The sequence below is a fragment of the Zeus faber genome (assembly GCF_960531495.2).
Source record: "Zeus faber genome assembly, chromosome: 11".
NCBI classification, from domain to species: Eukaryota; Metazoa; Chordata; class Actinopteri; order Zeiformes; family Zeidae; genus Zeus; species Zeus faber.
The window spans coordinates 17195132-17327631 of record NC_137205.1 but is presented as its reverse complement, the minus strand read 5'-3'; the positions used below and the strand labels follow the sequence as shown (position 1 = coordinate 17327631).

At 44.2% G+C, this 132500-nt stretch overlaps 6 protein-coding genes across 6 annotated transcripts in view; 5 read left to right on the top strand and 1 right to left on the bottom strand.

Moving 5' to 3' along the window:
• Positions 1-4816, top strand: part of LOC307236564 (pyrroline-5-carboxylate reductase 1, mitochondrial-like) — a 6918-nt gene extending 2102 nt beyond the window's left edge. Inside the window, exons 4-8 of the mRNA XM_080009032.1 lie at positions 106-285; positions 2165-2386; positions 3212-3304; positions 3821-3984; positions 4236-4816. Of these exons, the coding sequence (XP_079865158.1) occupies positions 106-285; positions 2165-2386; positions 3212-3304; positions 3821-3984; positions 4236-4404 (828 nt within the window). The 3' untranslated portion in view covers positions 4405-4816. The remainder of the gene's footprint in view (positions 1-105; positions 286-2164; positions 2387-3211; positions 3305-3820; positions 3985-4235) is intronic.
• Positions 4817-20817: 16001 nt separating this feature from the next.
• LOC307237208 (transcription factor MafG) lies at positions 20818-23976 on the top strand (the record flags this gene model as incomplete). Its single annotated transcript, XM_080009891.1, has 2 exons — positions 20818-20853; positions 23427-23976. The coding sequence occupies 2 exons, from the start codon at positions 20818-20820 to the stop codon at positions 23877-23879; spliced, it is 489 nt and encodes a 162-aa protein (XP_079866017.1). The 3' UTR covers positions 23880-23976.
• A 17177-nt stretch (positions 23977-41153) lies between these two features.
• Positions 41154-48319, top strand: LOC307237246 (ethanolamine-phosphate cytidylyltransferase-like). The gene is made up of 12 exons (XM_080009944.1): positions 41154-41242; positions 42211-42372; positions 42872-42938; positions 43079-43163; positions 45496-45537; positions 46067-46199; positions 46386-46468; positions 46706-46783; positions 47177-47242; positions 47324-47389; positions 47484-47572; positions 47760-48319. Exons 1-12 carry the CDS (start codon positions 41161-41163, stop codon positions 47869-47871), a joined length of 1065 nt encoding a protein of 354 aa, XP_079866070.1. The 5' UTR covers positions 41154-41160; the 3' UTR covers positions 47872-48319.
• A 3877-nt stretch (positions 48320-52196) lies between these two features.
• On the top strand, positions 52197-63137 carry LOC307237307 (guanine nucleotide-binding protein G(o) subunit alpha-like; the record flags this gene model as incomplete). The annotated part of the gene is made up of 10 exons (XM_080010019.1): positions 52197-52235; positions 52576-52708; positions 52810-52901; positions 54023-54115; positions 54839-54999; positions 55970-56098; positions 57806-57935; positions 58020-58091; positions 61059-61146; positions 62947-63137. The coding sequence occupies 10 exons, from the start codon at positions 52197-52199 to the stop codon at positions 63135-63137; spliced, it is 1128 nt and encodes a 375-aa protein (XP_079866145.1).
• A 1004-nt stretch (positions 63138-64141) lies between these two features.
• Positions 64142-66095, bottom strand: LOC307237306 (neuropeptide B-like; the record flags this gene model as incomplete). The annotated part of the gene is made up of 2 exons (XM_080010018.1): positions 64142-64270; positions 65844-66095. The coding sequence occupies 2 exons, from the start codon at positions 66093-66095 to the stop codon at positions 64142-64144; spliced, it is 381 nt and encodes a 126-aa protein (XP_079866144.1).
• Positions 66096-70112: 4017 nt separating this feature from the next.
• On the top strand, positions 70113-123638 carry LOC307237305 (E3 ubiquitin-protein ligase rnf213-alpha-like). The gene is made up of 67 exons (XM_080010017.1): positions 70113-70286; positions 70777-70865; positions 76523-76683; positions 77009-77659; positions 78625-78803; positions 78914-79084; positions 79985-80193; positions 80324-80613; positions 81729-81988; positions 82381-82584; positions 83636-83828; positions 84822-84877; positions 84977-85151; positions 85248-85418; positions 87267-87365; positions 87446-87568; positions 87854-88037; positions 88163-88336; positions 88424-88576; positions 88663-89270; positions 90066-90225; positions 90316-90533; positions 90622-90759; positions 90907-91071; positions 91358-92636; positions 92742-92923; positions 93018-93173; positions 93263-96871; positions 96962-97086; positions 97239-97352; positions 97465-97589; positions 97680-97802; positions 97898-97962; positions 98160-98313; positions 98416-98557; positions 98673-98864; positions 99438-99568; positions 99751-99908; positions 100708-100917; positions 101927-102114; positions 102326-102446; positions 102556-102656; positions 102947-103129; positions 104040-104206; positions 104465-104567; positions 104678-104792; positions 105493-105700; positions 106044-106243; positions 107858-107980; positions 108078-108188; positions 108897-109136; positions 109574-109649; positions 109747-109781; positions 111708-111808; positions 112390-112546; positions 113459-113633; positions 114207-114301; positions 115732-115983; positions 117857-117989; positions 118767-118850; positions 119298-119478; positions 119996-120197; positions 120278-120355; positions 120752-120949; positions 121372-121461; positions 121551-121729; positions 122470-123638. The coding sequence occupies exons 2-67, from the start codon at positions 70787-70789 to the stop codon at positions 122624-122626; spliced, it is 15639 nt and encodes a 5212-aa protein (XP_079866143.1). The 5' UTR covers positions 70113-70286; positions 70777-70786; the 3' UTR covers positions 122627-123638.
• The last annotated feature ends 8862 nt before the right edge of the window (positions 123639-132500 follow it).

Genomic DNA, 132500 nt, shown 5'->3' with positions numbered 1-132500 from the left:
ATCCAGCGCTGATTATACTTCAACCACCTCCTTATTTTTTATTTTTTTGTGTGTGGGTTATTTTCTAAGAAGAAAGTTAACAGAACAGTAATGTGATTTTTGTAGAAACTAGGAGTGAATTTCACAACCAGCAACAAGGAGACAGTGAATAGGAGCGATGTTCTCTTCCTGGCGGTGAAGCCCCACATCATTCCCTTCGTCTTGGATGAGATCGGCCCAGATATCGAAGACCGTCACCTCATCGTGTCCTGTGCGGCGGGTGTTACCATCAGCTCTATAGAGAAGGTAAGGAATCCTCTCTTAATGCTTTATATTTATGTATTTTATTTATTTATTTATTTTTTGATTATTATACTTTACTCACCCTTTAGGAACCATTTGTAATTCTATATATTTTATTTTATTTTTTTATATTTCTGTTATGTATATTGTTTACTTAATTTTTATGAAAAAGTTATTCATTATATATTTTTATATTCAATTTTGTGTATTGTTATGATTTTATATATATTTTCATTTGTTTATATCTTTTTTAAGCTTATATTTTCTCCATATTTCTTTTAAAATATTTTTTCAATTCATATTATTTATAGATCAGGACATTTTGGATGGGCATTTGTTTTACATTGTAGCTTTATATATTGTATAATACTGTTGATTTTAAGAATAGTCCGAAAGCCTTGACCAGGTGGACGTTCGATACACAACTGTTCTTCCTCGTCTCCTCAGCCCCTCAGGCAGAATAGTCACATGTTCCAACCTGAAACACTCATTGTTCCCGCCTATAGAAAAAAATGTAGACGGGCCTTCTAGGAGATACCAAAATGGCTGCCACTGGTTTCTCAACATCCAAATAATGTAGACACATGCACGCGGAAATGTATTTTCGGCAGGGGGGGGGGGCTGCCTTGGATACGTGCATGCATGTGATACCTTACACCCATGCACATATTAATGTTTCAGTCAAGACAAAACCCCTCAAGCCCCAAACAAAAAAAGTCACTCAGTCAGTCATTGATTACATGTTCACATGTTTCATCCGTGGCAGTCAAGTTTCACTGGGGTGGGATTAGGAAATATAGGAGTAGAATTGAGGAACAAAACAAAACAAAACAACAATTTTACTTATTTTGGGATTCTCAGCTTGAGAAATATCACATGTACGTGATATGTAATGTGCATGTGTGGCGTGTGAGTGTGTGAACTGATATGAGTGAGTCTCACGGTCAAAGCCTGAGACTTGGCAGCTCTGGCACAGTGGCATGCAGACACACCTTCTTTCCAGAAAACTAACTCAGGAATCAATCTTATCAACCAGCACATCAATTACTGTTACATGGAGATTTTGGCAGGGAGATCCTGACTGGTTGTTGCATTGCATCGCTGGTTTGGCCCGTTTCTATGAAGCCTGTCTCTTTGTGGAGATGGTTAAGCAGGCAGGAAGGACGGTATGGGGATATTGATATTAAACAAATTTCAGTGACTCACATGCAGCACCTTTGCAGCAGAGAGTCAGACCCGAGTCAGATCTCCGGTGCTGTCCATCATCCGATCCAGACTCCCATCAACTCAGAGGTCCATCATGGTGCGGACGGACTCAGACTCAGTTGCGCTACTCAGCATCTCGCTCTGCGAAAAGCTTTGTCCAGATGGATGGCAAACACGTACTCCAAACTCAGCTGGTTTGAAATCTACCGTGCCATGCATCTCTGCATCCATCGCATCCCTCACAGCCTGTCAACGAACAAAGTCAGGTCATTCAAACTGTCAGACAGAGGGGGTGGAAGAATGTAAAGGGCTCTTCCCTTTTTCTTTCCAAGCGGCGGAGTTGTGTCCATGCGTCAGATCCAAGATAGGAGGCTGGAGGCTGGAGGGGACTCCCTTCTACATAGTTTGGATCTGACGCACGGACGCACATTTTAACACGTTCTACTCACAATTCTAAAACAGTTTATGTCTTTAAAATGTTCTTCTTAATTCTCAACGTTTAAGGTTTATTGCAGAATGAAAGACGCAGGGTCTGCAGCTACCCTAGTGGTAGAGTGCGACTGCGTAGACATGAGGCAATAAGTGAATAAAGTCAATAAGGATCGATCCAGTTTCAACTTACATGATCTTTCGCCACCCCCCCCCCCCCCCCTTTAAACAATGTTGAATCCCACAGAAGCTGCAGCTGTATCGCCCCGACCCAAAGGTAATGCGTTGCATGACCAACACTCCGGTGGTGGTGCGGGAGGGGGCCACGGTGTATGCCACGGGCACGCACGCCGAGCTGGAGGATGGGAAACTCCTAGAGCAGCTGATGGCGAGCGTGGGCTACTGCACCGAGGTGGAGGAGGACCTGATCGACGCTGTTACTGGGCTGAGCGGCAGCGGCCCCGCCTACGTCAGTATAATTACTTAATGTTGATCATTTATTGGTTCCAGGAGGGAAGTGTTGTTGTCACAGCAGCTTGCATAAAAAAAGGCAGCAATAATAACACACATAGCAAAAAGAAAATGCCAATGTGCAATAAACCTGAGGATCACCTGAAAGAATTTTCAATATACAGTGAAGTTAAGGATTAATTTGAAGATACAATACACGGAATTTATTATATACAATTAAAACAATAAAACATTTTTATTGTCTATTACAATAACGTTATAATTTAAAATACGTGTAAACCTTGAATTAACAAATACATTAGAATAAGCCTAGACATCAACAAAAGCAAGAATAATTTGGAAACTTCCTCTAACCTGGAAAATGAAATATAGGGAAAAATGTTTGATATACTGTACACTAACCTGACCATAAACAATACAATAAACCAGAAAAGTAAACCTAATAATGAACAATGAATAACATAAAATTTGGCAAATATACAATAACCCTGATTATCACCGATAAATATAATCGAAACCTGAAAACCCTAACCCTATCCGAAAACAATGAAATAAGTTAACAATAAGGAATCACCAATGAAATATGTAATGAACCTAATGCTTACCAATAAACAATAGAAATATACATAACCTAAAAAATAAACAATGAATAATGGTAATAAGCCTAAAAAGTAAGCAATAAACTTGGTAAAAAAGGCAATATACACTAAACCTAGTAAAATGAACAGTAAACCCACTGTACCAGCTGTAGCATTATTAGACCATTATCGCCGCTGTCAGATATTTGTTCCCTCAGTCTGGTTCTTTGCGTGTGGCCCTCTAGGCATTCACGGCCGTGGACGCTCTCTCCGACGGAGGAGTGAAGATGGGTCTTCCCAGGAGGCTCGCTGTGAGACTTGGCGCCCAGGCCCTGCTGGTGGGGAACCCCCGTCTTCAAAGCTAAAACATATCATGACACAAGGGCTGCGTTCCGATTTGTTTCCTAACCCGAACTCTAACCCTCACACGTGTGTGAGGATCAACGTTGGTGGGATCATGTCGTCGTAGCTTCCGACCGGGAACGCTGGGTCAGTAGCTTTTCGAAGGCGTAAATAGAATAAAGTTTTGTTTGAACGAGTCATGATTGTCGCCTCGACACTTGAATCGCAATGAGCGCCACGTTCTGATCTGCGTATAGACGGAAGTCGCATTAGCTGATATCTGATTTGCATCCGATTTATTTCCACATGTGAACGTGGCCCAAAACGGATATGAAAATGATTCACATCCGCGTATTATTTTTCCCGTTTAGACGTTCATTATCCATGATCTGTCACATGTGGGGCATAATGTCAGAATTGGGTCATTTCAGTTGGCGGTGTAAACGTAGCCTGAATGCCATTCATAGTTTCTCTGTGACGTGACCCTCCCTCTGTCCGGCTTCCTGTTAAAGGGAGCCGCTCGAATGCTGCTGGACTCGGAGCAGCACCCGGGGCAGCTGAAGGACAACGTGTGTTCCCCGGGTGGAGCCACAATCCACGCTCTGCATGTGATGGAGAGCGGCGGCTTCCGGAGCCTCCTCATCAACGCCGTGGAGGCTTCCTGCATCCGGACCCGGTAGGTCTTGGGTGATTCGAACAAATGCAAAGGCCATGTGTTTTGCCTTAGGGGGGGTGGGGTTCTGTCCTCATGGGGACTACTGCTGTGCTTATTTTGAGCCAATAGGTGGCGCTGTATAGCAGAAACCGTACGTGGTTATTTGGCTTAATGGCAGCGGTAAAACGATTGGATATGTAATGCTGTCAAGGAATGACTCTGTGCCTCTTTGCTTCTTTTTTTTTTTTTTTTTTTTTTTTTTTTACCAAAAGGGAACTTCAATCCTTAGCTGACAGAGAGAAGATTTCGGCAGCGTCCATAAAGAAGACCACCCTGGACCAGGTGTTGCAGCAGCCGGGAGTGAGCGCATCCGGCATGGGAGGCCGCTCCGGTGGGATCAGCCTCTTCTCCAACAACAACCCAAGGACCAAGAAGCACTGAGCTTTCTCTCACCGGTGGAGAAATCAGGACTAAACCACTAAATATTGATATATATATATATTATTTTATTTTTTTTACAGTAGGAGGCACCTTCAATGCCTGGAAAAAAAATAATGCAAACTGCTTTATCTGCTGTTCAAAGAGACTGTCTTCTCATCCGTGTTCCATATGATGCGTTTTTGTCCTTTTCCATCATTTTCATTGACATTTCTCAGACCTTATTGTGATTTATAACGTCTATCAGGATGAATTGGCTCATATCCAGATCCTGAGTCAGACTGTATATTGTGCTGACTCCCATAATAGTTGTTGTTTGTTTGCCAGAGAAGTTAGGATTTGATTTAGATGTTCCACAACTTCCACTCTGAAAGGACACCTCAGTGTCTGGAGTAATATAATCTATGCACCATGACTTTGTCTTGTTTTGGGTTTTTTTTTCGTCCAGCCAAACCAAAAACACTCCCCAAATTTCCTAGTACCGAAATATATTTGGAGATTTCAATTTTTTTTAGATTTCGACGACAGTACTTGGCGTTCTATTCTCCAGACCTCCACTGGAGGAATTCCAGATGAGACGACACCGAGACCAAACAACAGTTAAAGCGTCCCGAACGGGTGCCAGTGAAGCCAGTGAAGCCAGTGGAGGGTTCAACGAAAGCCGACCGAGTCATAAAAGCGCTGCTACGCGGCCCACAAGCGGCCTCCTCCAAAGCCCCCGCGTCTCCCCGCGCCTTCATGAATGGAGACACGTGACCCGGACACGTGACCAAACACGCCGACGTCACGCGTCGGGCGCAAGAGAAAGGGAATCAACAAGGAGAGCGCGAGCGGCCGCCGGAGTCCGCGCGACCCCGTTTCGCAGCAAAACAAGCGTCACGTTTCAAAACAAAACAAGCACGCGGAGAACGACGGAGTACCACAACTCACAAACGAGGCAGGTGAGTGGAAGACGACATGACATATATATGATATATATCTATACATATATTAAATTGTGGGGGTGGTTGTGTTGTTATGCTGAGTGTGCACGCCGTCACCTCGGCGGCGCCGCTGACTTGACAGACGCCACCGCTCAAATCCGAAACCTCAATTAATATGGCTTCCGGGTGGGGGGGGTCAGGTTGTGCGGGCTGCGGGAGAGCGAGGTTTTTACGAGGCAAATAACGCTCCTGATTACAGCGTGGAGTGGGGCGGGGGGGGGGGGTTTCCTCCTTCGCTTGTTTGCTCGTGCTGCGTTCCCGGGCAACTCGGAAATGTGCTCGTTCCGCGTCGGCATCTCCCGTTGCCGCCTGTCCGCGGGAATCCATGGACGCCCGCTGCCAATGCCTGTTTGTTTGGCAAAAACCCCACGAGCCGCGGAACGCGTTTCACCGTCGCGTCGAAGGTGCCGAGTGGTGTGGGTCGCCGGCTGGACGCATTTTCGAGTAGAACCCCACGCGCGAAGGGAACTCGGTCCACCGTGGACGGTGTGCGCCGTCACGCCGCTGTGACGTCAGCTCCGACCCCTCGGCACACTCGCACCCGAGCCGCCTGCCTCGGAATTCCGATTGAAATGGCGGTTACTCTGCACTTCTCGTACTAGGTTTTCTGTTCATCCGTCTTTTATTTTCTATTTGATTTCACTTCCCTCGGGTTCAACGCAACGCGGCGTCATTTCCACAAGCAAGCGGCGTTTTCAAACCTAAAAGAATTGGATTGTGGAAGTGGGATTTAAGTGTGTGTGTGTGTGTGTGTGTGTGTGTGTGTGTGTGTGTGTGTGTGTACGTGCGTTGGGTTCCTCCGGCGTGTCACCTCGCGCAGCGGCTCGAACCTGCTGCTTCATCGCCTTCATCTCAGCCGCGCGCCGAGGCAGCGGGTCGCACGAGCAGGTTGGTTCCTGGGATCCCTCGCGGTGTTTATCAGCGATCGATTCAAAAATAATAATAATAATAATAATAATAACAACAAAGTCGAGCTTTCCTCCGGGCGCAGAATGCATGCGGGGGTTTCATGTCGTTGGCGGGGGGCTGCGAGTCCGACCCTTCAAATCGGGGGAATCGCTTCACGTGCGGGGACATGTCGCGTTGCTTAAAATCGTAACAATAGTGCAGTCACCTCAACGCCGTCAACCGCCGCCGCGCAATCGTTTTCTAATCGCATGGTTTATTTTGTTTTGTTTTTTATTTCGAATAATTCCTGCAAGGCAAACACGCCAAGCGGGTTTGTTTCGATCGTGCTGAATCATCACAACGATGCATTTAGGGTTTTTTTTGTTTTTTTGGGGGAATCCACCCGAAACATGGCACCAGCGCCGGGACAAAGGTCTGCTGCGTGGATGAGAGATCCGTGTTCATCACCCCGGGGAGAGGCTGCAAACGATGCTCCTCTGGGGGAGAGAGGGTGGAATTTAAACGGCGCTGATCCGCGTGTATCATTCTGGGAGAGGGGGTGGAAATGATGCTGATCTGTGTTCATCGGCCGTGGGAGCGGGTGGACGTGATGCTGATTTGGGTCCAACAAGTGATGAGCTTCACGTTTATCCGTGCGCCTCAGCAACATTCTGCTGGGAATAGATTTTCATTGGTGCGCATCAAGCACACCGGGTGTGCGTGCATACAGATATAGTGCATACCGTGCATATACGTAAATGTCATACTGTGTGTGTGTGTGTGTGTGTGTGTGTGTGTGTGTGTGTGTGTGTGAGATTTTCAGTGCTTACTAGTTAACTGAACCGTCAAATCCCTTTCTAAAAGGTTATATTTTTCCTTCTGCATGTTTTTCCTTTGTTGTGCATGCATTTGTGCACCAATGTACCCGTGTCCACCTGCTTTTTGAACTTTTATTTTCTAAAGCTCATTGGATTTCATGCAGAATGAAATGGGCTACATGCGTTTTTCTGCTACAGCACACTTTTTACAATGAAATAAACCCGGGCACTACGCCGCTATCCCATTAACCACTAAATGCGTGGAGCCGTTCGTATAATTATGACCTACTCATAGGTCTCGCTTTCAGTGTGAAACTTTAGCTGGTTCTGATGAACACAGAGCTGATATTATGGCCGGAAGTGATGAAATAGTGCAGCCTTGCAATTTCGATCTTGCAACACAAGAGCGTATTTTGGTTATTTATCATTTTAAAGCGGAATTTGAAATCAAAAAAAGTGCGGCACACTAGGCTCACTGTTTTAAAAACACTGTTTTAGAAGTGCAAGGATATACTGGCGGCAGATGAGGACACAGCAATTACAACTCTTGGCAGTGACAGGAACAGGCGGCTCATGCTTGTTTTAGTGGGTGTTAGTGAAGTGTCGTAAAATTTCTCAGGGATTTTGTTCGGTGATAAAAAAAAAAGTGTTTTGTTCGCCGCCTTGGTATTAATCCTCCTATAACACAGTCTGCCTTTAATACAGTCTACCACATTGACCTTATTTTGGGTTTGGTCAGTGCATGCCATTGTCTCGCAATAAGTGGTGACGCTTACTTTGGCAGCAAAGATACAGTTATGAAGGTCAGGGTGTGAATCATCCATTAATAATCTTTGTACAAATTTAAAGTCACCTCAAACAGGGTTCTTACCAGGTCCTTGAGGTGCTTGAAGTTCTTGAACGTCGTCCTCGGAAATGAAACTCCTGGAATACCTTGAAAATAGTCTGTTTTCTGCTGAAGTGCTTGAAAAGTCCTTGGGGAAAAAATGTGAATAATAGTAGATGACTATGAGATAAAAAACATGTAGATATAGATACAGTATACTAATAATATGAGACTAAGATGATATTATATTAAGATCAGATTAAGATCACACTGGAAATGTATTATTTGTTTTGCGTGAAGTCGCTCAAAATGAAACAATTGTGCTTTTAAAAAGTGCTTGAAAGTCCTTGAATGTCTTTTTGTAATGTTCGCTGCTTAAAGTAATGACTATAAGAGCAGGGGCTGAAGTGCTAGGGACAGAGGTCTGTCTGTCTGTCTGTCTGTCTGTCTGTCTGTCTGTCTGTCTATCTATCTATCTAGTGCCAACAGGTGAGTATATCGTAAGCTGCCGCAGAAGCAGGTGGTGTATTTCATGTATACAATATACACACACACACCTCTGGGCGGAGGTAAAGAGAAGCCCCCCACCTCGTCCACCTCTTGCTCAGATATTCAAGTTATTTCATCATCTGTGTTCACAGCGGCCTGGCATTGAAGTGTGTTTAGCAAGCAGCAGGCAGGCCGTCCAGCTCCGCAGGAGAGCTCAGCTTCTGCAGTAAGCGCGGCCTGCCTTCGCCCTTCCCTCCTGCAGGTAAAGAGAAGGGAGTACAGCGGGGGGGGGGGGGGGGGGGGGTTGGTGGCGTGGGCGGTGTCGGGGCTTGAGGCAGGGCGTGGTGCGGATCGGCTCAGAGATTTATGGCCACTTGCGTTGAGCTAGCCAAGACGAAAGGAGGCTCGATAGCGGTGATGGAGGGGAACACACAAACGCGCGCGACTCGAACCGTTCCGCGGCGTCGCTCCAAACGGACGCCACAGATCCAACCCCTTTTTAACCCTAACTTGAAGGGGGGGAGGGGAATATGCGATGTTGATGAAACACCCGGCAAGAGCGCCCGACTGCAAAAACTGCAAAAGGTGGTCACGAGGGCCTGGGTTTGGTCCATGCGTCTCCGTCCTGGGAGGCGTCATTCTCGCTATTCAGGACAATGAATAGCCCCCAGATAGGAACACAAGCACCGGGTTTGTCCACGAAAGTGCTGCACGGGGAATGAGAGAAAAGCCTGGAGGGGAGGCAGAAAAAGATCAATATGCTTCTTTTTTTTTCTGCTTTTCAATGGGGGGGGGGGGGGGGGGTGTTGTGGTGATGAAACCCGTTGCAAGGAGAGTAGGGATTGTGATTGCTTAGCGTTGCAATATGCCGGCTCCGCTCATCAAAGTAGGACTTTCATCAGGAGAGCGCAGCAGCAGCAGCGCTTTTTGGGTTTCTATTTGCAGTGCGGGTCAGGGCTTGTTGGTTGTTCCCCTCACGTGCTCGTCATTTACTTATCCAATATTTTAACCCAAGTAAATAGACCATTGAGGAAGCCACTGACGGCGGTTTGTCACGCACCCCAGCGGAATAGTCAATACGAGAGATTTGGGTAGAGCTCGGAGACGTATTCTTTTTAGGTGGATATTATTTTTATGTTATGTATCATCATTTGTTTATTTGTATGGTTGTTATTCTGTGGCTCTTGTTCTTTGGTTTACAGGACCATTTTTCATTTAGACCTAGAGCTCCTATATTTTACCTATATTTTCAAATGTTTTCTGTCTGCTTAAAAAATAATTGTCTCTCTTGTATTTATTTTAATACACAGTGGGTGATATGTCAAGTCAAAAAAAGAAGTGTGCTTGAACAGTGAAAGGAAAAGCCTTTAAAAGACACAGCAGGTGCAACGCTGTCTTTGTTGGGGGAAAAATGTATTTTTTAATATTCTGAAAATTGAACTTTTTGCTCGCTTCCCTTCCATGCTTGTGCAGATTCCAAATATTTTATGGTAGATTTTGGTTAGAGATTATGGCGTTGGTTTGGAAAATATGGCTGAAAAATTAGCTCCAGGTTGAAAATGCTTCACTGGGAAAGGCTGGATTGTTAATGGATTTTAAGGTGTGTGTGTGTGTGTGTGTGTGTGTGTGTGTGTGTGTGTGTGTGTGTGTGTGTGTGTGTGTGTGTGTGTGTGTGTGTGTGTGTGTGTGTGTGTGTGTGTGTGTGTGTGTGTGTGTGTGATATATGAGTTTTGCCATGTTGTGTTATTATTCTGTTTGCGGTTATCTCTCTCTCTGTCCTTCTCTCCCTAGTACATGTAGTCCTGTGTTACCCGTCTTGGTCTGTCTCCCTCTCCTTCTCTGGCTCCCTCTATCTGCCACTCTGATCCTGCCACCTGACCCCATTCAGCAATCAAGCCAGCTGTCTTCACCTTGCTTGTGACGCCACCTGTGTATCTAAAGTGTTCTCCGTTCACTTAGTCCTTGTCAGATCGTCGTATCCACTGTGTCAATATGACTGCGTCAAGTCTACCACTTCATCAGACTACCTAGCTGCCCTACTTGACCTTCCTACCCTGATCTACCTACCTGCCTGCCTGACCTTTCCACGTTTGCCTGCCTGCCTGACCTTTCCACGTTTGCCTGCCTGCCTGACCTTTCCACGTCGGCCTGCCTGCCTGCCAGTCCCTCGTACTTCCCTGCCCTGATCTTCCTGCCGGCCTGACCTTCCCAGGCGTTGTTTCCCCTTTTCCACCAAGGCATATTGAGGGCCAGTTTGGAGCCGCTGCCTTATCTAGAACTAGTTCTTTGCCTTTTGACAGAGAGAGACCCGGCACTGGAACTGGAAAAATGGTTCCAGAGCAGCGCCACTTCGGGGCTGAAAAAGAACCAACAACCGCTTATGTCAGGGCTTAGGGGCGGGGACAAGCAAGCAAGCCAGAGTAAAATATTGTGTCTGCAACTTTTATCGCTTCAACAGTGCAGAATTCACGGACGTAAAATTTGGTCCGAGGAGCTATCAAGTTGAAATATTGTAAAAATATCATATGCTATGAAGTCGGCGGACAAACCGGGCCAATTTGGTAGTGAATATTGAAAACCAGGGGCGGAGCGAGCTCAAACTATGCACGCGGAGCACAGAGCTCCAACAGAGTGAGGGAGCTCCGGGCTATGGACTGCTGGAGTTTAAGCCCGCTCTTCCCCCGGTTTTCAACATTCACTGACAAATTGCCCCCATTTTCACCACATAGATGTTTATCATGTTCTATCCCACTCATTATTACCTAACCCAATAAAACAAAAAAAAAAAAACGAAACGAGCAATAATAATTGTCCCCCATCCTGATGAAGCGGTGGAGACGTATGCAGACATCTACAGCGATGTGATGATATGGCGGTGGAATGAATATATGGAAGCGAATGACGTCATATGGAAGAACTCTGAGGCTTCAGCCCTTTTCTATTACCGGTGAAGACATGACTAACAGCTCACTGTTGGCACTTCAGATAGGATGCTCTGGAGGTGGGGCATTATGAGTAATCATCCAACCTTTTATCCAACATTCTAATGAGGGACGTGAATAAAATAATCTTTGCCCGAGTTCTGGGTGGAAGCAGCATGATATTAGCATGATAACCGTGGGTTTTACACAGTATCAATATACACCAATCACCCATAACATTAAAACCTGACAGGTGAAGAGAATATCATTGATCATCTTGTTCCAATGGCATCTCTCAAGGGGTTGGATATATCAGGCAGCAAGTAAACAGTTCTTAAAGTTGATGTGTTGGAAGAAGGAAAAATGGACAAGCGTAAGGATCTGAGCCACGTTGACAAGGGCCAAATTGTGATGGCAGAGCATCTCCAAAACTGCAGGTCTTGTGAGGTGTTCCCGGTATGCAGTGGTTAGTACCTACCAAGAGTGGTCCAAGGAAGGACAACCAGTGAACCGGCGACAGGGTCATTGGCACCCAGGGCACATTTGAAAGGTGATCGAAAGTTGTCAGAACACGCAGTGCATAGCAGCTTGCTGCCTATGGGGCTGCGGAGACACAGACCGTCAGAGTGCCCATGGTCAACCCCTGTCCACCACTGAAAGCGCCAACAATGGGCACATGAGTGTCAGAACTGGACCCTGGAAGATGGCGGCCTGGTCTGATGAATCACCTTTTCTTTTACATCATGTAGATGGCTGGGCGCGTATGCATCGTTTACCTGGGGAAGAGATGTCGCCGGGAAGAAGGGGAGGAGGCAAGCCGGTGGAGGCAGTGTAACGCTTTGGGCAATGTTCTGCTGGGAAACTTTGAGTCCTGGCATCCATGTGGATGTTACTTTGACATGTACCACCTACCTAAACATTGTTGCAGACCAAGTACACCCCTTCATGGCAACGGTATACTGTGATGGCAGTGGCCTCTTTCAGCAGGATAATGTGCCCTACCACACTGCAAAAATAGTTCAGAAACGGTTTGAGGAACATGACAAAGAGTTCAAGGTGTTGACTTGGTCTCCGAATTCCCCAGATTCCCCAGGGATGTGCTGGAACAAGAAGCCCTATCCATGGGGGCCCCATCTTGAATTTTCAGGACTTCAAAGTTCTGCTGCTAACGTCTTACCACAGGACACCTTCAGAGGTTTTGTGGAGTTGAGCTGTTTTAGCGGCATGAGGTGAGCCTAGACAATATTAGGCAGGTAGTTTTAATGTTGTGGCTAATAGGTGTTTCTCAGAATGATGATGCAACACCAGATGCACCTCTAACAAAGGGTGTTTATCTGACGTCTAAACAAATGCGAGTAGTACACGTTAAATAATCTAATTGAAAGATAATGAGTAGCAGAAGTTTAACCTCATACCCCGGAAAGGCTGTTCAGTACCTTTTTAGGAATCATTGCGTTTTGGTTTATGCATGCACCGAGTACGGAGGAAACTGAGGAAACCACAGACGTGCTGTGGATGTGGATGTGGGTGTGTGGGCTGTTTGCAAACCCTGGTTCCTCATCTGGTTCCAGGCTGACGTATCGATAGCTGCTCCCTTTTAATCTGGTCCTCCAGGCAGCAGAGGCTCCTCTGCCGTCCCACGGACGCAGCTCCATGTTCACTCAACAACAAAGTGTTCGTTACTGAGCTCCAAATGCCTCCTCCCCACATCGAAAACGCTGTGAAACGAAAACCACCGCAGCCCAAACGCCATCTTTTAGAGATGTTTTCACGATTCTCAGCGGCTTCATTAATTATTCAGAGCTTCGGAGTGCTGTTTATTTAGTATCAAAATTAACTTATTCATTTATTTGTTTTTTAAAAGCAACTGAACATAAATGGTGGCGACAAGTGATACACATGTTGCTGTTTTTCGGACTTTCAGCAGAATACACACAATTTTGCGTCGAACACTGCGTGAAATCTGGCTCTTGGTGTTTTGTCCAATTATTTTTCAGCTTTGTTTTTTTAAGGCTGTCCATCACAATAAATGGCCAAACAAAATCATTACATTTAAATATTAACAATAACAGCTGATTTTCTATGTGATATGATGGACATTTGTTGAGGGAGTTCTTTGCCCAATACAAGTGTTGATGTTAGTTTTGTCATTAATAATTCAGCTAGTTATATAGAGTATATTTTGGCTAAATTGAATGCACTTTATCCATTGTGGTTTTTGAAGTGATGCTTAATGCACAGGGATGGGACAACACCCACCCCACTTATTGTTTAGTGATAACCACTGAGTTCAGAAAATATTGGCCCATTAAGCAAAGAGGGCTAGAAATACAAATTTAAAACGGTAAATATTGATTAGAAAATAAGACACAACAACATTTCGTAGAGAGAGTTTGATTTAAGTGCTCATTATAATTACCTAACAGCAAAGACATATCTCCACTGAGTGTATCTAACAAATATTTAGATAACGTCATCCCAAACTGAGAAATGACTTTCTTTTATAGCGCAGCAATTACCGGTAATACATTATCATAACAGAAGAGCTTTTGTCAAGTAATGGTGTTTTTAAAGTTATTTGAAGTAAACCATTCATTTTTATACTAAATGAATCGTCATCCTAACACTAATATTTAAACAGTTTTTATTTTAGAGAGAGGCATTCTTCTCCACTGTGGTAAAGGCGTAAGTCTACTTTCAACAAAAGATAACTTTTCAAACAAAAAGATGCATTTAGAATATATATATTTTTTTACATGTAGCGTTCTGGGCAAGACTTCAGCTGGAACTATTACCTAAGTTTGCCGACAGTTCAACTTTATTCCCCAGCTTATTTCCTCTCGGAATCATTGTGAATACACTTTGTATTGGGGAGACGGGGTGGGGCTCTTTGTCGATGAGTTCTTATAGTTTGCCTTTACGTGTGCCGTACAGTACAATCGAATAGTAATGATAAAAAAAGCAAGCAAGCAAAATGCATTTAATAAAATAGGTAAATATACAAATTTTCAGATGGCATGATTGTTGGTGCCAGACCAGGTCAGACCAGACCAGTGCTCAGAACGGTGCAAAAAACAAAAAACATCAGGTGAGCGACAGTTCTGCGGACAGAAACACCTCGTTGATGAGAGAGGTCCACGGAGAGCGGCCAGACTGGTTCGAGCTGACAGAAAGGAGACGGTAACTCAGACGACCGCCCTGTGCGGTTGCGGTGAGAAGAAAAACATCTCACAATGCGCAACACATCGAACCATGAGGCGGTGGTGCTACAACAGCGTAAGACCGCGTGGGGTTGCACTTCTGTCAGCCAAGAACAGAAAGCTGAGGCTGCAGTGGGCACAGGCTCACCAAAAATGGAAAGTTAAAGACTGGAAAAACGTAGCCTGGCCTGATGAATCTCGATTTCTGCTGAGGCCCACAGATGGTAGGGTCAGAATTTGGCGCCAACAGCATGAATCCATGGACCCAACCTGCCTTGTGTTAACAGCCCAGGCTGGTGGCGGTGGTGTAACGGTGTGGGGGATTTTTTTCTTGGCACACTTCGGACTGGTTAATACCAATCAATCATCGCTTGAATGCCACAGCCTATTTGGGTGTTGTTGCTGACCGTGTGCATCCATGGCCACAATTGACCCATCTTTTCATGGCTACTTCCAGCATGATAATGTACCCTGTCACAAAGCAATAGTCGTCTCAAACTGGTTTCATGAACATGACAGCGAGTTCAGTGTTTTTCAGTGGCCTTCCCAGTCCCCGGTTCTGAATCCAATAGAACACCTTTGGGATGTGATAGAACGGGACATTTGCAGCATGATGTGCAGCTGACAAATCTGCAGGAATTGCGTGATGCAATCATGTCAACATGGACCAGGATCTCAAAGGAATATTCCTAACATCTCATGGAATCCATGCCAAGAAGAATTGAGGCGGTTTTGACAACAAAGGGTGGCCAAATATTAGTATAGTGTTTCTAATAAAATGCTCAGTGAGTGTATTTTACATCAGTACCCCTGACACTTTTCCTGATGACAGCTCACATTTTTAAGCTTTTTAATATTGTTATTGTTATGCGAAGGATGCCGTGAGAAATCTACATTTAAAATTGCTTCCTCGTCCTACTTAACAACTATTGTTCTTATTAATTCAAAATGTATGATCCTTTTTGTCAAAGTTATGTAATTTCGACACATATTGTATTGGATAATTCCATGTCAGAGCCAATTGCGCTTCCATGTTTCCAAAACGGTCCTTCACGACAACAAGATGCACGACTTTGTCTTTATTTTTCCCCACGAGAGTCCACCAACCTCAGTGCTTTGTCAGTCTCTGTACTCCGCTGGTTGGTCCTGGTCACATTAATGTACAGTTTCCTCTGGTGTTGAGTAGTTTTTCATTATTACCAAGAAGCTCTAATAGCCACGGTTGTTGGCTTAGTGTTCCCCCACTGCTAACAGCACATCACGCTGCCTCCGCAAGCTGAATGATTCCCCCTCTCCCTCTTTTTGTCACTCTTATTTCACGCTCTGAAAATTTGCTATTTAATAGCTTCCCTCCTCTCTCTCTCTCTCTCTCTCTCCCTCTCTCCCGATATTTGTAATATGCACCGCCGCGGTGCTTTCTCCCAAGTTTTTACACCCCCGTTTCGGTAACTATTTGCGATCAATCAGGAGTTTTGATTTTTAATTTGCTGTTAAAAGGCGCCAGACACATGCCGCTCGCCCGGTAATTGACTTCACTCGGCTGAAGGGAGGTATGATTAGATCTGAATATCTACCTGGTCTCTTTAACCGGGGGGATGAAGAACGAGGGAGTGGGAGGCTGATCATGCGTGAAATGTTGAGTCTGTAAGGTGGCGTTTGGCAAATACTTGTCGTCAAAATCACTCAAACTTTACATTGACAGTAATGACTTGGTGGTGTCATCACTTTTCTAAAGATGAGTCATTTAGACGTATGTGGATGGTTTTTTTCCCATAGAATGTCTTGTCAGTGGGGAGGGAGGGGGAGAGAGAGAGTTTACTGGTTGAGTAATGTCTAATGTCATATCATGAATACAGAGTTAAAATAAAACGGTCATGACAACTATACTCTTGCCATGCAAACCATCCGTTTTATTTTTGGCTCCCTGACAATGAGATACAAACTAATTGGCATTGAATTTTGATGACCAGCCATATATAGGTTTCATCATGTGGACTGGCAAAACGGAATGGGTTCCAACATAATGCAACCCCTCCAATATTGTGATGTATTTTCTTTCCTGAATGCCTGATGAGAGCCCGGATTCCGGCTCTATACTCTCATCTCGCTTGTCGCTGAACAGGCCTAGACTGCTCCAAACGGATACGTTTGTTGTTTCAAATTGGAGAAATTCTTCCTCTGGCTTGGTCAAGAGCAATGCCAGGCGTTTGTTCCTGAGGTCGTGGTCTTTAGGTGGGCGTGGGAGGCATTGGGGACAGCATGCATCCTCAAAGGAAGTCGGCCAATCAACCCAACCCGGCCCCGGCGGGTTGCACAGTGATGAGCGCCGCTGATCCATCGTACTGCAGCAGCAAACCGAAACAATCCACGGGCTGCGTCTAATAGTGTTTTGGTGTGTGATGATCTCCAATGATATTCGACCGTTTTTTGTCTCTGAGTTGAATTGCAAATGTTGCGCCGCTGCCTGTGTTTTTCTCAAACGCTCTCATCGGCGCGCTCCTCCGCCGCCCGGTTTACTCACTTCATTAGGAACCTGCCGATGCCGAGTGCCGCGCCGCATCTTTTCAGGAATTGCCAATGACAAGTGAAATATGTGTGCTCTGGCAGGCATAACGTGTAGCTTTGGTAGGTATGTGTGTGTGTGGTATTGTGTCGGTGGGTGGGGTTGTAGTTTCCTCTTACGTGGCTCATGCCCCTGTCGGTTCTCCCCATACGCGTTTAGTATTCCGAGAGCAGCCACGCAGCGGTGTCGTAATATGGATTCTGAGGCGGGTTGCAGGGTTGTTTTTTTTCTTCTTCTTTTTTTGTTTTGCTCTTACGGCCCTGATAATCTTGTTACTCCGCTGTCAAATGGAGCCGGCCCGCTTAACAGCGCTCGGCCCCCCCAGCCCCCATACTCCCTGTAGCTTTACCGCCATTTTGAGACAGCCATGGATGAAAGGGTGCCTGATGCATCCTTGAAGAATTGCCTCCTGAGCATCTTTATTCATCCTCTCACCCCACCACACAGCTCCCCCCACCCCCACCCTGGGTGGCGAACGACAGTAATAAATATTCATCGGTAAACTGTGTGTGTGTGTGTGTGTGTGTGTGTGTGTGTGTGTGTGTGTGTGTGTGTGTGTGTGTGTGTGTGTGTGTGTGTGTGTGTGTGTGTGTGTGTGTGTGTGCACGCGCGCTGTAGGCGAGCCGCGGTTCCCCCTCTCAACAAAGGGTCCCCTGGCTAATGACGTCCATTCCTCGGCGGACCCCCTGGAATGAGCCTGCAGAAGGGATGAGCTCATTAAGGCAAAGGCGAAGTCTCATGGCCGACCTCTCGCGTCACATCGCCGCTTATTTTTACAACCCCCCCCCCCCCCCCCGATATCTCACCTAGACAGATTCCGCGGTGTTGAGCCGCCCTCAATAGATTTGGATGAACATAGACGGCCTTTGAAGGTTGGCTGCATCGCTCTCGTCATGTTAGTTCATCCTCACAACTTTCTAATTGACACCTTGGTCATGGTCCTTGCTGAGATCAGGCTTTTGTTTTTTTTTTGTTTTTTTTTTGTTTTTTTTCCCCAACCTGTTCTTCTCAAGCTCCTCTAAATGTGTCGAGAGTGCATTTTTCATGAGGCGGTTCCGTGTCTCTCTCTCTCTCTCTCACACACTCTTTCTCTCTCAACGCCCCCCCCCCCCCCCCCCCCCCCCCCCACACACACACACACACACACACACACTTCTCGCTCCCTTTTTCTCAGGGTGACCACTCTCAGCATTTTCTATTTCCTGTGGGTGCGATGTCTCTCCTCTACAAGCAATCAGCTCTGATTCGTCAGCGTTCTTGCCAGCGATTTATAAAAATTCAGCGCGCCACCACAAAAGACGTCCCTGTCCCCACGCGCTCCACCTTCGCCGCCGCCGTCCTTCCGGGCCACAACTTTGGGCCGCCTTTCGCTCCCCGCGCTTTGACCCTAACAAAAGAACACAAGGGGAATAATCAACTGGACCCTCAATGGGAGAGAATATTGAGCCCCGCTGTCCTCCGCCGATGTCAGGTGGATGAACTTCTCAAACGCAAGGGCACCCTCTGATCACGACTCCAGTCAAAAACACGCGGCGACTCATTACTCGCCTTAGAAGCCGAAATTGCCGGCACGCGCTGCATGTGTGCAAACGCGTGCGTCTTTTGTGGCGAGGTCTGACGCCCGGTTGTAAAGGGTGGGGGGAGCAGCTGCGCCATGGATGTCGCCCGTGTGGAGCTGCCGTGTCCTGTCGCCGGTCGTCATCTGTTGGCGGGCGCCCTAGCTGGAGGGTAGGCTCCCTGGCCGTTGACCTCCTTTCACCGTTACTATGGGACAAACTTCGGGCTCACCAGGCCTCCATTCCTCCAATGTCACCCTACCCCAGATATGTGTCAGGGACCCCCATCTCTGCACTTTCAAGGTTCCTTTTTTTTTTTTCTTCCCAAATGTTGGGTCTAGGATACTTGAGGGTAAATGATCGGCTTATATGAAATTTGGATGCACAGGGCTCGCTCTCATCCCTGTTTGTCCGTTTGTCGGTGCATCGTCAGGCCAAACCATTATCCCATTGTGTTTCAAATGCTTACTGGAAATTAGTCACCACCAAAGGCCGGTGAGAGGTAGGTGTTACTATCAGTTAGCCCGCTATTCATAGCCAGATGAAAATATCACGCTCGGAAAAATAACGTCAAAAGCTTTTTTAAACGGGGCCGAGCGCTGCAGAAAGCAGAGGGCAGTTTGTGAGGAAAAGCATCGAGAATGCAAGTCACAATCCGACCCTCATGTTATTTCCCCAGCCTGTGTGGTCGTGTCGTATTCGGGTCATTTTTAACAAGCGTCTGTCGCTCTCCGTTTGGCTCAGGTGACCCAAGCACCTGTAACATCCCTTTTTGTTGCCATGGTAATGTCCGGGCCGGCCTGGCGGACTTCAGAGGAAGTAGCGCACTCTCTATCTATCGTTTTTTTCTTTCTTCTCACTGAACAGCGAAACCGCAAACATCATACGTTTGTACTGATCATTATTATTAAGACTGGCTCGGTGGGAGTCTAGTTTGTACATACTGAGACTCTTTTTGGGGGGGGGGGGGGTGTTTTGAAGCAAAGAAATTCTCAAGGCCCACATGTGTTTGTTTATATGCTTGTTATGCACACAAACACAGCCGGGCCATGTAAATCAGCTTACTGAGGCAATGTGTTGGCGGGGCATGCTGTGGCTTTGTAGCTGACACAGCGTTTACTGTGTGTTGTGTAAATACATCCAGGGCCACCACAAGTGTGTGTGTGTGTGTGTGTGTGTGTGTGTGTGTGTGTGTGTGTGTGTGTGTGTGTGTGTGTGTGTGTGTGTGTGTGTGTGTGTGTACGTTCCATCTGTCTTCACTCGCCTTTGCTCTCGCTTGTGCATAGTCCTCACCAGTGTTTGGCCCCGGTGTTTGTGTGTCAGAATTAAATTGTCACTTAAATGTTGCCCTCCAAGTCTTGTGGCTTCTAGTAAGCGAGGCTCCTTGGAGATCGGATCTTTCGCTATTTGGTTTTGGGTCATATCCACCCAAAAGGTCTCGTAGATGGATCATGCATGAATTAAGGGGGATGGTTTCCCTCGGTTCTGTCCGGCAAATTTGGGGAAAGTAAGGCGAAAAGGGGCAGCGGCCCTCTTTCACAAGCACTGCGTCCTTTGAGAAAGCCGCAGTAAAAGGCAAGTGTTTCTCCTTGAGTTTTGTTTTCCAAGAAATCATTATGAACTTCTGCCAAGCCACTAAACGCCTCACCCCCCCTTCCCTTCGGCTATTCACAGAAGCCACTGGGCTGTGGCGCCTCTGAATTTACTGTCGAAATAACGGGATGTCCCAGTCGGCCGCTCAAAGCCGGGATTTAACTGAAAGATCTTTTGAAACACTTGCAAAGCTTATATTTGTGTGTAGCAGCAGGATCCCTGTCACATTGATCTGCGTTCCGGGGAAGAAATGACACCGAGCTAGTTTGGTGATCTGATAAACGGGGCCTATTCAAGAGGCTCGTAATGACAGCTGAGCTAATGGTACAGATACTGGCTGCTTACAAGACTTGGCGAAACCTTTGAGGAAGTCTTCAGTCCTTGACCCAGTTGTGCGCCTTATGTATTTTAAGGCCATTGACATATCGCAGCTTTCTCACAGCGCACCCACGGGCTTTTGTGTAGTGTGAAGTAATGGAGGGGGAGAAAAAAAAATCCTTTTAAACCTGTTTGTATGCTGAACCGTTCTTCTGTCATCCACAGACCAAACTCCAGTGAGTACAGAACTGCTCTCGGGGCATGACTACTGCAAACAAGGGAAACAAAGCCTTGAAGGTAAATGGCCTGAACCACGTCAAAGTCACTTTGAACACTCGTTCCTGGAAGGAATTATTCACGCTTGTATTTTTTAATATCATGCAAGACAAAAACCTTAGACTGTTGCTTGGTTTTAGCTTGGCCTAATTGCATGAATGCCTATCCTCCCACTTTCTCTGCTCTGATATTTTGACAACTAGAAGCTCTTATCTCTGTCAAAATATTTCCAGTACAGGTACTCCTCACTAAACTACCTACCTGTTCGGACTTACCACCAGCTCTCTGGCCAGTCTGTATTGTGCGCTGCGTACAATACCACGGCGTCTCATCTCATCGCGCACCACCCTTTATATAGTATATATACATATAAACTATTTATACACTATATATCTCATCGCACACCCCCCTTTATATACTATATACACTATATACACTATATACACTCTAAACAATACAGGAACATCTCATAAAATGAGAATATCATGAAAAAGTTCAATATTTTGTCACTCATTTCAGAAAGTGAAACCCATATATTATATAGATTCATTACGCATAGAGTGAAATATTTCAAGCCTTTATTTCTTGAAATTTTGATGACTGTGGCTATAGATAATGAAAACCCAAAATTCAGTGTCTCGGAAAATTAGAATATTGTGAAAAAGTACAATATTGGAAAGTCATGGTGTCATACCCTAAGCAGCTAGTTAACGCCAAACACCTGCAAAGGTTCCCTGAGCCTTGAAATGCTCTGTCTTGAGTCAGTAGGCTCCACAATCATGGGGAAGACTGCTGACGTGACAGATGTCCAGAAGACAGTCATTGACACTCTCCACAAGGAGGGTAAGCCACAAAAGGTCATTGCTAAAGAAGCTGCTTGTTCGCAGAGCGCTGTGTCCAAGCATATTTATAGAAGGTTGAGTGGAAGGAAAAAGTGTGGTAGGAAAAGGTGCACCAGCAAAAGGGATAACCGCAGCCTTGAGAGGACTGTCGAGCAAAATCCATTCAAGAATTTGGGGGAGCTTCACAAGGCTGAGGCTGGAGTCAGCGCATCAAGAGCCACTACGCACAGACGAATGCTAGGCACGGGCTACAAATGTTGCATTCCTTGTGTCAAGCCGCTCCTGAACCAGAGACAACGTCAGAAGCGTCTTACTTGGGCTGTGGGGAAAAAGAACTGGACTGGTGCTCGGTGGTCCAAAGTCCTCTTTTCAGATGAAAGTAAATTTTGCATGTCATTTGGAAATCAAGGTCCCAGAGTCTGGAGGAAAAGTGGAGAGGCACAGAATCCACATTGCTTGAAGTCCAGTGTGAAGTTTCCACAGTCAGTGATGATTTGGGCTGCCATGTCATCTGCTGATGTTGGTCCACTGCGTTTTCTGAAGTCCACAGTCAACACAGCCACCTACCAGGACATTTTAGAGCACTTCATGCTTCCTTCTGCTGACAAGCTTTATGGAGATGCCGATTTCCTTTTCCAGCAGGACTTGGCACCTGCCCACACTGCCAAAGATACCAAAAGCTGGTTCAGTGACCATGGTGTTACTGTGCTTGATTGGCCAGCTGATCTGAACCCCATAGAGAATCAATGAGGTACCGTCAAGAGGAAGATGAGACACCAGACCCAACAATGCAGATGACCTGAAGGCTGCTATCAAAACAACCTGGGCTTCCATTACACCTGAGCAGCGCCACAGGCTGATCGCCTCCATGCCACGCCGCATTGATGCAGTAATTCATGCACAAGGAGGCCCAACCAAGTATTGAGTGCATAGAAATGAACATACTTTTCAGAAGCCTGACATTTCTGTTAAAAATATCCTTTTTTTTTTTTTATTGATCTTGTGTAATATTCTCATTTTCTGAGACACTGAATTTTGGGTTTTCATTATCTATGGCCACAATCATCAAAATTTCAAGAAATAAAGGCTTGAAATATTTCACTCTGTGTAATGAATCTATATAATATATGGGTTTCACTTTCTGAAATGAGTGACAAAAAAATATTGAACTGTTTCATGAGATTCTAATTTTATGAGATGTACCTGTGTATATACACCATATATACGCTATATACACTATATATACTATATATGCTATATACTGTATACATCTCATCTCATTACCGTTCTCAGTCTCGTTCCCACAGTCTGTCAATATTCACCACACTAGCGTTCACAATGGCCACGCCCCCTTACCATGCAATAACACGGGTCCTCGCTTATCGACCAGTTCGCTTAACGACCTGGTCCTAGGAACGGCGCTCGGTCGTGAAGTGAGAAGTACCTGTACAAGCATCTGATGCCAAGAGCCATACCAAGCATATGAGATATTTGAGACAATTGCAGTGACCTTAAGTGATTCTCTGCTTGTTTGACTCATAGAAGCATGTTAGATGTCATCGTGTTCTGTTGACCCCCAAACTGTCTTAACTCTATACTGTTCAGTAAATCTGTCGGCCGGACCCGAAAGGTGTCGTTCCTCGGAATCATACCTTCAGTGGACCGGTGTTTCAGCTCTTTCCATTTGAGACAATTTGTTGCCGCCGAGCTGACCGACTGCTTTGCTCTCTGGCCGTCCCGGGGCGCGTCCAGGTGAAGCGGGAGCCGGGGGAGAATGGCACCACCCTGACGGACGACGAGCTGGTGAGCATGTCGGTGCGGGAGCTGAACCAGCACCTGCGGGGGCTGACCAAGGAGGAGATCCTGCAGCTGAAGCAGCGGCGGCGCACGCTGAAGAACCGGGGCTACGCCGCCAGCTGCCGCGTCAAGCGCGTCACGCAGAAGGAGGAGCTGGAGAAGCAGAAGGCCCAGCTGCAGCAGGAGGTGGACAAGCTGGCCACGGAGAACGCCAGCATGAAGGTGGAGCTGGACGCCCTGCGCTCCAAGTACGAGGCGCTGCAGAGCTTCGCCAGGACTGTGGCCCGGAGCCCCGTGGTGGCCACCAGGGGCCCCATGGCCTCCGTCATTGGGCCCCTCATCCCCGGCAAGGTGGCCGCCACCAGCGTCATCACCATCGTCAAGTCCAAGACGGAGGCCAGGTCGTAGTATCGGGGCGGCTGGTGCAGCGAGTCATCCTCGACGAAAACCCCAGTCAGTGCATCATAACAACGCGGCGTCACCTAGCGCAGTCTGAAATTCGCGATCCTTTTAAGTTTGCGACGTGCAGGAAAAAGCGTGCCCTAAAATAATCTGCGGCAAAAATGACAACCCCTACAAAGCTCTAGGTGTAATAACTCGCGGTCCGCTCAATACGCGGAAAAAACCCCACCGCAATTACAATTTTAGCAAAAGTAATTTCCCCGTTATCGGGCGTCGGGAGCGATGTCGTCACGGAAACGGTCATTTCCATAAATCCAGGAGAACAGTCGACGGCCAAGTTTTGAGTAAATCTCACATTCTGGCATCAGTCCGGCTCTGTGTGGATTTCCGGACACAATCAACTTTTTTGTATTAAGTTAGGTTTTTTGGGTTTTTTTTTTTTTTTTTTTTTTTTTTCAGCGAGTTTTAGCAAAATATAATCTCCCGACCAGCCCCGGCTGCGACGTTATTGGCGGTGGGCGGGGTCACCGGCCCGTTTCTAATCTTCAAGCGGGAGTAAGGCAGCACTGCACTCCAGGTGGAAAATCGTCGGCTTGTTATTATGCACTGACTTGAAGTTTTGACAACCAAGTCTCAAAGACGAGGTAGCGTCGCTACAGATGTCTTTTTCAAACAGCCTGACTAAACCCAAAACTAGCAAAGGTACCAGTCAAAATTTGTGATGTTGTCTGTTTGTCTGTGAATATAAACTTGAAACGATGCCGCCGACCCCGGCATTAGTTTCTGTTTATGCATCTGACAGACTCAATAAAACCTGTCGTGACCCATGCGGCAGGTAGATGCAATAATATACGTATGCACTGAAAATACAAAGAGGTCTTGCATATGAATGGTCAAAGTGGGGGAAACGCTAAAAATAATCAGCAGTTTTTTTTCGGCTGCGTCGTCGCGGAGCTGGGTGCCATTCCAATATGACAAGATTCTTCTCCAATATCTGAGAACCTGAATGTTATGACAATAATATCCTCATGTTTCGTTGGGCAGCGTGATCTCTCCGCAAAAACATTTTGAAACATAATTTATGCTCAAAGAGAATAAATGTTCTAATTGTTTTGTTTTGTTTCGAAAAATCATATATATATATATATATATGTATATATATGATTTTTTTCTTGATAACTGTTGACAGGGCAGTGAGATATTTCCAATAGAAAATTGACACAAGCTTTACAGTATAAATTGAAGAGGTGTGCATCCTAGAAATCCTTTTGTCTAACGTTGACTCCTTGTTTTTTTCTTACTGTGTAGATGACCTTAACTATCTTTATAGAAATACACACACAAAAAAAAGACAAAAACAAAACATAAAAACCTGTGATATCATTTTTGCAATTGTACCGAAAGTGGCTTACTATTGAAGTCTGATAGCTTTTTTCTAGTGACTAGGCGCGTACTGTGAGGTAACGCGTGATGTGATGTGCAAGTGACAAGTTGGCAGTGTCGTCACTGTATAGATGTCAATGCTGTGCTATTTTAAACCAATCTGTAGAGCTAATCTAGGTGGTGTAAACAAGGTCAATTGTCTTTTGTCCGTATCGGCATCTGTGAGATTCTTTCGCTTCTTGGTATTGTTCACAAACCATGTCGTCATCCAGAGATTAGCACATTAAGCCATGCAAGCAAGACAGAATTGTGTTGGAAATGACATGCAACGTTCAAGCGATTTACAGTTGGGGGGTAGGGGGTGTTTTCTTGTTAATGTGAAGTCCAGAACTGTTGTCGGGCGGAATCTGACTTGATGTTTTGCACTGTGCAGGGGCGTCCTCTGCAAAGCCTGTTCCCAAATGCATTTTTGCATACAAGATTTAATGACACCTGCAAATTAATCCTTTTTCTATGTCCTCCATAGGGGGTTGTTTAACATGCTCATCTAAGTTGTATTATGTGTTTTTTTTATTTTATTTTATTTTTTTATTGTTTTGTAATGGCTACTTCATTTGGCTGACGTGCATCAGTCCTCGTGGAATCTCGTTCACGCCACAGTTCCAGTAAAGAAAACAACCGTTTGCCGTATAATTGGAATGTAAGCTGGTGAGGATGAGTGTCTGCGACAGTTTCTTTCCAAACCTCGTAATTAACTCCTATTTAAGGTAAAAAAAACGGAAAAAAAACCCAAAACAAAACAGTATGTATTCTTATTAATATTTATGTATTTATTTATGCCGAACGAGCAGCATTACATTTGTAACGACTCAGATGTCGTCAGTTTCAAAGCGGTTTGACCGAGGCTACATATGCACTAAGCCGGGGTTCCCAAACTTAAGTTCCCAAACATAAGTTCCCGAACTTTTCGATGGCGGAGGCCCCCTCGGCAGACTAAGCTCTGTCAGATAATAAACAGGATTAAAAACGGCAAATTTCACATATACAGTATATTGAGTAGAATTGTGTGTGTGTGTGTGTGTGTGTGTGTGTGTGTGTGTGTGTGTGTGTGTGTGTGTGTGTGTGTGTGTGTGTGTGTGTGTGTGTGTGTGTGTGTGTGTGTGTGTGTGTGTGTGTGTGTGTGTGTGTGTGTGTGTGTGTGGACGGACAACAGTAATTCTGAAATTTCCTCATGGACCCCTAAGGGGCCACTGACGCCAGTTTGGGAGCCCCTGCACAAAGCTCCTGTTTGTTTTCGCTCAGGACGAAGCAGGTCACTCAAAAAAAAAAAAAGAACAAATAATTGAGGACGGGACGCATCGCTCTTGTTGTTTCATTTTTTTTTTATTTTTTTCATTTACTTTTCTTTTCCTCCTCCACGTTGTTCCTACATGTCATAAAGGGCTTGAATCCAGAAGCGCCGCCGCGCTCCTCAAACTCTGCACCGCGACGTGTAATTACAATCAGCGACGGCTGCCAGCGACGCTTCCTCCGCGCCAAGTGTCTCTCTGCGCCTCCGACGGTCGAACGCCAAACACCGAGCCGCGCGGCGCTCCCACGCCTCAAGGTGGAGCGCAGTCGATGCGGCGACGACGTGAAGACAATGCGGTTGATTCGTGTCTCCTCGTCATCCGACCGGGGGAGAACGTTTGGGGAGTTTCGAGGGAAGGGGGTCGGGGGCTCGTTTTTGACGACAGTCGGCCTTTTTCGTTTTAGTTCAACTTTTTGTTGTTGATCACTGCACTAGGGCTGGGCGATGTTGACCAAAAACCCTTTTTATTTGTCTATTTATTTATCTGCCGAGATGAAGTTTGGATAATCGGACCACATTTTGGGGGGTGACTAACAGGGGCTTTTATAAAGATATTTACACAATAAATATTTGAGAGTCGATAATGACTACAACTATGACCATGCAGGTAGAGGCGGTGACGCGAAGAGTCTGAGGTTCAGAAAAAACGGAACAAACAAACAAACAAACAAACAAACAAAAAAAAAAATGCATTACTTTCAGTCGTAACGCAGCCTTAAACACAACGTTTAACTACATCGCGATATTTTCCGAGCCTACCAAAACCTCAGACTCGCTTTATACCGCGGTATCGACATTTTGACGATATATATATATATATATATATATATATCGCCCAGCCGGACCGGGTCACAGATTACACTGTATTCACATGCGTGAGCATCTTCACTCGCCTTGTCAGAAATCGCGTTGCTTTTTTCTTTTTATTTCTTTTTATTGCTTTTTTCTACATTGACTGGTTAACTGTGGGGAAAAAATATATATCCAGACTCTTGACATAGCCCAGTATTGATGTTGCCGTGGTTGTTGCTGTGGCGGTCTTGTGGAGTGTTTTTATCTTTCTTTCTTGTTTGTTTTTTTTTCCCACCCCGTGTGAAGTGTCTTTCGGGTGTTTCTCGCGTGGCACCGCCGACCAAACGTTCAACCCTACCGGAGGCATCTTTTCTGTCTCTCACACAAACACACACACACACACACACACACACACACACACACACACACACACACACACACACACACACACACACACACACACACACACACACAGGTGTACAGTATGTAGCTACAGTAGGCCATAATGACCGTTGTGGAAAAAGTGACCCTTAATATGCAACTTGGTGGAAAGGTCTGAAAGAGTCGGTGTAAGAGTAATCTATATCGTCCAAGTGACTATGGTCTGTTCTGGTGTCGTTTTTGTAAATTTTCTAGTACGATGTGTCTTCTTTTTACTTAAAAAAAAAAAAACAACAAAAAAAAAAAAACAACCACAACCCCAATTTAACTCTTTATTCGTTTACGGTGGAAGATCTCACCGCAATGTTCTCCGACGTTGACCCGGGATCCCGTCGGGAGACGCTTTGAAGCGCTCTATCGATGCACGACGCCGAGGATGGGGGTGTGTGTTTGTTTTGTTTTTTTTTGTTTGTTTTTTTCTTCTCCCATTTAGATTTTGTTGTGGTGTATGTGACGGCGAAGCTACAGTCTATTTAAACACGACGGCCACTTGCACTCGTTTCTTTCACTATGGTGTGTTTTTCAAAAGACGATATTTTTGCTGCTACACCAGTCATGTATGCTCCTATTTTGTGCTGAAACGTCACAAATTACATCGTTGCTGTGTGTGTGTGTGTGTGTGTGTGTGTGTGTGTCTGTGTGTGTGTCTGTGTGTGTGTGTGCGTGTGTGTTTTTGTAATTGATCTTCTTCGACACTGTCATTTGTTCCGCAGATGAATATTTTCCTATTTTTATTTTCCGTCTCTTTCATTTACATGTGAAGTATTAAAGAGAGGATACGTATCTTGACGGCACTTGTGCGGCAGCGGACTTTCCGGCTCCCGAGGCTTTTTTTTCCCATTTAACTCTGCTTTGTAAACAGTTGACTGTGTAGGTTTCTCTTACTCTGTGGAGTGGGTCTGTGTTTAAAAAGTATAAAAATCTGACTATAAAAGCGAGTAATACAATGTCAATAATCATTTTGGTTATTTTTTTCTGTATCCGTTGTAATAAAATATTGCAGTACTTTGTATTAAAACCCGATGATAGTTAATTATAACTATTTATAAATTAAATTATTGTACCTTTTGCAATCTGTAGATAAGTACTATGTATTGATATTATGCAGTCACAACTGTGGGTTTGACCGTGCTTCTCTGAGGTGTCTTAAGTTATTGATGTATATATTGTATGTTTGTTGATACAGTTTACTTTATTTTCTATAAGACCAATAAAAATAATTTGAAAAGGAAATCTTGAGCGGCGAGTCGTCTTTGAACTGCTTTTAAACACACCGTTGAAATTAGGGGTTTTTTTTGGGGGGGGGGGGGGCTGTTGGTCGTATTCCGTGGCGTCATTGACCCAGTTTGATACTCGCAAAAAATAAACCGGCGGGGAAGGCTTTCTAACCGTCCGGGGTAGGTTTTTTCGGAGACGGCAATCATTTAGATGGCACGATTTTCTTTTTCTGTGATCCAAAAAAAGCCGCCGGGTGACCCACTTTGGCTAACCTCGGCGGACGTATTTTTGGCCCGACACGAGTAAAACATTAGAGTCATGAAGGATGTCTAGGTGTGCCTGTCCTAGATTAGGGAGAGTGGTGAGTTAGTCATCTCTGCTCCCCGCGGGGCCCTCAGAGACCCCTCTGTCTCCGCGCACCTCATCAAACATCAGCCACCTCAGGAATGCTTCCACCCCGGCACACATTTCGAGACGCATCTCGGGAGGCGGCGGCGTGGTGGTGGTGGTGGTGGGGGCAAAGAGACAGATGGCTCAAGACAAACTCCATCTCCGGCCCGCTCGGCCCTGCGGGGGCTCCGAGGCGTACCGCGTCTCCCCAAAAACCCCAGCTCGTCCGGGCGCTTCGCTTGTCTTGCCTTGCCTCGCCCTGTGGTCGGACCGGCCCTTTTCCTCAGTATCAAGCCGCTGCTACGGCCTGTAAGTGTAGAACCTGTGACCCCGGCCAAGGGGTGTCCTTGTGTCTCTGCCTCCCGAGAGGCCCCCTAGGACCCCCCCCCCCCGGCCGTTGGGTCCTGCGGGGGCCCCGAGGCGGACCGCGTCTCCCCAAAACCGCGGCTCGCCCTCACACTTCTCTCGTCTCGCCCCGGGTCTGTGGTTCGACCGGCCCTCGAGACGCTCCTATAGGGTCGGAACTGTAGAATTGGCCCTCTTGTCTTCGCCTCCCGAGACCCCTGCCGCTCAGTCCTGCGGGGGCTCGAAAAAAAACCACCCCATGCGCCTGCCTTCCGTGGCTCCGGCCTTGTCGTCCGCATCAAGACGCTCCTACAAAAAAAAAAACCCCAACAAAACCGCTCCTACAGGTCACAACTGTAGAACGGTACAACCTGTGACCTCCTCCCTCCTTCCTCCGCCTCCCTGGGAGCCCTGCCCCAGACGGCCGGACCGGGCCTCCGAAGACTTGATTAATTTGGCAGCGCGAGGTGAGCCGGTGTAGGGGCGATCTAGGACAGCATTCTTCATGTTCACCCACTTCCACGGCAGGTGCCTCGCCTGCCCCAGTTTCGACGCCGCGGCCCACCGGCACAATTAACGCCGCCGCCCCAGTCAGCACCGCCGCCGCCGCTCAGTTTCCTCGCCGTGCTTACGCTGCCAAAGCCCGGCACGGCGCTCCGACACAGCAAATGTCACAGCCAGGCAAGAGGGACGCTGGACATTTATGTCGGCTGAGAATACCCCGCCAATAGAGGGATACGGGCCTATATCTTGTCCCCCGCCACCCATTAGTTGCCATTTGAATCTCCCGTGCACTCAAGGCAGCAGGCGCACTTTGCAGAATGGTTTTGCGGTTCCGCGTCAGGCGGTGCAAGGGCGAGTGGACCCTAAAAGCAAACGACGCGTGTTCAATTGAATCGGCATCCAAGTGCGGGGTTGGTCCGACGCCATGAAACGGCTGCTGTCGCCACAGGACGTCCGGTCGTCCTGCGCGGTCATCACAAGAAGTACACGTGCCGGAGGCGGGGGAAGGAGACTAACCGGGAAATAATTTCTAACAGCAATATCAAGGGAGCGCGGTACAATGTTGTCAATAAGAAGAAGTGAGAAAACAGTAAACTCGATGCGCTCCCTAAAAAGAAAAAAAAAAGATAGTGATTTATAGACGCGCGTATGGATTCGCATGCCCCGCTGCTTTAAAGAGCAGGTTTTGGAGTTGGGAATAGACGCGCATAGGTTTCCATCTGCTGCCATTCTAGTGTAACGACGCCTCCACGTCGGTTAAGACATCGCGCGGTTTTCCCACCAGGTGGCGCCACGCTTTGCCAAACACGTCCTACTATCAACACGAACCAATGTTTATTGATAATATCAAGGCATTGATACATAAGAATGATGCATAAGTTATAAGAAATAATAATTATATAAAAATATTTATTAGGTAAAAACGATTACATTCAGAAAAAAATGGTTGTTTTTCGTTTCAAATCAGGATGGGCCATGTTTTATGTTGTTAAGTGAGAAATTACAACAATTTAATGTAAAATGTGTCACCCAATACAATGATTATTTCTGAAACATATTTTCTTTACATCGCTATCGACAATATAATGTCATTTTTACTTCACATCTAACCTCTACTTTTAAGCTTTGCCTTAAAAGTAGAAGTTAAATTCTATTTTGTTCAATTTATTCATATTATTATTATTATTGTTATTAATAATAATAATCATTTATTTTGTTATTTTATATGAATATGATATACACATATGCATATGTGTGTGTTTGTGTATATATATATGTGTGTGCGTGTGTGTGTCTAGTAATTATCTTTTTGAGTCTTACTTTTATTTTATGAATCTATATTATTCTATTCACTAACCGCATCACGTTTTAGGAATCGGTTAGTTTCCGTTGGCTAGGAATTAGGTTAGATATTATGTTCGGTTTAGTAACTATTGCGCATCATCTCCGGGTGCGTTGCAAACACATTCCATTGCACACACGTATGAAAGTATGTATATGTGTGTGTGACGAAAAAACCTCTTGCATCTAATTGCTTCAAAAACAACGTGTGTTTTTGTACACTGCGTGTGTTTTGCCACGTTCAGAATGTCGTTGCCGCTGCGACGCTGGAATTTGCCTGGGGGATGAATGAAGTACCCTCACCTTTATCTTACCTCGATAACGCAATGAGCAGGCTCCACTGTTTTTGAAACTCCGGGTGAAGTAAGTGTGACGGCGGATCCCCCGGGGGACCGGTCCGGCCGCTGTCACGTGACCGCGGAAAACCGCCGCTGTTACGTAACAAGCGTGTCGGCGCAGCGCGAGCGCCCCGTCGTATCGTACGATCCAACGGCGCGTGACGCCGCTGCCCTGCGTCGGAGGCGTCGTTTCGCTGACGTCACTCCGCCCGGGACCCGGCAGGTCCGCGCAGCCCCGCGTCCCGCACTCTCCGCATCCCCCTGCACGGAAACAAACAAACGGGGGAGGGGGGGGGAATATATATATATATATGTTAATATCCATAACTGACAAGTTGTCGTTTATCACAATTTAGCAGTCATCTCCAAACGATGAACAACGGACACCACCACCACCACCACCAACACCACCACCACCACCACCACCACCAGGCGGACCCAGCAGCGGGGACAGACGCGGGTCCGACCCCCGGCGCTGCAGCCTGCAGCCCGGACAGGAGGCGGAGGGGAGTCCGGGTGTGGTGCGACGGATGGTGAGTGGTTCCCACCGTGTTCACGTTGCATCAACGCACTGCTCCGCACCGTGGACAGGGATGCACTCGCTGCTGCAGCAGCCGCGGACCGAGCGTGTCCACCTGACACCTACACTGCAGGACAGGCCTGCTGCAGGGGATGCTGTTGCAGTGGAGCGTGGAAGAATAATAATAATAATAATAATAATAATAATAATGCTAGTAATAATAATGATAAAAATAGTAAATACAAATAATGGTAGTAATAATAATCATAATAATGGTGATAAAAATTGTAATAATAAAAAATATTGTAGTAATAATAGTAGTAATAATACTAATAATAATGATGATGTTCTATCTATCTATCTATCTCGCTAATGTTTATTTTGCGTACCTAACATGGATGTGCAGCCACTAATGCACCGTAATATTAATTGAATTTGACGTTAAGCACCATTATTTTACTGAACGTGTTCCCTGATCTCGTCCATTCATCATTTTAATTTGAGTGACAAATCTTAATGTAATTTTTCATCGTGTGTGTTCGATGTCAGTAGAGCGCTGTCGATATTTAATCACAACAATATATATTCGCAAAATGAGAGAGAGATTGTCATGGAAGGTCATTCGACCAAATCAAAACAATTTGAATTATTAACATAATTATTAAATGCTCTGTTCTGATTATTGTGATATGGCATTTTGATAGCGAGGCCTATATGAAAACAGTGCTATGTTTACAAATTACTTCTACATGTTAATATCAAACTAACCCCCAAGGACGAGACCCTTCAAGTTGGAAATTTCAATGTCTTATTTTTTAATACGTAAAATCAAACATCACCACCAATTATTTTAAAATAATAGTCTTTCTTTTACAAACTTTTTCTAAGCTGCCATATCCCAGACGTGTGAAAAATGTCATTTTAAGACACATGAGCACGTGATGTGCAAACTGCTGCCTTTTGGGGGAGACACACATACAGTGTTACTAAGCTTTTGAGGTTTTTCCAAACAAATGTCAGAAAGTGTGGTTTGGACAGAAGCACTGATATCTTTAATAATTACTTTGCGTGAAGTAAAATTCCCATTTGTTCCTTCTATGAAGATGCATATCCGTATAGTTCTTGAATTTCTGCACTTTTAGAATAGATTTTTTTTTTGAAGGTGATGTTGTTATTGTTGTGTAATAATATTACATTACATTTACATTTAGCAGACGCTTTTATCCAAAGCGACTTACAATTATTCAAACAATGATGGACGCAGCCATCAGGAGCAATTAGGGGTTAAGTGTCTTGCTCAAGGACACTACAGCATGCTAGCAGGAGGAGCCTGGGATCTAACCAGCAACCTTTAGATTACTAGACCACCAGCTCTACCTCCTGAGCTACCATCCCCAATAATAGTGTAATAACATAAAGTTGGGGTCCATCGCGCCCTTCTTCTCCACCACTGACATCTCTGAATCAAGATGGAGAACCTGTGGAACAAATGACTCCATAGCAATATCCCAAATTTGACATCACGATGCAGTCCCGTCCAAATATCACGATACACGATATTGTTGTTGTTGATGACGGCGGGGCGGTGGGGGTGTTCCCGTTATGCACGGTTGTGCACCGCGTTTTTTTGGTTTCATTCAATTACAATGAATACTAAATACACCGACAATAAAAACACTACTTGTTTTCTTTGGAGAAACGGTGAATCTATGCCAGATCGTGGAGGACGGATCGCTTTATGCCATGCCACCTTAGTCACGCATGGGCGTGGGCGTGGGCGTTACGCCCTGCGGAAAGGATCGCCCGTTCACCACGAGAACAGTAATGGACACCGAGCGAGTAGATATATACGCAGAAATCAAAAAAAAATAGAGGAATTTTACCTGCTTTGGGAATCTCAGCGTGAGAAAAACGAGGTGCGGCGCGTGAACCGGTTGATATGCGTGAGTCTCACGGTCAAAGCGTTGAGGCTTGGCAGCTCCGAATAACAATGAATAGGAGCCTTTCTGTGTGGAGTTTGCATGTTCTCCCCGTGCTCACATGGGGTTTCCTCCACCTCACGTCAGTAAGGACCCCCACCAAAAACATGCACCCATCATTGTCTGACCAGCGATGGACATTTATCACCTGGTCCCCGGGCGCGTCCACGTATGCTGCCCACTGCTCCTGGCTGTGCCCCCGGAGGAAGGACAACCCAGGATGGGTCAAAAGCAGAGAACCCATTTCACCAGCCACCATCAAAGCATGTGCATGTGTGTGCAAGCATGTGTTATAGTGTGGTGTGTTGTGTGATGAATAAAGACTGTTTCTTCTGTTTCTACCATCCGCGCCACGCGTGCCACCGCGCCCAAATGCTCCGTCTGCTTCCTTGGCTGTCGCGTGCATATGTCCACGTACATCCTCTTTGTGCGCGCAAGTGAATGAGCGTTGGGCTGGCATATTTCAATACTGTGAAATATCTAAATATTCGATATTACAGAATATCGGCCCAAGGCAATTTTTCAGAAGCAAATAAGTTGGCGAGAACCTCTTAAAATACAAGCGTTCAGTACGTTTATGAAAAAAAAAAAAAAAGTATTGTGAGTAGGGATGTCGACGACTAATCGACTATCAATTATTTTCTAATGAGATTAATCGATATAATTTTAAATGAAACAACTAACCGAACGAGCTGCGGTGAGTTTCCCGCCGGCGCAGAGAGCGCAGGGCGTTTTAAGAATCGGGCTCATTCTCCGTTGCAGTCCCTCACCGGAACAGCAGGGGGCAGTCTAGAAAGAGAAACCCCCAGTGGAGCAGGAAGTAGAAGCAGGCGGAGGCTTCCGGAGGAACGACAAACCAGGTTCACGGCTGAAAACCTAGAGCGGTAGCAGACGGGAGCTTCTCCGTGCCGGGGAGGGAAACACAATGTTTATTGGTGCTCGACAACGAAACCCTCCACTCGCGCAAAGACGAGTCGTCAATATTCCTGTACGCGCCAACCAGCTCAGCGAGTCTTGCCTCAAACGCCTCCATTTTGAAATGAAATGAGGAGAAACGCTCCTCGCAGCTCCCCACGCCCTGGGGACGTCATTAGTTTTAATTTGGTTATCAATTAGTCAATGATTGTTTGTTCAGGTTAACAACTATCGATTGAGGAAAGCCCTTTAAATCTGCGTCCCTCATTGTCACAGTTGTCACTCATTGTGGTGTAACTTCTGAACTAACGTCCGGAAATATAGTAGAGATTCGACGGCTGTTTGCACACTTGTCGGACGTTGGAGGATCCTGCACCCAACAGTGACCCAGCTGTAATTTCCCGGATTTCCCAGCGAATTAATAGTTTTAATTAAGTGTTCAAATGGAATAATTATGCGTGAGCGGTCACATTTGCTTCATAATCACCTGATCGCATTTATTCAAGCTGATCGTCCATCAAGTTTGGCCATCGGCCATAAAACTACGAATTTTCGATGTGAGCTACAGTAGCAGTTAAAGTTTGGTAAGCGTGATTAGAGCAGTGTTTCCGAAGCTGTTTCCTGCCGGGGCACGCCTTTTACACTGAGACAATCCCACGGTACTCCTCCACTATCCTGGCCACCGGTAAAAACGTCACCAACATGTTTGCTAACGTTCCAGGCGAAAAGAGCTAGCGATACACGACTCGCGAACAATTCGTCCGTCCCGAACAAATCCGGTAAACGACTTGGGAGTCCGGAGTCACTCCGGGAAAAGAGTGGGCAGGCGAGCGAATCCACTTGACTCACAAGTGATAAAAACATAACTGAGGGCTAACTGAAGGTCCAAGGCGAGGCGGCCATATTGAACGCGATCGATTTACACTTTTGCACTTTCCACCAGAATGCGTCGTGTACGTCGTTTCAGCTCCTTCGCTCGCCGCGCGATAAAACCGACGGAATCAAAAGAACGAGGAGTCCCGAAAACCGAACGACTCATTTTACTGAGTGGCTCGTCAGTCACCCGACCTCAAAAAAAAGGGGGCCAAACCTTTCATCACTGCTCATAGCTCTCACTTTGGCTGCGAAACTTGAGCTTGTTCTGAAGGACGCGGAGCTGCTGTTCTGGCTGGAGCCGATGAATCAAAACGGCCTTCCGAGCCTGGCAGTTTTGATCTTGCAACATGAGAGATAGTTCCCGTTATGTATTTTAAGTGGAATTTTGAAACATTCTCAGGGCACACCGGCGACAGTGGTCGAAAAACACTGCTTTAATGATGCACTTTATTCACGTAAGAGAATATTATAATTCTATAATTCATATTGATTCGTCTTGAATATTATTTGCCTATGATGACTTCAAGTGATCCTACTGGCTGTCATCATGTTGACATATATGTCAAGTCAAACAAGGATGATTTATAAGCAACTGTAGATGTGAACAAGTTCTGGGTGCGGCGTTTAATTCATGCCAACTGATAGAGAACACAACAGGACAAGCTCAAACAGGACGAGGAAGGGCATTTAAGTCGTTTCAATAGTAACCCCATCCGGCTCGGCGGCTTCGAGTTGAATATCCAGAGTTTGGCCTTGGAGCTTCGACCTTATTTCTGTTTTTTGTTTTTTTTCCAATTCGTCTGATCTAATAACTGAAAACCCCGAATTAAAACAAAGCGCAAAATATCACAAGCGGCAGGAGCCAGCTTCAAATTCTGCGTTCGATAGATCATTTGAATAACTTTGTTGTTCGACGCGCAAGCTGAGGTTTGCCCCGCCTTTAAGATGTGACCGTACATCCCACCTCTTGCTCATTTTGAGGTTTTTTGCTTTAACCGTTTTTGTCCCCGGAATCCCCCCCCCCCCGGCGCGGTACTTGGGTTCATATTCCGTGAGGCAAAAAAATGTCAAAAACAAAAACGCTTTGAATTTATGCGCACGGGCCCAGGATTACAGCGGCTTTCTGTGGGAGGATTCCATTCATTTAGGTGTGGCAGCCGGGCTGCGTTTGATGGAATGCTTGCGAATTTTTGGGATGCCAGAGTATTAACCGGTGGCGTGAGCTCGCAAAGAGGGCCAGTGTCAACAGAGCTCATGTCATTAACCCCTCTAACCCCCCCTCGCCCCCCGCTGCCCACACCTGCCACCGCACACCGACCTTATTATTCCGCCCCGGTCATCACTGGGCGCATTGTTCCGCTGGACGGCGCTGGTTCTTCTTACGGCTCCGGCGGCGTCAGCAGCCTGACAGCGGGCGGATTGTGCGGGCGCGCCGCGGGCACGTGCGGCTGGAAACATCTCTCGCACTTATCTGCCGCGAGCTGACCCCCCGCCCGCCGGGGCAGCGGGTTCAAGAGCACTTGTGGCACGAGCGTCATCACGCCCGATTTTAAAAGTCCACGTCCTGCTGACGCGGCGTCGAGAGGCGAGCCCACCAAACAGGCTATTTATAGCCCCGCTTAGTCAACAAGCCTGTTCTGATTGGAGTGTTTGGGTATAAATATCCTGGAGAAATAATTATAAAATATTGAACAAGAATTTTACGGTGGATCGGTTCTCGCCAGCACCTTTTTAAACCGCCATCGTGCTGCAACATTAAATGTGGTTCCTTGTGTAGTTCCTCCTACACCACCCCTCTCTCTCTCTCTCTCTCTCTCTCTCTCTCTCTCTCTCTCTCTCTCTCTCTCTCTCTCTCTCTCTCTCTCTCTCTCTCTCTCTCTCTCTCTCTCTCTCTCTCTCTCTCTCCAGAAACTGTTTTATTTTTGGGGCTAGATACTACAGGGCCAACGCAGAGAAATGGCGACTGCTTAATTTTCTAGTAGGGGAAGCGAAGATGGCCATCTACCTCACGAGGAGGAACAAACTGAGGGGAAAGGAGAGTGTTTTAGGAAGAGTGTTTGTAGCGTTGGTCAGGGCCAGAGTCTTGATTGATTTTAACTTTCACAGACTGATGAAGAGTCTGGACGTCTTCATCAAGCTGTGGTGTTTTAACGACGCCATCTGTTCCCTGGTGGAGGACGACCTGTGCTTCCAGTCTGTTTTTAACGTGTAGGACTCTGTTAGTGAACCAAGTGTGTTTGTTGTATTGTCTGTAACTGTGAACTAGAGAAAATGTTAAAATAAAGATGCTTTAAAAATCAAAAAAAATCTCTCTCTCTCTCTCTCTCTCTCCTCTCTCTCTCTCTCTCTCTCTCTCTCTCTCTCTCTCTCTCTCTCTCTCTCTCTCTCTCTCTCTCTCTCTCTCTCTCTCTCTCTCTCTCTCTCTCTCTCTCTCTCTCTCTCTCTCTCTCTCTCTCTCTCTCTCTCTGCCGCTGCTACACCGAGGGAGCTCAGGTGTTGTCTGGGTGTCTGCTAACTGCTAACTGTTAATATTTTATCATCGCCGCTCGCTGAAAGCCCCTTCCGTGCTGAAATATACAACGGGAACACAATCGCCCCCCTCGGGCGCCGCTGGGCTGGTGCTCCTCCGGGGCGGAAGCTCAGTCCAAGGGCAAACGCAGGCCAGCGGCCCCCACGGCCGCACGCGTCGCCGCTCCGTCTTTTGTGGCCTCCTCCGGGTTTCTTCTGCCTTGGAATGCTCCTCGTCGCCGACGAATCAGGACCAGAATTGTTTTGTTCCGCAGAGTGTATTTGCACATCATCTCGAATTGAAGCGATGGGACTCAAAAGAACAAGTGCTTGTTTTAAGATCGTGTTCGTGGGAGTGAGTCATTGTGAAGCGCCGGGACAAGTCCGGTTGTGTTGTGCTGTGTAATCTGGAGTACTTGAGGCTTACACAATCTCAAGGACAAAGGGGAGACCCTGTCCAGCCGTCGCAGAGCGATACCATGGCGAGGCGCAGACACTCACACACACACACACACACACACACACACTCTCACTCTTCAGCAGACCCGTGCGTCGTTGGCCAGGGGCCTGCACAGGATTCTCTTTCTGTTCAGCCCGTGGGCAAAGATGGCCTGCTCCCATCTGGCCCCTAATCGATTTATTTTAGAAAGTTATTTATAGTATATTTCCACATCCTAGTCTTGTGAATGCTAAATGGGGAAATTGCAATTCTTAAGTGTGCCTTATTTTAGCCCTGCATCAGTATCATGTCATCATCACACAAGTATACAGTATGTCATCTTGTGTGATGGGAAGGACTTACACCAGGCTCGGGCAGATTTACGATTAAATCCTGATTTACAATTTACGATCGACTCCATCGATCGCGACTGACATCGATGACGGACGATTTTTTATTTATTTATTCATTTTCCGCCAGGAGAAGTCTGAGCATTGAAACGGTGTCAGTGCAGTTTAACTGGTTCTGGAACCGAGGCGGAGAGGGAGAGATGGAGATGGAGAGAGGGGGCGGAGGCTCTCCCCCGGCTCTGCTCAGGGCTGTCGAGTAACCACTGGTGATGGGATCTCACTTGCCCCACTCTACAGTCAGAGACTCTGAGGGGCAGGTGCTCAAAAAAAAGAAAAGGCACAGCTTCAGTTCTAGGCACTTTGCCGCTCTGGGCAAACGGGGCGGCGCCGCGGAATGCAGATCACGCCCGCGATGGTGCGCATCGGGACGCCGGTGATCTGCACTCCGCAGCGCGCACATCGTTGAGTGCGCCCAGGACACCTTCCTGATGAATGTATGTGGCCCAGACAATCCGCTACCTCGATGACCATTCACACGTAAAAAAAAAAAAAAAAACACAAAAAAAAACCGCACCTGATAAAAAAGGAAATACGGGGTCCATGGGGCATCAAGGGGCAAAGGGGCAGGTGCTCGGACACCCTCCGAAAATTGGAGTGGAGTTTCTTTTTGTTTCTCCTCCAGACCGTGCTGTGCGCCGGCTCCCGTGCCTGTGTTTTTATTTTGGATCTGTTTATTTTCGTGTGTTTCCTGCACGTATGAAACAACATTTTTAAACACAGCTGAGTTAAGGGACTGTCCCGTTGCGTCTCGTTCCAAAAAAACCTGTGCAGTGGGGACGCACGTCTCCCTGTTGCTTCCCGTTGCACTGGGACTTCATTTAGTAAAAACTGGATGTTTTGTAAATAAATACTTTACTTGTAAATAATAAATCCTACATTACATTACGCCCCCACACAGCCATTGGCGATCAGAACTTTGCACCGTCACCCGAGCCTAACTCACACCAAAGGTGTTAACGTCTAATTTGTCCCAACTAAACTGTAACGACTTTTTCTTGACACCTATATTTATAAGGAATTGCAGTTTAGTTGACTTATGCGCAATTTGGGCCTCATATGCAATCTCTTCTACCGCCGGTGACGGGCTTCGTGTGGAAATAAAAATGTAATCACCGGTTGTCGTCAGGAGTGATAACCAGTGAAACCCGATTACCGCACGTCCTCCGTCACCACGCCGGATTACCGCCTGGGTATTTCTGTTCCAATTTGTGCTAATCTAATTACCTGAGGAAGTGGTGTTGGACTCTCTGAGCGACGGAGGGGACGTTTTTTGTGCGTCATTAATGTTCGTTTCGTTGAAAAAGTCGGCAAACTGAACCGCGGCGTTATTATCTCCCGAGGTTACGGCGCGATGTGTTCAGAACATGATTGCGTGCGTCGTGTCGACGTGAAACGACCCTGTCATACACCTCAGCGGGAGCTCTGGCCTGGTGCGTCGTCTCCTCGCGGGTGGTTAGGGGGTGGGGGGCTGAACGTTTCTGACGGTGCTTTGTTGTCTTTTCACCGTCTTTCTCGCTGTTTCCTTCCCAGCTACGACATGGTCCACTACGGCCACTCCAACCAGCTGCGACAAGCCAAGGCCATGGGAGATTACCTCATCGTCGGAGTGCACACAGACTGTAAGGGTCGAAAGCAAGGCTCTTCTTTTCTCATATGAACAGCATGGGTCTACAGCACGGGTGCCCAAATGTTTTTTTTTTTATGGCAAGACCCCCTTGGCAGACTAAGCTCTAGCTAAAGAATATACCTATTTTCTGTGCCTATAATAAACTTCCATGTCTTCCAATGTCTTCTTTGGGACCGGGGAATACCTTCCATTTGCAGCCCACCCCTCTATGGCTCTATGGTTCCAATCTCAACACTCCTCTGTTTCTGAGAACGGAGCCATCAGTTGATTTGAGAGGCCGGGCTGTGACGTACCGCCAATGTGCTCTTTAGCCGAGCCCCCATAGAGAGCCTCATAGAGATAAATAGAGAATCTTGAATTCCATTTGAAACAGCGCAACTCGAGTGAACTTTTCCAGGCAAATGAGCTGGCAGCCTGGCACGAGTGCTATGTCTGTTTTTGGGTTTTTTTTTTACACAGAAAAATATTATCGTACGCTATCATAAACCCACTAGATTTACCTCGGCTGTGACATGTATGCCACCATACCTGGCTCAACTCAGTTGTCTGTAGGAGTGTAGGAATTGATTCTATAGCTCACAAAACAACTATAATATATAATTTGGGGGAATTTTAATTCTGAAAACTGGTGGTATTCCCCTTCTCCTATAATAAACCTCATGTCTTAACATGACCTTATGTTATCTTTTCCCCTTATCCTTTGCCCCCCTTTGCTTCCCCTTAGATCCCATTGTGTTCATCTTTCTTTGTTAAAGTCCTGCAGCTTTCAGCTTTGGGGTAGAGGGACTGTAGACCCCCCTCAACCTGCAACCTGCCACGTTCGGGAGCTTATTGTTGACACTAGTTTACCGACGGGCGCTCCGGCTTGTGCCTGTGCATTCGGTCACATGATCCTGATGCATGCGGCCCTTTTTGAAATAGTGACATTTTGTGCGCGGCGCTTGTTTTTTTTTTTGCCAGGTGAGATCGCCAAGCATAAGGGTCCGCCGGTGTTCACGCGGGAGGAGCGGTACAAGATGGTGCGCGCCATAAAGTGGGTGGATGAGGTGGTGGAAGGAGCGCCCTACGTCACCACGCTGGAAACCTTGGACAAGTACAACTGTGACTTCTGCGTACACGGCGGTACGGAGAATGTGCGCGATATGATGTGCGGCCAGCCGATAATTATTTTGCGCAATGACTAGGGTTGGCTGCACATTATCCCACTTCTTACACAGCTGCTTACTAAAAAACCCCAAATATAAACGTCCCCCACAGTGTAGCTAACACTGCAGTAACGTAGCGCACTGTTTAGGCTACGTATGACCAACCTATTGACTGTTATTAATGTGAAATTGGGCATATTCATAGTCATCTCTACAAATCTCCCATTGTAGTTTCTATGTACCATCACAAGATGCGCCACTAGCTAGTGTTAGCATTATCATTGTAGACGGCGTGAAATGAGACATGAATCCAGGAGGAGAAGTGGTTACCCCTGACAACGGTCATCGTTAACAGATCAGGGTTCAATATTCAGAAATCTGTGACTGCTAATTGACGCTATTGACCAATCGGAATCGAGTTTTCAACAGAGCTTATAACACAATACAACATGTGCTACGTTAAACTGTCATTTCAGATGATATAACACTAACAGTGGACGGAAAGGACACATATGAAGAGGTGAAGAAGTCCGGACGATACAGGTACAAGTTCCATCCACATACGACAATATACTAATAAAAAAAATGTTACTATAACCAGGAAGCGGATAACTCATTTTGGATGTTGGGTAGAGACCTACAGTGGTGTGGCAAACAAAGTGTGTGTGATGTTTCTGACACAGGGAGTGCAAGAGGACCCAGGGAGTGTCGACAACAGACCTGGTGGGCAGGATGCTGCTCATGACCAAAGCTCACCACAGCAATATTGTGAGTCCCTGAAAAATATTGTGAGCCTCTTGTCGCGTTCTCCACATTCATTGCAAAAAAGAGACCATAATACATTACATTACATCATTATATCCAACATCAGTAACCCACACCAAAAACATGCACACATCACCATCGTCCGACCAGCGATGGACATGGTACCACCGAACGCTGCCCACTGCTCCTGGCTGCACCCCCGGAGGAATGATGGGTGAAATGCAGAGGCCATATTTCACTGGCCACCACCGAAAAGCATGTGCATGTGGGTGTGTGTGTATATATACGCATATGTGTCATGTGACAAATAAAGATTCTTCTTCTTCTTCTTCTTCTTCAGGTAGCAGTAAAGGGGGATAGAGATGCTTATGAGATGGAGGTAGAGAATAGTAAACAGGGATAGAGATCCTTATGAGATTGAGGTAGAGAATAGTAGAGGGGGATAGAGATCCTTATGAGATAGAGGTTGAGAATAGTAAACAGGGATAGAGATCCTTATGAGATTGAGGTAGAGAATAGTAGAGGGGGATAGAGATCCTTATGAGATAGAGAATAGTAAACAGGGATAGAGATCCTTATGAGATGGAGGTAGAGAATAGTAGAGGGGGATGGTAGCTCAGGCGGTAGAGCTGGTGGTCTAGTGATCTAAAGGTTGCTGGTTCGATCCCAGGCTCCTCCTGCTAGCATGCTGTAGTGTCCTTGAGCAAGACACTTAACCCCTAATTGCTCCTGATGGCCGCGTCCGTCGGTGTTTGAACAATTGTAAGTCGCTTTGGATAAAAGTGTCTGCTAAATGACTAAATGTAAATGTAAATGTAAATGTAATGTAAATGGATAGAGATCCTTATGAGATAGAGGTTGAGAATAGTAAACAGGGATAGAGAGCCTTATGAGATTGAGGTAGAGAATAGTAGAGGGGGATAGAGATCCTTATGAGATAGAGAATAGTAAACAGGGATAGAGATCCTTATGAGATTGTGGTAGAGAATAGTAAACAGGGATAGAGATCCTTATGAGATTGAGGTAGAGAATTGTAGAGGGGGATAGAGATCCTTATGAGATAGAGAATAGTAAACAGGGATAGAGATCCTTATGAGATAGAGGTAGAGAATAGTAAACAGGGATAGAGATCCTTATGAGATAGAGGTAGAGAATAGTAAAGGTGGATAGAGATCCTTATGAGATAAAGGTATAGAGAGTAGTAAACAGGGATAAAGATCCTTATGGTATAGAAGTAGAGAATATTAAAGGGGGATAGAGATCCTTATGACGTAGAGCAGGGGTGCCCAATACGTTGATTGCGATCGACCGGTAGATCGCAAAGGTAGTGCGGGTAGATCGCACGCCATTAAAAAAATAAAGATAAAAAAATCTGCAAGGAAAAGACAAAACCGTGGTCAACATGATCAGTTCCGTTCAGTAGTGCAACTTCTGTCCTCAAAGCTGCAGCCCCATGATTTGGGGAACTTTCAAAACCTTGCATCAAAGCTGGAGACCCAAGGGAAGACCAGGAGGGGAGGGGTGCGAGGAGCGCCCCGACAGTGCGCGCTACACAGAGCAGATTGAAAAGTGTCTGTCAGACTTTGACAAACGGTTTCAAGGTGCTTTACTCAAGCCAATCGCTACATTTATGTGCTTCCCATTTAGGGAAGATATTGAGGTTGATTCACTCGCATCAAAAATTGCAAGACTGTTTCACCTGAACTCGTCTGCAGTGTAGGATGAGGTGTTGGCACTACAGGCTGACATTCAGCTCAAGTCCAGGGCTCATTGACCGTTTTGGAACTTACTCACAGAGGAAAATTACCCAAACATGAGGAAATGTGTTCCCTCCTTGATTGCATTATTCAGCTCTACTTATTTATGTGAGTCAGCCTTTTCCCACATGAAGATTATTGAGTCGAAATAGCGTTCCACCATGACGGATGATCATTTGAAAGCCTGCTTGAGGCTGGCTACCAGTAGCTACTGTCCGGACTATGCAACCCTGACTATGCAAGTCATCAGAGTAAGGTAGTGACCATAAATGTATTTAATGCTATTGTGCCGTAAGGGTTCATGCAGGGATGCAAGGTACGCCAACATATATTACATATATGAAGTATACTCAGTATATACATATAAATAAATATATTTAGCATTTTTTTAATGAAGGTAGACCATTTTGACCTGGTCATTTTAAAAGTAGCTCACAAGCCGAAAAAGAGTGGGCACCCCTGACGTAGAGGTATAGAGAATAGTAAACAGGGATAGAAATCCTTATGAGATGGAGGTATAGAAGAGTAAAGGGGATATAGATCCTTACTAACCCTAAATCTTGATATTCTCTCTTCAGGATAGCTCAGACTACCAGCAGCACACAGACAACTTTGGAAAGGTGGGTAAAACGGAAATGTCTTCATTTCTTATCCACGTCGATGCTAAACCCATTAAACGGTTGTTTTTTTCCTTTCAATTGAATCGATCTGCTCCCAAACCCTTCGCCCCTCTTAGCCGCCTCCACTGTTTTGTTGCCAAAGTTGTCTGGGGCCCCCGATGCCAAGTATTTGGGAAACAAAGCCCTTTGCTGTGGGACTACTTTATAAGCACAGTGGGTCTGGCCAGTACATAGTGGAGGACACTTGTTTGCATTTCCATGAATGAGGGGTTGGGGTCGACTGACTCGAGTGGCAAAATCACTTAGTTTTATTTTTACCGTACGCTAGATTGGAGGTCAGAGCTTGAATCTGTCACCGCCCTACGGCAATATACTCCTAAAGTCATGTAGACCACACGGGAGCGCTACTGCACAGAAAGCATTTCATTTCGGGGGCTTCTGCTCAACTCGGAGGCTATCCTTTGCCAAACCGCTAATCAAATCACTCGTCTTTATTTCTTCCTTGATTGTGGGGGCTCTGCGTGGCCAGAAGGGTCACAGTCCGTGGACGGGCGTGTCCCAGTTCCTGCAGACGTCCCAGAAGATCATCCAGTTCGCCTCGGGCCAGGAACCTCAGCCCGGAGACACCATCATCTACGTGGCTGGAGCCTTCGACCTTTTCCGTATCCACGCAGAACCCGGCCCAGGCCATCGGTGTGATTGCTGACTCAATGCACTGAAAGAGTGGGTTGATTCAGCTCACAAAAAAATGCTCTTTGCAAAAACGGTCTGGTCAAAGTGTCGATGTTTGTGGCCAAATAATCAGTCGTGCCTGATTGAGCGCTCTTCCTTGACCGGTCCACCCGAAGACATTGGCCACGTGGACTTCCTGGAAGCCGTGCATAAGCTTGCAGAAAAGCCATATATCATAGTGGGACTGCACTTTGACCAGGTACGCTCCACTCCTTTCAACTTCATGGCAGAGCTACTGCCCCCTGGAGTCCAAATTCTATTTTCTTTATTACATGTCATCGTGGGACCAAGTAAGCTCCACACTTTCTTTCTTTCTTTCTTTTTCCTTTGAACGTTGTGGGACAGCTACTGCCCCCCAGAGTCTAAATGTGGTGTTTTCCTTTAAAAACGCATTTGTTTCTATTGTTTGTTTTATACCATTATGTACTATTTTTAGGAAGTGAACCGCTACAAGGGGAAGAATTACCCCATCATGAATATCCACGAGAGAACGCTCAGTGTACTGGCTTGTCGAGTAAGTCGTTTGTGGGTTTATTTGATAGCTTTTTGTAAAATTGTATCTACATTTTACGGTTTATATTTATTGTTTATCATTGTGTTTTTGCAAATTGCCAAATCTTTATTGACTTTTGTTTATTTTTAGGTTAATTGTTTATTTTATTGCATCCACCTATCTATCTGTCTATCTATTTATGTCTGTCAGTCCATCCATCCGTCCACCTACCTACCTACCTGTCTGTCTATCTGTCTGCCTGCCTATCTATCTGCCTGCCTGTCTGTCTGTCTGTCTTATCTATCTGTCTGTCTGCCTGCCTATCTAGCTCTCTGCCTGCCTCTCGCCTGTCTGTCTGTCTATCTATCTATATATCTATCTATCTTCATGACTTCTTTATCCTCTCCCCTGCAGTATGTTTCTGAAGTGGTAATCGGTGCTCCCTTTGCAGTCACAAAAGATTTGATTGATCATTTCAAGGTAAATAAAGACAAGATGAAAAATGTGTCTCCCGCTCTATGACTCTGTTTCCACCACAATAAATACCCGTTTTATTTACAGGTGGATCTTGTCTGCCATGGAAAGACGGAGATCTACCCTGGCAAGGACGGTTCTGACCCCTACGCTGTAAGACCAAAATGTATTTTTCAGTCTAGATTTGATCTTCAAGACATCAGGGAATGTTCGCTCAAAATTGTGTGATCAACCTGTGTGTGTGCAGGAGCCCAAAAGGAAAGGAATCCTGCATACCGTCGACAGCGGGAATGGCCTCACCACAGACGCCATCGTGCAAAGGATAATAAAAAACAGGTGAGATCGCAGTTCCTACCCATCTTAGAAGAAGTATAGAACCAAAGAGCCGCCGGCTCCAACGGCCATATTTTCATTGAATCCAATAATCAACTGTATTGGTATTTAATATATATTTAAAAAAAAGGTTCAATATCAAAAGGATCTTAGACACGGCATTCACATTTTTTACCTCTGCCAACTTCAGGTTGCTTTTCGAAGCGCGGAACCAGAAGAAGGAGGCTAAAGAGATCGCCGTGATCCAGGCCATGAAGCAGCGTGAGGAGAAGACTAAACAGAAAGGCCAGGCTGTGTTGTAGGGAGGCTCCGAATAAATACCTTTAAAGGTTGTACAGACACACTGACAAAAATCCATTCCCCTCGTAACGTATTGCACCAAAAAACTGCCCGTCTCATAACCCTTGCGACCAGTAGCCCCGCGAGCGAACCCTCGTTTTTGGGCCCCGCTCACAACCGGCTGCGTAAGATTCCTTTGCGTGTCTTTGGGACGCAGGCGGTACTGGTGCTCAGCCGGCTCGCTCACCAACTACAAACAATGAATCAAACAAAAGGAAACGTGTTTATATAAAATATATATATATTTTTTTTTTAAAAGATGGTTTGAAAACGCTAAAATGTCAGCTTGCTCTGTTTTTGACTCTCCGTCGGACATCTCTTCGGAGGTCAACGCAGCGATAGGCACTTTACTATTGGTCGGCGCCGTGATTTTTCTATGCCGGAGTTCGACAAAGTTTGAACTCTGTGGGACACTTTGGGGCGATTTACTTCGCTACCAGTTCTAAATTTACTCATTGCGATGATTACATTGGTGCAAAAAGAAATGTACCGGCCGCAAATGCTGGTCAGACCGCTGCTCTGCCCCACTGTGGAGGCATGGAGGTTATGTGTCGATTGGGGAAGCACACTCGCTGCGTCCAAAATCACGCACTGGCCTAGTAGTAAGTACGCCAAGTCCTAAACCACAACATTCAACAAATAGTATATAGAAAGTACCAGGAGTATACGCTACATCTGGTGAAATATCCTGGACGTTACGCCGGCGAGCGTTTCCCACAATGCATTGTGACCGCGCTACTTCGCTACAACAACAGCCAGCGATGGCGGAGGGCGGAGTAACACTGCCGTTTAAAACCGAGCTGCGAAGTGCCGACAAGAAGTGGCGCGGCTGTATGACAACGGCCTGCATTATGTACGGAAATCCTTCTTTTTACTCACATACTCAGGTACACTGGACTGCAGTGCACATACTGTATGTAGTACGTAGCAGGTACGTAGTATGTAGTATGCGATTTTGGACACAGTATATAACTATACATACTGCATATGCAATGTGATGCCATTCCAATTTGTGTTATTTATCAAATCATCACCATTTATATATAACAATTGATTTATTCAGAAGAAGCCTGTCTGAGGAGATTATATATACACACTAATATATATATATATATATATATATATATATATATATATATATATATATATATATATATATACATACACACACACACACACACACACACACACACACACACACACACACACACACACACACACACACACACACACACACACACACACACACACACATATAAATATATAATACAAACGTTTATAAGAGTTTGTAAGCTATTTTCCTTTAAGATATTGGTTTTTTTCCTCAAGTACTTTTACGTTTTTGCCTTCAAATATAACTTGATTTAACGGGCATTTTTTCTATGGTGTGTGTGGCGATAAATGGGGGAAACCTGAGGTACGGCTGATGAAATTGTTGGTTACTAATGGGATGGTGGTTGAGCAGTGAACATTTTGTTCAGCCCCAAAAATGCTCATTGTCAATCAAATCATCCGATCTCTGTATATATGCACTGTATTGTAACTAAACAATGTGGGGTAATTACTGATATTCAGATTTACAGTATATGAAAGAACTCTATTGCCTGGTGTACTAAGCAGAAACAGAGGGTTTTTGATTTAATTCAAATTTTAAGTTGATATCTCTTTAATTTTTGTTTATAGACCCTTATCGGGCAAAATAAGTGTTGCCACAATGCTTCCTGAATAGGGAAGTCTTTTGGAAATTAAAAGAATATATAATGACAGTGTCTGACGGGCCAACTAAAGGGACCTCATGTAAATATCGGATTGCACTGACGTTGAACTGTTCAGACCTTCTGGACCGTTGTATTTTCTACAGAGCAGAGTTAGTTTTTAACTGAGAAAACGCACATTACCTGGCCTCCTGAGCGCAATTGTTTTAATTTTGTCTTTGATTTAAAGAAACGCTCCTCATTCCAGAGTCTAGAGCACTGTTTTAAACAGGAGGCCTATCTGCTGAAATGATCATGTAGTAAATGAATTTATTGGTAACAACAGGTTGTTGGTGACTAAATAATAAAGTTGACCTCTTTAAAGTCATTTTTTTTCCAGGTCCTGTAGAAATTAACCTCTGCCTCACTCTCGAATGGAATCATATATTCTATTTTTTGTAGGTGTATATTTTGCTGACCACCTCTACATTAACTCTGAATGATCTGATTGTTGTTGTTTTTTATCGTTTCAAAGCATAATTATGTCTGTATGTCTAGTTGGAATGTACCAAATGTAGGCTATATGTGTTGGAAAATGCTTGCTGCTGAAAATGGTAGAAGCTGTAGACGTCAACCCACAGTATGTTACTGACAATAATAACGATTTCAACTGATTTCCCGTGTTTGTCGTTCTGTCTCTATGAAAATTTTTATTTTGTTGTAGGATTTTTTTGAAATTATTTTCTTTAATTGAATATTCTGTATGGGGAGAATTGACGGGGCATGGGAATAAAAGCGTGGAAACCTGTAACTAACTAGGCTAACCACGATAACCATTTCATATTACGAAAAGTTAAGTCCTCGCGCCTTGAATATGGATCTTTGGGACAAACTACCAACATAGCTGGGGGATTCCTCGGACCCCTCTGCAGCAGGTATTCTTTCTGCGTTCTACTCACCGCTTCACACTAGGGACGTTTTTGGCGTGTGTACTGACATCTGCAGTACATGAATGAATTTGCAACTTGAATGTACATGAATGTACTGCAGATGGGCCGCGAGAGGTCATTTACAACAAATAAACAAAAAGTTTTTAATTGCAAACTTTGTGATCAAGTTTGAAACAACCAAAACAATGTTGTGTTTTAACATTTTTAAAAAGTAATCAGAACTGATAAAACAAAGCCGTGGGATTTAAATTATGCGGGGTTTTTTTTAATTTTACCCTATTTTTACATTTCTTGCTTTACAAATCGTTCTGTGTATGTGGATGGATTATGAACTTGCACTGCACTGCCGGATGCCCACTCTCACATAAAATTGTTCTGTTTATGAGATAAAAACCTATATAGGGAAATACTTCTTAGTCTTGTGTGTCGATCAGAGTTTTAATTAAAGGTTTTGGGTGGGTCGCAGAAGATGGTCAGATTTTAAATTGGTTTAAGTTTGAGAATGGCTGCACAAGGGTCTTTATTTTTTTTAACGAAAGAATTTGATCATGCATGTGCTTGACCTTGTTCTCTATTTGATATGATTATTATGGAGATTATTATGGAGTATTATTATGACATATCATTATGGAGACTATTATGGGGTATTATTTTGAAGTTTTATTATGGGGATTATTATGAAGTATTGTTATAAGTATTATTACATAAATACATCTAAAATAAAAAACACACTGTTTTTATTTGTGCCATTTTTTTTTTCCAGTCCAATGTGATCAAAAGTGGCAAAGTTGGGCGGATTCTGGAAACACTGAGTCTTATAGAGAGGCCAAAGCTCATAGACCTTGAGGTGAAGACCAAGCCAGATTTTTCCGAGCCGCTGAAATGTTCGGGCAGACATTTACAAAAGAAATAATCCAGATGACGTAAAAGTTGTTTCTTCTCGTTCAAAGAGGCAGGCAGACACACACACACACACACACACACACACACACACACACACACACACACACACACACACACACACACGCGCGGAGGGTGAGTCCGCTTGGTTCGGGTGCAGCAGCTTCCCCCCGAAAAAGGAGAAGGAATGAGTTGGATGACGGCGGAGTCTGCTTCAAACCCATAATTGAAAAGCCTCCTCAGTAATTAATAAAATTAAATTAAAAAATATATATATAGACCAGTTGAACATGAATTAAACATCCCAGAGTGTGACTTTAGATAATACACTTTTTTTTTTTTTTTTAAATAAACTCAGCAAATTTCAGGTTAAAGGGGAAGGACGGATGCAGTGCAAACAAAAAGATTGTTCTTGTATGCATAACATATACTTAAGCGCTTGTCATTGCACTTGACTTTTTTATACGAACAGTATGGTAAACTAGAGTGGAAGGGAAACCCTAAAATGCAATCCGGGGGGATGCGGTAGACTTTTCTTTCGTCGTCGTTCTGTATACTCACCGGGTTAGAAAACAGCTGCCGCCGCCTCCTCCGCCATGCCTCGCCCCCCCCCCCCCCCCCCCCCCCCCTCCGCGCTCTTTTGCACACGTGACTCCAATCAAGCACTTAATGGCGGGGGGGGGGGGCTATGACGTCATGACTTGAAACCGACCCCCCGCCCCGTCCAAACTTTCCGAGGCGACGATGTTTTGCTGCCTGAAGAGCCTACCTGCCCCGCTGCAGGTACCGCGCCCCGTCGGCCCTCCGCCATTGTCCAAGTCGTCTTCAAATGAGACGAGCTCAGGAGTTGTTTTGCGGGCTGTGCGGGACGCCAGGCGGGGGGCGAGTCACGGCGGTGCATCGGAACGGTCGCTTCCCGACGGCGTTCCTCGACCCAAAGCGGCCCATCCGTGTGGCGAGGGCCGTCGTGTTGAAAAGCCGGTGCATGCACCGAGGAGAGCAGGGGCTGCAACTTTCATCGGTGATTTTATTTGAGCATTGTCCTCAAAACAACCCGTTGTTTGTTTGTTTTGTTTGTTTGTTTGTTTGTTTGTTTTCTCCCCCCCCCCCGCCCCCCTTTCAGATCTGCATGGGCATGTGCTTCCACCGGGACGTGACCGAGGAGAAGAAAGCCAAAATCCAGAGCTCCAAGATAGAGCAACACCTGTGCGAGCACGCCAAGCGGGAGGCCGGCGTGGTGAAAATCCTCATGCTCGGTAGGTTTATTATAGTTATTTTTACTTCCAAATGTTACGGGTACCGATTTGCAAATGTTCCGTTGTCATGTGTGACGTAATGGACTGTGGCTGCCGGCCAGGCTCGGCAGAGAGCGGGAAGAGCACCCTGGTCAAGCAGATCAAGATCATCCACAGCCACGGCTTCACCCGGCGGGAGCTCCTCAGCTTCAAGGTAGGCAGCGGAGGAGCCCGCCGCCAGCCGCGACGGCAGCGATATGGTGGGTGGTGGTGGTGGTGGTGGTGGTGGGGGGGGACGTGGTCGACGTTTGGTCCGGCTCCCTGAGGGCTGCGATGGCTTCCCCCCTGTTTTGAACGGTGAACAAGGAGGTCTCCAAGTGAACGGGTCGGGTTTAGCACGCAGAGGGGACATATTTATGATCTGCCGCAAAGCGCCGCTCGCTGGACCGGGTTCGTTTGAGAGAGAATGTGAGTGATTGGTGACCGTGAAAACTTTTATTTTTATTTATTTTTTAATGAATGGACTCATAGAATGTTTGTGCTACGTTCTCTTAAACGGTCATTGGTTGCGTGAAATCGGTTTGTCCCAAAACGAGTCATGACGATCACTGTCCATAACTATCACCCTAGCTTTAAAGTGGTCATCTATGAGATTATTTGGTTATAAAATTCCACTATTTGATGCTTTATATAGCTGGCACTTTTTAGGAAACAGCTGTTAAATGTAGTTGTGTTGTGTTCATCAGCTACTCTAAATGCCTGTTTCCATTGTTGGTGGCGGGCACGCGTGAGAAGGGCGCATGGAATTTAATCAACCGGCGTAGCTCGTTGTGCTCAGTAAACTGTCGATATGGATAAAGGTTCACAAAAAAAGAAAGGGGATAAATACCCCCACACCTCAAGTGACCAAGGGAAATGGAACAAATCGATCAGCAGAAGCCCAACTTCAGAGAAAAGGAAACAACTTTTAGAGCGAAGACAGGGATATTGGAAGGGGGGGAAAGTTGCGGTTTTGAATGTAATTCTGGGACTTGTAGTGGAATCCACACCAACACTGATTAAGTTATGTATTAGCACTTTAAGGGTTACAACTCTGGACCCTGTAGTTGTTAATTGAACACCATGAAAGACGTCAATGAGGCAACTTCATTTCACTGGTATTTGATGACGTCTTGTTGACCAACGTTTGACCGTCTCCTGCTAGATAGTCTCTGCCAGTTGAAGTCCCTCTTGTTTAAGAACGCTGGACTTTGATTTTCAAAAGCCGAGAGATCCGCCGGTCGCACCGATAGTGCATCGGTGAAAGGGACGATTGATCCCTGCTTTCCTTCTCAGCCGGCGGTGCTGGACAACCTCCTGACCTCCATGAAGTTTGTTCTGCGGGGCATGGGGATACTGAGGATCAACCTCGCCAACAAGAAGAACAAGGTGACGACAACGCCAAGTTGAGCCTCTTCACCTGTTCACCCATTAAGAACCGAACCTACACTAGTGTCTTGTTCCTCTGTAAAGCTGCCTTATGTCTTAAATTTGGTTATTGGATGCAATCGAGATGCTTCGATTGGTTGGCCAAAGACTTTTTAACACAAGGTCAACGATCTGCCATAAGCTCCATTTTGAATTGAATTTCCAATGCTTTGTTTGAATTTCATAGTACCATAAAGCTGCTCTCTGCTTCTTAATTTCTATGCCAATAACAACTATTTAGTTTAAAAACCATATTGGCATTTTAAAGAAATTTTACATTTTGTTTAGGGAAACCTTCGACATATAGGGTTGGGCGATATATCGTTATAATATTGTGATAATGGGACTTGATATTGTCTGGTATTTGTTTATTGTAATAGCCTAATGTATTTAAATGGCACGTTAAAGACAGCCTTACATTGAAGTAATGCAGTTTTCTGAACTCATAAACTTTTCCAGCTGTTCTGATCAACGCCTCGACCTGCTTGGTCGTAACATCCACATTTATACTGTCGCGATTGATCTTGTATCTATCTTACACATTAATGGTCATCCCCCAAATGAATGTTGACAAATATCAACATTAAAATATTTGCCCAGCCCTAGGTTAACACGCGGTTCATAATTCCACGTCTGATTGGACTCGGCAAATTTTCTGTGAATGTTCTGCTTCTCCGTCTCCAGTCCCACGCCCGTGCCGTCCTCTCCTGTGCCGGGTGTTTGGGGGACGACCAGGAGCTCCTCCCCTTCGTGGCGCACGCCTTCTGCGCCCTGTGGTCGGACCAGGGCGTCCGGATTGCCGCCGCCCGCGGATACGAGTTCCAGCTCAACGACTCGGCCCTCTAGTACGCACATGCACGCCGCCCAGATCACGTTGAGTGTTGTGTCACTGGTGCGTCATTCATCCCAAATTGGTTTTTGCATATCCCAAGCACTCAGGCCTCTTGTGATGAGAGTGGTTTTCTGAAGCGCTGTTAAGCGTGTCATAATGGCGGATGCTGTAATTTGCCGACCTTCGGAAAACGAGGCGGCCGAGCCTCCTCTTCCTGAACACGACCCCCTCCACCTCCCACAGGGGTAGAGCCAAATTCTAGCCTTTGTTTTATTGTTTGTTTCAGGGATATGGGGGGGGGATTGTGGTTCAGCATTGAGGTTGTTGCGTCATGAGCTGGAATGGATATTATTATTATTATTATTATTATTATTATTGCCTGTAGTAATTGGCATCATCAGCATGGACGTGTGCCTGCGTTTATCAGCTGTGACTGGAATCAATTTAAATTTACGATTCTTTCGGAGCCTTGGATATGGTTTGAAAGATGGTTTTCATGTGGACTACTTATTGTTATTTTATCTTGATCAGTCCATTCCAAAACAACTTATTGTGCCCATATATTCAAAAACAACAATGTTTAGGCTTTGGACACCAATATATTTTCTATATCGAACATGAAATGAAGATCGAACCTACTGTATGTCCATTTAATTTTATTTCCTGTAGACCTCCGGTGCAACCTTTTTAGTTATCTGACCACAGTGACAAGTGTGTTCTATTTATTTTAAATCAGGTTTTAAGCTAGACGGTGAGGTGAAATGTTTTTCCTTGACAAACTGCTGCCATTACATTGATGGTGGTAATCTTTTTGACCTGCGCTGTTTTGGCGTCAATCTTTACTCAAGGTTCGGCCCTGTTGGTATTGTTTTGGGATCGCCACCTAAAAAAACATAACCTTAAAAATCGTAACCGTTGTCTGGACTACAGCACTAATAATAATTTAGGGAATCCATGTCCACTTTTTCCGTCTTGCCTTCCAGTTTCTTTGAGAACATGAGTCGGATCATCGCTCCCAACTACAGTCCCACGGAGACGGATGTTCTGAGGGTGAGAGTGAGGACGTGTGGCATCATTGAAACACAGTTCCAAGCCAATGATGTCGTCTTCCGGTAAGAGGCTTACAAACTGACATGATAACAAATATTTAGTTCAATTACACTCACGTGATCTGAAACAATTTCATATACTGGTCTGATAAGTAGGTACTCGTTTTGGTTTTGTTTTTATTGCGATTTTCATAAACACGTACTTATTTTATTTTTTTCAGCCATGTAGTTTCGTAATTCCTAAGGGAGTTTTGCCCATGTAGTTGTTGCATATTCTGGCCTCCGGTTGGGTTTGTTCCCTCCCGCTCTCCCTTGGGCCCCGGTGACCCTCGCGCATCAGCCCCTCTACAGGGGACGTGGAGCAGGATCCACCTCCCCAGCAGCGTCCCAGCATCCCGACGCATGAATAACAACCATGAAATATGGACGTCCTCACTCTGGTTGTTTTTCTTATGCCCGGTAGCGCCAGAGGCATAGCAATAGTCACTTTATTTGGACACCTCGTCTTTTCCAGTTTCACCTTCTTTTCGAACTTGGAGGAAAAAAACCTTATCTGAAAATACAATTCTAGTCACCCTAGGCCAAAAAGAAATCTACTTGGCTAAGTGCCAAATGTTGGTTTACACAACATTGTGTTGATAAAATCCCATTTTATTTTTTCCCCTGGAGTCTTAAATATGTAATTACAATGACTCTGCAAAGGTTTAGGTAATGAAAATGTCATTTGAAAACAAGGAAAGCTCTTTATCACCTAAAATCTTAACATCAACAGGACTTGACATTTTGGTTCCATATGCAATCTTTTTTTTTTTTTTTAATTCACGTCTCATGTCAAATGCCACAGGTCAGGGTCATCGCTCTCCAGATTGTTAAAACTGGCTCCAGACACTTGAGGCGAAAACGTTTCTTTGCCCCACCGACGCGGCGACGCAATCACACACCTGGAGCCAATCTCCCCAAATGGTGCCATTTCCTGTGTCACTGAGCCCCAGCCGGGGCTCGGAGCAGGGTAAATGGTACCATTTCTTGGACTCGCCAAAGAAAGCATGGATGAGACATTTTAATTATTTATTGAATTGCTTCCACTAAGTTGCAGTTTCACTACAGATCCAAGAATACTCTGATAAATAACTTTTTTTTTTTTCTTTAAATAGAGCTGTCACGATTATCATCGTTCAACATAATCGGCTAATCGCAATCATTTGAGCTAATCAGAATTATTTTGTAAATTAGTTTGATTCCTCGATCATGTTTTCATCCAAATTTAACAAACTTTAAACCAATTGTGAATATTGTGAAATTAAAATAAAGGCAAATTTAAGTCAATTTCTATCAGTTGGGTTAAGGCAAATTAACATTTTAATCAATTTTTTGATGTTGATAGAGCATGGCTCTTCTGAAATAAGTATCATGTATTATTACTGTTATATGCTCATACTATTATAAATATTCTTAAATTGCCACTTCAATATCCTTAAGATACTTGCTAACTCCAATGGATGATGAACATCCATAATACTAATGAACAAATGTTTACAATGTATATATTGGTTTGATAAATGAGGAATATGATTTCTTGTTTAAAAGTATTATTCTAATAAGCTATTTTATTTTGGAGCCGGCACGAAGGTGAAACGGTTTAAAACTGGGGAAAGGACCTGTGAATTTTCCAAGGCATACTCTGCATTCCTTTAATCGCCCCTTCATTAATTTAATTTAATTGAGTGTTGCGTTATCAGTGTACTGGCAGTACAGTCTGTGTGTCGACAGGATGTACGACATGGGCGGCCAGCGGAGCCGCAACAGGAAGTGGCTGAGCTGCTTCGACTGCGTGCAGGTGCTGCTGTTTGTGGTGGCACTCAGCGGCTACGATATGACGCCACTGGACGCCCCCAACATGGTACTGTGTCCACGTCAATTATAGAGAAATAACACTGGAGTCAGTGTATACCCCCAAATTGTTATTTTTTTCCATGCCCCACAGAGCAGGCTGCAGGAAAACTTGGAGCTTCTCACCTCAGTCTGCAACAACGACCTATTTAGGAAAACTACTCTGGTGAGTGGACATGTGTGCTCTATTTCTTTATTGTAAATTATAAGCAGGGTATGCATGGGATCTGATGTGCCAAAAATGTAAAAAGGCACTTTATGCTCACTGTGTGTAGATGGGTGTATAAATATTATACACTACTCCCAAAAAGTTAGGGATATTTGGCTTTCAGGTGATTTTTATGGGAAAATGTAAAAAGGTGATAATAATGAAAATGGGGCATTTTAAGTAGAAGCATGCAATGGTGATTTCCTCATCTGAAACAAAAGACAACAACAGCGGTGGGTATACCACAACAAAAAATGTCTGTCTCAATAACTTGTCATGTGCCCTTAAGCATCAATTACAGCTTGACAACGACGTCTTATGCTGTTCACGAGTCGACTTATTGTCGGCTGAGGCATGGCACCCCACTCTTCTTGAAGGGCGGCCCTCAGGTCAATGAGTTTCTGGGGTACAGAGTTACGAGCCTCGACACGGCGACTCAGCTGATCCCATAGGTCTTCTATGGGATTCAGGTCTGGAGAAAGTACAGGCCACTCCATTTGAGGTACCCCAGTCTCCAGCAGCCGTTCCCTAATGATGCCACCTCGATGAGCTGGAGCATTGTCGTCCATGAAGATGAAATGAGGCCTGTGTTGTTCATGCAGGGGCACAATGACTGGATTAATGATGTTGTTCAGGTAGTATGGGCTTGTCACTGTACCATTCACAAAGTGTAGGGCAGTTCTGCATTGACGAGACACACCTGCCCACACCACCACCACCAAAGGCTCGTCTGGTGACAACAGTGGCTCTCTCCTTGACGTCTCCAACATCGTTGGCGGCCATCATTTCTGCTCAACATGAATCGACTTTCATCAGAACAGCACTGAGGCCACTGGTCCCTCGTCCAGCGTAAATGCTCCCTGGCCCATGCAAGACGATGATGCCTGTGCCTGGTGGTGTGGTCAGGTATCCTTGCAGGTCGTCTAGCACGCAGACCACGCTGATGTAAACGGTTTTGAATGGTCTGACGTGACACTTGGTGCCTCTCACCTCCCTTAAATGTGCCTGGAGTTGAGTGGCATTCATCATCCGGTTCCGCAGGGCACTGTTCACAATGAAGCGCTCATCAGTGTGGGATGTGGCCAAAGGACGTCCACTTCTATGCCTTTCTGTGACTCTTCCAGTCTCTGTATCTCTGACACTCTGTGACACTCTAAGCTCAGTGGCAACTTCCCTCTGAGAACATCCTGTTTGAAGCCTCACAATGGCGAGGTACTGTTGATCAGTTGTTAGGTGTCGTTTGGTCTCATGATGTCAAAATGTGAACAGCATGATGAAGAGGACTGTTTAAATACCAATTGTAATTGAACCAGGAAATCTATTGGTCAATTCATAGATCAACCACCTGTTGTGAATTATGCTGTTCAGCTCCTTGTTAGAGAACAGCAAGTTGTGCAAAAAGCACTGAAACATTGAACAGTTGGACATGTGCATTCAAAAGTTAAGAGAAGGTCAAATTAAGTTCACCTGTAAAGGTTATAGTGCATTTTAGGTTCATCCTGAAATTTCACCGAAAGCCGAATATCCCTAACTTTTTGTGAGTAGTGTATTTATATTTTTTTCTCATTTGAATTCCTCTTTCTTGCCGGCACCTTTTTTGCTGCACCTAAATTTCCTTTCTGGGATTAATTAATTTATAGTCTGTTATATCGGGACACTGGGTATGACAAGTACTTTTATTTTTCATAGTTTAACTACATTTAAACAGCAATTACTAATATACTTTAGCATCAGAGTATTTGTACTTTTACTAAGATAAAAAAGTGAGCACTTATCAGTACCACGACTAAGTCCATAGACTCATCTGGTTCATAAACTTGTTTCTATCTAACTTACTTCTCTGTTCCAAGTATATCATACTTGGTACATACCTTAAATATGTTATTGAATAAGAGGGAGATGATTTATCGACTTGAGTTGCAGTCTTGAATTTGTAAAACTGATATTTCGTGCCCAGTTTCAGAGCTGTGTGACCTTTGGTAATCACAGTCGGCCTGGCTGCGGTGTGACCGCTGCGATGCAGATAATTAGAGCTCAGTGCATAATTGGGTGGTGCACGGCAGGTTTGTCATTTGGGAACGATGTCCTAAGATCCCTTTTTCTGTTGAATTTTGTCGTCAGTATTTTCTACAATTACTGTGGGAGTCACTGGTTATAATTTTTATATCTGCCTTTTTATCCGTGCTTTATTTACTCATAGCGGGTGCTATTATTTAAAATTTGAAAGTTTTTTGCATTTCATATAGTATGTTACCTTCACGGTAGCCATTGGCATAAAATGGAGTTTGTTTTAAAGTGGAAGTAAAGTTTGAGGGTGACGTGTTTTTGGTTTTGCACACGCACAGGAATCGGCGCAATTTAGGAAATGGGTTAGTTGAAGTGTAGACGAATATTGATATTTCAGACCCGCCTATAAGGGCGTGGTCGTGTGTGGTCCCGTCGAGTTGTCCGACAGAACTTATTTGTCAGCCCCCTAAACCGGATCCCCCAAACATAAATCTGACCCCCAAAACAATGCAGTTGAACATCCCTGGTTTATGCCTTTGTAGTGCCATGGCTCATAATTTGGCTAAATACTCAACCTTTCCCGTGTGTCCTTGAAGTGAGCAGATGTTGTGCTGACGGGAGGTCATTGAAGATGCCAGGACGGTGGCGTCCCACTGGGATTGAACGGGTTTGAGGGGGGGATCACGTTTGGTTTTATTTACATTGCAGTGGTGCAGTGTTGGTTCAAACACTTTATTTGGCGTTGAGTCTCATGAGTAGGGGCAGATCATTTCAATGATGGAAAAACTGATGCACCTGATAAGGTAGAATATATCATTGAATATTTTGAGAGAAATTATTTTTTTTTTGGCCAGCTCCTGGTTCCTGTTAATAACATGACCGTTAACAACTTATCACATGTTTTCTGTTTCTGTCAAGATTCTGTTTATGAACAAAACAGACCTTTTCCGTGAGAAGATCCTCAACTCAGGACGACACTTACGATTTTACCTCCCGAGCTATAAAGGTATGCGGTAAGATGCCTAGATTTGGGTTTGCAATTGGCCAGGTGTATGTATCTGGTTAACATTTTCTGTAACTGGGGTGTAAATGGATACATTCAGCATTTATTAAAATGTTTCCCATCATTTATGACTGAACGCTCTACGACCGAGAAACTTACCACTCTGCTGCAGCTTCTCACTGTTCTTCAATGCAGTCCACTGGTGGAGACGTTTAGAGCCTTAAATGGTAACTTTCCTTCTCTAAAATGGGGAACTCATAAGTCACGTGTCCTTTTGTATTATCTTTTTGAGAAGGTTTCGAATAACCTATTTAAAACAACTTTTTTACAATGACTGCAGTACATCCAGAGCATAAAGTTGGCTACAGCAGGTTGCCAGTGGGAAGCGGGGCAACTTCCTGTTTCTAGTCTCTTACATTAGCACGGATGTAGCCAAAAGGGTTGATTGGCAGAAGTGCAAAACAGTAAACTGATTTAAAAAGATAAATGGAGGGTTGGCAACCCCCACCCCCCAGTGTAACATAAATGCTGTCCTGAGAATATTGTGAGCTTCCCGTTTTTAAAAAGGGGATTGAACGTGTTTTAAATTATTATTCCTATTGAGTGCTGAAAAAGTAAAGGAAATTTGAATCCCCTCTCAATATTACAGCTATCAATGCAAATACAGTATGAATGGCTGTGGTTTATTCAATACATTTTACAGGGGCTTTTCTTTTGGCCAAAACTGTAATTTTAGTGGAATCAAAAAGTGGGGGAAACTGCTTCCCAGTCAAGTGAGTTTCTTTTCCAGTCGTCTGTTAGTATTGGGGTTATTTTGTCCTTGAATTTCACCAGGATTTTGTGTTTGTTTATGCTGTCGCTCTCTTTACTTTGGGGAATCAGAATCCAACCGCTGAGAGACTGCTTCTGAATGTATGATTCACACCTACTCTGGGCCAAGTCGTGGCCACACGTATTTCCGCCTCAGTCCCAGCACCTAGAACATTTCTGTCTCTTGTCATTATCTATTTTTGTGTGTTTTTGGATGAGATTTGGAATGACAACACATTTCCTATGGGGGATCTGCATTGTATCAATATACTGTAGTATTTCTAATTCCCCAAATATCGCCATTCTTTGACGGAGTACCTCAATATCGATCATTTGACGATATGGGGGATGACTGTTGGCGTTTTCACAAGATAAATCCAAGAAAGTCCAATAAATATTAGAAACTGTAATATTGGTAGTAATGTGGATATTGTGACCAAGTGTGTACAGTAGAGGCGTTCAACGCAGCCTTAAAGATGACATTTAACTATTCCCCAAATCCTGATATCTTTTCATAGATAGGTACTTTGTTCATCCCTGGAGGTAAATTGTCACGGCAGCGCACATAGAAACAACAGGTGATGATGATAATAATAATAATAATAAAGTAATAAGAATAAAAATAGAGAAATAAAATAATTGTAATATGTGATAAACCTAAGAATTAGCTGAAAAGTTGGCAATATAAATCGAATAACTTATAAATGAAGATGGAAAAATGTGTAAATATACAATAAACCTGAAGATGGAAAAATGTGTAAATATACAATAAACCTAAAGATGAACAATAACAGTAGGGCAATATATAAACCTAGCAACAAACGATTAGTATAAACCCAAAGAAAATTACAAACTATACAAATAAATGCAGTGTATAATGTACGATATCAATATTGTATCAATCTCATCGAAATCCCTACGTCCAAACTTGGTTAAACCCGGATCACTTGACGAAGTCAGTGCTGTTTTCACCTTCTTGTCCCTCTTGTCCAGGGGCGGACTGCGAAGTGGAGACGGCCGCGCACCACGTCACGAGCATGTTCTTGGCGGGTTCCGGCCGACCCACCCAGCCTGTGTACCACCACTTCACCACGGCGACGGACACGTCCAGCATGCAGAGCGTCCTCCAGGTCGCCATGCCGCAGATCCTCAAGGACAACATGGCCGCCGTCCCTCTGCTCTAGAGGGAGTCTGTTCGGGCTTTTTTTTTTTTTTTTTTTTTTTTTTAAGTCCTGTCCTCAAGCTGCTGGGTTTACGTTGGTTGACTACCGTCCTGTTTTCATTTTAGATTATTTTAACTCATTTTAATAAAAATATTTATTGACACGCTCGTTTGGTCGTTTATTCATGGCTCTCCTGACAAATGTGCATTTAGTGCAGGTGGACACAGAATGTCTTAGTTCTTTACAATGCTCAAACCTCTACTTTGAAGAGCTTGTATACCGTTTTATTTCTTTATTAAATTCCCCGAAACAATTAGCTGTGTAATGAGTAAAGCTATTGTGATTAATCAAGATGTTCTTTTGTAATGTTCCTTGACATGGCAAAGTACTGATTTCAGGGGCCCGGCACCGGCCGCGGATGACCGCACGGTTCCCTTGCCCGCGCCGGGCACTGATTGGGTCCGATTCAAGGCAGCTTGGCGGCTGCAGGAACGGGAACCGTGCTGTCGTCTGTGGCCGGTACTTGACCACGCCCCTTTGTCCGCCACATCATAATTTGAGGTTATGTTTGGCTGTATTCTCATATATGGAAATATATTAAATGCTATATGTAGGCTATTTAAATGTAATGTTAAATAGCAATTTAAGAACCCCCCCCCCCTCCTGTTTATGGAAATTCAAAATATGAGCTTTTAATTCTGCATTCGAACTGTTTGCATAACTGCTGCTTCAACGTGGAACAAACAAACGTATGTGAGAAATGTATTTTTATTCCAGGAATGCAATGTAATTTATGAATGACATGGGGTAAAATATGTACATTGTTATACGTGCTTGCTTAACACAGCGTAGAAATAAGACAAATTGTTATAAGTTAAGACAACTGATTTTAGTCAAATGGAAGCTGAGAATGCATCTCTCATTGGGTGGAACATTAAGGGTTGTAGTAGTAGTGATGTGAGTGGCATTCCACTCAGGTGTATGTGTACAGTAACGGGGATATGTTGGATTTCGGGCGGCAGGGCTCAGTCTCCCGCACAGTCCAGGGAGTCCAGAGAAAGCAGAACCTCGGCTTGGCAGCGGAACACACCCTTGACGTCCTGTTGCAGCTCGCAGCTCTGCAGGTTAGGAGCCACGTCTCTGATGCAGATCGGCTGGAGGACGGGAGGAAAGTAATGCAGTTAAAGTGCTTTGTTGCTGTACTTACAGTAAATAGATTCTTCCAACTATCTGTACTACTTTTTCTAAGTACTTTGGACTTTTACTCCATTTCAAAGCAGATATCTATACTTTATGCAGATCAAAAGTAAGCCAAAGGTATATGGTATGGACACTTTGGGGGGTGACACCAACCTGGATTACGTCTAAATTGGTTTTAGATCAAGGTTTAGCGATAAATCCTGTTGCACTAAACTTTAATTCTAGCTAAAACATTGTTTGAATCAGTGTGGTGTGGTTTAAGCAGCCCCACCTGTCTTGGGTCTAGGTCATTGAGTCCGGGTTCAGTGGTGGCTGTACGCCTGCTGCTCGTCAGAGCAATCCACGAGCCACAGGTAAATCACCCACCCACATATTATATTTATATCAGGTCACTGGCTATGATAAGTATTCTTATCTTTAATACTTAAAGAACATTTTGGGCTACTGAAGTACCTTTTACTATTTATAATGCTGTATACAGTACTTTTACTTAAGTAGAAATGTCAATGTGGTACTTTCACTTTTCCCTAGAGTCGTTTTGTGTCAGGGTATTTGCACTTTTACTTAAGTAGAACATAGAATATTTTGTCTACCATTGAGAATAAGTGGCTTTTTAAATATTCACACTCGAAATTCACTTCTTATGTGCTTAAAATCGTGCGAAATGTTTTTAAGTAAAGTCTTTGTAATGTGTCTACCAGCCCTTAAAAACCTTCCTCACTATTTTAAGCACATGAGGGTTTAGTGATAGCGTCCGGGAGTTTGTGGGGGCATTAGTTTCTACACTCCAACTCTGGTGGTGCTGATTGGAAAGCTCCTCGGATGCCGAGAATCGGGTTGAAATTTCTGAAAAAGGACAATGTATTTAGGTACTACAAGAATATTAATGGGAGTTACTTTGTATTTACTAAACATTAGAATTTTTGGCTGAATAAATTATTTAATTACCTACGATACCTTTATATTAACCATTTCAGTTGTATATACAGTATGCAATGTATATACAACATGTATACATGTATTGGTTTTCATACAATGTGTATACAACATGTATACACATTGTATGCAAGTGGGTTTTACCTCCTCAACATTTCTACTTCAGGCTCGAAAACTCGCTGTCTTAGGTTTGCAGTTTGCAAGGTTTTATAAAAAGAAATGAACATTGGAAAGAAAATAGTCCCCTATTCAGACCACCTTGTAGAGCCGTATTAATCAACCTTGGCCTTCTCACTTACTGACTAGAGAAAATTGGAATGATAAAAATAAATAAATAGAAAATTCAAGGAAAAAAGAAAGCTCATAAAAGGTTTATTTTGGAAGTCAAAGACCCTTATTATAGTTATCTTAATTCATTTTTGTCAAAGTACCTCAATATATGGTCGTTGTTTTTTTAAGTTTCCGATTTATATATATATACTTTTTTTTTTCTTTAATTAAAACGGCCTGATATAGTTTTTGTTATTTTTTTTTTAATTTTATGTTTTTTTTTAATTTTCAGCCAGGTGTCCTTATTAAGGGACCACTCACCATGGACTTAAGGATGAAGCTCTGCGGGCTGCTGAAGTCCGGTCCCAGCACCGAGTTGCCCCTGGGCTCCGCTCGTGGCTCCCCCACGGCTCTCCGGATGTACGGCGCCCTCTGGAAGCCGGACAGCAGCCCGGACGCCCTGCCCACGGAGTAGTAGTTCGGACCCGCCGCCTGCTTGTACCAGGCGGCGGTCGGAACGCAGGACACCAGCGCGGAGACGATCACCACCACGGACGCCGCTTTAATCTCCATGTTGCGCTCAGACGACGGACCGCTGCTCTGCCCGCGGCGCCCCGCACCGGGCTCTACTTATACGGGCGCCCGCGTGGTCGCCGCTCGTCAGCAGGACCACCCCCACCTTTTTTTTTAAGTGGTTGATGCAGGTTTTGTGGCTTGTAGGATCTACAGGTCGGCCAATCAAACAGAGACTCACTGCGGGTGGCCATTTCCTCCCAAGCGGAGGCGATGGGACGCATTTAGCTTGGAGGTGGGAACTCGGAATTGCCAATTTCCTAGTGTTGCCCGAACGCAGCTTTAATCACCGCCTCTCCGTTTGAGAGCAGCGTGTGCAAGGCCCGTCGTTGACAGAGTGCGTTATTATTGAAAATTAATACATTCCACTACAGCTACACATTGTCTAAACTGTAATTTTGAGAGTGACTCGCCCTGCGCAGCGGTCATATATTTTTGTGTGGAGATCTGATGTATTGATTCTATTTTCTGGGTTGTTCATAATCGGTGTCAATTTTAAAGACAGCATTCCATTACACATAACACTGATATCGAGAGATGACACAGGCATGTGTTCGAAATTACACTTCATGATGATTACATTTCACTGCATATATGTATGAAAGTATGTATATGTATGTGACAAATAAAAAATCTTGAAATCTTGAATCTTGAAATTAGTACCATCCCAACGTATTGACAACTATTTAATTAGATCTATACTAGTACATGCCCGTTCAACACATTCTGAGACATTTTAATGGCACAATTGAACAAAATGTCAACGATTCAGTCCAGTTCCAGAATAGAGGATGGAACTGCCGGCTAAATTCGTACACCAGGAAAAGATGGTCTTGATGACTCAGTGCCAGGTTGTTTTTGTTCATGAAAAACTGACGTCAGTGATATGTGGATCTAATTTGTAGATTAATAGAATGTGTATTCTGGGCAGTCCTGACATGCCTTTGTCCAAGTTTGAACCAGATTGGTGCTCGCTGCAGTGTGCGCACGCAACGGCTCGCACAAGTCACATGATAGCATTGCAGTCTAGTGATTGGTAGACATTCGAGACTCACCAAGATGGTGGCACATTCAGATGTGACTGACCTGAGACTTTCATGGATGTCAAAGATCCGACAGACAAACTGAATAACATTGGTATTCGGGGCAGTTCCAACATGGCATCATTTGAGTTTCATCCGGATCGGTTAGTATTGTGGGTGGAGTTTGTGATCAACAATCACTACCTCACCCTGATGGCGCCACACACAGACATATAAATCCTTGCGCGCAAGCGCAAGTAGTACACAGATCAAGTGATAGCTTTGCAGTCTACCAGGTGATTACGAGTGAACTTCTGCACTCCTAAAATACACCGGAGCAGACAGCCAGGACACCGGGCTCTCCGTGGATCGTTGCAGTCCCAATCAGCCTGCTCGCTGATTGGACTTTCATCTGAATGCAATTTGCCCTTGTTTTTCTTCTGCTCGCAATTATCCACTTGGCAAAGTCAGGGCTTCAGACTACTGAAAATTTTAGGCGCACCAGCGCATCATATCATCATCATCATATTTCTTTCCATCTTAACTGTATTACTGATAGATGCTTTGGTAATAAATGTACAATTTACAGAAAATACAATGTGCAGTTTTCTTTTGTAAGTCACAGTTTTGAAGAAGTGCTTATACATGAAAAAATCATTAAGTTAAACCCTAACCCTAGGGCCCGGTGCGGCCTGCGAGCCGGTGGTTGGGGAACCTCTGCATTAAAGGACATTTCGCCGGTGTTGGTCGGGTTTATTTCCCACTTTCATCATCACATCAGTGCAATTACTGGACATTCTAGTCAAAGATGCACAATACCTTGCACACACAGTGAAAGGCTGGAGGAAGGGGTGACGCGCCGGTGCGCTCCGGAGTGTCCACCGACCCGGACATGGCACAGTTCTCTCTAAGGTGCGTTCACCGTGCAACAAACTGGATTAATTTATGTTGAACTTAATTGCTCATCACAAGTGGATTTATTTGCTAACGTAAGCCAATTTATATTTATAATTGATAACAAATTATTTATTTATAAAGAAAATACACAGTCGAAATGGCACTTTCAGCATTCGAATTGTTTATATTTTGAATATTCGAATTCTATTAGAATTTTGTTAGTGCAGCCCTTAAATATGTATTATAAACATGATTGTCGTCGGAGAACAGTCCGAAAAGTTGTCGAATGCGGGCTCTGGGATTATAGGGGGTTGGGAGGAGGGCGAGTTCAAGTTCAAGTTGCGTCAGCACCGGGGGGCCTCGTTCCCGCTGCACGCTGCGGGGGAGCGCCGCGGGCCGGGAAGAGAGTGGCTCTTCCTGTCACGTGGTTGTTTCTCTGCTCTGTACGATTGGCTGTTTGTGTTGCGTCTTTGTAGGTCGAGGAAAACGGACCTTGCGTCGAACTGTATCGAAATTAAATCTCATACATTAATCATCGTTATCGTGCAGGATTTTTATCGTGCAAATGATCGAGATGGTTCTATCGCCCAGCCCTACTAGAAACCAAACAATAAATGAATCAATGTAAACACAAGATGTCTGGTCAGTACATTTCTGTCATTAACAACCAGCCTGAGCTCTCCATCTCACGCTCTCTCACACACACACGTGCTGTCAAATGGTGGTTCCATAGTCGAATGATATTCAAATAAAAAGAAAAAACACATGACGTTCGAATCTCAATCATCGTGATCACAATATTGACCAACAATGATGGTGATTATCATTTCAGTCATACTCATGCAGCCCTGCTTCAGAATGATAACCGCCGTTATTCGGGGCGTAGGAAACACACCCACAGCCGCAAACACCACCCGATCATAGAATTACACTGTAACCAGAACTTCTGCATCGCAATATATCTATGTATGTATGTACGTACGTATGTATGTATGTATGTATGTATTTATGAATGTATTCATTAATAAGCTTGTTTGTTTATTTATTTATTCACAAACCCTTCGCTTCCTGCCTGCCAATACACACCATCAGACAGAATGTTGGGGGAAAAAAACATACAGACACAATAATTAAGTTTCGTTTTCATTTCACCAAGCTCAGGATTATTTGGGGTTTCGTTTCCTACACAAAAGCATTGTCCTATGGCAATTTAAGTTCCATCAGAAAAGGAGCCTTTGCTTACCGTTGCTTGGAAGTAGTAAATCAAACTGTGGCAGTTATACAGTATGTCGTTGGTGGGGCCAATATCCTGCTAGAAAATTATATACTAGAAATAGAGCAGGATAGAAAAGTTGCAAAGTAATGGCACCATGACAGCAGTAACGTTTTCATACCAATTTATCATGTATTTCAGAAGCTATAAGATATAACAAGTAACCACCCCCACATGTCTCACATGTCCTATGTGAAAGCCCCAGCTCCGCATCTGCGCTGCACCAAGCCTGTGGAAGTCCCCGGTCAGTGCCGCTCACACGCAGTAAAAACCCTTAAGTTGTCCAGCAGCTTCAAGTTCAAGAGGTTGTTTGTTTGTATTTTAACTGTTTTATGACACCGTTCCTTTAAAGTGGTAAACCATAAGATCACCTGTGTTGGGTGGATGGCGCCTCGAGTTCCGGAATCGCATTAGGATCTCCAGTGTTTCTGCTTAAAATTCGGATCTAAAGCTTCGTTTCTCGAAAGTGTGCCTTCTTCTGATCGATTGGCGGTTTTCTTGGTCACTTGGGGTCGTTTCGGATATTTTTCTGTGAACGTTCATCCGCGCCCATAACGAATTGGCTTTCCCAAATTCGCCGCGGCTGTGCCTTTCACTTTTTTTTTTTTTTTTTTTTTTGCGCAGGTGACCCCACCAAACACGTGGAGTGGAGGTTTCTTAATAAAAGAAGAAAACAAAACAAAAAAAAAAAGCTTCGAGTTTGGGGATTTTCCGAAATGGATTACCACTTTAAGGAATGAGTCACGCGCGCCTGGTCTATGCGCCGTTCACGCCCATTTCTAACGAAATGAAACTTAAAGTGTGCGGCGCAAAGCGGCGGCGGCGGCGGAGGTCGACAAGCCTCCCCACGGCGCTCCCGGTGCAATAGCGACGGATCACTGACGGATCGACATTACTATTGGCGGATCTATCGGCCCCGCAGGGACCTACACCTCCGCAGGTAGCAGGGGATCGGCAACAAACTGGGGCCGGAGCTGTAAAAAGGAGCTGGATCACGAGGCAAGTGGTTAAAACGCGACGGGGACACGAGGGACGCTTCCGCCCACGCGTGGTTACCGCTCTGCCACCCGCGCCGTTACGTCGCATCGCGGCGTTATTTCTGACGTTCCTGCGCCCAGGAGCGAGGGGAGGGGAGGGGAGGGGAGGCGACGACCGCGGAAGTAAGTCCGATCAGGTGGTTTTCACGGCGACACGCGATTGGCTGGGACCTTTTTTTTGGGCCGCGTCCGCTCTCGTCACAAAGTACTGAACGCGACTCGCCCTGTACAGGTGCGCCGCTCGCCGGGTCTCCCGAAAAGAGACAAAACAAGAAGCATGCCGAGAGGAAGCAGCGGCAAAAGACAACGCCCCTTCTGTGCTGCTCAGCTAAACCGGAGGTGGCTTGTGTAAAATGGGAGCGATGTGAAACCTACGCAAGAAATGAAAGTGAAACCAAACTAAACTGTTATGCGTTTCCCCCCCACCCCCCACCCCCGCCCCCCCGCCGCAGTGACCAGGAGATGGAAAGTTCCAGTGGTGGTCGGACCGGAGAGGACACAGCCACGTCCCCAGCGATGCTGTCTACCCAGGCGCCACTTGGTAAGTAGACCAGTTATTGTTTTTTTGTTTGTTTTTTTAAACTGTATAGACCGCGGCCGTTCTACACAGCACGTTCTGTGGGGCTACCAGATTTTCAAATATTCCAGCTTTACCTTCCCGCTCCTCCACATCAACATGGCTTTTGTCGAACCAGTGTGGCTACACTAAGAACATGCAAACGCACACATACACCACACGCCGACACAGACGAAGTAAGTCATTTGTTTCTTAACGCATTGCACGCCTCAGAAAATCATTGCTGAAAACATGTGCAAAGACCGAACGAGTTGCAGAGGTGCCATCTTTTCTCCAAACAGAGCAAATAAAACCACTGTTTTTTTTTTTTTTTTTGATTGTAGGTATTTAATTTACGGCAACTTCTGTGCTTCCCGCATAGCCCCGTCGCCATTTTTAACTGCCGCCCCGTCACTTCATCCTGGTGCCGGGCCTGCGCCTCATCCTTCTCCACTCCTCCTCCCCCCTCATCCTCCCCTCTTGTCCTCCCCTCTTGTCCTCATCTTTTCTCCTTATCCGTCTCCTCTCCTCTCACCTCTCCCGCGATTGGGCGCGGTTTCAAGCCCCTTGGGCGAACACGGCCTCAGCGTTTCGGAGCAGAGGATACTTTATTTTTTTATTTTTTATTTTTTCACGATTTTGAAACCTGATTTTATAAGATGCCGGTTGGAAGGGGAGTAAGGTCAGGAGCATTGGAGGTGGGTTCAAACTGTTCTGCCACAGTGCTGATGGGAGTAGAAATGGGGTAGGGGGTAATCCTTAAAGAAGAGTATGTCAAGAGTGAAGAGGTGAAGAGAGTGTCGGACAGAGTGATGAGTACGAAGCTGGAAATTGAAGGTGTGAGGATGTATGTGGTCAGTGCATATGCCCCGTAGGTTGGGTGTGAGATGGAAGAAAAAGAAGAATTCTGTCGTGAGTTGGATTAAGTGGCGGAGAGTGAACCCAAGGAGGAGAGAGTGGTGATTGGAGCAGACTTCAATGGGCATGGTGGAGGGAACAGAGGTGATGGTAGGTTTGGTGTTAAGGAGAGGAATGTGGAAGGACAGATGGTGGTGGATTATGGAAAAGGATGGAAATGGCTGTGGTGAATACATCTTTCAAGAAGAGGGAGGAGCACAGGGTGACATACGAGTGGAGGAAGGTGCACACAGGTGGACTAAATCTTATGCGCGAGGTGCAACCTGTAAGAGATTGGAGACTGCAAAGTGGTGTCAGGGTAGAACATAGGCAGCTTTGGATTATGTGACGGGAAAAAAATCACCCTGGAGAAGAGGTTCTTTAATTTAAGATCATTTATTATAAAAAGATCTGAGTTTGTCTCTGCAGAGGTCGAGACTGTCTAAACACAGACATCTGTCACACAGATACATATCCTTTTATAATGTCTAGCCATGGAGTGAGTCCTTGGTGGAATATTCCAACAATTCATCTGATTAAATAGCACTGTTTAGCGCACTGACTTATCTCTTGGGAGTGACCCTGAGCGAGAACGCCGCACTGAGTCCACTATTTGAGTAGCAAAAATAATGTGTTGTTCAAAGTTCTGTGACCTTTCCACTACAATGACTTTGGGGATCAAGAAGAGGAGATGAGCGAAGGCAGAGCCAAGGATCAAATGGTGGAAGTTGAAGAAGAAAGACTTGTGTGGAGTTCAGGGAGGAGTTAAAACAGGCACTCAGTGGTGGGGAAGAGTTGCAGGATGGCTGGGTAACTACTGCAGAAGTGGTGAGGGAAACAGCTAGGAAGGTACTTGGTGTGTCCTCTGGACAGAGGAAGGAAGACAAGGAGACTTGGTGTTGGATTGAGAAAGTATATGGAGGAAGAGGTTAGTGAAGAAGAAGTGGGATGGTTGGAGGGATGATGAAAGTAGACAGGAGTACAAGGAGATGCGGCGTAAGGCGAAGAGAGAGGTGGCGAAGGCTAATGAAAAGACGTATGCCGAGTTTTATGAGAGGTTGGACACTTAGGAAGGAGAAAAGGACCATGGACTATGATGTTCGCAGATGACATTGTGACATAGTGGTCGACTAATATGGGTTTTTCAATGGACGATGCTGATATTTTGAGAGCATGGTGGACGATGGCCGATGGGGTCCCTGCTTGGATCTTGCCAGTAATGATATCCTCCTCAATGACGTTATTTTGTGCCAGCGCCTGGTAACGTCCCCAGGCTGAATTTGTGGAAAAGCAGTTCCAATGCTTTATCTGTCCACCGGGAGAAGCAGTAGTTCAAAATGTAAAGCAGCTCGTGTAAAGGGGATAATCTTGCGGTTTTTTTTTTTTTTATGAAATAATGAAATGAAATATACATGTTTTAACATATTTTCTGTACATCTAATAGAATCAAAATGTTGTGTTTTTTTTTTTTATTTTTTTTTATTTTTTTAATATTTAAGATGTATTTAATTGAATGAACTTAATGAAAACACAGTGCGTAACCATGCGTAACAGGGACACCTTGTCAGTTACTCCCGCTTATTTTCGAATCCCAATGTTGACAGGTATGGGCTTAGCGCATTTCTAGTCGGTTCGGTCATGCGGATCTATTCATACATCAATCCCATCCTATCAGATCCTGAACCCATGGCACTGCACGGCTCAGACAATTAAAGTTTATTTCTAAAAGTAGTTAAGACGGACCTGGGAACCCGCAGGTCACACCTTCAATCAGATATTTTCTTTGTAATTTTTTTTTTACTTAAAATAATTGTGAAATATTGCAACAAATTGAATCGCAATACTTAATGTATTGCAAAACTCCCCATATCGTAAGTTTTCGCACCGCAGGAACCTATTTCATAGTTCTAATTACTTTTTTGGAGGTACAGTCCCTTTTATTGTGTCCACTATGCAGGAACTACAGTAGGAATGATCGTTGTTCTCAGAAATCAGTTCTGAGCAACTTATTTCGCTCCTACTCCAGGACTAACCGGCACAAGAGGAACCTTCAGACCACGGTCCCTCGGACTTAGTCCGCCTGATTGAGCCGCCTTGCTCTGGGTGGGGACCAGCCCACGTAGATTCAGCGGTAATAAAAAAAACATGACAAATAAAAAAAATTAAAATAGTATTTTTATTGAGATGTATTTATTTCATTTTATGCCGTTAATTGAAAAAATCCCAGAGTGAGGGAGCCCGTGCTTTACGAAAGTGGGAACAAACTTTTAAATGATGTCTTGTAGATCTAATATGAGTGAAGATTAAGCAACTGGATTGATTATTTCTCACCTCAAATTTATTCAGAAACAAATTTTAGGGGAATGTTAAGGTGAAATCAGTGAAAGTTAAGGAGTAAATACAACACAGAACTCGTGCTGAAACCTCATTGGATGACGTCGGTCCTAGTTCCCCTCTGGGAGTCCCCAGGTGATTCCTGTGTGTGTGTGTGTGTGTGTGTGTGTGTGTGTGTGTGCGTGTGTACCTTTTTGAGTGACTACAGAAGCAGGCTACAGATAAAGCCTTGGGCTATCTTTTTGTTTGCAAGTAATGGCCGTCACCCAATAGGTCTGGATGCCCCCACACCTAACCCATACATATGCAATCCAAAGAGCAATCAACCCCTTTTTCACTGAGAGGTGAAAATGGCCCCCTCTCCGTATCCCCCCTCTCTGTAGAGGGGGAAACAAATAATATTTATATTATTTGATTCCCCCTCTCCAGGGAGGGGTAATTCAGTAAACTGAATATTTTTCAGTTTACTATCATACAGGACTTCTTAATAATTCTTTATAATTCTTAATTTATAGTTGGCGATTTATTTAATATTGGGCAACTTATCCGTGAAGTAAACCATGGAGTACTGTATCAACAGTAAAACAACCTTGAGTGTATAGAAGGATCCATACACTATTTAGTGTCTTTAACGTGTGTACAAATTATTATTATATCCCTGGTGTTGATTTTATTCTATTGACTTTTATTAATAGGGGAGGGGGCGGCTGATGGGGACTGTTTCTCCGAGAGAGAGAGAGAGAGAGGCACAAATGCATACATTTGTTGTGATATTTCACATATATTTTAAGTCATATAAAAACAAGATTGTTCAAAGACCCTAATTTGAAATCAAAAGGCCAAAGACTAGAACCTATAAATCCACACACTTGGCCACTTCAAAAACAAGGAAAACTGCTGTTTACATCATCTACCACTAGTCGTGGTAGATGATGTATCAAGTATAACTTAGCATACCTGTTTTGTCTTACCTCTTAGTAGTACATTGTAGTGTTTTATAACACTGTGTCTATCTTGCCATTCAGTATGACACTGCATTGTTTTGGCCGACGACTGTTTAAGATGTCCACTATCTAGTTGACTCACTGTCATTATTGTCTGCATTTTATTTTGTCTTTCTCTTAGGTAAATACTTTTATATTACTTCTACTACACTACTCCTTTGCATTTTAGATTTTTTAAATACTGTTTTAAATACTGTTTAAATAATCTTTAAATTCTGTTTTTAATCACTACTATGCCTTTATTTGACTTATTGTGTAAAGTTGAGTTGGCTCTGAGACAAAGAATCTCATTACGGGTAATGATGCTAACATTTTTATCAAGTATTTGACAATAAACTTGAAATTATAATTACATAGACCTAGTTTGAGTGCTCTCATAACAAAGCTATTGAACTTTGTAATTAAAAAAATGTAAATAAAAAAGAGCTATTTTGAAATTAAAAAACAGTGCAACATGTAGATTAAAATAAAGCATTGAGACCTGTTCTCATTCATATGACAAAAAAAACAATTGAACTTTGAAAGATAACCTCTGGTCAGGGTTCAAAGGACAATATCTCAGGTCCACTGAAATCTCACTCTGAAATGAGCTTGTGTTTTTGTGAAGTTAGTGCCATTTCGTGGTGACATGCCGCAGTTGAATGAATGGGCATGTTTAAAATTGAAATTTAACATGCCCTGTCAGGACACATGACAAGGAGGGGGAATTCCAGCCGGTTGGGAGCCGCCTGGTAGTTGGCTGGAAACTGGCTGGAAGCTCGTTGCTATTCGGCTGTCAGCCGGCTGGGACAGCCCTCTTCAACTGGCTCCTATTGTAATGTGATATCATTGTTTTGTTTTTTTGCATTTGATAAAATACAACAATTTGATAATGATAATAACAAATGAGACACAAAATTGCTGAAGTTAAATGAACATTTATTGAACACATTTGTTATTGTTTGCATTCTCTCTGCAGTTCACTTATTTTAAATATAAAATGTATCAACTAAATATCCATAGGTGATCAAAAAACTAAACTTTGTAAAAAAAAAAAAAGAAAAACTGAAAAAAACCCTTTTATGAATTAAAAAATAAATAATTATAAACGATAAAATAAATATTAATGAACTGCGTCATGTTAAATTCTGGTCGGGAAAAAGTCTCCCTGTTCCAGAAGTGTAGGATTTATTATTTACAAGGCATGTATTTACACAAATACATTCGGATTTTACTAAGTTAAGTCCCATAGCAACGGAGAGACGTGCATCCCCACTGACCGAGTGGATTTTTTTTGAACGCCATCTGGGCGCACAAAATGTTTTAAAACACTCCACAAATACTTAACTTTATTAAGTATTTGTGGTAGTGATTCTGGTTAAATTCAATTCAATTGACTGTTTTGATGTCCTGAATTTTGTCTTTCAGTTCCAGAGGGGGGTCCTGTTTTGGCCTCCCCAGAACCTGCATCACAAGGGAAGGGAGACAAATCAGAGTCAAACAGTACTTCCCTGTCTGTGGAAAACCATGAATCTAATAAAAGCACAAATCAACTCCCTGTTGAGACTGAAGGTGAACCCAAGAAAAAGGTCAGTGCGAAGATCTGTCTATCTGTCTGTCTGTCTGTCTGTCTATAATGAGTGATATAGGTAGTTCAGTAATTAGACCTTTATTTTTATTTTTATTACCCAAGTACAACAAAGTTTGTTTAACTCAGACCTTAAAGTTGTTTATCGGTACTGATCACTACCTCTTTTAATACAGTGTATGGAATATATTAAATAATTGCGTGACTTAGTTTCTATAAATTTGGTCTTAGAAATTATTTTTCTGTTCAGTGGTTGAATGTAATCTCAGCTGATAGGTGATGAATGCTGCTTTCTGAGTGTGTGTTACAATATCTGCTCTGCATAGAAAAAAAAGAAGACCAAGAGGAAAAGGAACAAGAAGAAGAGAGATGGTCCTATGTCACTGGACCCGGATAGCGTGAGCTCCGACCTGTCGCTGTTGACCCCGGAAGACGAAGCTGTGAAAAACCAAGGGGCCAGGGAGTTCTCCGAAAGTGACGGCTCAGTCGTTCCGATGGAAGACGCTCCGAGCTCCCTCTCTTCCTTGGTAGAGCTTAGTTCATCAACAGTTAACGGCACCGGACCCGACCGGAGCGCAAAGAGCGACGTTTCACCGGAGCAAAGTACTGAGAATCCATCTTCTGCTACTCCATGTAACCAGACCAGGCCGGGGGACAAGCCACCAAAGTCGTCTCAAACTCCCGAGATGGCGAAGTCCCCTGAGGCCGACTCTACGACGTCCCTCTCTAACTCAACTCCCCAAGAGGATTCAGGCCACAGGGCCGACTCCAGCACCAACCAGAGCGCACAAAAGGCCGATGAGAAAATCTCAAAGACCAAGAAAGAAGCGGCCAAAAAGAATAATGCCAAAGGGGATCAAAATGCTTCTGTGGATGACAATGGCAATCGTACAAATCGCCAGTCCAAGCAGCCTGTGACGCAGGGGACACAAAAGCCAGCCGCTGAAAAAGGTGTTTCCTCCCAAAATACTTCAAAGGTTAGTTCCGATGGCCATTGGAAAACCTTTTTTGCCAACAGCTATAGCAGATGTGGAGGTGAATCTTTAGCTCATTGATTTTCAACCACTGTGCCAAGACACGCTAGAACAGTATGCCGTGAGAGCTCAATGTTTCATGTTCCACTTAAAATGGAAAAATAACCTAAACTAGCTTTTGTGTTGCAAGATCAAAATATTTTTGGCGAATGTACACGGGATGGTCACATTCAATATGAACTGTGCTTAATTTTATTTATTATTATTTTTTTTTTTTACTTTAATTTTGTAGTTATTTTCAGTTTAGTTGACGATTCACTCACTCGTCAACTGTTTTGTCGGAGTGACTCCAGACTCCCGAGCAGGGTGTAAAATAAGAAATGTTATGCACTATCCACTGTGTCTGGTGGATTCTCAACTTCTAAGGGCCAGTCACTCCCGCTTTTTTGTGAGCCACTTTTTTGAAAATGAATATTAAAGGCTTAATATAATGCAAATTGAACATCAGACATAAAGGACACATTGTTTGGCTGACCGCTCCAACACCAGCCAGCCGCACAACTTGCCCGTCTCATCATGTCACCATGATAAGACACCACGAGTCACGTGGCCGTGCAATAACACTATAACAAAATGCTGATCTGGCGTAGACAGACCTCCGTGTGACTGTGAAGATTAACGAAATGCAAACAGAGCGGCATAGGCCACTGTGGCAGGTGAAATTTGTTTGCTACGAACAAATCCTCCATGAGTCTTGCATCACTTACTATTAATAGTAATGACAGTTTTATGGGATTTTTAGTGGTTGTCAGGATAGGTGGGATTATTTAATTGTACAAAGTATTGCAGAAAAAAAAGAAAGAGCAGGGTTTCAGAATCAGGATTAGTTTATTTTCACCAGGTACATCTACATATATGATCTGCATTCCTGCTCTACTGTATCTTAACCCTAGACTCCACCTCTTCAGGTTAAAGACGACGGCTCAAGTGTGGACCCACCGATGGATGTAGCGAATTTGGAGACTCAACAGTCTCGAGACGCCTCTCCAGACAAAACCACGGGAAATAAAAGCCAAGGAAACAGCAAAGGAAATAAAAACACGGAGAACATGCAATCAAAGAACCTTGCGGGTCCACCACCGAAAAGGTTTACTAAAACTCTTTGGACTATTTCATGAATTTGATATGGGAAATAAAATTTCTTTAGTTTTGTAAATAAATATATACTGTATATAATTTTTGTTATTGCATTTCAAGGATAACCAGTGCAAACAAGACGGTTGCCACCAACGTCAAGGTCACAATCTACTTTCATGCAGTTCTGTCAAAGGATTTCAAACTTGACCCCAATGAAGACCATGTCTTTATCAGAGCTGGAGACCCCCTTGGGACGTGGGATGAGAATATTGTAGAACTCTCAGTTTCCAAGTGAGTAAATGATCAGCAAGTGTAAAAATAATATAGTATATACCTGGGAGGGAATTATTTCATATGTAATACACTGTTCATGAACGATAATTTGACAAGTTTCACCCCCTGAAACTTGTCAAAGCACCCCCTGAGTTTATCCACGTGGTTAAGTTAAATCTAGTTTGAATAAACTGTTCATCGGTAATCACAGACCAAGTCATGTTTCTGAGGAAAATGGTACTATTAACGATTAGCTTATCCTGAGATTGTGTGTGTGTGTGTGTGTGTGTGTGTGTGTGTGTGTGTGTGTGTGTGTGTGTGTGTGTGTGTGTGTGTGTGTGTGTGTGTGTGTGTGTGTGTGTGTGTGTGTGTGTGTGTGTGTGTTCACTGTGTAATTCTAGACACATTAAGTTGTAGTTGGACCCACCCAGTCTAGAGTCATAGAGAGCTGGGTGTGTGTGTGTGCATATATATATATATATATGCGCGCACACACATATAAATATGGGTGTGTGTGTATATATATATATACACATCCATATTTATGTGTTTGAGTGCCTCTGTCGATTCCGCACATTGTAGTATTTTAAGAGCTTATTGTGCGTAATCTTTGGATGCGTTGCAGTGACATTTCACTGCATATATGTAGGAATGTATGTATATGTATGTGGCAAATAATCTTTGTGTGTGTGTGTGTGTGTGTGTGTGTGTGTGTGTGTGTGTGTGTGTGTGTGTGTGTGTGTGTGTGTGTGTGTGTGTGTGTGTGTGTGTGTGTGTGTGTGTGTGTGTGTGTGTGTGTGTGTGCGCGCGCGCGCGCGCACTAGCCTACAAAATAAGCAGATCATTTATTTTCAACTCTAATCAAATGTCTGATCTTTCATTAAAACAAAGTTTTCTTATTTTTATTGTTTTTAACAGAGATCTTGGAGAACATGGACTTTTAGTTGAAGGAAGTCTTATAACAACCAGAAACAAAACACTGTCTAAATACATACCGTACAAATATCTTGTCTACAAGAATAAAAAAAAGAAATATGAGTTTGAGTACATCTACAAATTTGACAAAATTGGGGACCATATGACCAATAGATGTTTGGATGTGAAGCTCAAACTGCTCAACGTGGACGGTGAGAGGAGCAAGCTTTACCTTTTTTCTCTCTCTAATCCATAACTAGCAGCATCTTTTATAGGCTCATTCAATTTCCAAAATATATTGTGTTGTCTTTTTTTTTTTTTTTTTTTTTTTTTTTGTGAAAGGGGATTGGCATCAGTACGACGACATCATCTGCGTCCAGCCGTCAAAGAGTGTGCTCAAACGCTTGAAAGACACAATTTGGCCCGAAGAGAGGAAAAGTATAGTCCAGGGCAGAGAGATTGCAGGGAACTTCATGCTCGACACCATATTCGATCTGCTGCGGAGCTGGACCGATATCAACCTGAAAGGATTCCTCGTCCAACTGCAACAGTTCTACGACATCTACGCTCACCCCATGATCTACGAGGACACCCACAGGAGCTGGACCTCGCTGAAATATGGAGAAGATGACGTAAGACGATGACCTCCATTGAGTCGCAATTAAGATCGGCCGAACAATCGAGAGCTTCCTTTAAATCAGTGTTTTTCAACCGTTGTGCCGCTATATTAAAATTCCACTGTAGCAAGGTCAACATCGCAAGGATCAACTAATTCTTCAGGTCCAGTGTGAAGAGCGGCTCTGTTTATCAGAACAGGCTCAAGTTTCACGCCGAAAGTGAGCACCTTTAAGAGTGTTGAAAGGTTCAACTCGTTTCTTTTTCTTTTCCTTTTTTTTTTTTTTTTTCCCCTCCTGAAATTCGGTCATTGACAACTCACTTGGTAAAGAGTGAAGAGTCGTTCATATGCCCGCTCTTGGTTGAGTTGGTGTCTAACGCACGGTGAGCGAGGGAGGAACCAAAGTCTGAAAAGTCGCTTTGGATCCGAGTTGCTAATGGAATTTGCCCAAGAATCATATAAATCAATCAATTTCTTTTGGTGGAACGCCAAGTGTAAATCACATCCAGTAGAATTATGACTGTGGTGCTGGGAGGGTGTGGTGAGCAGCCACAACTGAGCTGGATCTAGGTGATTGGGTTTAGGGTGGCTGCATGCCTGTTGCTCGTTGGTTGGTCTTAACGAGCAACAGGTTAAAGCCCCCATCCCCACACACACTCAAGATAGGAGCCTGAGTCATGACATGTTCAATCTGCTCCTGGGCTAATTCCAGCTAGACCACTCTTTATAATAAACTGGTGTTAACAACCCCCGTCGTCTGTGGCTCTGTGCCTGAGGGCCCTGAAAACGCCACTTGGCTGGTGTGTGGTGGAAACTGCCACAATGACATATGTCAACTTGTTTTGCCCAGGACTTAAAATGAGTCCTTAGTAATTGTTTTCCGTTTGTAAGTCAAGGACTTACATCCCACTCTTAAGCCGGAGTGACTCCCGAGTCATTTAAAAGGCTTGTTCACAAAGAACGAATCGTTTGCAAAGTCTTGCATCCCTAACTGTTAGTAGGCCATGATAATAAGCACAGTTCTATGGGCCGTTAGTGGTTAGTGGTGTGCCATGGGATAATTTCATTATAAAAAGTTTGAGAAACGCTCTAAATATTTTTTCCCCGCTTTTGTTTTCTTTCGTTCCTCAGGTGAAGAAGCTGGTGAAGAACTTCATTCTTTCAAACGTGATCCCTCAGTTGGGGAAGGAGGGGGAGGGTAAAAGCCTCTTCATCCAGGACCCTCTGAGGGCCGCCGTGGTCGTTCTGTGCGTGTGGACTCGGAATGTGGTCGTACTGGATGTCAGCGAGCTCCACCGGCTCTGCGGCGCCCTCTGCCTGCCGAAGATGGACAAGGAGGACTTCCTGCGATATTGGGGAGAATTCTCCAACGCTGTCGCTAGCGTCACCAAGTAGGTGCCTGCTTTTTCAGGAACCCAGGGCTGGGTTGTAAAATGTGAAACTTTTGTGGCGCTGACCGTTGTTTCCATCAATGTTTTTGAGTCTCTTTTTAACATTTATGTAGTAAAACAAAACTAAGAGTAATTCACTTTTTTGGTTCAAAAGCAATTTTTGTTCACACTCGGATCATTTTTCGGATTCTAGGAGGAGACATTGCATTGGTTCTAGTTAGTTCAGTGTTTACAATGAAAGAAAGCTTGTGTGGAAAAACAAGTTGAATTTAGGAGCAGGTCCATTGAAAATGCTGGTGTGTGTATAGAGATTATAATACCCAGCCCCTAACGCCATGTATGAAATAGTTCCTGTTGAGAAGCCAGTGTTTATATTTTCTTTGTTTTCCTAGTCTGCCCGATATGCTGATGCATGTGATGAAGACCGCCAGATCTAACAACATAGATCAGTGGATTTTGGTGATTCCTCTTTTGCACCTCGTCAAGGCAAACGTGAAGCCTTTTGAGCCAGTTCTGCTCTCCCAGTACGACTCCTCTTCGACCGGTTTGCAAGACCTCATCGTTAAAGGCCCATACTTGAACAACCAAAACAGGAGGTGAGAGTTTGGGTTAAAAAATGTCATTTGTAGTTTAAAAATGAGCCACGGCCACACTTGCTGTACTGTTATGCGTGGACTTTTCAAGATTCAAGGTTTTCAAGATTCAAGAGGTTTATTCGTCACATACATATACATACTTTCATACATACTGTATATGCAGTGAAATGTCAATGCAACGAACCCGGTGATTACACACAATATGTCCTAGACTGAACACAGTAGCTAGCCTAAGAATTTCTACGTCACCAACTAACTGATTCCTAAAACGTAATGCAGTAAGTGGAATACTATAGAATAAAATAAAAATATATAGAATAAAATAAAATAGAGTAGATAAAGGGAATAGGCTTATGTATATGGGATAGACTTATGTATATGGGATAGGCTGTTTATGTATATACAGATATGTGCATTAAAGTGGCATGTGAATAAAGCAGCGGTTTATTCACATTCAAAGGGGTTTTGCTCAAAGTTTTATTTTTTTTCCCCTTGAAATGAAATATCAAGGTCTTGGTGTAAAATTGGCATCGCTGACATTTTCACAATGTTTCCAGCAGAGCAAAAAAAAACCCATAATATACATTTTTATAGAAGTTAGGTTAAAAACAATGCACTTACACCTTTTGTGTTTGATCTTTGTCTGAAAAAATAAAAAGTATGGTGCCCATGTCCTTTAAGCACTTGATAGAGCTTATCAAGAAATTTGAAATGATAAATAAAATACGTTTTCACCGCTTCAACAGGTTCACCCCTTTCACGCCAAGCCCTCAATATACAAAATAGAAAAAAAACGGGATACAACCCTCTGGGGAAAAAGTTAATTAATTAAACTGACGTAAAGATTATTGAGACAATAGTGCAAATAAATGTCTAATTATAGTTATGAGGAAAAAAAAGTGAGAGAATTGATTTTACAGCATGAAAGCCATTGAAGAAAAACACTTTGAAACCATATTAAAAAATGACTTCTCCCTGACTTTTTATTTTACCCGTCCAGCAATACAAACCACTTCATAAGAATAAATAAAATGTTTGTCTGGCTTTTTAGGGCTTTTCTGGATTTGATGAAAAGCAACAGCCACTTAGTGGAGGTGGATGCGCTCGCCGCACGGTCCTGGATGGAGCTGATGCACGTTGACCAGCTGGTGGAGTGCAGCGTTGCCACCAAGATGGAGCTGCTGGACATGCTGCACGTCTTCTATCTAAAGTGTTCCCATGATGTCTCCTACAGCAATTACCAGGTCAGCTAAAGCGAACAAACAAAAACTTAGAGGATCGATTTGCTGTTGTTTTGCCCATTGTTAACTGGGGGAGACGCCACCCATCGCTACGGGTTAAGGAGGGAGACGTGGCAGGGTTTTTTTTTTTGTTGTTTTTTTTTTAAATCAATCTAACAACGAAAAAGGTTTGCTGGCAAACGAGAACATAAATAGTACTCAACCGTGCTGACTGGCTGGCCGCCAGTAGCGATCTGGTGGCAGATGGCGTCTCAGCACCACGCACACCTCCGTCACTGCAAGACAAACGACACATAAGACACCCCTCCCAGCCGTGTCAAACCGATCGGCACCAATGGGGCTGATCGGGCTGACCCGCAGAACGCGGCTTAACCACGCCCCCTCGTCTGCCACATTAACATTTTGGCTCCCTGTTCATAGCACAGACACAACCGATATTGTCAGACAGTCTTTTTATCTTAAACCGGGGGGGGGGGGGGTTACAAATCGTGACTTTTATCCGTTGCACTTCCGTAAATCAGCGAGCAATGATCTGTTCATTGCTCGCATCAATCAGCAATAATGTTAGAGACTAGAAACAGGACGTTGCGTTGCTTCCTGCTAACAACCCGCTGTAACCAACATGTTTTCGCTTTGGATGTACTGCAGCAATTGCCACAGGCAGTTCTGAATAAAATCTGATATAACATTGAAATAAATTACACCAAGAAACGGGTGACTATAATATATAAGAGATATAAGGTTTTTAAAGGCTTAAACATTTGGCCCGTTAGACTGCATTGAAGCACGGTGAAGAGCTGCAGCAGAGTGGTAAGTTTCTCAATAGTAAAGCGCTCAGGAAGGTCTTGCCTCCATGTTCTAAATGATGGAAACCAAAGTTTTATGAGGACTGTATCCATAAACTTGAGATTTTGTGTTAATTTTAATTGTATTTCTTTTTTTACTCTAGTAAATGGTGTTTTTAACACCTTGAATTTTTTTTGTTTGTTTTCACAGGATGTGTCCAACGTTCTCTCACACGTTCAAAGTTGTCTCATCGAGCAAAAATACAGGTAACTTATTTTAATTGTGTGTATTTTTTTCCCACCTTTTTCATATCTATAAAATCCCCCGCTAATCCGACCTTGCCTCTGCCGTGTATGTTGCTTCAGTTCCTTTAGCGTCGCCTACAGAAGAGAGTGCATGGTGAAAGTGGTGAGGCTGCTGGAGAGGATCTGCAGAGGAGTGAAACCCACACGGCACACCCAGAGCTTCACGGACATTCCCGTGGCGTGCATGAACCTGGTCGCTCTGGTCGCAGACTTTGCCCACTCTGGCCAGAATGAGGTTTGTGAAAGTCGACTCTGCGTTTTGGAATCACAGTTGACGCTGCAGTCTCAAAGGATTTATCGCATTCCCCGAATTTGATGGTTGCGTTTTAAGGAGGTTGAAGAGGCCAAGAGCGATGAGGAGTACGCTAAAGACCTGCGGCTGTTGTGCCAGGCCATGGGCGTTTTGAGGGAGTGGATCAGTCAGACCTTCAGAGAGAGTCTATTGAGCAGAGGAGTGATGTCCATGTACCTAACAGTCAATGTCACGAAGGAAGAAATCGAGGTGAGTGTTATATATCTGTCGTTCTATCTGTCTGTACCTATCCTGCTTTCTGCTGCTCTTTCTTATCTATCGTTTTATCTCGGCTTGGGCAGATTTACGATTGAATTGGCTCCATCCATCCATTATTATTATTTTTTTTTTTTTATCTGCCAGGAAAAATCAGAGAGAGAGAGAGAGAGAGAGAGAGAGAGAGAGAGAGAGAGAGAGAGAGAGAGAGAGAGAGAGAGAGAGAGAGAGAGAGAGAGAGAGAGAGAGAGAGAGAGAGAGAGAGAGAGAGAGAGAGAGAGAGAGAGAGAGAGAGAGAGAGAGAGAGAGAGAGAGAGAGAGAGAGAGAGAGAGAGATTGAGAGATTCAGATTCAGTTTCCTTTTAGTTTCTTACTTATGAGGAAAATGAAAAACGTAAACCTGACTCTGAGAACTGGAGTGGAGGCTTTTTTTTAAAATTTCTCCTCCAGACAGCGGTGCACACGCGCCGGTTCCCGACTTCCATGCCTGTGTTTTTATTTTAGAGCTATTTTAATTAGTTTGTTTCATACATGTATGGAATGACATTTTTAAACACGACCCAGTTAAGCCACCGTCCCGTTCCAGAAAAACCTGTGTATCCCCACTGTGTCTGGCACGTCTCCCCGTTGCTTTCCATTGCGATGGGACTTCATTTAGTAAATAAAACTGGATGTTTCTGTGTAAAAACTTTACTTGTAAATAATAAACGCTGCACCCCTGTAACGGAGAGACCCCGTTTGCCGCATTATATCCTGTCCTATGTGCGGGCGTGCACCCCCTCTTCCCGAGAAAATTGTCAATTGGTGATGAGGGGCAGCGATCACCAATTAGAGTTTTGCCCGATCGCCAAGCCTAGTTTTATCTGTCTATTGCTCCGTCTACCTGTCCGTCTATATCAGCTTACTGTTTGTTCTAGAGATCTCTGTCTGCGTCTGTCAGCGCTGCTGTTTTCCGCTAATTGCCGTTTTTGTTGAAGTCCGACTCATTTAAATCTCTCCGGTCATAATGTCCGGTGGAAATAGTTCCTTCCAAGCACAATTTGAATTAGTGCTGGGTGGATCCATTTGATTAAAAAATAAATAAATGAATAAATAAAAAGTCTGCAGATCTGTTCATTTCACATCCATAGTTTGGCATTTTTTGGGATATTTTAAGTTCCGACCCAAAGCAGGCGGGAAAAACATTGTTTAAGATATGTCGGCGGGACGTCCCAATGAAGACGGACGACACCACAAATTGAATTATTTATTTAAACATACTTGCCATATTCATTTTGATTTGATCAACATTTTAGTGAAACGTTGATTAAAGCGGCTCACATCGTTCACGAACGGAAATGATTTGATTTCAAGTCGTAATGTTCGAAATATTTATATATATTTTCTTAAATGGCGTTTACTGACGGGGCTTATTTCATTTTGAATATTCATTAAAAAATATGATACATCTACATGCCTTGATGATGTCGTTCTCTATATAACCTGCTCATCAATTGTTTTTAAGCTCAATAAACACTGATGATATTTGACCGGAACGTCTCCCATTTGTCCGAGAAATTGAAATCTTCGGGGACACGTATTGTTCGTACTATCTCTCTTTCTACTGTGCTATCTACCATCTATTGTTCTATCTAACTATCGTTCTGTTGTTCTGTCTATCACTCTACTTATCGTATTTTCAACTGCTCTATCGTTGTATTTACAATTTTATTCATTGCTCTATCTGTCTATCTCTATGCATTTGAGTGAAATACAACATTATGAGATGCCTGTACTATTGGAAGGGGATTTGTAGTATGATGCCTATGCTTACTGTGCATTTTGTTGATTCCTTTTTTCTAGATGTGGAACAACGTCATCTCCCTCAATTTCAAAAACGAGGATTTCAAAAGGGAGTGGAAACAGACATTCATGACGGATTTCGAGGGAAAGCTTAAAAAGGTGTTCATAAAAAAACCCACACAACTTGTAGCACAAAGCGGGAGCAGTGCATTGATTATAAATTATTTTTGTGCCTTTAGGAATCGGCGTTGGATCAAATTGAATACTACTGCTCAAATATTGAGGAGCTCAGTAGCTCTCATCCGAACGTGGCTTCTGTGATTGAGAAATGTGCACTTGAGTCGGTCACCTCCTTGTGCCAGGTATGTGGTCTTCTGTTTGGCCATGTTGACTAGAGTGATTATGACATATCTTGGTCAATTTTGCGTCTAGAATCTTGATCGTACATGATAATTTGATCAAACATGAGTATTGACAGATTATTCAAACACACAACACCAGCTGCTCATGGTATTATCAGTTCAGGGAATTGTTTAGCACCCAAAGCTGTCCAGTTCTAGTCTATTCACTCATTCACTCGAGTCTCAACTTTAAAACGATTTGGGAATCCTGCTCATTTGACGACCTTTTTCCCTTTTCACAAACAGTCCAAGTCTGAGGGCAAGCTGTTTGAGAGGTTAAAAATCACCTGGAAGTTTGGAAAACTCATTTCGGCCATCGTTCAGAAATCCTGGCCAAAGGACCGCCAAGGGAATTATCAGGAGGGCGAAGGGGTGGTTCTCAGGCACATCCTGTCCTGGACGGCCGCCAAGGACGTATTTCAACTGCATGGTAAGTTGTCTTCAAATTGTGATGCCGAAAAGGTGCCAACCCTCTCATTCAAGAGAACCAGGCTCGTGATCACTATGTTGATTTTTGCGGCCGGAGTACAGGACACGCGCACTGTGTCATTTCAGGTGCGCAGGAGAAGCTGATCGAGAAGCTCTCACCCGAGGCCCGAGATAGAATCGCGGTAGCGTTATCATCCTTCACAGCCGTCACCAAACAGCTGATAGAGGGAAACATCAAAATCAACCTGCTGAAGTTAATTTTGAGCAGAAGGGATGCCTTCTCAGAACTGCTGAAGATAGGTACGACATGAAGGACCGCCCTCGACACCCAAGTATTGTTAAAAAAAAGAATCAACTGTAGTCTGAAATGTCCTCCCTCTATTACAGACTGTCTGGTTGAGCATGAGCTATGTCGCGACAAAGTCAAAGTGCAGTTGCTGTTACAGAACAGAGACGCTGAATTGAAAGCTGTGTACCACGAGAAAGAGCTGGTGAACATCCTACTAACGATGAGCCACAAACTTGAGGAACATATTACAGGTGGGTCTGGGGATATTTGGCGGATGATCCGTCTCCAATTCTCTTCCATCTGATTAATAAGTAAAAATGTTTAATCTGTCCGACAGTCGACATCACCGCTTTGGAAGAGAGCCACCGGGTCAGCGTCGAGACCCAGACCTTGGACTACTTCATGGAGGTTAATTTGTTCGACCGGCCGCGCTCTCCAAAGACCGGAGTGGTTACCTACTTCGATCTCGACAACGATATCAGAAACATGGCCGAGGTTCTACACACCTTCTGGGACAGCTACTTATTCCAAGTGTGCTGGGAGGAACAAGTGAAAAAGCTGGCCTGGCACAGAGACCCCATGGAACCTCAGGTGGCTGAAATGTACGCGTCCCCAGCCATGATACACGATGACATATTCCAGCCTTGCCACGCCAAGTACATGCAGATCTACGACTCTGTGAGGAACGGCACGATCAAGCTGGGGGTGGTTGATAAACTCTTCAAAGCGTACGTTGGCAAGTACAAGGAGCTCGCCCAGGACTTGCTCATCATGTGCAGACTTGATTATTCAAATGACCAAAAGTGGATCCAGCGGAGGGCCCAGCAGATCCAGCAATACCACGAGCTTCACTTGGCCGTGGCCTCGGCTCAAACCATCATGATGGTCAAGGAGACGCTGTGTCTTCAGGGTGACTTCAGGGTTCTGCAAACGCTGCTCGGAGTTGTAAGTCTGCATTCATTGTACAAGGATATTAGACTATGGCTGCAATGTTTGTTTGTCTGTGAAAAATTTAAAATATCAGCAAGGGTCAATGCTCCCTGAGTAGAGGGAAACTCAGGGGGTATAGATGTTGATAAGGGGTTGAGATCGGGCTGAAGTCCTGTGAATGCAATACACCTGATGTATCAACAGGCGGCAGTAGAGGACGTATTTGACGTTCTTAGTAGAATTGCATCCACAATAGAGAAACAACGTCAGCTGTTAAGAAATATTCCATTTTGTAATTATTGTACCAGAGGAAAAGAAAATAGCAAATAGAAGGTGGGTTGTGCAGCCACTGAAATGCTCTTAGTGGAGAAACAGGGAGCTTCTAAAGATAAATGTAAACGAATATGTTTCGCCACAGCCAGAGACATGTAAAATTCCACTGCCATGATGAGTGGATACTATATATATATATATATATATATATATATATATATATATATATATAAAATTTTAAAAAGCGCTAAAATATTCAATAAATGACAAAAAAATACAAGGGATATAAGAGATCCTGTCAGGGCCCTCTTAACCATTTCCTGTTGCTTGTTGTAGTGCAAGTGGTACTGCAGCTGGAGCTTGCGTCGCGTTACGAATTTCCAGGTGACGCGTTACACACGCAGCTTTGCGTGGCTCAAAGCGGCTGCTTTTGCATACTTACGTAGGGGCACGTTATTGTCTCGAGCTGTTTTGTAATGATCATGGACTCAGAGCTATTTGTCATTGTTGAAAATGCCTTTGACCTGCTCTCTCCAGACACATGCGGACTTTCATGAAGAGCCACTCAGCCGGATTGACAACGACCTGATGCAGGCCAAGATAGTTCTGGTCGATATCGATGACCTTCGCAGACACTGCCTCAAGGAATTAGGGCTGAGAAGACACTTTGTCAGCTGGGTGAAAGAAGCCTTGGAAGGTAACGTTGTTTTGGACGCGCCGCATCAGTCACTCAGTCTGATGATATTTGTTGTGTCCCTTGCAAACGGACAATTTCATTCTTTTGTAGATATTAATGAGCTGAAGGTGTTTGTGGACCTGGCCACCATCTCTGCTGGAGAAAATGACCTGGATGTGGATCGGGTGGCTTGCTTCCACGATGCGGTCCTCGGCTATTCATCATTGCTGTATGACCTCAAACCGGACTCAGGGTTTCACACTTTCAAGCAGGTTCTAGATAAGCTCTGGAGGGCTTTAGAAAATGACAGCAACTTGCCAAAGAAGCTGGTAGGATAAAAATCATCAATACCATGGATAATTGGGATTTTAAAGAAATTTTGTAAATACATTTACCGTTGACTGTTTTATTTTGCAGCGTGACACTGCACGCCACCTGGAATGGCTTAAAACGGTAAAGGATAGTCACGGCTCGGTGGAACTATCCTCTCTCTCCTTGGCGTCCTCCATAAACAACAAGGGCATCTATGTGATCTGTGCACACAATTCAAAGAAGGTGAATACGGCGATAACTGATCTTATTGCAGCTGTACTGTATGATGTAACGCGCGGTTTGCTCTCCTCAATACATTTTTTTCTCTTCACAAAATAATGTTGAAATTTGAATGGGGGCAGAGTTTGAGCGATCCTTCTTTCGATGCAGTTAAGCCTTGACACAGCCTTGAAGCTGCAAATTCTGGAGGAGCACGATGAGGGTCAGGAGATGCGGTACTACACGCTGGAAGACCTGCGGGAGCTCCAAAACAAGCTCATGCTCATGTCTGGGAAAGGAGATCAGGGCAACAATGAGGTCGACCACTTTGCAGAGGTAGGTCTGAGTCTTCCAACTATGGCCAACAATTTTATTTTTTTGCCCTTTGATTACAGTCTTCACTTAGTACCTGTATTTCCTGGCAGCAAACAAGAAAGTGTTGCCTTATAGATGCAAAACAATGTAGCAATATGTTTCTTATCATGACATACATCCAGTTTAGATATATTAAAAAAAAAAATTAAATTTCGATTCTAATTATATTGTTACATTTCATAAACGTAGCAATGATCACGATAATACTATTTTGAACCGAGCTATTCATTTTCATTCTTCTTCTCAGGTCTTTGCCAATGTTCAAAGATTAACTGAAGCCTTCATTGCGCTCCACATAGCTGGGAATCCTCTATTCAGGAACTGGGAAGCTCAAATCAACTGCAGCTTAAACAATGGAGAAAATAGCATTGTCATAGACTTCAATCTCGACAACACGGAGAGTGTTATCGCGGTGGATGGCAACATAGAAGAGCAACTTCCAGAGCTGTGCAGGAAAATGGAAAAGTGCCTGAAGTACTGGATGGACTTTGTCGACAAACAGAGAGCCCAGCATTACTACCTTAACTATTACACGGCGGAACAGATTGTATCCCTGTGCAGCAAGCTGACTCAGAAAAAAGTGGCAAATTTGGAGAAGCATGTTCTAATGATGCTTTCCTTCATCAAGCCAAATTGCATTGCCACCGATTTAAGAGAGGTCTGGCATGCCCTCCAGTATGAAATCCTCAACAAAGGGGATAACCAAAATGAAGACATTAACTTTCATACTTTCGTTGAAGTGGCAGGAAATCTGACGGGAGTTCCAGACATGGCGCAAGGCTCCGATCATCTGCCCCGTGCAAGCGTTGTGGAACGGAGGAATGCCTTCCGAAAATTTGATTTTCTATGGAACGGCTACATGAAGGACATGAAAAATGTTCTCCCAGATATTCTTGATATCAAAACCCTCGGAAGATTACTGGAACTACTGGCCAACAAGGAAACTGAAATTGAAGAAGACATTTCCGAAGAGGAAGGTAAACAGTTCATAACAAGAGAGCTGCCGAAAGGCTTGACCCCTGGGAACCCCAACCTTATTGTTTGCACCCATGAGGAGGTGTTGACGTCTTGCATTTCCATTTACATGAGCAATGAACAAGAGGTCCTGCCCACGTACGACGAAGTTCTCCTCTGCAACTCCTCAACCTCCTACGAACAAGTGGAGTTGTTCCTTAGACGCTGTCTCACCGTTGGATACAGAGGGCAGAAAATATACACCCTCCTGTACGGGGATCTGCTCACCTACGACGTGAGCTCCAAAGTCGAGAGCTTTTTTCAGCACATGAAAATGCAGAGCAGGAAAGACTACAGATTAGTGGTCATCTGCAGTTCAGAGAGAGAGCATGCATATCTGCCCTCAGCCTTCAGCCAATATCGACTGCACATTATTCCCCAAGAGCCGTTTCCCAGGATTCAGAGTTATCTCCGCAGACAGTACTCCGTCCCAGCGGGTCAGTGCAGCGCCGCTGCTGTGTTCAGAGACCGACTATGTGTGGGAGTCGTATCCTCTGAAAGAGCAGGGGTTGGTGAGTAAACATTAAAAGCATGTTGTGTTAAAACAAGCGTGTAATGTCATTTTGCCAACTGGTTTCTTACAGCGTATAATCACCCGCATTTCAAAACATTTTCAGGAAAATCGCTCTATGTGCAGAGACTTCATGAAGAGTTGATGCAATCAAGTACAAATCCCTCGACGACAAAATGCATTCGCTTGATTGAGCCAAAGGTTGATGAGAATATCATCCTCCAGTCCCTGCTCAGCAGTGAAACCCATAAATATCTAACGATTTTCCATTTTGATGTCACGTCATCGGTAATTAAAAGTCTTATGTTCATCACATATTTATAATAGACATAAAAACGAGGCCCAATCTCAACATTAACCTATTGTTTATTTGGTTGTAAAGGTACAGAAAGGCCTTCATGACTTTCTTTTCAAACTGCTAATCCTGCGTTATCTGATGGACTCCGAGGGAAAGATGTGGAAATGCAGCAATGAGCAGCTGTACATCATTGAGATATTGAAATCCACTTTAAAGCTGCCCAGAAATGCTTCACGGAAGGTAAAATATTCACAAACACTGCTTATTTTTTAGTGATTGATTTTTCTGTTATTTTCAGTCTTCAATTTGTGATTAATTTTCTCCCATAGAGCCAAACTGGGAACACCTCTTTCATAGATGTGTTTCCAAATATTTTCTGCCAAGCACCTAAAGAAGTTTTAATGGTAGAGATGAGGATGTTGGAAACCGGCACAACTGAGAACTTTGAAGATCCACTGATGGATGATGAAGAATTCATGAGTGAAGCCTTCCAAAGGCCATACCAGTACCTCACAAGGTTTCATAACCACAGAGAGTGTCTTGACACCTTCAAATACCACGGTGTGGAAGGATCACATGTTGAGTGCCTACAAATGCTTCTCATGTATTGTGGCATTATGGACCCCTCATGGGCAGAGCTAAGAAATTTTACATGGTTCCTTAATCTCCAGCTGAGAGACTGTGAGACATCCGTTTTCTGTGACATAACTTTCACTGAGGACACCCTGAAGGGATTCAAGAGCTTTGTCGTTGACTTCATGATTCTAATGGCGAAGGACTTTGCCACTCCATCGCTGAGCATCTCTGACCAGAGTTCCGAGAGACCTCAGATGGACCTTGGCGTGAGCGAAGAAGATCTGGCCCCCTTTTTGATTCGGAAGAGATGGGAGTCAAACCCACACCCATACATTTTTTTCAACAGTGACCACGTGTCAATGACCTTTATTGGATTTCATCTTGAGCCCAATAGTCAAAACTTTGTGGATGCCGTTGACCCCTTTTCCAGAAAGGTCATAAGAAGAAACATCATGACAATGGAGCTGTACGAAGGCCTGAGGCTCCAGAGAGTCCCTTTCAACATTGACTTTGATCGCCTACCGAGAGGAGAAAAAATAGAGCGGATCTGTAGGGTTCTTGGAATCCAATGGCCTCTTGATCCTGATGAAACCTATGAACTTACTATGGACAACATATTGAAGATGCTGGCGATCCATATGCGGTTTAGATGCGGCATTCCCGTCATTGTCATGGGGGAGACCGGGTGTGGTAAGACGAGACTCATAAAATTCCTATGTGAGCTGCATAGAAGTGGAGTGGCTACAGAGAACATGAAACTGGTCAAAGTGCATGGAGGGACAAGCTCCGATGTAATTTACACCAAAGTCAGAGAAGCAGAAGCCTTTGCTTTGACCAACAAACTAGACTATGGCTTTGATTCTGTTCTCTTCTTCGATGAGGCAAACACAACAGAGGCTATCAGCAGCATCAAAGAGATCCTCTGTGACCAAACAGTCAAAGGTGAACGTTTGACGCCCAACTCTGGACTGCAAATTATAGCAGCGTGCAACCCTTACCGAAAACACACGGATGAGATGATTCAGCGGTTGGAGTCGGCTGGCCTTGGCTATCGAGTTTGTGCCGAAGAGACGGATCAAAAGCTGGGGTCCATCCCGCTGCGCCAATTGGTGTACAGAGTTCAAGCGTTGCCACCAAGCATGATCCCCTTGGTTTGGGACTTTGGACAATTAAATGATCGCACAGAGACAATGTACATTCAACAGATCGTACAGAGAGTTGTTGGAATCAATGCAATCGACATGGAATACATCAACATGATCACGGATGTCCTGTCAGCCTCTCAGACGTACATGCGGACAAGAAATGACGAGTGCAGTTTTGTCAGCCTACGGGATGTAGAACGATGCATGCAAGCTTTTGTGTGGTTCTACGAGAACCACTTAATGCTCTTCGATGAGCTTCAAGAGTTTGAGAAAAATCAAAATGCCCTGAAGACTGAAAGACCTTTGAGGTTTCACGATGATAGACATCCTGTGATTTGGTCTCTGGTCATGGCTCTAGGAGTGTGCTACCATGGTTGCCTGGAAAACAAGGAGGAATACAGACGGAAAATCTGTAGGAAACTACCTCTGGAGTACAGCCCAATGAAAGTAATGCAGGAAATCTCACTGATGCAGGATCTACTTTTAAGTGGTGTGCCTTTGGGGGAAACCATCGCAAGAAACAGTGCACTCAAAGAGAACGTCTTCATGATGGTGCTCTGCATTGAGCTGAGAATTCCCCTCTTTCTGGTTGGAAAACCTGGAAGTTCCAAATCTCTCTCTAAAACGCTGGTGGCAGATGCAATGCAGGGCCAAGCTGCTCACTCTGAACTCTACCGAAAACTGAAACAAATCCATTTAGTGTCCTTTCAGTGTAGCCCACATTCAACACCTGAGGGAATCATTAACACATTCAAGCAATGTGGACGCTTCCAAGAAGGAAAGAACCTGGATGAGTACATTTCGGTTGTGGTATTGGATGAAATTGGGTTGGCAGAGGACTCTCCGAAAATGCCTCTTAAAACACTTCATCCACTCTTAGAGGAAGGATGCATTGATGATGAGCCACTGCCACACAAAAAGGTAGGGTTTATCGGCATCTCCAACTGGGCCCTGGACCCAGCAAAGATGAACAGAGGCATCTTTGTCTCTCGAGGTGACCCTGATGAGAAAGAACTTATTGAGAGTGCCAAAGGCATATGCTCATCTGATGCAATGATCTTGGAGAAGGTAAGAGAATTTTTCCAGCCCTTTGCGAGAGCCTACCTGAATATCTGTCGTAAACAGGGGAAGGGGTTCTTTGGCCTTCGTGACTACTACAGCTTGGTCAAGATGATTTTTGCCATGGCCAAGGCTACTCAACAGAAGCCCAGTGAGGAGAACATTGTGGAAGCAGTGTTGAGAAATTTCAGTGGCAAAGATGATGTCGATGCAGTTAGTGTTTTCACAAAGAGGCTTCAGCTCACACCAAACCTGGAAAGCAGCAATGTGACAGACCTTGTGAGACAGAACATTTTGGCAATTGGACAGGAGGAAGAGTGCCGGTACTTGCTGGTGCTGACAAAAAATTACGCTGCACTGCAGATCTTGCAACAGACCTTTTTTTCTGAGACTGGCCAGCCTGAAATCATCTTTGGCTCCAGCTTCCCAAAAGATCAAGAGTATACTCAAATATGCCGCAACATCAACAGAGTGAAGATCTGTATGGAAACAGGTCAAACTGTTATGCTCCTGAACTTGCAGAACCTGTATGAAAGCCTCTATGATGCCCTCAATCAGTACTATGTCTACCTTGGAGGACAAAAATATGTGGACCTTGGACTTGGAACCCACCGTGTCAAATGCAGGGTGCACAAAGACTTCAGACTCATTGTGATTGAAGAAAAAGAGGTGGTCTACAAACAGTTCCCAATTCCTCTTATCAACAGGCTGGAGAAACATTACTTGGACATTCACACTGTGCTCAAGAATGATCAGAAGATCACCGTGAAGAAGTTGGAAAGATGGGTGAAACAGTTTGTTTCTCCAAGCAGTCAACACGAAATGGTGCCTCAGACATATAAATACCAACCGCCAGATGTCTTTATTGGCTACCATTCAGACACATGTGCTTCTGTGGTTCTTCAAGTCATAGAGCAGCAAAGGCAGGAAATGGAAACGTCCGACCCTGAGGTGAGAATTCTTGAGGAATCCAAGCTCATACTGCTGAACTGTGCCACCCCCGACTCTGTTGTGCGCCTGGACTGCACCGCTCTCCCCAAGGTAGAAAGTGACTATCTGTCCAAGGTCTATTTTGAAGAGCAGAGGAACAGTTGTCTGGCTGACTTCATCCTTGCTCAAACAGACCAGGATGTCCAGTGGCAGGCCTCTTTCACAGAGGTAACATTTAAGTACTTGTACTATAACAATATTGGACGTGAAATTAACTTATCCCTATAACGTCACACTGATAACAATTTGAATCCACAGATGACCACCTTCTCCAGGCTACTTACAGCATCTGACTTGGAACCACTGGAACAGTTGTTTCATAGAGTGGAGCTTCTCTCACTCCAGCAGTTTGACACAGAACAATCTTTTCTCAAGAAGATTCGGTTTGCCATCTAACTATCTGTCTATCTATCTGTCTGTCTATCTGTCTATCTATCACACCCTGTCGCACCCCCCAGTACATTTTTGCTATGCATTTATATTCTGAATCTGAAATTATACCGATCCTGAACTATACCCCATGTGGCCTCTCTAGGCACTTCCTCACAACTGGACTTGGAAGCCACACTGTCTCGCGCAGCAAGATCCTAATAATTCAGAGTGATTTTGATGAAGCATCTCAGAGTGCCAATCTCATTGCATCTGCAAAGTAGGTCACTTAAAGAATGGTTTACTTCCAATGAGCCCGTAAGGCCTGTGTAACGGAATTTATAGTGGGCCTGTTTAGTGAGATTTTGTCCTCAAGCGTTCATCTTCACCAGGTACTCGTCGATAAATGAAATCAACAAGATACGGCAGGAGAACATTGGAAGCAATGTATTTGTCTTCTTCATCACCAAGCTGCCAAGAATGGAAGGAGGGACGTCATACGTCGGCTTTCATGGAGGTAAGGGAAGCGATTCTTCTTCTTTGATCTCCTTTACACGATTAAAAGTAACACTGCGGAATCAGAGTTGAGCCATTTTCTTCTTTGCAGGGCCATGGAGATCGGTGCACATTGATGACCTGAGGAAATCCAAGGACATCGTGTCAGATATCAAAGCTTTGCGAAACATGACAATCAGTCAGCTGTTTGAAGAAAAAATAACTCAGACTGAAGGTAAAATTGTTTCATAAGACTTTAATAAAAAAAAATCTCTATCATGGTGATTGTTGTCTTTGCATGACAATGCCAAATCTTTTGTTTGCATACAGCCATGGAGCTCGATGACATGTACACTGAGGAAACACAAGATGACATGGAATTTGAAAACCAAGATGTAAGCAAATTAGCCGAAAATTAAAATTCCATAATTGCTGAAGAAAGAGGAAAAAGAGCTATTTGTTTTTAATAAGAATGATCATTTATTTACACCATGATTTCCCTGTCATGACTTGTAATACACTGCATTATAATGGCCCAAAGATTAAAAATGACTTTTTGTTTTTTATTTTTGACCTGCCTCTTTTCCTACAGAGCTGGGATGCTGTCGTGGACACCACAGCGCTGGTGCGGAGCTGTGTGCAGAGCGCCGTGGGCATGTTGAGGGACCAAGTAGAAAGTGGGTACCGCAGCACCAGAAGAGTGGAACTCTTACTCACACTCCTCAGCAACAGTGAGGGAATCCAAGGTAGGAAAATGAAATTATGGTATTGAGAACATTTTTTTTTTACAGACTGCTAAAATGCTGACCCTAACAGCATACATGCTTTGACTCTTGGTTTGATATCAGGCAGATTTCTCAGAACTGTGAAGAGGCGCCTTCACTCCTTGTTGCTCACTCACGATGGCAACACATTTTCATCCCTCAAAAGCAACTGGGTGATAAAGGAGGCGTCCAATATCGATGCCTTACAGGAGGGCGGAACATTCAGGTTAGTGCAGCTGTGAAAGTTGTCTGTCGTACAGTGTTTTTTAAGAGGTTAAAAAAAAAAAAAAAAGAAAAGAAAACAAATACACTGTCACTCATATTTTGTGGGATCATCACAGGCACACACTATGGAAGCGGGTCCAGGCGGTGGTCATTCCCTTTCTAGCTCAGTTGGTCTCCGTCATTGACCGCGACCAAAACCTGGACCTCCTTCTGGACGCCAACTCTGGTGAACTCGTCAAGAACCTCTGGTTAGAAATCTTCGACAACGACAAGCTTTTGGATGTGCCGTACTTGACCTTTGACCTCAAGTAAGTGGCACCATTAACCAAAGGCTGAGATTGCTGATTTTAAGCGAGGGGCTATGTTGCGCACATGCAATGCTTGGCGTCTGAGTCATTTCGCGTTTAAGGTTAAGTTTAGCTTGTACAGTAATGAACGTAGGCAGAACCGGTTCCAAAAAAAGTCTCGGATCCTGAAGGATGTTAAATTATGCGGAAACGTTGCGCAGAGGCCACTTTTTACGACAAATTAATGTTCACATTTAAGCTGTTGAATTACCTGGAACCAAGGCTGAATTTGATTGAAGCAATTTGCAATGTATCTTGATATTTCCACTTGTCTGTGGATTTCTTTATCGGGACCAGTTCGGCTATTTCCTGTTTACTCTCATTTTAAGTCGAGTGAGTTTAGCGTCTAAGCTCAATCTTCTCAAACACCAGATGACTCATAACATGTATGCAATAGCAATATGCACATTTGTAAAAGGGTTTATAATCTGAAAATGTACACTCTTTGGGCCTTGCACTTTGTTTTTCTTTATTTTTTTAATCATACCTCAGGGGTATTTTTGCCCGGTCACTAAATATTGTGTTTCATTACAGCTCTGAGACCAGAACAATCCTGGTGCAGAACTATATTGCCCTGGACAAAAAGCTGAGCTGCAACATGCCTTTCAGCTGGAGGATCAAGGACTACCTGGAAGAACTCTGGGTCCATGCTCTGCAGCATGAAGGTCAGGTTACACAGCAATCCTTTCTCCTCAGAAATGACACTACGCCACTTTACTATTTTCCAACGCTGAAATCTTGAATATCCACCGATACAGACGGCAATTGAATCGTTTTTGAAAACATTTTCTCTCGCGCTTTCAATTTCGTTACGTCTTTCCGCCCTTGTCCAAATGGCCCTTGGTAGGTCACACCCAGAGTCAGTTTGACGAGTTCTTCTGGAAGACTCCGCTCGGCCGACACATGGCAGCGGTGGACCCGGAGACGCAGTCCGAGTTCTTCCGCCGATACCTGCAAGACTTTGTCTGCATGACCATGAATGTCACCAGCCAGGAAGACCTCCAGGTTGTTTGAGGGTTGTCTAAGGGTCGCATGCCAAAGTCCAAGTGAAATTGGTAATGCCGTCACGTTCAATGTAAATAATCAATCAAGGTGATATTTAAGTTATTGTTGCTGCTTTTCATACTTCATAAAATTGTAAAAGGGGGGTGGTCCTTCTTTTTACCGTCACTTCGTTTGAGGGACGCATGAGAGCGGGCGCTAATATGGAGACACCCTGTCAACTTTGTTCTCTGGTGTAATTGCTCATGCTAAGTCCCCAGTACAAGGCAACGGATACTAGTTTGATCATCAACCTTTATCACTTGTAGCTACCAACTAAAGCGGTTATTTTTCTGTCCGCCGTTGATGGATGTGGTCCGGTTTGGTTAACTTGGCTAATTTGACCAATAAGTTGGCATCAGTTGGTACAAAAATCCACGTCTGCTGGAAAATGCTGACACCATCATTCCAAAAAAGATTAAAATGAATGCCATTTCTTCTCTTTGGTAAGGCACATTTTAACCAAAGTGACTGCACTGCAGAGACTATAAAGGGCGCAGATGTGTATATAAACAGCTTATAGTGTGTGTGTGTGTGTGTGTGTGTGTGTGTGTGTGTGTGTGTGTGTGTGTGTGTGTGTGTGTGTGTGTGTGTGTGTGTGTGTGTGTGTGTGTGTGTGTGTGTGTGTGTGTGTGGATATATATATATATATATATTTATTTTTCTTGGTCGAAAAGGCATTTTAATTTCACTTGGACTTTAAAAGGTGGGCTGGGTGCAGTGTTGGTTTATATGTGCTAATGTCCATTGTCTATCAATGTAGCTCCTCAGCAGTGCTTTGAACTGCTGCGTCAATGAGCTGCAGTCCCACCACAACAGCTTGGACAAAGAGCAAGCATCTCTTCCCTGGATCCACGCTGCCTACCACGAGTTCAAGAACCGCCTGCAGAACCTCTCCAGGATGATCACCATCCAGCCCCAAGTCACTCAAGTCCTCCTTAAGAACCTTCACGCCCAGGACGGGGTGGAGCTGGTACGCCAAAATACAAATATGATAACCATTACTTAAAATTGTTAGTTTCAGTACGTACACGTGAACCTCGGGGTAACAATATCACGGTAGAAGTCCATCGGACGCGTTGCCGTATGGGCGTGCCGTGCCAAAATTTCTCTGTTTGCGCGATAGGGGTTTTCTTTTTTTTTTTTTTTCCAACCACATGCAGCAACACAGCCTTTTCCATAGAAACACAAGATAAGTCCTAAGTCCAGTCGGTCAAATCCAGTCGGAAAATAACCCCCTGGGATGGCCGCGTCCCTCTTTATAACAAACTTCTCTTGAACGATTCTTTTGAACGGCTCTTTTGTAGGAATGAAGGGAACCGAGTCTCGCAGGGTGATGAGCCGTTGATTTTTTTTGTCAAGTTTTACAGTGTTATGTCGCGTTGTTTGTTTAAGTTGCCGTCTCCTGCCGCCGGTAATTGTTTCCCTACGCTCCCCCCTCGCCCGGAGGTGACCTGGCTGAAAAGGAACTGTCACGTCAGGTTCACAAAGCGCACACGCACTGGTCTGACTGTGAGGTTATTATTTAAATAAGTTATTTTACTATTATTATTTATGTGTGGAGAAATACTGTTTATATCTGTTATACACAAAAATAACCAACTATAGTACTGCTTTTATTTATGTTTTTAAGGTAACGAAAATTACTCCCTGCCAATCAGATGAACTTACGCAAATTATAACAACTCACCAATAAACTTGAACCACCATCCCCCCCTCCCTCCATAGTCATACACACAGCGGTACAGTGGTTTATTATGGCAGACTACTATAAAAACATTTTTTACACCTTTTTAACTTTAAAAACATTTGTTTTACATTTTTTTCATTTTTATTTATATACAAACCGAAACTACCATCACCGTGGCGCCAAAACCGTGATACATACCGAACCGTGAGCACGCTGTACCGTTGCATCCCTAGTAGACTCTTCCTAGACTATTTTGACGGATTGCCTCTCTCTCTCTCTCTCTCTCCCCAAGGTGCTGGACGTGTATGCTGCCTTTGCCTGCGTAGAGTTCCTGGAGCCCGAGGGGCTAGAAAGCGACGCCCAGATGAGAGAGTGGCTCCGACAGGTGAAGAAGCTGCAGGTTCCCGTCGAGCTGATCTGCTCCGAAAACAGTGTCCGACACTATGGTGACAGGAGCAAGACCATGGTCTGCAGAGTTCAGTAAGTCTGAATGGATGTTAGGCATGATATACTACTACATGCGTTTATGTTTAACTCGTCTATAACGAAAATAACAGTAATGTAAAGTGGCATTCCATGTGGATTACTATTAATACAAGTTGCAGAATTCCATTCAAAACAGCAAACTATTCTCAACCTCAGGTTTTTTTCCAGGTCGCCTTAATTTCTCCGTTGTGTGGTTTTTGTTTAGAAGCGGATGGAACCGGATTTTCGTCCTGTCTCTCTTTGTGGAGCACATGCTGTTGGGAATTGAGGCGGTGGAGAAGAATCTCAAGCCTTTGGTTTTGGAGCACATGCGACGCCTTGGCCAGGTCAGTGCGGCTCCAACGTTAGATCAGAACTTTGTTCGATCAACTTAAACATACGTCAGCACTCTGAGATTCGTGATCTTTTTTTTTTTTTTGTATCTCTTCTATCAAGATACTGGAGAATAATTCGGACCTTAGAACTCAGCAGTCGTTCGAGGCGGTGATCGGGATCCTCAAATCGTGCAGAGATGCGGTGGGGGAGTGCATCTTCAGGTTTGGACTGTTTTTCTTGCATTTTGTTCCATCTTCTAGTTCATTTTCAGGTTTGTTGTACATTTTTCTACTTTCTTAGGTTTCTTTTTCATTTATTTTTACATTTAGTCTATTTATTTTAATTGTCTAATGTTTCATCATCATTCAGTTATTTTATATGGCTACATTTGGATTGTTCAGTGTTGGTGTTAATTTCTTAGGTTTATTGCACATTGCCATTTTGATCGACCTATCCTGACCCAGGTTTTTGTAAGGTAATCTTATGTTGGTTATCGTATGTATGGATCCAGGTTTGGCCTCCAGCCATGCCTAGTGTGCATGGGGGACGTCCAGGACCCACTGTGCCTGCCTTGTGGACACCTCTACTGCGTGGCCTGCATCAAGCAGTGGCTGGGCCTCGGTCAGATGTTCTGTCCACTCTGCATGGGGCCCGTCCCGGACAACTTCCCTCTGGTGCCTTCAGAGGAATTGAGGTACGTGTGTCTGTACAATATATTAACCCTATCTTTTTATTTTCAATAATTTGCTAAAACGAATATGCTGTCATGATATGATATGATAGATACTTTACTCATGCCCAGAGGGAAATTGCAGCGTCATCAAAATAGGCAATAATAATAATAAGTGGTAGTAAGTAATAAGAATAAAAGTAGAAAAAAGAAAATTGCAATATGCAATAAACAGCTATTTTATAAACATTTTGTTTTTCCAGACTTTTCAAGGGGTGGGATATATTAGGCAGCAGGTGAACAATCAGTTCTTGAAGTTGATGTGTTGGAAGCAGGAAAAATGAGCAAGCGTGGAGCAGTTCTGCCTGCCACACGCCACTGGCCTGAGTGGTGTTTCCAGGGTCCTCCGACACAGGCAAAGGGGTTGAGTTTATTGTAAAGAGTGTGCAAGTTGGAACAAGCTTGGAGCAGATAGATATCATGCCATGACAAGGGCTCCTCTCCTGTTTTACCTGTTGCTCGTTGATGTCTCTAACGAGCAACAGGCGTACAGCCACCCTGATCCTGGGTCCAATTACCCAGATCCAAGACACGTGTGGCTGCTCAAACCACACCAATCCCCACGCCACATACCCCTGACACCAAACATTTTTTATTTGTATTTATTTTTTCTTAGATATAAAGATACCAGAACCGTATGTAGTTTTAATTAATTTTAGGCTCATTGTATATTGCCAATTTTCCATTGTTATTCTTATGACCTTATTATGTTTTGATGTGAGGTGCTGTGACACTGTGATTTCCCTCTAGAGGTGATTAAGGTATCTTCCTCATCTCGTTCTCTCTATCTTCATCTCTATCCCAGTCTATCTCTCTCCCCGTCTATCCGTCTGAAATATTGTTTGTTCCCATGTCACATTTTTTACTTTCTAAGAGCTCTTATCAAGCGTCACGCCGGCTTCCGAAAGCAAGTCAACGCCTTCTTCATCGACCTGGTGTCCACCGTGTGCTTCAAGGACAGCGTCCCCCCCTGTGAAGCCATCATCCTGCATCTGCTGTCATTCCTTATGGTGGAGGCCAAAACCGCGACCCTTCTCAGAGGTAAAACTTCAGTATTGATTTTTGTATATTTGCCATGTTTTTTTAATTTATTGTTTACTTTTGTGATTTATTGTAAATTGTTAGCTTTATCTTATTGTTTATTGTTAATTGTTAGGTTTATTGTCCATGACAATTGTTTTCTTATGTTTTCTTTCCCAAAAAATTTGATCTTTTATTGTTTTTGTAAATTTTGGGGTTTTATATTTCTTGTCTATAATTAGGTTATTTTAAATTGTCAAATTTTCTCCTTTTGGTCAGGTAATCGACAAATCCTGACCAAGGTCCTCTCTCCGTTTGAGGACTCGGTGGATAAAAATCCAGTAGTTCGCTCCGTCGTGCTCAAACTCTTGCTGAAGTACAGGTGGGTTGTGAAGCCCATTTCTCTCCAAAACGTACTGTTGTTCTGCATTCCTATTCATCAATGTTTATTTATTGATTGATGGATTTTTTTTTTTTTGTTTTTGTTTGAAGCTTCGATGAGTCGAAGGGCTACCTGCAGCAGCATCTGACGGAGGTGGAGCAGAGCAACCTCCTGGAGGAGAGCGATAAGACCGAACTCTACTCGTTGTACGTCAACTGTCTGGAGGTACGCCCTGTCACAAACTTTAATTTATGTCCCTGTCAATCTGGGAAGAAAAATTGGTCAATTCATTTTTGGAATAATAAGAAAAACTTTGTGAAATTGTAATTAACTATTAATCGTCGTATTGTCAATACATGTCCACCTGTTGTAGATGAGATATCTATTGAGAGTTGCTGATTGTCATACAAATATAATATGATATTATAACTATAATATGTGTGAGTAACAATGTAAATGTCTTTTATCTTCATTTTATGACAGTGTAGTAATACACTCCTGAGCAAGATAACCCAAGATCCACCCAGATTGGAACATAACAAAAATTGGGAAGATGGTTAATTTGCTTCAACCCAACTGATGGAAATGCTCCTAATTGAGCATTTAATTTATTGCAACTTTTCTTACATTGGTATACATTTTTTCCCTTAGAAGCATGATTATAGCTCAGAAGCATGTTTGTAAACCGATGTTGGCAACAGGGCGATGTGTAACTGTGTGCGTTATTTAGTAACTGACAGACTTGAACGCGTTACTATTTAGAAACATACCACTCTGCTGCAAATCCATAGCAGCTGTCAACAGGCATCTAATGAACTCCGTAGTAACTAGCTTGACACATAGCGTGATTGTGCCATTTCACACATTGAGACAGCCTGCTTGCAGAATCTGAACCACAGTTTGGGTCTCTTGTTCATTTGTGTAGGACTCCATGTTTGAGAGGACACAGTTCCGCTCGGCAGCAGAGCAGCAGGCCTGTCTGCAGGTGGAGAAGGACTTCCTGGTGGACTTCATGCAGTCGGGCGCTGCCTCGGCCTCCACGGCCACTGTGGAGTATCTCCAGCAGGTGGCCCGGCTGCGAATGGACCTAGACATGGCCGCCACCCTGCTGGTGCGACAAATGGAGGCTCCGGGTGTGTAATGCAGTGTTTCCCCGAACTTCTGTCTGCCACTTTTTACAACTTAACCAACTCTTCGGACTCCCGTACACCGGAAGTCCTCCCTCAATCAGGCATTAAACCAACTGAGTCAGTGAAACAAAGTTTCTGTACGTCACTACTAATAGTTCTCACTTTCAGTTTGAAACTTCAGCTTGTTCTGATGAACACTGAGCTTCTGTTCTGGTTGCAACACTAGTGTGCCGCGGCACAATGGTTGAAAAACACTGGTGTAACGGACAAATTGAATGACGTATTTTTGTGTAAAATCAATTCCCTCAAAATCTCATTCATCTGCGTCTTGATATTTGTTGCACAGCAGGAGCCCCAGCGGGCAATCAGAACGGAACCACGGCGTTCCTGGACGGTGTGGTGGACTTGTGCAGGCGCAGCGGCAACGATTGGTTCCGTGTCTACCTGATACGCAAGATCTGCAGCCAACACGGAGTGGAGTTTGTCCAGAAACTCCTCAAAGAGGAAGGCACACGTTGGCTCTTCCCTGAAGAAGTTCTGCAGCAGGTTCGGCTTTCTCTATGTTGCCTTGCTCTTTAGCAAGCGCTCCTTGCACTTTACTATTGCTCCGCTCCAAGTTGCTGTGCTAACATGCAGTCTAACGGGGGCAAACTTTAAGCCTTTTTTATAACTGAAAGCTCACAATGTCAGTCAGACGTCGTAAGTTATACCGAAAAAAAGGGTTGCAAACATTTTGTTCGGGGTTTTGTCGACCTATTTACACTTCCGCAAATCAGCTCTATTTGCATTAATTCGACTATAAACTGGAAGTTGTGCGGCTTCCTACTGGCAACATTCTGTAGCCAACGTTGGTTTCAAACAGAATGCGATATTCCTGTTTTCAAAACATTTTCTAAATATACACGAAGACACATGTGAATATGAGAGATAGCGATACGTTTCTCCATAGTAATGCATTCATTGAGGCTGTGTTATGAATATGGATTTTTCTGATTTTTCATGCCCGATGCCGAGTATCTGCCAATACCGATACCAACCTGATACTGATCTCTTTCCCTCTCTTAAATAACTAAGCTGGTAATAAAACATTTGTCTGGATGCACTTTGTTTAACCTAGCCATCTAGAAAAACAGTATTCTCAAACTGTGAAACACATATTTTACTACCCTAAATGAAGAAATACAGGACATAGCCCACAACAAAACTCTGTTATGCAGAGTCAGGGTACCTACCTTATTGAGTTTCTGGTCTTCTGGGACCTAAAACTCATACATCTGTGTGAACGGGAACACAAGAGGTGTGAAATCTGCCACTTCCGCTGCTGTTCTGTCCACACAATGCATTTGGCGGCCGCAAAGACATTGGTCTGTCGATTAGGTGAACAACTTCAATGTAGAATTTCCATTTGAATGCTGTATCTTTGTCGCAAAATCAACAATATGTGTTCATATGTGTTGTTTATTATAGGCATAATAATTCATATTTGCAAATATTATAATTTATAGTAACCGAAAGGATGTATGCAAACATCACTTCAAACACTGACTTTTTATAATTTCTATGTCATTTATATTTTTTTAAATGTCTTTTTTTTTTTTTTTTTCTATGCTCTTTCCTTTTAATCAATTTTATGTAAGACACTTTGAATTGGCCAGTATCTGACCGACACCGATACGGAGTATTGGATCAGCGCATGCATAGTTATAAACATTTATAAATGATGGGAGGAAACATTAAAATTAAGCTGGGTTGTAAAATAGCCAATGCAAAACACTTAACACCTTTGCTAGTCCTGACCTCACTAGGAGGCAGGCACATCTGGCTGCAGACGTTTGGACTGATTCATATTGTGCCTGTTTGATCCCTGATGTTGATGACTTGTGACGAATATTGATGAATAGTTTTTGAAATGTTATGATTCTGTAATTTATTCTTTCTTTCCTATTCTTTTCTTCTTTCTTTTTAGTTACACTGAAATACTGTTTTCCTTGTAAATTGTATATGTTTTTTATGTCTGCAACCCAATTAATTGTGCTGCTGCGTGCCTTGGCCACACTCTTATAAAACAGATTTTTCGACTTTTCGACTTTTCCTGGTTAAATAAAGGGTAAATAACAATAAAAAACCTTCTGGATGTAATCATTTACTTTTTCCCTTAAGAGTCAGCAAGGCAGCCCCATCGACCAGTTCCTCGTGTGCGGCGAGGACTACAAGACCATCAGAGATGCCGTGGCCGCGGCCATGATAGACGGCAAAGTGGGCGGTCTGGGCGAAACCTGTGAGGTAAAGCACCAAGATTAAATAATATCCCATCGTTCAAAAATGGAGGATATATTGTGTTTGCGCCAAATTGAGGGAATACTGTCCTTCTCTTCTCTAGGGGTGTAAATGCTTGCCGCAAAGGAAGGCTACCTACCTCCTCCTGGCACTCTTTCGAGAAGTCACGTCGCTCTACAGAGAGACCAACGCCAGTTTCCATCCCAAACCCGAGGTACTTCCATCACATTAAAACCCAGTCTTCCACTGATACCCTTTGCAGGGTGTCTGCAGGTCCTTCAAATTACATTTTTACAATGCCTTGAAAAGTCATTAGCCTGCTTCTGATTTTATTTATCTGCATCAGTCAACATTTCTGATGTTTTAAAACCCCAAACTTAATGTGGAACCTAACACTTGCCTTCTCACTTTCTGTACAGTTACTTGTTCCGGACCTCAACTTTACCTAATACTTACCTCTGCACTGTACCAAATATATAATACTTACCTGCAATTACATGCCTCACGTTTTCAGGGCCCTCCAACACAGAGACACAGGCAGAGATGTTGCAAACACACCAGTTTATTATAGAAAGGGGCAAGATGTAACAAGCCGGGAGCAGATGGACGCATATCATGACAGAGGCTCTCCCTGTGTTTGTGTGTGGATGGGTGATTTACCTGTTGCACGTTGATTGCTCCTGACGAGCAACAGGTAAACAGCCCCCCTGATGCCGGGCCCAATTACCTAGACCAAAGACAGGTCTGGCTGCTTAAACCACACCACTCCCACCCCACAGATGGTTTGTCCAAAAATCCAAAAGTTTAATTCTATTAATATTTGTAAATAAATAATGTCCTCACTCAATGTAACCCTATAGACTCCCTGGCTATGTTTCTTTTTGCGGTTTTGATTCATGTGCTTCTCTGTGTTTACATACAGCAATGCCAGGCCTTGGTGGCCTACATCGAGGCTTCCAGCATCCTGGGTAGCAATCAGTTGAAGGCCTTTGCTAAAGGCCTGGTAGCCAACAAGCTGGGACCCAACTTCAGAAGCCCGACTTCGGGATTCAATTATGCGCTGGAGGAACTGACGGTTCACCTGTTTGCAATCTTGCTCTGCGGCAACCATTCAATCCTTGCTCCCCTGCAGCAGCTGGCACTGACGCCTGCACAAATGCAGGTATGTATGAAACATACAAAATAGAACTGTCACAATTATTTGAGCTTGCCGCGATCATTTAGTAACATCCTTAAGATTCCACAGTGATATGTTTCCATCCATAATCCAAGTGTCGAGGGGAATGTTAACCATTGCATGAAATGCCAGACGGACAGCCAACCTTTTACAACCTTTTACAACCTTTTACAACCCAGTTAGGTTGTTTTCCATCAGTTGAGTTGAGGAAAGGTGTGGGGTGGGGAGTGGGCTGTCCACCTGCATTTTAATCATTCAATGTTCAATAAATTCATAAATAGCTGTTATTATCATATAATATTTGTTTTATTCTAGGCTTTTACTTTGATAGTGCCATGAATAAACAAAAAAACTTAATGTGTGTGATTTGTGTGACAATTAATTGTCAACTAAAATTGGTTCTCTATGGTCTGTTCCGACAGAGAGCCTTCTTGCCCACGATGCCAGAGGACATGTTGTCTGTGGCTCGCGAAACGCTGGGACCGCTGCACTGGTACCGTAAGTGGAAGAGGCCGCACCCAAACTCCCAAACTTTTAGGTTCAAAGTATGTTCCAGACATGTCTGAGATGTTTGTTCTTCTACTTTTCCCCACAGTTTGTCCAAACGGCCACCCCTGCGCCATCGGCGAGGTAGGTCCTTAAACTCAGATCTAAATCATGCACGGCGATCAGCAACAACATTGTGGCTGATTGACAGGTGAAGGGAATAACATTGCCCATCTCTTTACAGTGGCACCTGTCAAGGGGTGGGATATATGAGGCAGGAAGTGAACAGTCAGTTATTGAAGTTGATGTGTTGGAAGCAGGAAAAATAGGCAAGCATAAGGATCTAAGCAACTTTGACATGGGCCAATTTGTGATGGCTAGACGACTGGGTCAGAGCATCTCCAAAGCGACAGGTCTTGTGGGGTGTTCCCGGTCTGCAGTGGTTAGTACCTACCAAAAGTGGTCCGAGGAAGGACAACCAGTGAACCGGTGATCGGGTCATTAGCGCCCAAGGCTCATTGATGCACGTGGGTAGCGAAGTCCAGTCTGATCCCACAGAAGAGCTACTGTAACACAAAATGCTGAAAAGGTTAATGCTGCTATGATAGAAAGGCGTCAGAACACACAGTGCATCACAGCTTGCTGCGTATGAGGCTGTGTAACCGCAGACCGGACAGAGTGTCCATGTTGACCCCTGTCCACAACAGAAAGCACCTACAATGGACACGAACCTCAGAACTGGACCATGGAGCAATGGAAGAAGGTGCCTGGTCTGATGAATCATGTTTTCTTCAACATCATGTGGATGGTCGGGGTTAGGGTCCGATGGAGCATCTGTGGGATGTGCTGGAACAACAAGCCCGATCCATGGGGGCCCCACCTCGCAACCTCCAGGACTTAAAGGATCTGCTGCTAACGTCTTGGTGCCAGATACCACAGGACACCTTCAGAGGTCTTGTGGAGTCCGTGCCTCCACGGGTCAGAGCTGTTTTGGCGGCACGAGGGGGAGCTGCACAATATTAGTGGTTATTAATGGTGGTTTTAATTACTGGTGAACCGATGTCAGCTGATTAGTCGGGCCGATGTTTGCGCACTTTGAGATAATTGGCACGTCTGCGTTCACAAGACGGATTTAATAAAAAAATAAAAAAACGTCTGCAGACTAGTGTTGTCAAAAATGTAGATTCTTCTATCCATATACATACATCTTTATACCGGTAGCAGCTGCTTCCTCACTCTCTTCTCTCTGACAGCGAGGTGACACACACACACACGCCGCTGCAGTGCCACACAGCTCTGCCTCCTCTCACTCGCTGTCCCCACCGTCTCATTCATTTGTTATGGTGTTACTCATTAAATCAAATGTTACCCATTAATGACGGCAAGTGCAGAGCCTCCGCGACCGGTTTTGAAAGAAAACAGCAGGAGTGCTGTTTGGAAATACTTTGCACTTGAGGCAAAACGAAACCTAACTCAAGAGAATTGGAGCGGCGTTTTTGGTTTCTCCCCCAGACAGCGCTGTGCCGTGGGTGCCTTCCTGTGTTTTCTATTTTAGATCTATTCATTTTTGTGTGTCTCCTAACTTGTATGAAACAAAAATGTTAAACACAACAGGTTTCTTTTTCATTTTGGTTCAATAAGGGAACGGAGTGGCAGTGGGGACACACAGCAGAGCGCAGATCACGGGCAGACCGCAGACTTTGGGAATCAGCATACATAGTGGCACTAAAATGACCCCCTAATCTTACCCAATCTTGCTATATCGTTTTGATTTACTGCCCTACTTTATTTGTATGTTGTGTTTTTTTTGCCATCGTTTTTCCACCTGCCATTGTTCATGTACGCGACGGTGAAGTTGAGTGGAGGGAACATAATTGAGCTCATCAAACCCAGGCTAATATTATCACATTCAAATCTTAGATTCAGTCCAGTTTTAGAATATCTGAATTAAGAATTTCAGGTGGATTTCTTGGTGTTCCCTCTTTTCATTGTACTTATTTTACAAAGTCATGTATTTTCATCCTATCTTTTGAAAGTGTGTATTCATAATTGCTTCTGATCCTTCTGTAGTGTGGTCAGCCCATGGAGAAGAGCTTTTGTTTGGACTGTGGCGTTGAGATCGGAGGAGGCAACCACATTCCTCTACCAGGATTTAATGTTCTGGCCCCGGTGTAAGCAAGCCTTCAAGTCAATTTGCCATTATTTTACTTTCACTAGCATCTGTTTTTAGAAGCTGATTTATTTAATCAAAGAGATTGTTTGTGCTTATATATATGATAGAAAAATGAATAACAATAATCATAGTAATAATAACCTTTATTTCTATACCAAAAAAGGAAAACAATCTTAACACTTAATTTACAGTAAATAGTGAAATATTATACTTAATTTCAGTTATAGGTAGTTAATTTAGACCTTGAAGGATCACACTCTTTTCTCAGTGAATGATTTTCATTTCATGTTAATTTGCTTTTAATCACTTATTTCTAGATTATTGGTCTCCATTTATTCCTCTTGGACTACTGTACTCCAAGCAATCCTCAAGTCATTCTGAAAAAAAAAAATCTCACAATAGTTTATAAGAAGCTTCTCATACTTCATTGTTATAGTTTATTCTTTTTGCACATTTAAAGCCATACATATCGAAAGAGTGTGTCGTAAGACTGTATCGTTAGGCCCCTATTTGGACAGCATGTACAGTTTTGTCAGATTTGACTTTTTTTTTTTTGCGGTCTGTCCTTCCCAACTCCAGGGGTGACCGCACCCAGACAGGCCACATCCTGGGGGACCCTGGTCGCAGGGACCAGCCTGACATGCAGGACACGAAGGACATGTCCCCCGTGGCCTTCAGCCTGGTCCGCATGCTGAGCCACATGGCCCTGCTGATGGGGTCTGGCATTGATACTCAGGTGGGTTTAATAAAATGTTAAAATCAGAACGCTATATTGGATTTATATTAGGGCTGTCAAAGTTAACGCGCTAACGCAAATTTGTTTTAACGCCACTAATTCTTTTGACGCATTGTCGCACGTTCTGTTATGATGACCGTAGGATTTATTTGGGAACGGTATCCTTGGCAACCCTCGTTGTCTGATCTGTTTGTGGGTATGTGTGTTCTTTACAATCACATCAAGTACGTTGCTGCCCTGTCAACCTACAGTAAAAAGCCGTAAACATGCATATGCCTCTCCTTGTATGTACTGTCTGTATATTTCACGATCGTGGCGTGGTAGCAGACACCAAATCTTGTAATAATCCATGAATAGTGCCATTACATCACTTTATCACCAGCACACCTTTCTTTTTTCTCCTTTTTTTTTTTTTTTTGATGAGTGAGACTTTTTTAAACAAGTCCACAGGTTGGTTACTTGGTCTTCAGCCGTGTAGCATAGCTGCTTGTAGCAGGGGGTCTTCCAAACCCAGTGGGCTGCATGTAAACCCCCAAAAGGTCTGGACCAAGAACCAGCATCAGCGTCGTCATTCGGGGTGGGGGACTGGGGCTTCAGTCCCGAAAGTTTTATGAATAGCCTCCAATCTAAAATAGCCCCGCAGGGCCGGCTCTGCTCCCTGATTGCTCCCTCTCCAATGGTACCGACTGCCCACGCTGCGCCAGCGGTGGGGAGCCCGTTAGCGGTGCTCCAAAACAGTGTGTATTTATTTTAGATGTAGGTTTTTTTATTTTACTCCCGTTTTTGTTTTTTTTATGTAATGAAACAAGCACCGTGCGTGATGAGGACACGTTCTCTGTCAATCTTTTTTCCCCTGTAAATATTATCTTATTAATTTATCACTCAGACCATCTATTTCCTCTGCATTTTCAGTCCATCTCCACTATGATCAAGCCTGCTGTCCCCGACCCGGCAGCCTTCCTTTTGGAACACCTGTTCAGAGACCTGGCCCATGTGTCCAGGTCCCTGGGCAGGGGGATGGATGACACGGTGGGCACCATTCACCTGCTGATCAGCAGCCTCCTGGAGCGCCCCCAGACCCCGATATGTAAGGATCTCCGTGCCCAAATTTGCTTTTGACATGTACCGCCTGGTTTGAGGGGAAGACTGGCCATGTTGTAGTTAGAATTTTGGACACTGTATATCGTGGTACTACTTTCCTGCCTAATTTCAATTGAAGCTGCTCTATACAATAATCCCTGTAAGACTGTGTGACAGTCACTATAAACATAACTATTAATATTGCCTGGAGTTATGTCATACATTTTTTTGCCAATAGACGATTAGTTAGCCATTTATGTTGCACCTTTCATGTTTTGCAGGACCAATTGCACATTGGAATGAGAATATTTTTATATTTTTCTATAATTTTATTATAACAATTATATTTTGAAGAACTAAATTCAACTTTATTGAATGAAACTCAATTTTAACAATATTTTGCAGAACTTGTCTTAAGGACAACGACTACTTCGTTTTTGGCTGATGCCCTTTCTTCGCCGGCATTCCCCTCTTTTTAAAGAAAGATTTTCAGCATCCGTTTTCCTCCCCAAAAATATAAAGGACTCCTGTGTTATGTGAATGAGCCTAAATTAACACTATTTTCTGTTCTGTCTCTTAGGGCCCACTCCCTATGACCCTGTGCTCTCCACCAAGGAGGCCAGGAATGGCTGGGACAAGACCCTCTGCAACACCTTCATTATACCCCAACTCAAGGTGCTTCAGGCCGTTAGAAAGTTATTATACGTGTCTGTTTTCTCTTCATTTGGATTGTTTATAAGAGATTTACATTTTCAAAGGGCTGCGTTAGTGGACTATTCTTCATTCTGTCATTGTCATTCTATCTATAGTTCTGTCGTTCTATCATTCTATCATACTATCGTTCTATCATTCTATCTATAGTTCTATAATTATATCAAAGTATATTATATTATATCATAGTATTTGCATAGTAAAAGTCAATAACTTATGATTTTGGATTCTAAATCAGATATGAAATGATACACGGATATTTCTGTCTATTTACGCGCCGACGTCTGGAAACTGAACGCAATTGAGCGTGTGCACCCAGGTGTCATGTTTCCATCACTGCCGTTCGGAGCTGGAGCCGATAAATACCCGTGACTACTGCAGTCATTTGTCCTGGAAATTAATGCCGATTGTAACCTTTCCCACTATTAGCAAAAGCCAGATGTAAGTGGGTGTTAGCGTTTTTTTTTGTGCAGTGGAAAATAGGTGTCGTGGAAATTTCCACCACACGCCGATCGGTACCCGAAAGGTGAATCAACCAAAACACCAACTCTAGTCCTTTGTCTTAAGTTTATTTTAGATGGCATTGAGAGATACAGCTTCGAACAAGTCTCTGCGCTGATCTCTGAGGGACAAAGGAGAAACACACGTCTAAATAGGAGGCAATCAATGAGTGCTTATGAGGAACAATGGATGAACAGAGGGAAACTCTACAGGACAGGACCTAATTTAGTAAAAACTGTATGTTTTTGTGTAAATACTTTACTTGTATCATCTATCTATCATCCACCCATCCATTAAGGCTGAACTATTTGGGAAAATAATCTAATTGCAATATTTTTTAGACCAATATTGCAATTTAGTATGTACATTTTTTTAAGTTCCTTATCTTCTGTATTATTCACCAAACACAAGTAAAAATCATTCTATAGTATGACCAACACAGCACTGGATACAGTCAACATATAAACTGCTCTTTCCTGTAGGCCAGGCCTACGTGTTATGATGAAATGAGATGAATTGATGCATAAAGTGAGATGATTAACATCTTTATTAAACTATTGAATTGTGAAAAGGAAAACCTTCAATCACAGTAGAATATAGAGGGATTGATTTAACTTCAAGCCTTGTAATTGCTTGAATCTGAAAATGAACATTCGAAAAATATGCAGTGTTTCAGCAGAAAGTTTTTTTTATAAAAATGTTGCGCGCACACGTCCACATACACGGAGCGCCCCCTGGGGATGCCGTGGTAGTTATCTCGTCTTTAGGGAGAGCCGGCCCTGGACGGCCCTATTGGTTAGATTGTGTAACATAAAAAAAAAATATCTGTCTGTCTGTCTGTCTGAAATTGAATTTGAAAAACCAATAACAAAATCTTTTCCTCCCCATTCCAGAACATGGACTGGCAGCTGAAGGAAGCCAACTCCCTGGTCCGGGCTGACTCCCGGGTGTCGCTGGACCCGGTGGTGCGTGTGGTTTTCGGGGAGCCCAGTCTCTTCCTGGCCTCGCTGCCCCAAGGCTCGTTGGTCCACGGCTCTGCGGTGTGGAGCTGTAGGGAGAAGGTCTCCGTGGGGAGCCTGGCGCACATGGTGGATCAGAACCACGGCAGGGAATCCCTCCCGGTGCTATGGAGGTTCCTGCAGAAGGTGAGTGATATGATGTTTACATTTTTACCATGTCGGCTGGAATTAGAAAACCTTCACTTCAAAATACGTGTTCACGATACGTTCTTATAGAGATCGATTTTTGAAGCAGTCAATAAAATGGAAGTCTTTCAGTTGTATTGGGGAAAAATATTTTTATGATATTTGATCAGTTTTTAAAATGAAAATTGGCAGAAGGAAGGCTGTGGCGAAGGAATGGAACAACATAGTTTATATTTTTATGGCTGCAGCAATTTGTCAACTTTAAATGCAGAGAAATAAACTATATATGGTAATAATAACAGTTATAATAATAATACAATTATAATAATAATAAATTTAGCTGCAGGCAGCAATGCATGGGGTCCAGGTTAGTCGGTGTGACGAAACGATGCCTAAGCCCTGTTGGCAATACTGAAGAATTTATTAAAGTTAATGTTAGTTAATAAAGGTTAATGTTAATAATATAAATATAATGTTTATATTCAAATTTAATTTAATTAATAAAATACTTGAGATTTACCATCTCCTTTTCGAGAAGGTCCCAATTCTATTGGTCCCAGTTTATTGTAGACTACCATTAATTTAGAATTTGGCTATAAATATCTAACTCTTAATATCTGACGTTTGGCTCGGCAGTACTGTATGTAACTGCCCAGCCAAACGTGTATTTTACCACTTAAAACCCGTTGCAGCATTTGCACGAATGTGAAAACAAACCAAAAACCAGAAATAAACGATAACTAACATCCTACTATACAGCGTAAACTGGGAACCCCCCATTAACCATTAGATAGACTAGACATATTGTAGACTACCATTCGGTGTCTCCATGAAACTAGTTATAAGAGTTGCTTAATAGCCGTTTGCCTACGTAACTTCACAATGGTTATAATAAAGTAATAAAGGTTATGCTAAATTATCCATGTTCCAAACACAGCACCTGCCTCGTGAGTTACCTGTAATCCAGAATGAGCTGCTTCTTCCTCTTCTTTTGTGGTATTTAAAGGCGATTGTCACTCCAGGATCTGTATCTCTGCACTTCTGCGTCTGTACAGTCTGCCAGAGTTTGGGTCTTAAATTCCTTTATTTAAAGTCAAATCAAACAGTCCAGTGAATAGAAAAAATTGTGGCCGGTAGAGTATCTTGGGTATTTACAAAAGGCAGGTTTGATGCCACGCAATGATGACACAATAAGTATTAGTCCAATCAGTAGTCTGCAGTGCTATCGCCTGGCTGCAGTGTATCACAAGATGAGAAAAACACAGTTTTTTACTAACTTATCCCACAAAAATTGACTGATGTGGATGAAACTTGGACGACAGCGTGTCTGAACTGTCCTAAATACAACTGTCATTCATGTCTGTGGGTTCGATGGGTTCTGAGCGCCAGATACTTCGATGGCCATTTTGTATAGAGCAAAAACAATAGTGGGACACCTCATGATATTAATATTATATTAGCATAAAATTATTGTTACTACTACTACTACTACTGCTACAAACTCTTAATACAGAATACAATTGAAGCACAATATTGAATAATTATAATTAATAATCATTGACCTCACCCATAATTAAGTGATTAAGTGAGTCAATAATTGGGTATGAAGCATTTAGCTGCACAACATTCTTATAATGGTGGTTGGGAGAAAGTCATGGATTTACACATGCACCCATTTATTAACCCAGAGAAAAAAAATGCATCCATTAATCATGTTTGTCTCAGCTTATGACCTTATTGCTCTTACGGGAACGGCACCATGCAGTTTTCCCCTCAACCCTGTTTTAATCGCTTTATCTCTCTCTTCCATCTTTCCATCCGCCTCATCAGTTGATTTTAATCTCCGTCCATTCTTTCATGTGTCGTGTGTCAGGAGGCCGAGCTGCGCTTGGTGAAGTTCCTTCCTGATGTCCTGGCTCTCCAGAAGGAGCTGGTGAAGAAGTTCCAAAACGTCACTGAGCTGTCATATAAAACCATGAGCGACTTCATCAACGCTCAGAAAGCAGGTAGCAGAATTTAAATTACCCTGTTATCTACCATCACCCATACTCAACATTTACACTAAAGTTACACAAATGACTTTTTGATAAGAGAGAAGCTGGTTTATTGTTTCTTTTTAGGTTCACATGGGTGTCCATTTATCCATATACCTATCTGCAGTACCTACCTCTCTACCTATCTACCTACCTACCTACGTACAGGGTTCTTTCCAGGTCCTTTCAGTGCTTTAATTGCATCCTCATACATTGAAACACTGGAATACCTTGAACATAGCCCCTTTTGTGCTGAAGGCCTTGAAAAGTCCTTGGAAATCTTTGATATTCCCCCCGTTTTTCCTATTCAAATCGTAATGTAATACAAAACTCCCAGAGTCGCTTGTACGGCATAGATGATGCCAGAGAAGCGTATATTTAATCCAGCATGGTTGGAAGCAGACACTTATAATAGTAGATGACAATCTGATCGTGTATGTGTATGTGTATGTGTATGTGTGTGTGTGTGTGTGTGTGTGTGTGTGTGTGTGTGTGTGTGTGTGTGTGTGTGTGTGTGTGTGTGTGTGTGTGTGTGTGTGTGTGTGTGTGTGTGTGTCACTCAAAAAAGTACTTGAAAGTCCTTTATATCGGGCATGCTGTCCTAGGACTAAAGAACTTGTAAAAACTCCAATATTGAGCTTTATGTATACAGTACATTTAAGCAAAGCCTCACATGTGTAACTTCCTCTTGAAAGGCAGACCCGTGTGTTCTTGATGCAAATGTTCTGTTTGTGCTTCTTCGTGCCGTAGTGTCACTGAAAGCCTGGTACGAAAAATGCATCAAGATCTTCCTTACGACCTGGAACCAGCTCAGGGTGTCTTTGGCCACCAACGGTAAAATTCAAACACAAATCATCCATTGTACCTTCTCTCAACGATTCACACTTAAAAAAAAAACATTACTAGACGACTGATAATTATCCTTAATATCAAAATATCAATCAGTATATTGTAAGAACACTGTACTTCAGTTAGACTAGCCAATCCATCATTAGCCGTGTCCATAGTGTTGTATAGATATATTTTTATTTATCATGTACAGAAATGTTCAACTATATTCATATTGTAGTTGTATATTATGGTCATATACACTAGCATTATTTTCTGTAGAAATATAGATTTTAGACGGTTTAACATTATTTTTTTAGGCTACTCGTCAGCGCTCCGCAACGCACCGACTATTACCAAGACTAATTCCTTGCTCATGAAAAGTACTTGCCCCCAGATTCTGATTCTAATTCTCATCTCATTCGCGACCGAAACGTGTCGTTGTTTTTCCAGGCGAGATCAAGATCCCAGCCGAGTTCTGCCGGGAGGATCTGGACTTGAGCGCTGACTTTCGGGTGCTCCTGCCGCAGCGCCAGGGCCCCGGCCTGTGCGCCACGGCGCTGGTCAGCTACCTGATCGCCCTGCACAACGAGCTCATCTACTGCCTGGACAAGCACACGGGAGAGACCACCAGGTGGGGGCGCCGTCGCTTCGCGCTGAGCCCCGATCGGCCCTCTCTGCCTGCCCTCTCTGAATCTGCTCCCCGATTCCAGTGTTTAATTTTCAAGTTATTGCTTTGTCCGAGGAGAGGCTCATGAGGTTAAGACAGATGAGAATGTATTCGTTATTATCATTATTGTTACCATTATCCTCATTATTAATATTGGTATTGCTGTTTGTATTGCCATACAATGTCATTGTTGCCATTAGTTTTCATCACTGTGAATCACTAATTTCACTACTACTTTTAAGATTTATTTTTATTGTTTACTGTTAATTTTTAGGCTTATAATATATTATACATTTTTATAAATCTATGATAATCTTTTTATAATGTTATATATTCAGAAATTGTATTTTCTAATGTCAGTTACCTATGGCCTAGTTGGTAGATTGCTTATTTTTATTTTATTTTTTATTATTATAAAAAAATATATAATATTATAATTAGTTTTTAACATAATTGTATAATATTTTCATTCCCTCCCCAGTTACAAAGTGAGCCCGGCAGACCTGACTGACCTGCATGTGATCCGCTACGACCTGGAAAAGGACCTGGTTCCTATGGTTCTGTCCAACACCCAGTACAGCGTGGAGCGAGGCCAGGAGGCCCTGCTCCAGTACGACCTGGTCCAGATCCAGCAGCAGGTCCTGGGCCACCTCCTGCAGGGTAAACCCCTCATCACCCTCCAGGTCAGTGGATCGCCCCGTCAGCGACGACGATCGGTTGCTCCCGAGGGATTATTGTCGTGACGTTTTCTCCCTCTGCACAGGGAATCCCGACGCTCATCAACAGACACGACCGCAACTACGAGATAATCCTCAAGGAGGTTAAGGAGAAGGTCAAGCAGGTAAGTTACTATAGTTACTGCATACATATTATAAGAGAAATATATATATAAGAATGCATAAAAGTTACAGTGCAGTGCGAGAAATGAATCAAAGAAACCTTGTTTTACTCTTTCTAAACAATTATTTAACCTATTCCCTAAATAGTGTTTTTCCTTGTCACGGTGATATCCTGGCCCCGGAGAACCGGTCTGGAGATCTTTCTGGAGATATATACCTGTAGGGAGGGCGGTAGATAGACAAGCAGATACACAGATCTGCTCGACAACAAGGGCGACCAGCCAGCACAAGAGCCGTTAACGTCCCTCCCAGTCTATGAAACCTATTCCCACTTGGCATTCAGGCCGAGCTCGTCTGTTTTTGTCCCTGACGTTGGTCTACACTGTGTGTCCCACCAGGAGCCCCTGCAGACCCTGACCCTGTCCGCCCTGCAGGGGGAGCTGCAGTCCTACAGCGACGTGTGCGAGGCCCTCTCCAGGGTGGAGGTGGCCTTGGGCTTCCTGGCCATGACCGGGGACGACCCCCACATGCAGCTGGCCAGCTACCTGGAGGAGGTGCTGCAGATGGGAGACCAGACGGCCCCGCATATTCTCAAGGTCGGCCATATTGATCCATCTGCGCCGCTCCTTTGTTCGGGATGACACGAGGGGAAGAAAGCGAGACGGGACACGGCGAAACTTTGCGGTCGTCCTCGAATGGTGTTTCTTCACAGTTCTTTATTAATTTCCGCGACTCCTGCCGGGCTTCAAGGAACCATGTGGACAGATGCTCTACTCTGTTGGACTGGGCTTGGGGGCGGGGGGCAGGACTTAATGTTTTCTTTTCCCTGATTGGTCCCTGACCGCTCAGTCGATGTCGATTGTTGAAAACACAACGGAAAATGTTTCACTTTTGGTTAATGTTTGCTTTTCCAATTCTGTCATTAATCCAGTTGCCCCAATATTGCCCCAGAAATATTGACTCAAATGAGCGTGTTTGGCATTAAGGTTGTGACGGTGGTTCCCCCTGTCGCCCACAGACCCTGAGCATGTGCAATCTGAAGCACTGCGTGGCGCTGTGGCAGCTTCTCACCTCGCTCAAAACTGAAAACATGCTGCATCTGAAGAGGGTGAGGACCTCTCCCGCCAACAGCATCCGTCAAAAAGCCATATATCTGAAAGCTGATGTTTAACATGACTCAACTTTGTTTGTCCAAAGGATCCGTTCTCAGGGATCTCCCGGGAGTACAAGCAGCCGCTGGGCGAAGAGGAGCGCCGCCTCCTGTCCGGGTTCTTCTCCAAGAGCGGCGCCGACCACTTCCTGCTGGAGATGCACGAGTTCCTGCTGCTGGTGCTGAAGCATCCCAATGCAACCGATACCTATCGACCCAACTGGGGGTGAGGGGAAAAAAGAACCCCCGAAATGATCAGCTGATAGTTGTTATTACACTGTGTTTCGTGGAGGTATTTCAGGTCAGAAAATGAGCAGAGCGATGACGTGTCCTCTAAAGATACCTGGGGATCTTAACCGGATCTGATATTTGGTTCTATTGTGCAGCAGACCTTGGAATTTCACTTTTTATATATATATATATATATATATATATATATATATATATATATATATATATATATATATATATATATATATATATATATATATATATATATATATATAAATACATATATATATAAATACATATAAACTATCTTGTGTAGGTTCTTTGGGCATTTTTTCCCTTTTTTCCAAAAATGTGCATATCTTTAAGTGTGAACAGAGCAGAACAATTTTTCAGAATTTTTAACTGTATTCACCAACATCAAATATTTTCCATCCATATCAAGTCACCAGCTCGCTCTCTTTAATATTAAATTGAATAATATTGAATTGGAAGGTCCTTGCCAACAGAATATTTAAAATACTTTTTATGTAAAGCACTTACAAGTGCTTACAAGTACTTACAAGTAAATCTTCTTCTTCTAAAAAAATTGGCTAAAGCACCTTGCACATTCAGTCATGCTTATCATACAATGGAAATATGTATCTAAAGGGTTTTCTAGACGGAGTACTGTGATATCTATATATGATATACTGTATCTTTATATACTAAGGTTTCAATCCCTGTCCTGTCCCTCAGGCTGAAGGACACCATGGTGTCCTACATGGAGCGTAAGGACCTGGACGTCCCCACTGACGTGGAGGAGTCCTTCCCTCCGCAGATCCTCCTGTCCCACTTCACCGAGGCCTGGAGGCTCAGCCTGGCCTTCAGACACCAGCGCACACACCGACAGTGAGAGCGAGAGAGACGGGAGACTTTTCTTTTTTTTTTCTATGTCATAGGCGTCAGACAATGTATCGAGGTGTTTGTTTGAACGAAGCACTTCGCTGCAATAGAAGTAGATCCATTTATTTCATATAAGACGGAAATGTATGCATGAGAAACGCGTTTTTTTATTTTTTATTTTGTGTGTTTTTAATGGTATCACAGCAGCGCAAACATTGGCGTCAACCATGTGAAAAGCTCCCCTGTATCAAAAGGTATTCTTTGGTTTGTCAGTTTTCTTTTTTTTCGTGCACAATTATCATGACCTGTATTTTATGTTGCAATGTGATTTATCACTGTTAAGTCTTTCTGTTTGCACTATAACGTGGATGTGCAATGTGAATATACAATTGACCTCAGGTACAGAAAGGAGAAAGAGGGGGGGAAAAAAAAAAATGCAAATACTGGGCAAACCCGTATGAGCACTTTGTTAAACTACAAACGTGTAGTTGAAATGTGTATTTTCTTAACGTTTAGTTAGGCATAAAGCTGACTTTTTATTTTTCAATTACATTTCTTACAGCGTACAAAGTTCTATTCGTTTTTATAACTTTCTAAGCATTCCTATCTCAACCAAACATTGTTTCTTCTTCTACTACTTCTTCTTATAGACAAAAATGTTTATTATTATTATTATAGTTATGATTATTGTTTCCTTGTCCATTTCAATCTCACTTATCTATGGTGTCGTTTGCTGAACAAAATAGTAATTCTTTACCACCTGGAGTTGTGATGGATGGTGATTCATGAGCAGAAATATCTAGATAACGCAGCTTTAATCGAAGTAAAAAAACAAAACACAACAACCTGTTTTTCAAGAGTCTTCCCTGGACAGTTACGACCCGGCGGTCCTGTAAAGGGCTGCCAAGGCCCCCGCAGCACGGCTGGAATGGCCAGTCGTCAGGAATGTTATCTCTGTTGCCGTGTTACATCACGGCCTGGAGGCAGGAGGAGGAGGCGGCGGCGGCGGCCATGATGGATGGCTCAGGAAATGGCTGTCTGCCCCAGGTCAGGGCCCACACTGACCCTCCGCCGGTGGGAGAACCAATGTGGTTCTGATCAGCGAAGGATGCACTCGATAAGGATGGGGAGAGCCGGGCGGCCGAGCGGATCCTTTAATTCCATTTCCTCTACGCCAAAGCCCTGTTTCAGCATAACAATGTGGAGGGGGGAGCGGTGGAACCCGCAGGTTGTGTACTGGTAAGACACAGGTGACATGATGTGTGTCAACATTGAGGGTCTCGCTACAGAACATTGTGTTGCTACTTAATTTATTCAGTATATTTCAAATTTATTGCCAAATGTTAGAAGTGTAAATCGGCGCGGTCGTCCGTGTTGGGTGGATTCCACGGCTCTGAGGAACACTCGGTTCTGATTGGACACTGGCGCCCGTCATCTGTAAGTTATAACGACCGCTGATGTATTAATAACCGTTCTCACTGGCACCCACTTCTCCAGCGACATCCTGTGATGCTGCATAGAAACTCTTAAAGTAGTCATATAAGTCATAAAATACATTTCAAATAAATATGCAATCTCAGCGTATTGTTTTTTCTCGGAAATAGCTGTATATTAATAAGCGGGGTAACGTGCGGCCATCCGGTCGTTCACGCGAAATAACCCCCCTTCAGAGTGATACGATAGACTTGACTGGGTGACGGCGAAACACGGTTTTGTGAGGGTGAAGAATGGCCTCCGCAAATGTGAGCTCCCATCTAGTGTAGATGGAGAATTTGGCTGCCACCTGGAGTCATATCGACCATATTTTGAGGAACTGCTGCACAAGGACTCAGGAATTCACTACAATTAAGAATTCACTCATAAGTCTTCTTTTACTGCGATTGGATTTGCAAGTTTAAATTCAATAAGCAAATTAAATTTCCTCACTAATCGGAGGCAAGGAAAATGCAACGCAGGATGGGATCTTGGTTGTACATTGTGATTATTTCTCAATTTTAATTTACATTGGTCATATATATATATATATACATACATATAATGGTGATCTATAAGCTCTATACACGCAAATATATACAGTATGTGTATACGTATACATATATAAAAAATCTATAATATGGTGAGCTTTAACCTTTGCCACTAAAGCACAAAGTTTGTCCCTGTCGGGTGATCTGTGATGTAGCTTCACCTTAATCTGTCCTAACAGCCCCGGCTATTGGTCCAGACCCCGTTGGCTTTGTGGATCCAGTGTCAGCGACTGGAGTCGCCGCCGGCCAGACGCCCTGCGCCAAACCTTTTAATGATATTTGTTATGATTCTAGGTGCCTCGGAATACCCCCAGACCCCCAGAAAGCACACCCAGAAGGCTACTGTATTTTCTGCGCGGCCTTAGCGACAGTCTGGGTAAATGTTTTCTTAAATTAGCCTTTCGGAGTGCTGCTGTTATTGCATTATTATCAAATTAGTGTATTTTAATTATTACTACGTCACCAGAGGTGAATGTGCCAGTGGGTCAAGCTTGGGGGAAAGTAGAGATTGTGAATCAAATTCACATCTGTGAATTATATTATCTAACTGTGTGCACTTCTAACTGAGGGGCTCCCCCAAAGGCACAAGGAAGAAATTAAGAGCACGGAGGCCATGTTGTTCTATTAGATACAGGCAGAGAAAATACAATTATGAGTTAAGTGGGAACATACCACATGGGATTAGAGGAGGTACTGTGATTCAAGTTTTCACACACACGGAGAGAGAGAGAGAGAGAGGGAGAAAAAGAGAGAGAAACTGGCATACTGTGTGTAGCATGAAATAGAGAAGTCTTAGACTTTTCGATTTACCGTTTTGAATATGTAAAGAATATATGCGGTGTATATATGTATTTCATTTGCTCAAACTAAAACTGCAACTTTTTTTCAAGTTATGTTTAAAGTTGCATTGGAATAGTTATTTTTCCTGCACGGGTCACCATATGTTAATAATAAAGTAGTTACTTGTAAAGAACAAGTAGCATGGTCGGGCTAATTGCACTTCACTTGGCAGTTGAAATGCACAAGCATCTTTTATTAGATATAAAAAAAAAAATCAAATGGTTTTCATGGCTAAACAAAATATTTCTGAAACCAGTTGTACACACCATATTTGATCTCAGCCTGCTGTACACGACAAACTACAGTTCGTAAAACTGAACAAACGATTTACGATCGATTCTAATTATTTTATTGTAACATATTTTTCCATCAGGGCCGAGAAATCCAGTAACCCGGCCTCAGTGGCCTGACCCGTTTCATTACCCGGGCGTGAATTTCAACACCGAGCTGTCTGCGACGGGCAGACGGCTCCGCCCTCGCGCTCCATATTGAATCTGATTGTTATGGTAAGATGAGAGGGGTGTATGAGAAGCCCAGAAATATGTCTAGCATTTCCCAAATAACAATAAGGAGCGGGGCAGGACGGGGGCCGCGGTGTCAGGTGTGTCGCAAAGTGAGAAGCCCCCTTGTTTTGACAGCGCTACAGACACTGGATACAAGCGGCGCTCAAAGAAAACCATTTTGGGGGGGGGGGGGGGGAACAAAAAAAACGCCAAGGCCTGTTCCAAAGCAGAAGCACTTTCTGTTGCATTGAGAAATGCAGGCCCTCGCTCTGCAGCGTAATATCGCCAACGATCGCTTTGAAGAGTTAAAGTGGGATGCTTTTACTTTTAGTCTATTCTAACCGGATTCAGACGGGAATATCGATTTCACCAATTTCACTCCTTTCATTCCTCCGAGCGCGGCTGCAGGGAGGGAGCTATCCTCGCTGCGGGTGGGGTTTGCGGAAATGCAACTTCCAACATCTCAAAATGTCCGCTGATGCCTCTTAAGCGTGAAAATGAGATCGTGAGTTGTTTAACGCCGCCGCATTCTGGTCTTTGTCACGAATCCTAAAATGCCACAAATCGTATGTCGGGGCTGCGGGTCTGCACGACGCAAATTCACATTCTCTTCCGATTCAGCCGAGAAGGTCAACACCAATTTCATCCCCTGTGTGTCCATGTGCGAGATATTGACAGAACTGGCGTGGTTACCGTGTGTAAATAATTCAAGTGCCGAGTTATTTACTGCCGCTGCATTCTGTGCTGTGTCTGACTAATTGGTATTGACCTCGTCCGAATCCCTTTGGAATGCCACGAATCGTGAGCCAAGGCTACGGGTCCGCGCCACACAAATTGCACATTCCGTTCGCCGTGCTGACTCTGTCCTTCTCGCTAAAGTAACATTTGTCTTGCCCTCCAACCACAGCCTTTTTCTCTCGCGCGTCGTGCCACGGACCGTGCCCGCTTTCCCACTTTTCCACCACCTATTCCCAACCCCCAACCCACCCCCGCAGTGTTTTTGACCCCAAACCGCTGGCTTCTGAGCCGGCAGCCGGGGGTTGGTGGAGAGGAAGAGGGGGGGGGGGGGGGTATGGGGGGGGGGGCGGTCAGACAGCTGCTCCTCATTCCGCCGCTCTCCGGCAGATCCTCAGCTGTTCCCACTTTGCCCAAGAGTTCCTGCGCCGGGGATTAGCACTTTGGTTTCGCTTTGGCTTCGGGGTCGAGCCGTCGCACCACCTAGGAAGACGCGGCGGCGCAGGAAAGGGTTAAACGGAGTCAGACTCCCCCACCCCCCTCCCCCCCGCTTTTTTTTTAAATTTTTTTTTTTTACCCCCCCTTCCCCTCCACGGCCCCTTTAAAACTCATCTGGAGTTCAGACGTTACGGGACGCGTTCGGTCCCTCGGCGGCTTTTCCCCCCCGTCTCTCCGGTGACGGCGACCACGGAGGCCGTCGGAGGGCGGGATGGGTCTCCCAACGCGAGTCGTCTGTAAAAACTCATAAATGTCACTGGATTCCTGTATACCTCGTGCCTCCACCGAGGCGATCGAGCCTTTTCCAGTTCTTTGAGTTTTATAAAGACCCGGGTTGCATAAATCAAAACAGAAATAATAGTATCGGTTTTCATGTAGCTGAAGAATGTCAGGGTGATCCTCTCAAAGAGAAACACAGATGCTGCCTGGCTCGCAGGAACCCGTCTTATATAATACAATTAAAGAGCCTTCTTTCTATCTTCTCCCTCTCTTCGATTCTTCCCCTCATCCTTCCCTCTCGCCTTCACCGCCGTCCACTTCCTGACATTCTTTGTGATTTCGGGGGTCCACTGGCCGTGAACGGATAATGGGCCGGCCGAGAGCTTCTGTGGACCATGGACACCGAACGGATTACAGTGATTATTACCGGTGCCAGCGTTGTGAGGAGCCAGAACGAGCCTCGTCGGTAAAAAAGGAGGTGCTGACAGCCGTCCTGTCCAAACGGTAGAAAAAGAAAAGCGGGATTACGGCTTGTGTTTTCCCCCCGCCGGGGCGATGAGAGGCTAATAGGAAAGGGGAAGGACATCCCAATGCGAGGAGGACCCTCGGGTAAGATAGCGGGAGGCGGTGCTAGAAGTTTGGTTTTGGTTTGGTCGGCCTCCTCGCTCTCCGAGCCTCCTCTGTGAACGTGGCTGGTTGGCATAATATTGATTTTTGCCATTATTTATGCTGGACCATCATTGAATGATGCCACCTTCGGCCTTGGCCTTTTACCTCCGTATTCCCATGATGCCTCCTCTTCCTCCTCTTCCTCCTTTTCATCTCGCCGGTCGCCACGGACCGGGGGCGGTGTTCGGTTTCGAAGCACTTCTCACTTTTGGCCCCAGCACAAAAACACGCAGGCACCCTCTCCGGTTGCACTCGATAATATTTATCCTCCATTATAATTCCACAGATATGGATTCTCTGGCGGCGTACAGTGGCAGAGGGCAGAGTGGAGTGGCCTTGAGGGCCCAGACATGGCCTTGCCAGGGCCCGGCTCCGGCTCGGTCCCCAGACGGTTCATCAGCTGTGCTCTTGGCGGGGCGGCAAAATAAGCAGCGCGGCCATTAGCGGCCCCGGCGCAGCGTAGGCCGATGAGTGTATGTGTTGTGACGCCGAAACATGAAACCAGATAAAAATACACATTTAAGTGTTGCATACGCGGTGGTTCACAGTTCAAATAAATGAATCCGGCACCAAGTAAGCCCCCAGAAAAGTAATTCCACTGCCCGTGTTAAGCCCATAACTAGCCAGCGTCAGAGATAAGTGTATTAATGACTCCGGCTAGAAATGCCATAAACCGTGAAGCCATAAATCGGCCCAACACACGTCTGCAGGTATGAAAAACGACGGTGTTCCAGCGGAGGCCTTGGTCGGGACTCCTCTGACTAAACAGCCCTGATTGGAGAGGTTCACCTCAGTCAAAACCATAATAAGAATGAATAATAGCCGCCTCAGAAACAACACGGTCGGATTGTCAGTTTTGAAAGTGGTCTGAGGGGTACGGTGCTGGGGGGGGGCGGGTGGAGGGCAAAAGAATCTCAGCTGAGCTCCACCACTGAGAAAATAAGCTTTCAGCACTTTTGGTTTCCCCTGCAGCGAGACTTGTTCTGTGTGGGTTACATGGCGGGGGTGAGGAGGAAGGTACAGTATCTCGCAAGGTTCTTAAAATCTGCTCTTGGCCTCAACAAAAACCCTTGAATTTTCAAAAGACAAAATATGTTCCTTCAATTAAATCAATAACCCACAAAATCAAGGGTTTAGTTGTTCCTGTATAAATATGTTTTGGTGGAGAACGTATGTGACTGCAGGCCTTTCGGGGAGAAAAACTCGTCCATACCTATAGAGCCGTATATGTCCGAGCCAATCAGAGTCTAGGAGAGATTCCGAACCTTTCGTACCCTCAGACCATGGCACCTCGTATATCCTGACATCATCCATCATATTCGCCGGGGCCTGCCAACATCCCAGTTATAAGCCGGAGCACTTATTGGGGATCAGCGTGTGATTTGTTGGTTGTCCCGGCTATTAGAGATGGCATCGGGGAGAATTAAGGATTTTTTTTTTTTTTTTTTTTCAGGCGGGGAGGAAGTGGAGGATGGAAAATAATGAGGGGAAGGAATGGCTGCCAGTCTCCGCTTCTCCGAGCTAACCTGTTGGACTCGCATAGAGAGAGATCTGTGTGCGACGCTGTTGTTGTTGGCAAGGGCCCGTTTTTGGGGCGCGTCGGCGATTGCCCGGGAACGACATGCGTGTCATTTCCTGCCAGGGGCCAATCATCTGGTTATTACTGCTGCTCACTGGCAAGCCAGCTCATGTTCTGTCTCTGATTTCCAAAAAATGAAACATGTATATTTTTGTTTTGTTGACAGCTGCGATATTTCCAGGCAAAATCAAGATTGCGGTCCAGGACGTTTTTTGGGTCTTTTTGGAGGAGGGGGCGCGGGGGTGGAGGGGGGGGGGTTTCTTTGGATTTGAGAGAATTTTCAGTTTATAATGAACTGTACGAAATGTCTGAAGCGGGCCATTTATAAATCTGGTGGAGAAGTACCCTTGGCTTTGAGAAATCACTTGTTTACCCTAAGTTGTAAAGTCCCATATGATGGATTTCTAAACTGTATACACAAAGACTGCACAAACAATACAGACTAATTGCGAGGTATCTTGAATTACACGATATTTAGCTGCCTTTGCGCACGGCGATAACAGGAAGGTCACATGCAATTAGACGTTATTAATGAGCACTCCGGCTAAATTGGATGCTGTTTGAACGTTCTGGTATCTCGGACCAAATCTGCTCCACCTTTTCTTTCGGCGGCCGACACAGACAAAAAGTGCGATGTTTAGGTTTGATAGCTTTCTGAAAACGTGCTTCACAACGGGACTGTGGGGAGAAGCAGACGTGTTAGGTTTTAGGAGTTCCAAATGATTCTTCTATGGCAGCTGTTGGCCTGATGGGGCCACTGTCTGCCCAGATATCCTACTGTACACTTCCTGGAGGGCGGTTTGCAGCGCTTTTAGCCCTTGTGTTCAAAGACCTGAAGAGATTCTGTGAATTTATGAGCGCTCCAGTCACTCACTATGGATGGATGAATACAATTTTCAAGGTGAAGTTGTTTGAAAAAACGTTCAAAAATATAACTGCAATTAGAATTTTCTCTTATTATTATTATTATTATTATTATTATTTGCGGGAACGGAGATCCCGGGCCCCCCCGATCGCTCACTCTCCAAGTGTCTATTACGCGTGCAGGGAGAGAGATGGGGGCGCAGCTTGCACCCCTGTCTCCCTCCTCCATGCATGTACCCATCAATGATCTGGACACGCAGCGGGTCGCTTTTCTGACCCGACGCGCGGCCCCCCTCCCCCCAGCGTTTGTGGCCCTAAACAACCACATAAAGTGTTTATGCCAGCGGCCGTCCCTGTCGCTACTATAACCCTCCCTTGCCAAACGTGGAAACAAAGGAACGGCAGGGCATTGGAAAATAAAGGCAGAGCCTTGAAGATATGTTACAAAAAGACCCTCTCTCTCATCCCGGACCCCGCAGCTGAGCATCAATATGCCAGAGGCGTCGTCCACGACTTGGCTGGCTCGGCACCGCAGCCGGCGGTTTAGGCACCCTGCCTACAAAGCACTAATGGCTAGAATATGGTCCAGAAGCAGCTGGGCTCATTGAACCAGAGGACCAGCTCACTGGTGGTGGGGTTAAGGCCTCTTCCTCCTCCTCTCTTTCCTAAAGAGGAAGGTATTAATGACGGTCACCACGGATGGAAGCAAGGGGAGCCTCTCCTCTCCGCAGAGTGATCTAATGCGAGAGCACCGTCGACTTGTCAGGGGTCGTTCTGGAGGTTTATAGATGGGAGTAGGAGCTAATGTTTAACTCTTGACCTCCGGGTCGCTCGCCCTCTCCTCCCTCTCGCTCTCCCTCGTCCCAGGCCGTCCCACCCGGTCCCACCCGGTCGAGGGGCTCCATCACGGATAACAAGGGTGAGATCATGACACTGGTCTGATCTGTATATCTCCACGCTACGCTGTGCTATGGAGAGATAAAGACATTTGGGAGAATTCTAGCAAAGTTCACAGTGAGCGCTGGTATTTTTATTTATTTTTTAACCCAAAAGCCTTATTTTGAACTTGAAGAACTCGGTCGCAGTTGCACCACCGCACGGATTCATTTGGGTTGACTCCTAGTGACTGTGAAATAAGACTTGGATCAAAACCAAAAAAAAAAAGTTTTCCTTGAACACGTTTGTGCCAAAGATGCAAAATTGCCTACATGTGATGGGAACTACCGCTGGCGGGACTGCATGTTGAGCAATTTCGGTCTTCAGCCCCAACCCAGATGTGCTAACGTTTGCCTCTCGTCCTTTGACACATTACCCAAACTAAGAGATTGTCTGGAAGCAGACGGAAACAAAGGCGATATCCTAGTTGGTGTCTTACTACTCCCTAACTCATTTACTGGACCTTATCAGCGGGGACGGGCCTCCCTGGCAGCAGCTCTGAGCTGAACTCCGGGGCCGAGCGGGAGGACAAGCGGCCCCGGAGTAGGAGAGGCTGATAACACCTCGGGTTGGCGTCCATCCCAGTCTGATAGCGCTGTTGTCTCCTACCGGTGCGGACACTGTGAAATACCCAAGGACGCCGTCAGCTCAGCCTGCCTACCGGAATTTTAGCCGGCGATGCTTGATAAGCGATTCCGATGAGTTTATGAGTCGGGCGCACGAGTTCGACAACCCAGACAGGCTGGGGGAAAAAAAAATAAAAAATAAAATAAAAAAGGTATTTGTATGCCTTTTTGAAAAAAAAAAACAAGCTTGATATTCCGCAGAGAAGAGGAGGTGCGGCGTATCACAGGAAGGGCGCTCGGACACGTCGGTAGATCCTCCTCTGTTCTGCGGGGCCGGACCTTAAGGACCTGGCGGGTCCGTGAATCAGCCTCGCCATGTGTCAAGCGGCTGACACCTGACCAAAGCGGGGTGGAAAAAGGCGAAACCTCCCAGACATACATTACACAGACG

Bases quoted from the DNA above. Each gene is read 5' to 3' on its own strand.
- LOC307237246 (XM_080009944.1), top strand. From the start codon at position 41,161: ATGGTCCACTACGGCCACTCCAACCAGCTGCGACAAGCCAAGGCCATG. The intron at 41,243-42,210 runs GTAAGGGTCGAA...TTTTTTTGCCAG, and splicing joins CGTCGGAGTGCACACAGACT to GTGAGATCGCCAAGCATAAG. The intron at 47,243-47,323 runs GTAAATAAAGAC...TTTTATTTACAG, and splicing joins ATTTGATTGATCATTTCAAG to GTGGATCTTGTCTGCCATGG.
- LOC307237305 (XM_080010017.1), top strand. From the start codon at position 70,787: ATGGAAAGTTCCAGTGGTGGTCGGACCGGAGAGGACACAGCCACGTCC. The intron at 113,634-114,206 runs GTAAGGATCTCC...TCTGTCTCTTAG, and splicing joins GCGCCCCCAGACCCCGATAT to GGCCCACTCCCTATGACCCT. The intron at 120,356-120,751 runs GTAAGTTACTAT...GTGTCCCACCAG, and splicing joins TTAAGGAGAAGGTCAAGCAG to GAGCCCCTGCAGACCCTGAC.